Genomic DNA, 103,555 nt, shown 5'->3' on the forward strand with positions numbered 1-103,555 from the left:
ACTGTACTCAAACACTTTTATTAGACACACTCACAAAAGGACAAAATGAAGGTGGAGTGGATTTCACTGGATTTATTCAGATGTCACAATGTCTGTCTATGGTAGCAGATTTAATGAGGACATACAGTAGTTTTCCAGTCGTTGGTCTGTGTACCCACAAAATACATACAGTACATATAGAGCTGAAGTCATGATGTCACGCTCAGGCTAGCCTCTGTTACACTAGCTTCTGTAACTCACCACAATCTCTCATTCAACATTTCATCAGCCTTTATGAAAAAACAGAGTCTGTTCCTGAAGTTTACTTTCCATACTCTAAGACAGATTGTCTCCACTACAGCACATGCTATCAGAAGTTGAAACCTTTGTGATTTTTCGTGAGCATACAATGTCTGAGCTTTCATAACTGTTGCTGGTCAGCTTTTTTCTTTGGTTTTACATCTTCTGAATCATTTCTGAAATCAGCAAAGTAAGTTAAATAGTCTTAACAATATGCTAACATTAATATTTGCCACATTTTAAATTGCAGCCACCACATGGAAACATATAGACAGCCTAAGTGAAAACAGAATTTCACTCCATATGGTTAGACAGGAACCAATAATCCTGGTTTTGAATTTGGTTTTCTTACTTCTGGAAGTTCAGAACATGGAAGTTCCGTTTTCCATGGTAGGTCTTGAGAATGCTGGTGAAGATAAGAATGTCTTCCAGAAATTTTAATTTGTACTCATGACTCAAACTTTTACACAAGACTCTTTTCCCTGCAGCCATAGTCCTCACCATCCATGACGAGGAGGTCCACGTCCAGACCTGCCAACCCTGGACGAATTTTTTGAGTACCACTTCCACGACCTAGATGCGTCAGATGCAAATCACTGCTGTTTGCACAATTAATTATTGTACATAATTTGCATACATACACATAACATGTGTACATCATGTTCACACATGCAGCAAACTGACAAAATGTGAGGGATGCACAGATATGAAAATTCTTGATACCAATAACAGATTGTTTACAAAAATATGTACAGATGCCATTACTGTTAGTTGGTCATTTATGCCTGTTGTCTTTCACTTGCCTAAACACAGATTACCAAGGAACACAATTTCAGTTAAATTCAACCATGCCACTACTGCTGCATTTATATACTTTATATTTACACCCCCACAATAATCAAACTTTAAGCCAATTAGATTTTTGAAAATATTACTTTCAGCTAATTTGAACAGATGATGACAATGTAGCTGTAAAACCCAAACCAGCCTAAACAGACTATTTTGTGGCTACGATTAAATAAATATTTTAGAGCTTGTTAATACAATAGTTCTCATTATAGGAAGGCTATAATTCAGTGATATGATGACCTAATGACAATACAGGCTGAATAGGAACATGGCTGTTACGCAACATTAGGCTAACGTTATTAACATTAAATATTTTCCCAAAGTTGGAAGGTCTTCTTTAACTTAACACAATTCTTAATTTCAACTTTCCACATCCACCCCAGTCCGTTAAGTTTACAAAGGAGTTAAAAGCAGTGTCCTCACTTGAAGAAATGACCAGCTGGAGTGAGAAGGGGGATCGAGAGGGTTAAAATCATTGACATGTTGCTTTCGATTTACAGTCTCTTGTAATGTCATTACGTATTTGTCAAGTATGACCATATCATGGCTGTATGGACCATATCATAGACTGGAGGAATGAATCCAGTGCTATGATTGGTTGAACTCTACTCCTTCTATTGCTTATCGGCAGGCTACAAGCTGCTGCCTCTTGCTGTTGGACTTGAGTACTGCATGTGCACAACTGAATCATAGATTTCAATCAATCAATCAATTTGTATTTATATAGCGCCATATCACAACAGAAGTCATCTCAAGGCACTTTTCACATAGGAGGTCAAGACCGTACTCTTTTGAGTTCAGATTTATGAACTGAACTCACAGGCATCACCAGCTTTTGCGTAGTGTAGAGTGACAAATTCTACCAGCGTACTTTGATGTCAAAATGTGTACCTGCTACGCAAAATGCGTACAGGTTGGCAGGTCTGCATGTCCCTTATCCTGTGAGACAAGAAAGCCGCCCTCAAATCTTCTTTAGCTCCCCCCAAAATAAATGTACATTATTAATTTAAATCATCAATAGTTTTTTCTCATTCGTTTTTCATTAAAGTCGATCGAAATGTGCCATTGCGTCTCCAAATTCACAGTGTATCTAAAGCCCCGGGTGCTAGGGCCAGGGAGAGGCTGCTGCTGCTCTAATCCAGCGTTTCTATCAGCTGTGCTGCCCACTCTGCTGTTCCTGTACCATCTTTGGTAGAGAATGTAACAACAAGTTGTTACTCGTTTGTTACTTGCTTAACGTTAGCTAACTTTAGGTTTAAGTGAGGAAAAGACAAGAGGCTAGGCTATATAACACTAACATTATACAGTGGAAACCACAATCACAGTTACAGTGATCAACTTCTGATATGGATCAAAGGACAGAATCATTACTATACAAATGCTGTTTAAATAATTCACTTATAGTCGGGGGGAATAAAATTACAGTAACTCTATTTTTATTTTTTTACCTTAATCCTATGATACACATATGATATTGTAATCAGCGGCTGTGACACCATTATCAGGGGTGTGGGTGTATTTATTTGTAACTGCCATGAGACAATCAGAAAATAATGTTTTCTTCCTCTCATTTACCAGTTTTTACGCTACTACTGCTCGCTCTCCTCATCCACTTTCTAGCTCACTTGACCACTGCTTTTCTCTCTTTCTCTCTCTCTCTCTCAGCCCGCTTGGGCGCGCTCTCTCATTCTCTCATCTTAAAATGAGTCAGGAAGGCATCAGCAGCGAAACAGCTGTACTGTATTTTGAAACAGCTACAGTAAATAGCAAAGCTGGCCATTTCATTATTTTTTATTCATGGAATAAATATTCAAATGTCAATTAGATGGTAATCAGATTATTGTTTATAATCAGTTAATGTCAGTGAAAAGTTCACATTGTGACACAATTTTATATCCCTCAAGTCCTCAACATGTAGATGGATATACGAAATTTCTTCAAAAAGGCGGCTGCTCTGCCGAAGGCCAGTCAGGTGACAAGATTTTGCCAGTTCAGACAAATACAAAATTAAAGTGATTGATCACTAATTAAGCCTTGAGTTCTTGTAAATCTGAGTTTAATAAAATAACGTGTTACTGAAACCAGGCAAGGAGAGGGAGAGGAGGAGGATGGAGGAGACTGACAGGGCTGAAGGAGCAGGTCTGATGGAGGTTAGTGATCAAGAAGAAAGCGAGTGGGAGTTGTTCAGACTTTCAGTTAAAATTAATACTGAATATTATGACATAGGCCTATTACTCATACTAGGCATAAACTAGCCTAAATGATTTTATGACATTTTTAGTTTTAGAGGTTCACAACATCAGTCTGTGTATGAATAACATACTTAGGACCTGCAACATATCTAAGAGAGAGGAGATAGCATTCCTTGACTTCAATACTTTTGCTTGATCTGTGCCTGTTGTAATTGGATGGATAGCATTTAATCATATTAGATCCATGCCTATTACAAGAGACAGATCTATTGTGTTGGTTTTACACCTATTGTGTTACACCCTGCCTGGACTTTGTGTGTTTTTTGGTCTCTTTGTGTTTTTGTGTTCTTTTGGGTTTCCTGGTTTGCACTTCTGTTTAGTCCTTCTGGTCATATGGTTTTTCTTATATTATATTTGGGTGGTGGGTTTGGACTGCCTTTTGTTGTTTAGCCTGGCATGTTGTGTACTTGGGTTTAGGTTCATGGTGGTTCTTGGACGGGTTGGTGTGTGTTGTATTTAGAGTATTGTGTTTTCTGGGTTTTGGTTTTGTTACTTTTGTGTTCAGGTGCTCCTTCTTGCACCTGCCCTGCATTTGACCTCGTTAGCCCTGCCCTGCTCTGAGTCTTCCTCAGTCTGCTGTCACCCTCACACTTGCCCCATATCAGTCTTGTCAGCCCTGCCCTGCTCTATGTCTTCCCAGCCTATCAGCTCCCAGCCTGCCCCTGTGTCTTGTCATCTCTTCCTCATTGTCTGATTAGTTTAGTTTGTATTTAAGTCCTGGTTTTCTGTTCAATCTTTGTTGGATCATTTGTCCTGTTCAGTTTGTTCAATTTTGCCCTGGTCTGTCCTTGACTGTTTCAACATTAAAGAAGATTTTCGTCAACTCTGCATTCCGGTCTCTGCATTTTGGTCCATTCCTGCTACTCCCACATGACATATCGCTACTCTAAAAATTCATGAGAAAAAAAAAGAAATCCTCCTCCCAGCACCCCCAGGTAAAGGCTTAGCCCCCCTAACCATAAATCTCTATAGACACCCCTGGCAGGTCGTCCACTAATCAGCAGATCAATGGTTCGATTCCTGGCTCCTCCAGTCCGCATGGTGAAGCGTCCTTGGGTAAGATACTGAACCCCACGGCTGTGCCATAAGTCTGTGAATGTGTGTGAATAATTATATTCCCTCTGATGGACAGGTTGGGATCTTGCATGGCAGCCCCTGCCATCAGTGTATGAATGTGTGTGAATGGGTGAATGTGACTCGTAGTGTAAAAAAGCACTTTGAGTGGTCGGAAGACTAGAAAGGCGCTATAAAAGTACAGTCCACTTACCATTTCCATTTCCACACGCTTATACATACACACACGCACACACCTACATGCATACATATATGTATGTGCACACTCGTGCATATACAGATATATACATGCATGTCCACGTACATATATACATTACTACAAATGCAACCACATATTCACATATAAATAGTATATCTGTAAATATGTACATACATATCTATTAACCAGTTGCAATTGCTTTGTTTATATGCAGCCACATACACACATACTTACAAACACATACACACCCTTATATATATCTTACCAGATGGTGTTAATAGGTAGACCGATTAGCAAACGGATGGACAGATATATGGATAGACAGCTATATAGACAAACATACAGTATAGACCAAAAGTTTGGACACACCTTCTCATTCAATGAGTTTCCTTTCTTTTCATGACTATTGACATTGTAGATTCACACTGAAGGCATCAAAACTATGAATTAACACATGTGGAAATATGTACTTAACAAAAAAGTGTAAAACAACTGAAAATACGCCTTATATTCTAGTTTCTTCAAAGTAGCCACCTTTTGCTCTGATTACTGCTTTGCACACACTCTGCAACCTGTCAGGTTTAATAAGTGGGATTTCTTGCCTTATAAATGGGGTTGGGACCATCAGTTGTGTTGTGCAGAGGTCAGGTGGATGCACAGCTGATAGTCCTACTGAATAGACTGTTAGAATTTGTATTATGGCAAGAAAAAAGCAGCTAAGTAAAGAAAAACGAGTGGCCATCATTACTTTAAGAACTGAAGGTCAGTCAGTCCGAAAAATTGGGAAAACTTTGAAAGTGTCCCCAAGTGCAGTCGCAAAAACCATCAAGCGCTACAAAGAAACTGGCTCACATGAGGACCGCCCCAGGAAAGGAAGACCAAGAGTCACCTCTGCTGCGGAGGATAAGTTCATCCGAGTCACCAGCCTCAGACATCGCAGGTTAACAGCAGCTCAGATTAGAGACCAGGTCAATCCCACACAGAGTTCTAGCAGCAGACACATCTCTAGAACAACTGTTAAGAGGAGACTGTGTGAATCAGGCCTTCATGGTAGAATAGCTGCTAGGAAACCACTGCTAAGGACAGGCAACAAGCAGAAGAGACTTGTTTGGGCTAAAGAACACAAGGAATGGACATTAAACCAGTGGAAATCTGTGCTTTGGTCTGATGAGTCCAAATTTGAGATCTTTGGTTCCAACCACCGTGTCTTTGTGCGTCGCAGAAAAGGTGAACGGATGGACTCTACATGCCTGGTTCCCACCGTGAAGCATGGAGGAGGAGGTGTGATGGTGTGGGGGTGCTTTGCTGGTGACACTGTTGGGGATTTATTCCAAATTGAAGGCATACTGAACCAGCATGGCTACCACAGCATCTTGCAGCGGCATGCTATTCCATCCGGTTTGCGTTTAGTTGGACCATCATTTATTTTTCAACAGGACAATGACCCCAAACACACCTCCAGGCTGTGTAAGGGCTATTTGACCAAGAAGGAGAGTGATGGGGTGCTGCGCCAGATGACCTGGCCTCCACAGTCACCGGACCTGAACCCAATCGAGATGGTTTGGGGTGAGCTGGACCGCAGAGTGAAGGAAAAAGGGCCAACAAGTGCTAAGCATCTCTGGGAACTCCTTCAAGACTGTTGGAAGACCATTTCAGGTGACTACCTCTTGAAGCTCATCAAGAGAATGCCAAGAGTGTGCGAAGCAGTAATCAAAGCAAAAGGTGGCTACTTTGAAGAAACTAGAACATAAGACATATTTTCAGTTGTTTCACACTTTTTTGTTAAGTATATAATTCCACGTGTGTTAATTCATAGTTTTGATGCCTTCAATGTGAATCTACAATTTTCATAGTCATGAAAATAAAGGAAACTCATTGAATGAGAAGGTGTGTCCAAACTTTTGGTCTGTACTGTATATACAGACAGATATGTATGCAAACTGATATATGTACAGACAGGTATACAGACAGACATATAGACAGGCAAACATATAAACAGACAGATATATGGACAGATGGACAGACTGATGCAATCAAAGCACGACCGATGAAACAATGGATGGATAGTTGGATAAATAGATAGATGATAGATAGATAGAAGGAGGAATTCAGCTCTTTCTCGAGCAGCCTCCAGCTTGGCATGAGCCTTGGCAGTGGCTATGCTAGCTGATGAGCGTCTTGATCCACTTGTTGAAATGGAGGCTATGGATCTTGTCTCCAGTACTTGGCTTTGCTCCGTTGCATCCTCAATCTTAAGTGTTTTCTCAGCTATGCTGATGCTGTCTGGGTGTATGAAGCGTGATGATGAGTGAGAAATGCTTAGGTGAAGCTTGCTTTCCTTGAACTGTAGAGCCCACTGTGAGGTTGCTTTTTTTATTATTCTGTCCCTGATGCGTGTTCCATCTGCACACAAACTGACAGATAGCTAACAAACAGGATTCAGAGAAAGTTGAACATAAGAGTAAGTGTCAGGTGTTTTACTGAGTCTTCTTTTCTCTTCCTTTCTTTGTAAAACTGAAATGAATACAAAGTTACAATGCTTTGGTTACAAACTGTTCTCAAAATACAGCACAAATTAATCTTCATTGCTTACAAATAGCCTCCATGCACAAGCTACAACAAGAGGCTACATTTAGCTTAGCTTAGCATTTTTAACCTTAGCAAATTAAATTATCATAAAGTATCTTGTTTTAAACCCAAACATATGAATTCCAAATTATTTATATGCACACTTGCACAAAACACAGAATAAAGTAACAAAATTACAAGCAAAGGCTCTCTAAGGCACAAAAACCAGCTTGTTTTTCATGTTTTACATGAACTGTTACTAATAGGCTACTTATGCTGATAACAATAACAGTATTTGTATTGGTCAGGATCTAGAAAATTCATGTAAGAGCTATGGGTGAAATCATAACAGCTACTGTTTGCATATTCCAAGAGATGTAGAAACATGTAGAAACTCAGAATGTAATAGCTGTTCATAATGTAATAAAAAATATGTATTAAATTCGGATCATGTAATAATCTGCCAATAATGTAATGAAACGCAAAACATAATGCCTTTTTTATTAAAAATGTTATAATTTGACATATATTGTAATGCTTTCAGGCCCAATATGTACAGTATTTCATACAGAGCACATTTTCCACCCACCAAACTTATAATGTCATAACTTTTACAAAATGTAATAACTTCTTACATTATGCACAAAAAGGTATTATGTTTTATGCTGTATTACATTATCGGCAGATTATATTATTGGTTTTCATTACATTTTTATTGCATTATGCACAGTTATTACATTATGCATACTTATTACATTATGAGTTCCTACAATTGAACAAACAAACAACTGAACAAACTCCTTCCACTGATGAAGACAGTGTGATATGTTTGAAAGCTCAGGAAAAAGCTAGTCAGTGGAACTTGCTTTGGGATTGTCTAGTTTTAGTTCCCCACACTTAATCTTACCTGAAGCATACTGTAGTTGCCACATGTAGACATCACAGAAATGGTTAATTAATAAATATTAGCAATGAAAGTTAAAACATGTTGTCACTGAAAATAATCTATGGTTTGTAGAATCATCCCGTATCATTGTTCTATTTGGGTCGAAATTTTCTATATACTCTTTATCTATCAATATGGAGCATATTGATAGTTGTGTGTTATTGATTTGGTCATGTTGTATCAAGATCAGCTGCCGTTTTTAAAATCCATATTTAAATTTTTTCAGTTAGGTCGTGCTTTGATTGTATTGGTGTATATTTTAATATGTGTGGAACCTCAGGACGATTTGCAACTGGTATGGCAGAAGCTGATGGGGATCCCATAAAACAAACAAAATAAGTAGAAGATACTGTATGTCAACAGAAAGCTGTGCACAATACACAACAATGGAATTATTTTAATACACTTTAATCCTCAATGCCAATGCAACTCACTTCAAATCAATAAATGAACCAAGCATAATCTGTTTAGTATGGTTTCTTTTATATGTAAAGTACAACCTGTGGAAAAAGTCAGGTCAGTCACACTGGTTAACATTTTCCTGCTTGTTTTGTACTTTCATCCTTTAACTCTTTCTGATCTCCTCTCTGATATCAGGCTGCTACTGTGAACTCATTCCACCATTATGCTGTCAAATGAAGTGAGCTGCACTAACAGTATTATAAGTGGAGAGGCTTGTGAAACACAGTGTCTTTGTCTGCTGAGGGTTTTCTGAGCATTGCGGCTAAGAGGGCATCCTCCAGTAACATCCTGCCTGAATGAGAAACAGGTGTGTCTGCCGTGACGAGATTAAACTCTGCTCTTTGACTGTTTGAGGCTATTGATTGTAGAACACACATTTAGACAGACATCCAGCAGCAGGCACCTTTCACTGCTTCAGGCCTCGGGACACTCAACAAAATGGACCTTTGTATGATTCAGTTTTGGTCTTTTTAGTTAGCATGTTTGCGGAAGATGAACTTCTGCCGCTTTTTTGATGTGGCTCCCATCCTCTCTTTGATGTATAGAATACAAAAATCTTCCCACTCATATCATTCATGAGATAGGAAAGAGGAAGATTAACACTTGAGGTAGAGGAGCCTTTGTAAGCTGCAGTATGGTCTGGCTGTAGCCCTAGCAGTGTCAGAATATTATCTCATGATTAATTGCCACTTGTTCTGGTCTGGATTATTACCACATGGCTTCCTGACTGTGTCAAGCTCCAACACCCACTTGTGATGTTACATGCATGACTTTTAAATGGCCAGCAGCATCACAGACTGTGCTGTAATCCTCCTATTCAACTAGGTGTGAACTCTGCAGGTACAAACCTGTGTTTGCTATATTAATGTAAGACACCAGGGTAAGGCAGGATGTGGAGTCTGCAAAGATAAAGTATTATAAGCCTATGCTTAACAGGAGCATCAATAGATGTGTAATTATAGCTTGTATGGGATGTTTCATGGCCAAGGTTCAGCACAGAGGCGTGCAGAGAATTGGCAGCTGTTCACATGTTGACTGGAAAACACCAGGAGAACACAAAAAGACTTCAGCAGCACTTCCAGTGTTGGCCATTGAGCCCCTGCAATGCACAGGTTGTAGGTTCATTGCCTCACTTAAGGGCAATTTGACAGTTATTGAGGAAGGGCAGAAGTCAAAATTTTCACAGTACCTGACCTAGGGACTTGAACTACTGCCTCTACAGAGTGAGCTCCATTACACTGCATATTAAAGGATAGGTTCACAATTTTTCAAGTGTGTCTCAAAGCAACAGTTAGGTGTCCATATTAACACTGAGAGAGGTTTTACTCATGTAATCATTCCTCCTGTTCATACTGGCTATTAAAAAATCTCCTTCAAATGTGCTTTCAATGTAAGTGATGCAGCCAAAATTCCAAATGACCAAAAGTCGTTTTGTGCAAAAATGCATTTAAAAGTTGATCTGAAGCTTAGACGAGGCTTCAGCAGTCTGTCAGTGGATATCTACCACATTTAGTCAAATTCCCTCCCCTGTATCCTCGGACAGTGTTTCCCTGTTGAGCTGTGGTGGAAGTATAGTAACTTCCATAGGGACTTTGACAGTAAAAAGACTAACGTTGAAAGATATCTACTTGATTTGACTCATTTGGACGGCTGAAGCTTCATATTAGTTTGGTGTGTGGTGGTGTGAATGTGTTTATTTGTGCTCTAGAATGTAACCACTGCGAAACAATCAGAAAATAACGTTTTATTGATGTGATTCACAGGCTTTCTCGCTACTAGCACTCTCTCTCTTCATTCACTCTCTAGCTAACTCGACCACAGCTGCTCTCTCTCTCTCTCTCTCTCTCTCCCTGTTGCTCTCAGCTCTCTCTCTCTCGTCTTTTTTAAAATGAGTCAGGAAGCAGACAGCAAAGTCTAACTTTACTTTTAATATTGTCAAACGGATAATGTTAGTAATGTCTTTGTACTCCCTCATGGCAGAGTTTACAGCTCTGATCAGTCTGATCTCCAGCTGTGATTGGCCACTTTAGCCTTCAGTCGCAGTGATGTCGGGTTACGTTTCTCCAAAAGTTGGCTCTGGCTCAACCTTCTGGCCGGTCTGTTATGACGCTGCTGGGGCCAAAATGCTGAAAGGCGCTACCCCCATGAGAGGACTCGTTTTTTAAAAATACAAGAGAAAAAGAGAAGAGAGAGCTGAGAGCATGCTCTCATGCGCACCCCTAATGAAACAAATATGTTTTGATGGTCCACAGGCCCAAAAATAATATTTTCTGATGGTCCACGGGCCCATCTGGATTTGTCCCAGTATGCCAGTACACCACTGGCCATCACCTACTGTTGTGGCTGTAAAAGGGTAACGGTAAATTATTTTGAGTGGTATACAAACCCCACGAAATGACTTGTCTCACTATCAGAATTTGATCCATTCAGCCTGATAACATTTGGAAAGTCCAGAGAAGCTGCGCAACTAAAGGCCAAATGGCCAGTGTAGGAATGTCACCCCCCGACAAAATATTTAAATATTTAAAACAGAGAGATTTATCTGGCGGTGATAGGCTTAATCAGCATTGTGTGAACTTGTCTGGCAAGTGCTTGAATGTAAGACATTCATTTATATGTAAAAGTTCAGCACTGCAGGTTTATGTACATTATACACACTGGGTGTGGCAAATGTGTGTACTTTGACAATATAGGTAACTGTTTGCTAACATGTTCACCAACTTTATAAGTTGATAATGGTTGCATTTTTAAATCTTTCTGCTGACCCCAAGAGGCCAAGAATTCAATGAATGCATGTTTAATGTGTTAGCCTGTAAGCAGTATCTGTAACTATCTTTATGTACTGGTGGGGAGTTTCACTAAAGCAATTTTAACATTAGGGCTGCAATCTCTTTCTCTTTCTTTCTCTCTCAACCCAAACGGTGAAACCAGATGGCCGCCCACCTAGAGCCGGGTTCTGTTTGAGGTTTCTTCTTGTTTAAGGGGAGTTTTTCCTTACCACTGTCTCCAAGTGCTTGCTCACGGGGGAATTGTTGGGTCTCTGTAAATTAAAGAGTATGGTCTAGACCTGCTCTATGTGGAAAGTGCCCTGAGATGACCTTTGTTGTGATTTGGCACTATATAAATAAAATTGAATTGAATTGAATTAATGATTATTTTCATTATCAATTAATCTGTTGATTACTTTCTAAATTAAACAATTAGTTGTTTGGTCTATAAAAGGTCAGAAAACAGTGAAAAATGTTTCCTGAAGCCCAAGATGACATCCTCAAATGTCTTGATTTGTCTTGACCAACAGTCCACTCAAAGATATTCAGTTTACTGTCATAGAGGACTAAAGAAACCAGAAAATATTCACATTTGAGAAGCTGGAATCAGATAATTTGGACTTTTTTGTAACTGCAGCCACCATGTAGTGGGGTTAACATGCAACATTGCCATTTGAAATGCAGCAGAATAAAATATATACAGTATACAGTATTATTTTCCACCTTTAGCATTTAGTTGCTGCTACAAACCATAAAGATACAGTTCAAAGACTGCTTGAAAAAGAGTTGTAATGTTTTTCTCCCTCTTGTTAATCAACATTCCTTGACTTAACATTGTTATGATGCCCTTTTACTGTTCCTACAGGATATTATTGACAAAGAGACATCAATCCTTTTCCTCTGCAGGTAACACAAGTTAAACATCCTGTTGTCATCTAGCGCAGGTGATTCTATTCACTGCCTACCTTAGCCCACAGCTTTCAGAGAGAAAAAAAATGAACGGATACATGAGACAATAAAGTGTCTTAACATGTTGCCGCAGCTGGAACAAGCCCCACTTGCCTTGAGGTGAAGGTATCCCCTTCACAAAAAAACAAAGTATTGCATCTGTTGAAAAGAGAGTTTCATCACTGACTAATGCCTCTGTTGTTAAGGAGTTCCTGTTTGCAGTGAGCCTCTCTGGCATGCCTACAGCATTATGTCAGAAACACAAACTTTTCAACAATTTTCACTCAACTATTTATTTTAGACAATGACACAAAATATAAAAAGAGAACTCCAAATGTTCTTATACAAAAATAAATTACATACTATTCAATTTGGAAAAAAAACAACATAAAACTTCCACCACATATTACACTCACACTATATCTAAGCTTTACTCGATATCATAGAAATCTAACATTTACTTCACATTTGACACTTTTGTGAATTATGGTAACATTGTGCTTTACATGTCTTGTATCCAAAGTCTCTCCTTTTAATTATGTAATGGATTATTGTTATTTGTGTTTTTACCTAAAGATTTTCTTCAACATAACTACCTGCCATCATCAAACCAAAACCAAAACTTGGACCTATCCAGGCAAACAAAGCACTACATTACACTCCCCCACACCTTTATTACTACCAGAACCCCCATTAACATTACATACTGTATGTGGACATTACTTTGTGAGTCCGTGAGTGGTGGGGGCTTCTAGGTAACATAACACACCCCCTGGTGGCCATGTTGGAGATCCACAGTAACAGTAGTTCAATGTGCATCTCTGACAGCCGTTTCAGACCAACTGCAAGAGCAAGAGCTCATAGTTTGAGTGTGGCTGAGCACAAAATGAAGAGCAGAACATACAGAGTGGCTGGGATGATATGGACTATATTGAAACGTGAATAATCACAATATTAGTTGTAAAATCTGGAATCCCTGACCCCTATATTCTCTGCCATATTTAAGTTGTTTAAGATGTGTTTTAGTCAATGTCATACTTGCACTTTTGGTGTGAAAACCCTGTGATAAATCAGTTTGTCCAGATGATGTGAGGTCGTCCTGTAGCTACAGCATGTGTTCAAGCTATATAAGACAAATAAAACATTCAACACATCCACAATCCTATACTGAATGACAGACTTCTCTGTGCCAAATTATGATCATTTGTGTTAATAACAAACCATGCTGTTGGCAGTTGGCTATGTTAAATGAATAATTCAACATTTTCAGTCAGGATGTGGTTAGCCTATCTTAGCATAAAGACTGGCAGCAGGGGGAGCTGTTTCCCCATGCTGGGCTCTGTCCAAAATGAAAAAAACAATTGTCAACAATGCTTGCTCATGTTGATTAGTAAGCTTTAAAGCTGAATCTTAGACAGAAATTATGTTGGGTGGGAGATGAATGCTGGAACAATTTCTTGACGAACAACAGTCACGTACAATGACTGTGCACAGATCTCCTGAAGTCTTGTTGCCACAGTGAGGTCAATGGTTTGGTACCACTCTGCCTGTACAGAAACCAAACCCAAAACCTGTGCTCATTGATAGTGTCTGATAACTTGTGCTATAACGTGTGAGATGCTACGCCAGTGCTGAGAGAATGGATAAACTTGTTTTTCGAGAAATAGTTGTCAAGAAATAGTTCTACATAACTTCCTTTAAATCCACAAATTGCTGTTATTACATTTCTGTTTGAGCACAGATTCAACACCTGAGACACTGTGAATTACTAAGCTCTTGAAGTGTATTTTTGAACTATTTTTGAGCAAGGTTAGCTGTTCCAGTCCTTATGCTAAGCTAGGCTAACCACATTCTGATTCCAGCTCTGTACTTAACACACAGACAAGATTGGTATAGGTCTTCTCATCTCCCTCTCAGAAAGAAAGCACATAAACATGTTTTCCAAAATGTTGACTTATTTCTTTAACTCAGCTACAGTATGTTGTGGGGTGCACAGTAATAATAATAATAATAATAATAATAATAATAATAATAATAATAATAATAACAATAATATAAGACAGTTTCCTGTGTCACAATAATCTAAACCTGGAAACAAATCTACACTTTTCACTTTTACTTTTATCTGGTGCTTTTCTTATATATTTGGTTATTATTTTCACACTGATAATTCCTCCATAAATGTCACAATGGAGACATGAGTGGCTGTCAGAAGACTCCCTGTGTAGCTGCAGGACTAAATGGATTTTAGTTGTCAGACTGCCTCCCAGCTTGCTCCTCAGGGAGTCCAGCCTTCCTCTGATTTTTCCTCTGTTTGCCACTGTGGACAGTTGTGTCCTTGTGTCCTGAGTCATTCTGCTGTCTGGAGTAGCGTTTGCACTTGCAGGAGGTCACCACAGTTATCTTGTAGGTCCTGAAGCTGCCGTCCTGGCACTGCAGCCGGATCCGCTGGGTCCGGGTGCGGTCAATGACACAGCGCCACTCCTGGACCTCGCGGCGGCTCCAATACCTCCCTGTGTAACTCCCACTGCCGATCCAGTTGGGCAACAGGTGGGCTGGCAGACACTCCCCAGCACACACCAGCTCCTTAATGGGGTTGATGCTGGTGCACTGGCCATCAGAGATGTACTTTGTGGACCTCAGCTCCCTGCAGCCCACCTGACTCTGGTCTGGGCCTGAGATAGGAAAATCAACTATATTAATATACTGTTACTGTTCAGATCTACTGCAAAGAGAATGTCATAGCTAGAGGTTGGGTGGCAGTGTTGTGCTCTCTCTATAGCTACTCCAGACTGAGTAAGGGTCAGTGTGTAGAATTTAGTGGCATCTAGCAAAACGGACTTGGCAGAAATGGAATATAATACCCATAACTATATTTTAAGTAGTGTATAATCACCTGAAAATAAGAATCGCTGTGTTTTCTGTACCTTAAAACGAGCCCTTTTTATCTACATGGCCCTATGTCTTCCACGGAGCCTACCATGTTGCACTGCCAGGTTTCTACAGTAGCCCAGAACTGACAAACCAAACATTGGCTCCAGAGATGGCGTTTTGCGTTTTTCGCGAGTTTCACGGCCAGTGTACGTTCTCTTATATATTTCTGTTCCAATTATTCATGCAAAATATTTGCTATGATTTATGTGTCAAGGTAATAGCTGTTATGCTGCAGGTCATGATACAAGGAGCACTGATGCTGAATGCTCACCTATGTTATTTTTAAAATTTAAAAAATTTTAAATGTTGAAAAATTAAAAATGTATCCAACTTTTTACAAACGAGAACAAATTTTGCGTGATTAACTTTGAAAATGCGCCTGCTGCATCTGTAAATAACACTCATGATCCATGTGTGTTATTTACTATGCAAGTCTGAGGCAGCATGACAGAGCAAAATAAACATAAAAATGTCATATGTGTGTACTGGAACTACCTGGCGCGTAACCGTTTGGACTCACCATTACGCGCAGCGTCAGCCAGTCCTCTCCCGCCGTTCCTCGCTTGGTTCGTGGCTTCACTCGCCGGCTCGTCCTGCGTGTCGTGGACAAGCTGAGTACTGACTGACTCTGTGGCGTCGTTGTGAACAGCTGAGCTGCTCGTGCCCAGTAACAAGAGGAACGCGAGGAGTTGGAATCCGCTGGCAGGACGGGTCATGACTGCACCTGGTCGATCTCAGCGCTGCTGTCACTGACAATATGAGAGCTGATGAATGACTAACCTGCTGCAGCTGCTGCTTATATATCCTCCACTGTATGACACTTTATGAATGAACAAGGCACACACCCACCTGAACTGCACCGGCATGGAAGGACTTCTGTGTACCAGTCTGATTTGCCTCACGTGCATTGTGTTGTACTCTGAGTAAATTACAGTGGATTCATCCTTGTTTTCCAATAAAATAATTAAATAAGCATCAGTTTCTTTTCGTCAAATATTTTTTAGGCACTGGGGTGGGAATTATGCTTTTTATTTTGGCTTAGGGGAGGGACATACAATTTTAAACGTTTGCACTTATTTCATTTATTTTATTTTTTCAAAATACGTGTTTTACCGCTGTATGGTGACAGGACTCACAAAACGTTTCTGAGGAAATAAACCATTCAAACCTGCCCATTCAGTTTGTGTTGGAATGTGAAGGGTTAAATGAAATAAGCAGAATTTTGGGAGGGCTGGGAGGAAAATACTGCTTTCAGCTCTGTGATTGGTGGTCCAGCTATACTTTTACAGAGGGCCGAGTAATTCTAATGACAGCAAAATTGACCAATCATAACCATATCTTCCCTCTAAATGGGCGGGCTTTGTTGCTGCTACTATATGACAGGTTCAGCCCGTTGTGTGCTGTAAATTAGTTTGCCCCATTATAATGCTGGTGCACCTGTGGTGCGCCGAGTAGGCAGAAGCTACACACCATTGGACAGTTATCGTAGCCGGCAAATCCACCAGATCCGCCGGCAAATTTCAGCGGCGAGAGTGGCGTTTACGTCACCACGACTACATGGTCCATACAAATACAAACAAATCAAGAGAGAGCGATAAAACAGAACTCATGAATATCATTCAGGCTTACATAAAATCATATTGTGAAAATTACTGTCCATATTGGCAATTATTTGTCAGCTAGGAAAGCTACCATGGTTTTTGCCCTGTAGGCCGACATTGTTGTTTGTTTTGTCCACTGACAATGACGTGGTTGCTGCCGCTGGTTGACAGATTACACTCCATTTCAACAATTTTCACGGCCTGCACCGGCGCACTGAAATGGAGCGGACCTTTGCAAACTAGCGGGAAAAACAGATAAACAAGCCGAGAGTAACCATGGCTAGTAAGGATTATCCAGGTCTTTTTCAAGATTAACTTTTAATGAAAAATGGAGATCGGTAAAGGAAGACTTAGTAGAGCTAATTTGGCGCAGAAAATCAAAGCTTTTTCAAATCCAGGATTTCGTTTTCAAGTAAATTTCGTCAATGCCATCATCAAAGGGTAAGTTTTTAAAATGCTGATATTATTGTGACCGCTGCTGCCACTGTTATGTATGTGTTATATATGTATATATGTTATGTATGCACATGTGCTAACGTTGGCCGCGCGCGCGCATGTGTGTGTGTGATGTGTGGGTTTATTAAATGTTATTGGTTTTGTGTGGTGGGAGGGGTGGCTGTTATGCACCTTTATTCTGCTGAAGTGCACCCAGCTTGTGTGATGATGTGATTATTTGTATGTAGGATTTGTATTTTGCTTCAGAAATTAGCTGTTTGGGGAGACCAGGGACAGTTGTAACTTAGACGGTTGTAATACCTTGAATTCCTCCGATCAGAAACGAGCTACAGTGATCAAACTCACTCTGCATATGCTCAGTTAGATTGTCCTCTTGCTTACAAAAAGGAGCCACTTTTGAAACTCCCAGAGAAAGTTACCAGAAAAAGTGTTTGTTTGTTTTTTAGGTAAAAATGTAACTTTTCTATTAGATGTATTTTTTGGATACTGTCCTGAGATCAAATGTCTAGGAATCCAAACAAGTATTATTAGAATCACTGTTTTGTAAGGTACACATATGTCAAACTAGCAGTCAAGCTAGTTCACATGAGGTGAAAACATGGCTGGTGGCACTGGGACAGTTGTTACGCCTTCTTACAACCATCCCTTAACCAAGTTTCATTTATATTTTAAAAACCTAAAAGCCTACATAAACTAGATAGATAGAAGGAATTAAATGTAAAATGTTGTAAAATTACATGCTAAGTTAATGATAATCAGTTGTATGCCAATAGTCAGTGGAAACATATGTGTTTGAACGCTAATATCAGAAAGAGGAAGACACACAGGGGAGTCCTACTTCCTTTGCTGGAGAGGGCTTCAGATGGCATAAAACAGGGCCAATTTGGTATTTGCCATGTGACCCTGTACTGAATGTTGTCCTCAAACTAATCCATTTTGATTTCATATTTAAACTTTTTTGAGGATGTATGTTCTACCCATTGAATAATTTTCTTGCATTATAATTTGATGGCTTCCCCTCTTTTTGTCATATAGTGTGAAAAAAGGTATTCGTTATTAAAAAAAAAGAAATGAATAGTCACAATAACATGAATGATAAATAAACTTTTTCATTTTGAGTATTTGCTTGATCAATTATGTATATTTTTGACATGTTACAACCATCCTTGGCATGTGTTACAACTGTCCCTGTACACTGGGACAGTTGTAACAGTGGAGTGACTGTATTTAAATCAATTTTGCAACCTGTACATATTTCATAAAATCACTTAAATACATTTTTTCAGTAGTTGACAGATTGCAGTTTATAATATAGCAAGTGGACTGTTCCAGTTCCAATGGTTTTTGATTTATCGGGAAAATCGCAAGTGTTATAACTGTCCCTGGTCTCCCTTAACTCTTACTCCCTTTATGCTGTTTACTCATTGCATTGGCTGGACTATTTTTGTTTCAGAGCTGGAATTGTCATAGGTTACTTTTGCAGTAACATTACTATAGGAGAGGCCACAGAAAGTTGAGCTGATAGCTTGCTTTTTAATTTTTCCAATACTACCCACCTTTGGTGTGAATATAATAAAATATGGTTATTTATGGTGGAGGGAGGGTCATGCCTTTTCCCCCAGTTACTCAAGGAGGTGAAGGGAAAAGTATTTGTTGCTACGGGGAGGGTCAAGATAAAAAGAAAAACACACCCCAGCCACCCCCTCCCTCTAATAAATAACAAACAGTCCCTAAATACGATGAAATAGAGCATTTTCATAAATATATCAATAAAATAATTCATATAAAATAAAAGTAAAACACAGTCACTCTTTATCTGCTGACAGTGTCTAAATGAATGTAACCAAAGCTTAAATGTTGGAAAATCTCATAAATAATTACTACTGCTGCCACAACTTTGGTGTTCATTGCTCATTTATCTTTTTCAATCAGTAGAGACTAATTGTAATAACAGCTTAGACAGTTATTGACTGAGTAAAAGCTTCTTGAGGGTGGTTGCCTACAATATGATGTCTCAGAGGAATCTCCTCCTGATAAAGTTTAGACATAACCTGATAATCAGACTGAACTGTCATTACATTTCTCGCTATTCAGTATATTTAAACTGCTGAACAAATGGGGTAAATCAGACTGGTATAGACTCTGGTGGTGGTAAATAAGTAAGTTAAGCTTTATATTTGATGGATAAATTATCAATAGACTGAGGTTGGTTGAAGTCAAGCGTCTCTTTAATTCAAACAGAACATATGTTGCAGACACGGAGAGTCCGCAGAGTCTCCGTGGAGAATTCTGACAAGACAAAGGAAAGTCACTAGTATATATTGACGGCCTTGATGCCCTTGGGAGGCACCTTTAGTTGTTTACAGATTCCTTCTAACAGACTTAGACAAAGCTTTACAGAGCTCTCCCTTCCACATGATGACCATGATGTCCATATGACTATCATAGTGTTCCCCTCAAGGCCCTTCCGCCAAATATATACATACATATGACCATACCTACTTAACTAATACATGGATTTTTCTATCAATATTCATATAAATATGAATATAAAGCTTTAAAACACACAGTTACAAAGTGTTTCACACACAAATATGAATAAAGCAAAATGAATTGCAATTTAAAACAAAGCACAATGAGAAACAGACCAAAATAGAAGATGGAGTGTGATGACAGTGTGAAGTAGCGAGGGATCATGGGAGATGTTGTCTTCATTGTTAAACAACCAGCTTCTTTGGGTTAGGATTACTCCAGTGTTCATCGTTCAGGATGTTTTCGCCAGGAGCCGAATTATTTGCAGAGGTCTCCTCATCTCCGAAACAAAAGTACACAGGATTAAATCCGTAAAATTGTTGAATGAAGCCATTCACACAAAAAATCGATGTAAAAATGACTATGTTCGGCGATTACCAGACTTTTGGGAGGGGAAGTTTTGCCCAGCTTGTTTCTCTGATAACTTAAGACGTCCGATGACTAAAATCCTTCATCCGTTTAAAAGATATAGTTAAAAATGACTAAGATCTAAAAAGTTTATCATAAAAATGTGGCTTAAAACTGAATGAAAGTCAATTCATAACAGTTTCTATCAAACAACCACAACACAAACGAATTATGTTGTATGCATATACTCTTTGGTTAGACGCCATTGTGGCAAACAGCAACAACGCTGGTGTATTATCTTGGTATCTTGGTATCTTTGGTAGACGCACTTGTAGTGGACAAACACAAAGCCGACAAATGAATCTTCTATGCGTATAACCTTTGGTAGAGGGGGTATGACACCATTGATAGGCGACCAAATGAAACGGACCGTTACCTTGATTAAAATTACAGGTTTCCCTGTGTTTGAAAATTGTTGGAAACATTTGGGATAATGTAAGTACACAACAAAATATATAACATAAGTCTAGTTGTTTTTAGACATTTTAGTGTGGAATAGTTACATATTATAGCTTTAAAACAGTCCAAAGATTCAGAAAATCTGACGGATTGGGGAAGATGATTCCAAAAGATTGGGGCTAAAACTGCAAAGGTGCGGGGGATGGATAAAGAGCCGAGATTTGAGGAACAAAGTGATTGACGTGCTGTTGATGCTGGTGACTTCATGTGGCTGTGTGAGCCACACACTTGTCCACAGGTGGGGCAAGGGAGCTCATATGTTGGGGTAATGCTGGCAGTCCTCTGGTGTTAGGCATGTCTTTTGGTCCTCCTCTGTTGGTTGGTGTTATGTGTTTGTTTTATCATCCTAGCAGGATGCCAGGCCAACCTATCGAGTGCCAGAGGTTCAAGATGGGTGGTGTTTATATTGCAGTGCTTCAGGAGGTCTTTGGTATAGTCCTTATAGTGCCTCTTTTGTCTGCCAGCAGCCCATTTTGTATCACTGAGTTGCCCATTGAGAGCTTAGATCCCTCGTGGTACATTTCACTTAGACGTACAAAATTTGTAGGTAGATTTAACATCTCCGGACTTAAAAAAAGCCTCTTGGAGCCATACCCTAAGACCAACAGGAAGTTGGCAATTTTGAATTAACTGTGACCCAACCGACTTCAAATTTGGTCAGTGTTATCTAGGGCTGTAGTCTCCTGGTCGACTGGTCAATTAGTTGGTCGATATGCTCTCGTCCGACTAAATTCTCATTGGTTGAATAATCTCTGTGTTACTTTCATAAGGAGAGAAGTGCTACATCAATAGCTTTCGAGGATTAATCCATTATTTCCTGCGGCGGGAGGGACAGACTAACAAATTACCTGAAAATGAGGGTGTATTCAAAACACCCCCGTTGTTTTCACAACTTTGAACTCACCCAACCTAATGGAGACTGCTGGGTCTAACTGTACTCAATGTTTACTGAGTGTTTACTGAGCGTACTGAATGTTAACTGAATCAGTGTCTCTCCTGTAATAATATCAACGAAACCCTGCCAGGCCAAAAGATATTTTTTTAATGCCAAAAATAACACTAAATATCGGTAGCTATGTTTAGGAATAGGGCAGTGCTTAGTATGTTTGCGTAGTGAGTGGGAAAGAGCGGCAGGACAGTGACGGTGGATGTGAGTGGAGCAGAGGAAAAGGTTAGCGGTAAGTTCTCAGTCTGGCAATAAATGTACAGTACAGACTACAGTGTAACAGTTAATAAATGCTAAAAAGTCAGGTCTGTTGTTTCCTCAAATGCTGGAAAAGTGAATGGGGTTAGCTCCAAAGTTAGCAACAATAGGTTAGCCTTACCTGAAGAGGCAAAACAGAGAAATGTGAGTCCACTGTGCACTCTGTCCCGTTACATCACTCCCCCCCAACCCACCTGCGACTAATCAATTAGTTGAAGATAATGTACACTTTCAGTTGACCAAGATTTTCTTTGGTTGATTACAGCCCTAGTGTTATTTTAAGACATTTGCAATGAAAAGTTATCAAAATCTTGAGTTTTTGCTGACATGGTTGCACAGCAAACTTAAATGTTTCGCCATAAAAAAGAAGTGGTTGTAACTTTTAATGTACATTGTCTAACCTGCACCAAATTTCTCATGCTTGATAAGAGTCCTGGCCTGAACACATCTAGTCACCTACTGACAACAGGAAGTCAGTGTTATATGACAAACATCATCCAATTTACATCGCATTTACATGATGTGGTCTGGCACATGATATACAGTGACATGTTGTATAATTAGTATGTGTTCTCTAGCACCACATAGTGGAAACAAGGAGTGACATTTTACTCCTTCATATGCATATGAAAAACTCAAGATACTCATCAGCCAGACATTTCTCCGTTCACTGTCAAAGAGTGGCTGAGATTGACACTAAAATGAGAATTGCTGGTCCACTTTAAAAGTCAGTCCACCTTAAGTGAGCCTGGTCAGGTTGGGCTAAAGCGATGTTGCTAACTTCAGGGCTAACCCCCTTCGATAGACGAGTATTTTTCTTGGTCTTGAGGAGCTGCCGCATATATTAATTGACACACTGTAGTCTGTACTGTACACAACTGCTGAATGAATATAGGGGAAACACTGCGTTTGATAAGAGTCCCAGTCTGAAGACAGGCTGATATTGAATCATAGTCATAGTGCCACCTACTGGCAAAAGGAAGTTATGAGCCTCATTCTTTTACTAACTACTCCTAGCAACTTAACCAGACCCTAAGTTGATGATGTGATGATGATAAATAGTGAAGCTTTTGAGTTTTCATCAAAAACTGCTGCCATGGAGACACATTATTCACCATGAAACAGAAAGTTGTTTTTGAGGGGCTAAGGATGCTTGAAAACTCATGAAACTTGGCATACTCATCAGAAGTGGCGAAACCTGGTATGTGATATTGGTATTGGACTTGGACGTTGCAAAATGACTCAATGGCACCCCCTAGAAAATTTCAAAGTTAAAGCCCTCACTTTTAAATTTGATGTAGATGAACGAAATTTGATGGGCACATGTATCACGACCAGACTTTTAAAAGAAGCCTCTTCGAGCCATACCCTAAGTCTAACAGGAAGTCAGCCATTTTGAATTTACTTTGCAATTTTTTGCAGTTTTTGTCATTTGAATCCATTGTATTTTATGAATTTGCATTTTTTGCAATGATCTAGGAAGTTGTTGCAAATCCAATGGACTTTGTCCAATCTGCCCCTAATTTCACATGCATTGTTTACATTGTTTCTTACTGTTGCCTAGGTAAAGGAATAAACTAAAGCTAAGTTAGTGAACTCTAGCTACATTTGAAAAAAATTTGTTTTGTGGGGAAACTTAGACACGACCTTATCATTCTGAAACATACTTTTGAAATCTCAGCTGTGCAACAGCTTGTTCCTCCCCTTCATTCAGGATCAGACCCCGCTTTATAGACCGCTACATACTGTCTTACATCTTCATCTGGGGGAACTTGCATTTTTCATTTGGTAGTGTTCCAGTTGGCTGGGAGTGACAGTGGGGTCTGCACCTCCAGCCATTCAGAGTAAGTGGTCATTAATGATACCGATTTTATGTGAATAGCTTCTGAAACAGCCTGCTGGAGGACAGATGGGAATCTGTGCTGTAAGGAAAGATACAGAGAAATCTAAACAACTTTTGGTTAATAAAATGTCACAGATATGTTTAAAATAGACCTAGTATTTATAAAAATTAGTCAAAAAAGGCTTCAATACCAGATCTTTAACAAGCAGTGATTTTAAAAAGCCTAGGAGTAACCACTAGGGAAAGATTTCTGGACAATGGTTGAGAAAATTAAAAGCTTTCTGTGATGGTGCGGTGCAATCATTCATCCCAGAGCAACTGACTGTTTATGAAGTGTGAAGTTCAGAAAAGCTTAAATCATGTCCAGCTGCAGGAGCTCATCTGCTGGTGTATCATCACTGGCATTCATTTTCTTTACTGCTGTTTTCTTTTCTTCAAGGGTCATGATGTTCTCTGAGCTCTCACAGGATGCAGTCAGCCTTTTATGGACAGGACAGGTCAGAGGGCCAACACATATAACCACCTCCTTCATATCTATGAGCTGTTCTAAAGTCTCAGTGTGGCTGACTGTGATAGGGATAATATTCAGAATGGTGTTATAGTGCTATGTGAAGCACAGCAACAGAGGGCAGTGTATCCATTCAGTATTCAGTTTTCCAGGCTAATTCAAGATTTTTTCAGATTCACTATTCACATACAATTATCATCATTTTATTTGTTTGTTTTTTTTGTTGTTGTTTTTTTTATTGGTGGTGGCTGTTAACTAGACATAGTGGAAAGGAAAAAAACTTAAAAAATAAATAAAAGACAAATCAAGCAAATAGACAAACAAACAAACAAACAAAAATAATGACAAACAACAGCAATGACAACATCATATTACACTGAAAAAGATAGTAAACATCGAGAGCAACTAAGCAATATGGATTGATTGTGGGAAAAGGGAAGGGGGGGTGAGTGAATGAAAGTGAGAAAAGGAGAGAGAGAGGAGGGGGAGAAAGGGAGGGGCAGAAAGAAAAAATTAGAGCATTAATAATTATAATAATAACAATAATGATAATAATAACAATACAACAATATATAGTAATAATGATAATAGTCTTGTTTGATAGTATACTGTGGCGGTGGTAGCGGCAGAGGCAGCCACAATAACAGCAAAATGGGTTAAATAATTAGATATTTATATTAATTTATATCAATTTATATCTATTTGAGTTTATATCAATTAAATTAAATTAATATGGCTATTGCGGGTGGAGCCAAACACACAGAGCCCAAGGAGGGGAGGACACCATCATCCCAGGGACCAGACCAACTGAGACCAGCTAAGGGGTATTCCTCTTATAGTATTTGTTTGTTTTGCTTCTTTCCCCTTCTCTCCTTCTCTGTCTTTTGTTGTTTGGTTGTTTGTTTGCTTATCTGTTTTGGAGACGGCCCAAACCTAATCCAGCTGGACCACTCTCAGACCCTTTGGGAGAGAGTTTGTCCAGTGGGAGGTGACCATAGATTTTTTTACTATAAGAGGGGAAGAGGTGGAGGTATCACAGCCAGCTACCTCCCGCTGCTCTCATCAAGGACCGTGGCCATACCACCGGAGGGCAAGGAGTCAGAAGAGGCAGGCGCCCCCCTGCCCCACCGCCCTGCACGACTCCACCCCCCACCGCCCTGCAAAATATAACATTACCCGGACTTATGACTGCCTCTACATCCACTGCCACCACACTCAAGGACCAGAACAACAGCAGTAATAATAATAATAATAATAATGATAATAATAATGATTATGATAATAATAATAACATCAACAGCAACAACAATAATAATAATAGTGTAATTGATAATATCTGGAATAACAATAATAGTGATAACAATAATAATAGTGTAATTCATAGTATCTGGCATAAATGACAATAGTAGTGATAGCAATAATAATAATAACAATAATGATAAAGATATTTAGTTTCTAAACAACAATAATTAGCCTATTATGATACATATTGATGATATATATGTATAACTGAAATGAGAGGGAGCAGGGAGGGAAGAAGTAAAACAAAGAAAGAAAAACAAACAAAAACAAAAAAAAGAAAGAAAAACAAAACAAAAAACAAAATAAAAAAACCCAAAAGAAAAGTGAATTAAATAAAAAACTGTCTGTTTTTGGTTGGGTATGTGGTCTGATATGTGGTCATGTATGTGGCTCTGGCTTTGGTTATTGATTTGGATTGGATTCTGGGTGGAGTTTTAGGTGATTAATGAATATGTTCCATGTTTCCTCAAAGGCTGATATATTGTTTGTTTCATCATTTTATTTGTAATAAAAAGGCTTCAGTACCTCTATAATAGTCATCTTTTGCCTGTTTTTGTGTTCTTTTGATCATTTATTCAGAATGCAAGTTTTTATCTGGCATTTAGAATAAAAGTGGGAATTTACAATTCCTTAGCTTTTAAGCAATGCAATGTTTATTTGTCATATCAGGTGGTGAGAGTACAGACTACTGACTGGAAAAATAGTAAAAATACTATAATATCCCATATGCTGAAAAGCAAAAGTTAAATATCACAAAATACATGCCTGACCATGACGTTATCCTCATATATACATAATGGGGACCAGGACTGGGACTGGGACTGACAGTGTCTAATTTACACACAGCTCTGATGACAGTTGCTCTATTATGTGCAGGCGTTGGATTTGTCCTTGTTTGATCAAAAGCAATTATACTTTATCAACTATAAAGAAATATATAAAAAAAATAGAAGGTGAACATGTCCAGCAGTTCCAGGGCTGCTTTTGCCTATTTGCATTATAATGATATAGTGCAATTGGCCCCTTAATCACCAGAGGGCCCCTGTGGGGTGGTGGGGGTGGGGTAGACCCAAAATATACTATACTTAGACACAATACCAAATTATACCAAATTATACTCTAATTAGAAACAAAATGGGACATCCTCATACACCATTAGACACAATATTACAAGATCATAGTCTAATTAGAGATCAAAAACAATGCCATGTCAGATCCGAAATGTGCAAGTTAAACGCCATACCTAATTATGTCATAACTGGACACCACATTTAATGCTATCAATGATAGCTTAATTAGACAGCACAGGCTGGAATTACACAAATGTAATGACATATATATCGACATCAACACTTTACAGTAGTCACACAAAACAGTGAGAGCGCAGAGGACAATACATTTACTTGGCCTTTATTTAACATAGTTTCACATTCTTACAGGTCATTTGTTGCTCTCCAGAAGAAAACTGCTGTAAAGTCTAACCACATCGGGTCACATCTAGTTGCTGCTTCACATGTCCCTTGTAGCCTGGATGTTCTCTGGAGTCCCATGGAGTTTGTCGGTGGTAATACAGAGTGTAGTACATGCCTCCTTGACACTCAACTCCCACAACAGTTTAGACATCAGACCATTTAATGCCGTGTCACTATTCGACCCAAGTAACAAGCTGCCAGGACATTGCATCTTTATTTGTTATTGTTAGACCCTCATTAGACTGTATTGCAGGGTTATTTGGAACACATTACGACAGAACTGTACTGTAAACTAAAGTGAAATCACATATCGATGTTACTTGAGACATACCTTCACCTTCTTTGGCTGGTCCCGTGCTGAGCATCCCAGCAACATCAAAATATGTTGTAACCATCATCAATGTGCCTTTTCAGCTATTCTGCTAAAGTTTATGTACACTTTGCATTCTGCAGCTTTATACATCCTATATCCTATATAGATATATATATCCTATCCTATATACATCCCAACTTAATATGCTTTACATTCTGAAATGGTCTAACCAACATCCTGTCTGACCCAGACAGGATGACCCACAATGTTATACATTTTAATGTGTCACTTCCAAAATAATCCTGATAATAAATTATATATAACCAAACACACAGCAAGACATGCAATTATTTTTACAGAAACACACAGTCAGTATTAACATGCAACAGTATTTTATTTAAATAAACAAAACAGAAAAAGATGATCATCAAAAGTACAGTTTCTTCTAGATAATCTTGTAGATAATCTTAGAATGAGCCCTTTATATCTACTGAGGGAGCAGGTACCCTTCCACAGAAGCCACCTTGTTGCACCGCCATGTTTCTACAGTAGCCCAGAAAAGACAAACCAAACACTGGCTCTTTTCTGCAAGTTTCACGACCACTGTAGGCTCTCCTACATGCTTGTAAGGCGAGGGGAAGGGGTACTCAGTTGGTCGTAATCTGCAACCTCACCACTAGATGCTTCTAAATCCTACACACTGATCCCTTAGGTTAAGGGGAAATTTCTGTGGTTTACTCTGAATGAAAACCCTGAGATGTAAATGTAGCTCATTTATTTTGTTTTGCTAATTGAGTACTTTTGCAATTTCACAATGGTGTTATGTGCATAGCTGCATAACAGTTCTAGTTTCATACTGCTACTATATAAACAATTTTATTTGTGCATAAGGAGATAACATAGAAATGAAAGCACTTATTTTAATTTTACTGCCATTATAAAAACATGAGGAGCGTAAGAAATTAATACTGTGTACTGCACCTCAGTCAGTGGTTAAAAATACAATAAATTCATATGAAATGTTATTTCTAAAATGTTAAAATTGTTAAAATGTGTAATCATAATTCATGATTGATGTTAAAAAGAGGAGAAACACATATCATAAAAGAAGATACTGTACAATGAAAACTATTACTAATGTGTCCCCTGTACAGACAGATCCTCTTTATTAATCTGAACTGTATTGCCCTTTACATATTGTCTCTTGCTGTGTGACACCAGTTATCGTTTCCATTGATTACTGAGGTCACACCTCTTTCATTTGAAAAGGCTACATTGGGGTTGTCCTTTGACAGATGGATCCTATTTTTATGTGTATTCTCAATGCAATTGGCTTTTGAATCTCACCTGTTTGTCTATATATATTGTCATTTCTTTTGTTTTTTACACTGATGATGTCCTCTGGCTGAAACGTGTCCATTTCTGTCATTTCTGTCCACATTAAAAAAAACACATAGAATATAGATCAGTGAGTGCCAGTGTTTTGTTTTGTTTAGTTTGTTTCATCTTTACCACAACCATGCACCCGATACTCTGCTTAAGATTTGGAGCTATGCGCACCACTGCTTTGTACGAAGCCACCATTTGAGAAAAAAAAATGATAATGTGCAAATTGTGAACTACTTTTAAACACATCAGATAGCTACGTGAAATGCAACAGTCAACTTGTTGTAGCAGCCTTGAAGGACTGTTAAGGACTGTTGCTAAGCTAACGGTGAGAGTTGTCGATGTTGTGTGATTTGTGAATGAGTGTGCAGGAGTTCTGGCTGATTGCTTGTGACAGTTTCTTCATTCTTGTTCGTTTTTAAGCTGAGCCATATACTGAGTAATGAGCTTAAAGTAACTAGGATTTAGACTTTTTAAACGCACAATATGTAATTTCGGTTGCTAGGTGTCTCTCAATCAAAACAATAACAAAAGATGGAGCTTGATGGCGTTTTGGACCATGGGAGTTGTTGTCTTCATTGTTAAACAACCAGCTTCTCCCAGTTAGGATTCCTTCAGTGTTCATGGTTCAGGAGGTTTTTACCTGGAGCTGACTTATCCACAATCTCCTCTCCAAAACAAACAGACCTGGAGATTAAAACTGGTAATAAAAAAAAAAACAGTGAATAAAGCAGTTTCACATAAAAAAATCTGTGTTTCACTGACACTGTTTGGCGGACACAGGACGCAAGGAGGGGCTGCGAGCTGAGGTGCTGCCAACATTTGCTCAGCTTGTTTCTCTGACATCGTGAGATCCAGACATTCAGCAGGTTTTTACTGGGAGCCAAATTATCTGCAGATGTCTCCTCCTCTCCAAAACAAACATACAAAGGGATTAAAACTGGTTAAAACACTGAATGAAGCAGTTCCACATAAAAAAATTGTGTTTCTCCGAGGCTGACATAGATGTCCGGGAGGGGCTGTGAGTCGAGTTGCTGCTAAAGTTTTCTCAGCTTGTTTCTCTGATAACTTAAGATCCAGATGTCAGATAAAATCCTTCGTACAGTTAAAAGATATACTTAAAAACAACCAAGATCTGAAAAGTTTATTGTAAAAATGCTTAAGCTTAAAACTGAATAATTTCTAGCAGACAACAATTATGCCAATGTATTATCTTGTATGCATATACTCTTCGGTAGACACCATGTGGTAGACAACCACAATGCCTACGCATGCACACAAGATGATTATAATGATTATCATGATTACTCTTTGGTATAGGGGTATGATGCCATTGACAGGCGACCAAATGAAACAAACTGTTACCTGATTAAAATTATGGATTTCTTTGGGTTTGAAAATGTTGGAAACATTTGTGATAATCTAAGTACACAACTCAACAAAATATCTAACATAGGTCTTGTCGTTTTCAGACATTTTAATGCGGCATAGTTATAAATTATAGCTTTAAATACTAAAAGTAACAAGAATGACAACAGTGTTAACACTGTCAGCTTTGTAGGCTATTTTTGTATGTTGTGCATAAGAATGTAAGTCATGTATTTGAAAGATGCATTAATATTTTTTGTTTTGAACCGACACTTTTAGAACTTTCAGAACACTTTTGTGAATGTGTTTATCGTTCAGTCTTTCTGGTATTCAGCACTGATCTGTACCTGTATCAGATTATACCCCCATTATACCCCAATTTTTTGAGTCTCCAGCTACTACTGCAAACAACTGAACTTTGTTACACCATAAGGGACATTGCTTAAAGGAAGTAAGGACATCTATATGGTTTATTAAGCAGTTTAATTAGTTTAAGTTATGTCTGTTATATTAATTGTGTATATGTTATAATATTGTGGAAACATATGGGTTTTACATATGGGCCTACTGTGAAACTGTGTCATTGCACTTGAAGAAGGTATATATTTTTTGTTCAAAATGCCAGCATAAGCTGTATCATTTTATTTTCTTACAAAAGAAAAGTTTTAACACAATTTTCTATTAAAGGTACCCTCTGGCTTCAGCTACTGATTGAGTCCTTAACTTACCTTCAATCCCTTCCTTTGAACTTAGACACTCGTCTAATATTCATTTAACTACCCTGTGGTCATTAGGCATTGTAGGGGTTACATAACCAAGTGTCTTCAGGGGTCTTGCCATAATCCATTATCCCACAAAACACATAAATGGGCCACACTGTGACTACAGTGATCAGCTGTTTTAATAAATTACTGACCCTTTTAAAAAATGAAACTACATATTTGTGAGCTGTTTTTAAAGATTTACATAGAAGGAACCAATGGGATTGGAGCTGAGAGCCAAAGACAGGATAGAAAAGTCAGAAAGTTTTGAGAGACTAACACATTGTTGGTTTTGGAATTTCTTAACAATAAGAAAATAAGAAAAATATGGAATTATGTCAGACGTATCCTTTAAATTAACATAAAATAAGATACATAAGGTATAGAACAGGTAAGTTAAGACAAGTTAAGTTTAGATAATTCAAGTTTAATGAATTTAGTATGAGAACAATAAATGCTTGGAATCTTTTGGCATGAACCAAAAAAGTAAGATAGAAAGTAAGAAAGAAATAAGTAAGTAAAATAAAGAAGTAAAATAAGTATAAACTGGTTATTCTTGAATTTGATCTAAAAATACTGATGCTAGTATAAGCTTTCATAAGGCAGATGCGTTGAATCACACTCATCTGTAAAGTTGACAAAGCTAGTTTTAAAAATATACCATCTAGTATTTTACATAAACACACCCCCACTAATGATTGTATTATCAAGTGAACTCACCTGTGTAAAACTTCCACCCCCAAAGGAGCTGTCAAATTAGAGGTGGGATATTATTGGAGCTTCAGGGTGCTGACACACAGTGAGGCGAAACACTTCCCAACTCTGAAGGCCTGGTCGAGCCATGGCTCAGCCACCTTAAAATGAAACCATATGAGCTTTAATACTTACCGTGGGCCCACACTGAAGGATTTCTTTACAACGCCACTAATTATCCTAATTTGTTAGGTAAACACAGTGTTTTTGCTGTGGGACAGGACCAGCAGATGTGGTGCATGTGCACACACAGGACTGAGTGAGCACCAAACACCCCTGCTGCAGCTTTATGGTGGTTTGTGAAAGCAATTTCCATCAAAATGAATCTCATTTCCTCCCTCTTTGCCTGGCTTCATGTGTGTGGTTTTTCTGTTGCTGTTGTTTTCAGGTTTGAAGCAGAGCTCACAGATATCAATACTTCCTTTTCAGGCAGACTTGTCTCTGCATTTGTGGGGTAAAGGCTCCTGAAGCATTAGACAAGTAGGACAAACACTGGACCATGAGGAACTGTTAAGACATCAGAGTTTGACACTATTGAGTTTGACACTTCACCAGTCTGACTTTTATTTTGTTTTTTTGATGGAAAGATTCAAACCTCCTTATTTCACCAATTCGCTGTATTTTCACCACAAATGGCACAATACTGAAGCTCTTTTTTCTTTAGGCTAAAATGTCTCTCATTTCAAACAAAAGCCAGTGAATCACTTTGTACATAGCTGAGACCAAGTCTTTTTAATGCATAGCCTGATAATTAAATAAAAAGTAAACTTTTTATTTAATTCTTTAGGGAGACAAGTTTCAAGTCAAGTCTAGTTTTTAGGGAGCAAAATCACAAATCAAGTCAAGTCTTTAGGGGATCAAATCAAATGCTTAAGGAGACCAGTCGAATCTTTAAGTGGTCAAATCATGTCACAAGTCAAGTTGAGTCTCTAGTGAGACAAGTCTCAAGTCAGGTTTCTTTAGGGCAGTGGTTCTCAACCTTTTTGGGCCATGGCCCCCTTATCAATTATCCAGGTCCCTTACTGCTCCCCATCAATTAAAATGTAGATTAATTGTCTTTCCTTAATATTAATGTTGATTATTATTCTGTGTTATATCATCAAAAAAGCGTGTCATTGGATGCCAAATAACAGATTTGTTTAACTGGACAGTTGGAATATCATTATCATTAGTTTCTCAGAGAACTAGAAATTATATTTATGGGTGTTAAACAAATGCAACAGTTTGAAATTTTACATTCAAACTTTAATTAGATCTTGTTACTGATCACAAACAGCAGCCAATCAGAAAATGGTAATTTGGTGCTGGTGCCAAACAAGAAGCATTCTTATTAATTTTTCCAACAGAAAACAAGAGCAGCCTATCAAGGGAAAAGTCTGAGGCTACTGTAAAAAAGCAGAAGGATATGTATCCATAGATAATGTGTTCAATAGAATACTGGTGGCATTTTTTCGTGTTCTGCACCATTTTGCTGATATGATATGATTGTTGTTGTTTTATGATGCTATCAAGTTGATTAAAAAATCATACCTGCAGCAGTCTGGCAGAGAGTGTCAAAGAAAATAACCAGGTCAAAGGCTAGGCTGACAGGGGTTTTGTTCAGGGGGTTTGGGTGTCCTCCCCCATGATGTTATTTGACTAAAAATTAGCTTTTTCACATAATTTTAGACTATTATCATTACAATATTTATTTAAAAATCGCACTGTGTGCCATAAAAAATAATAATCACAAAACACTGGTAAAAAAGGCTTATAGTGCATGGATTTGAACAGCAATTATCTCATCCTCCTATAGTCAGGCTGTAGCTGCTAGCCAGCTGTAGGAACGGGTATGGTTAAAAATTTATCTTTATCTTAGCCATAGGCCTACACTTATCAGTCCAGTTCTTTGTCAACACTCTTATCGGTTCTTTTTAATTACTAAAGAATTGCGTATGACAAAATATTTTTGTTTTTTTGATAATTTTTTGTTTCGAACACATTAAAATGAAATAAAAACAAACAAACAAATAAAAATATCAGCAAATTTTCAGTAAACAACACAAAAAAACCATAACCATTCAATGTTCGAAAAGGGCATGGGATGAAGTAAAGAACTTTTCTAGTCCTACACCTTGTATGTATTGGAGTATGAAGGAACAGCAAAAGGTGTACAGTGATAGTTCATTTGACTTTATATAATATTGCAGTTGACTTTGATATTTTTGCTTTAATATAATTTGTGTGGTTTCCAACATAATTTATTGTCTATTATTACTCCAAGAAATTTGATTTCAGACACACTTTCGATTTCCACATCATTTATCATGAGTTTCTTGCTTGATTTAGTTGATTGATTCCCAAATATCATAAATTATATTTATTTGAATTCAACCAATTCTTCAGTTTCTTTGATTCATCTCCTACTGTATCCAAAAGTTGTTCCAAGTTATCCCCACAGCACAGTAAATTTGTGTTTTCCACAAATAAAATTGCTTTTTAGTGTTCTGGAAATCTCACATATATTGTGAATGTACAAAATAAACAACAGTGGTCCCAACACTGAGCCTTGGGGAACCTCACACTTAACCTTCAGCAGTTGTCATTTAATATGATTCATTTGCACATATTGATTCCTGGTTAGCCAAAAGAGTACTACTCCTCTGATTCCATATTTTTGAAGTTTTAATAATAATAAATCATGGACAACCATATCAAATGCCTTTTTCAGATCTAGGAATACTCCTACATCATATTCTGTATTTTCTATAGCAGTTGTTATCTCATCCATAAATTCCATGAGTGCATATGAATTAGTCCTATTGTTTCTAAATCAATTTTGTGTATTTCTAGCAGACAACAAATATTATGTTTTGTGATAAAGTCATCTAATCTTGAACAGAATATTTTTTCCAGTATTTTAGAGAATTATGAAATCAATGAAACAGGTCTGTAATTTGAGAATATGTGTCTATCTCCAGCCATGTATATGGTGTAGGAGTATTAATACTTTATCATCATTTAATTACCTTGTTACTGGGAGCACCACCACTGTTAAGGATTTGTTAGGGCCAGGAAGAAGCTTTAAACCTTGTACAATTGAATCAATGAATCAGTCTCATAATTGTAAGTTCTTGTCCCAAACAGTGACCTCTGTTTACTGCAGCTCAAAGAAACAACCATCCAGTTTTAAGACATTTATTAATAGCTAAACGTCTTGAGGATACATGATAAAGCATAAGATAATAAATAAATAAAGCCTATATAATAAAGAAAAATTATTCAGCAGCAGTGGCTTGAACTCAAGGCTTAACTTATTGCAACAGGGAATGCTAAGGGAAAGCTAATTCAACTTCTTTAAAGAAATTATCTTAATATTTAATTTTAACGTTATTCAACATCAACCCTTGATCACAAAGCCATGTTATGCCTTACTGTTGAAGTGTTTTGTCATGGTAGAGGCGTCATCTTAGCAGGTCCAGCATTGTTTGGTGTAGAGTCACCAGCAGTGTTTGGCAGTAAAAGATCCTGGATCAGGCTTTGGTCTGTGGGCATGTCCTTGTGGGTGCAGTGTTTAACACTGGTAAGAAGGAATCAAGCCATTCCAGGCTGCTCTGAAAGAGTCTTTAGGTAGGCTTAACTTCTAGGGCCCTATCTTACACCCGGCGCAGAGCGGCGCTAAGTGCAGTGTAAGTGTCTTTGCTATTTTAAGACCGACGCAATTGTCATTTTCCCATCCAGCGCCCACGTTGTTAAAATAGCAATGGCACTTGCGCCCATCAGAGCGCTCATGGGTGTGTTGGTCTAAAAGTAAGGTGTGGTCAGGCGCATTGTTGGCGCATTGCTATCCTGAGGCAGCAGAGAGCGATTGCGCTATTGACCAACAAAAACTTGGTCTGAAGTCAATGGTGCATTATCAGGACAGTAATGTGCGCCTACACAGGCAGGTGCACAACATACACTCTGCTTGTTACACACACAGGACGTGCAGCAGCACACAAACATGCAAAAGGTAACAAATAAAAGGATTACAATGTGAAAGAATATAATTGTGTATATTAATATATTTTTAAAAATACATGTCATAGTGCTTAGTCATAATATTTAGCAGAATTAAATAATCGCAGTAATGATGGATTAAATTGTTTAATTATTTGACCAAATCGTGGCAATACACGTAGGTATTTAAACAGGCAGACAACAACGGATGAGACACAGATCGACTTTCCTGCTACATCAATACATGGTCACATGAGGAACATATGAGGAAATAAATGAGGTGAAAACAATGATTAAACTAAAGAATGAAATAAATCTACACAGCCTCTAGCTGCCGCCAGCAGCAGGATCAGCACCTTGGAGAGCTGATCAAGTCCTGATAACTGTGTTGATGATTCTTTACATGATTAAAATTAATGATTTAATTTTTGAACAATATTTAGCAAATATTCTTTAACATTTTTGAGAGTACAGTGATCAGGTTTCCATACTTTCAACAATTAAAACCCCACTGATTTGACCTGTTACTACATGACTGAACAAAACAATTTTAAAGAAACTAGAGCTGTAATTTAAAAAAATAAACCTTTTCAAAAACCAAACAAAGATAAATTTGCAACAAATTAATGGACATGATCTTAAACTGGTGGCCTGTGGCTGACCACAGGAGGAGCAGCAGAGGCCAGTGTGCTTGTTATGGGTCATGTGCTTTCCCTTTGCGCACGAGCAGATCCGTTTTCACTGCAGAGAAGCGCTCCTTCTTACTACTTGGCAAATGCGCCATCATAATAGCAAGCCGCCAAGGTGCAAGCGCACCTGGCCCTTAAAGGGAATGGGAGATGACTCTGTGATTGGTTTATTGCATGTTACGCCAAAAACATACCCATGATTAATTAGGAGACTATGGACAACCCCTTTGAACTATGCGCCTGGCGCATTGACCATTTTTCCGCCGTTAAAATAGCAAAAGTGGATTTGGACACACCCTAAATGCAATTGCGCCATGCGCTTCAGACCATGCACTTTAGATCATTAAAATAGGGCCCTTTCAGTCCAAGTGTTTCGTATTCAGATATCAGTTCTTGTTGTTGATCAATATCTCCAGTTGGAGATAAAGTACATTTGTCATAGCTTGTCATGGGTTGTGATTGTCATGGTTTGCAGATTTATTACCTTTACTGATCTCCCATTGGTTATCATCTCTGATACTTGTCCAGCTCTGCAATGTCTTTGATGGCCAGCACTTTGGCCTCCATGGGTGGTCCATTCAGTTTTATAAACACTTTACAGTTCGAAGTCCATGTTGATTGAATCCTGTTTTGTTTCCGCAAGATGTGTACCTGTCTAGTGATGTCACATTGGTTCCCTTCAGCAGTGCTGTTTTTTGTTTTCTGCTCACAAAGTGAATTATTATGGCTGCTTTCATGCTTTTGTTTTCTGGGGGGAGAGGATGACACCCCTCAATATCGCTGCTGTCCACTTATATCCCCTTGCTGTCAAGGAAGGCAATCACATGCTGTTCGAGGGAGTCCAGATCAGGCTCAGTGGACTCTCCATCCTCCGCCACAGGCCTGGCATATGACTGGGGCCTGGTTTCCAAGCCGCTAACAATTAGGTCGTTCATCCTGGAGCATTGTTCCAGGTCTGCCACACGGCCTTCCAATATGGTTATTTTTTATCCTTTTCAACATTTTGCCTTTTCAGTTGCTTTATTTCTCCCATCAAGTCCATTATCAGTTTCTGTTGTTTTGAGATATTTGCAATCTCTTCCGACATAAAGTTTGGAGAACTCTTTATGTCTTCAACTTCCTCTTTTGTAACTGTGCTTACCTTCTTTGCTCCCATCCTGTTTGCCCAGTGCAATAAAGTAAATAAAATATAAAATATAAAATAAAGTTTCAAGCATTGCTAGGTTACCAGCAGCAACACAGTCGAGCCAGAATACAGCCAGGCTACACTAAGTAGTCCAGGCCAGCTAGTGGGCTCACCGGCCTCTTTTGTTCAAGGACCGAGTTCAGGTTATAGGTATCAGTCCAACTGAGAGGAAGGAATATATCCCAATGCAGACAGTCAGAGGTCCTGCTTCACACAGGTGAAGTTTGACGAAATGTGTTTGTTGGGTCACTTTGGTCTGGTGTACGGCAAGGCTAAGCTAGCTAGGCCAAGCTGACTTGCCAGCTTACTGTCCTTGGTCTTTCAAGTCCATGGTCTTAAATTGTTTTCTCAGTCCAGGTGTCGGTCACATCTAGGATATATCGATCAGATAATCCAAGATGCGAAATCCAAAATCAGTTGTTTTGCTGCGAAACAGTCAAAAGCTGGGAGACACGAAGTACAGACACACAGCAACACAGTGACTTGAAGTGGAACAAACAATCCAATAATATCTCACTGGAAAGAAATCAAAAAATGTCAGTAAAATAAATAATATTCCTCACATTAAAATACTGAGTGAAGTTTAGAAAAAATGAAGAGTACAGACATCAGTCACTATCAGGCATTCCTCCTGTCCTCCTCCCTCTGCTGCTGGTTGAGAGGAGGGGCTGGTTTGAGCCAGTAGCTATATTTACAAGAATTTGTCATATTTTTATATACGTTACAAACTAAGCTTAACATAAACACCAACAAATAGAGAAGAGGAGAGGACAGAGAAGCTAGCGCAACTATAAATGACAGCACAACACAGTAGAGACTCAGCAGTGTCCCCGTATCTACACAGAAAGCATAGCACGTTTAGCAGAGCAGCATCAGCAAGAGCTCCATGTGTCTACACAGGAGGCATTCAGGTACAGTGTTGAGCATAGGTCACACACATTTTGGAAGTGCTCAGAGCCCAATACACAAATTTGACTGTAGTTAAACATGTAAAACGGAGGAAAATAGACATGACAGCACTGTGAAAAAACATACGAAAACCCTGAAATCTAATGATAAAATTGTGAAAATTCATTCAAGTGCATTCAAATGTAGGACTAAACTGGCATTAAAAACAGACATACACAAAAGCCTCCCAAGAACACCTCAATGCCCCCCTTTCAAAAATATTGCTTCCAGCGCCCCCCAATGTTCTCTGAACGCCCCCTGGGGAGTGGTATCACCCCCATTAAAAAACGTTACTTGGGGGTTCAAATCAAATCTTTAGGGAGACCAGTCAAGTCTTTACGGGGTCATGTCGAGTCTTCAAAGAGAAAAGTCCAAAGTCAAGTCAAGTCTCTAAGGAGAGGCTCAAGTAAGTCAAATTCCATTATTAAAATATGACAGGAAAACCATAGCATCATCGATGGAATTGTTTTGCATGAACAGTCAGTGCAGAACACATTGACAGCAATGAGCTAAAATGTTGGAGGCATATCAACTTGAACCCCTTTAAGTATTTTATCACTGCCAATGTATTTGCAGTAATTTCACCACCACATAAAACTAAGAGTAAATCTTATGTCACTTTTAACTAACATCCAACCATCAACAGAATAACAGACCATGAAAACACAGATCCTAAGTTCTCCGGCTCCACATCCAACAACCAACAGCTGACGCAATGCATTTCCTAGAAAAGTTTCTGCAAGGTCAAATAGCTCAGCTCCAAAATAAATTGCCCACTTTTCCTGAGGCAGTGCTATAGGAATGGTTCAGATTTATTGTGCGTTGCATTTTGGAGGATGATCACATGCATGTGGTCAGTAGCAGTGAGCCAGTGACCAAGCCTACCTCTCAGGTTACACCCTATATATAACATCCCCCCCTCTGCCTCCTCCTCCTCCCTCCTTCCCTCTCTCCCTCCCTCACTCTAGCCAACATAACTTCCCTGGAAGCTCCCTCTCCTTCCACACTGGTCCTGGCGTTCTCCGCTGTCATCTGAGATCCTCCTCAGCCTCTCACTGTTTACCTACCATCCGCCTGTCAACCGTCTGCATGCTCAGGATTACCAGAGACCTTTTCTTTCAACGCCACCGTCTCTGCCTTCCTTCAACTGGCTTTCTTTGGGAATTAGGGGGGTCTGGAGTTCTGAACTGAGAGGGGCTGCAGAGGAGGAGCTGGGACCTAGGCTGCCCACATCCCTGACTCCTTCTCTTCTCTCCTTGCTTGTTGTTTGGAGAGTTTTTGGTTGAATCTGCCAGGCAGTAGTGGGGGTTTGGAGGACACCCCACACCATGGATCACTCTCTGTTTGGTTGTCTACGCAGCCCTCACGTCCCGGCCCAGGGCTTGCACCCTGCCATCACCCAATCGCCGCTGACCCTGCACGGCCGGAGTGACCATGTCTCCTACCTGGACTTACCCAGCTCCTCACCCCCTTGTGGCTACCGGGGAGGAGATGACAACAGGGTGTTTGGTGGACCAGCCCACCGGGGCCACCTGCCCCAGCAGCTGCACCCCCTCCACCCTCAGCACCCTCCCAGCTGGCCCATCCCCCCGCAGATGCCCCTGCCTAATGCTCGGCACAGCGTTTGTCTGCCGCCACTCGAGGCCACAGACCCGGAACTGTGCGCAGGGGGCCCAAAGCTGTGTGGCACCAACCCCGGGCTGGGCAGTGGTGAACCCACAGGGGCATCGTGTGTGTCTGGGGAGTATGGCCGGCAGAGTCTGTCATCAGATGACGCTGACAGGAGGAGCATTAAAGGAAAGAATGAAATTTCAGGTAAGATGTTTCCTAAGCTTTATGACAGTCAAACAACAGTAAACAAATGCCAATAAATAGCACTGATTAACAGATTAAAATCCTGATTGGTTCTGAAAGTGTAACTGTTATTTACAGTGTTCACAGCTTCATATTTTAATAGAACCTGCTCTTTGACAATTTTATTTCACCTCCTTTGCAGAAAAAACTGCTTCTCCATACGCATTTTTCTTGAAATGTATTTTGTTAACGTCAGTTTTCTGTTGTTTAGTCTGCAAAAAAAAATCTTCATCTTAACAAGTCATTTAGCTTTTAGTGAGTCCAAAATTCTTATTTTAAGACAAGAATTGGAAGATTTGCCATTGTGGTGAGACTGTTTCACTCGTTTCCATCAAAAATGAACTGTCTTTTTTAAGATGAAATGTTGCAGACTGAGTTTTTACAGTATATTATTGGTATTGACATTATTCTATTATATTATAAAGTCCCATAGTTTTCATTCCATATTTAGACAAGTATTTTTGGAATCTCTTTTAAACTATTAATTGTGATACTGATGATACAGGTGGCAGATTTTTTTTTTCTAAATTCAAGTGAAATTAGATCTAGATCTAAAGACTTCCTGAATGCTTGTAAACATTAAAAAATAAAAAATAATAATGCTGGTATTTTTAATACATTTTTAACTCTCCTTTCATAATCTTTTTTAGTTCAGATAAGTACGTAAGAAATTGGAAAGAAATTTTAAAAACTTCATTCAACTATTTGATGATAAAGCTATTGTTTTATACCTATAATCATCTATTGTTAAATACAAAAGGCCAAATAAATTTTCAGCCATTGTAAGATCAACACACAGAACAAGTAGAACAAATAACTTGATAAAATAAACTGATAAAAGATGATAGAACTGTAAATACAGAGATAAGTGGCGTATCGCCAGACTCTATACTGTCCACTGTGTGAGCTGAGTTGATTCTGTTGCAGCTGGTCTAGAGAAGAGTTTGTCAGCCTCAGACTCAGGAGCCCATTAAGGGTCCATTAACATGCAGACAGGCTCACAAGAAATGTCTTTGTCTGAAATTGGTTGTATGTATATATCTAAAAACAATATAAGTAACTTGATGATTTAATGGGTTGAATCATCATTTCTATGGGATATATTTGGAATTAGGATCTTAAAATAACATGCCATTTTTAAAATTGACCTGACAACTCTCTTTGAGGAAGTAAAACTGAGGTTTAGGTGGTAGGAAAGATTAAGAAACCCTGATTGTAAGATTTAAATTAACAAAGTTATTTATACCTTTATGTGTGTGAACATATATAAATATGAGCATAAGGATTATTTATATGGACTCAGTGTTAAATTAACTCTGATCCAATGCTAAGCATTAAGGAGATACATTGAAAATTGAAAAGTTGAAATCAACCAATTCTGGACCGTTAATGGGATTTTAAGAAGATTACTGTCAAAAATTTGACCAGACACTAAAAAATAATGTTTATTTTTTTAATGTTTTTAATATGTTTTTCAGTAGTTGGACTTCATTTTTTTTTATTCAGTTAAATTTTCTGTACATTTTATTTCCCAAAAGAAAGGTCTAAATGCTGTGCTAAATGTCAAAGCCTTGCCCACACTCCCAGCAATTCAGATCTGGAAATATTGAATAATTTATTTATTTTTTTAAAGAGATTGAATCTAAAATATGTCAGAATGTAGAGTATATCATAATATACAGCTTTTAAGCCATTGTGGAAAAGATGAATTTAAAGTACTCAGAAAAAAAATCTATAATCTATAATTCCATGAAAACTGAGCAAATTTCATTTGCTGATGAAGATCAGATGGTTTGATCAATAGCTTCAGAAAAGCTACTAAATGGACCTCATGGTGAAGTTGTTTTCTCAACACAGTCTCACCAATCAGCTTATAACATCCATCCACCAAGTGTTTTTAATTGTAAAATGTAAATGCTCCACAGGTGGCTAGACTCCCTAAAGTCCCAGACAGAATACAGAGCTCATGACCTTAGTTTCCTCCATGGCAGATATTACCACCATGACTGAACAAATTAATCTGTACTGTTGGCGGGACTTATTGGTGAAAAAATGAAAGTGATGGTGAAAGCGCAGGTCATGTATCCACAGCATAAAACTTAACTTCCTGGCATAAATTTTAAAGCTCTACATCTGCACACATATGCTCCCCATGAATATAGCAAAAAGACACAAAAGATCCTATCTTCTCTAGCATATATTCAAGATTTAGCAGGCACCATATCTGCATCATTTAGCCGCACTGACGAGCAACTCAGAGCCGGTGCCAAGTGGAGAATTTTCCGATTCCCCTTGTGTCAATGTCCCAGCCAGGAGAGAGGGAGCCTTGAGTGACAGATTGAACACTTCGAAAGGATATGCTGAAACTGCCAGCAGCCTAACCCAAATCCAATTTCCTAACTCTAACTTCATTGGCACTTACAGAAGCCACAGCGTTTTTTCAAGTTTTTTCTGGACTTGATGTCCTTTAAAAAAGGATCTAGTGATGATGACATATACGTAGTTATAGACCAACAGCCCTGCTACGAACAGTCTGTGTGAATGGTGAAGCTGAGAAAAATTACCTCACTATTTATCTACTACAGTGATTTCTAATGTCACAGTGACTGAAAGCACAAATCCACTGTAAATTAAAGATGAGGAGAAGACAGAAAGAAGCCAAACAAAGTCTGCTAATTAATTAAATGGACTGAATGAAACAATATGACTCTAGCCAGTGTCTTTTTGCGATTCTAATAAACATTGAGTGTCTGTAGTCTCATGTTATGGCAAAGACAGCGTCTCTTTCCTGGCACACTGTGGTTTGTCAGCACATCCCACATTTACACAACTAATGAAATGTCAGCTGGATTTATGCACTGCAGACTGGAGAATAAAGTAGAGATTATTATTCAGTGTTTTCTCACTATGAAGGATTACTTTCGAAACGCTCCGTTCATTTTCACCATTCACTGACCACAAATGCATAAAAGGGATACTTGAAATGCATTTGTAATGACAGACAATATGAGTGAGGAAAATATGATTTCATCCTTTAAGCATGAACAATCGGGGGAAAGCTTAGTGTTTATATGCAGGAAATATTGTAGAGGAGGACTAAAGTGCCTTGTTGAGGTTATATTAAAATGTGGCCTGTGGCTCTATCTAAAACATCCAGATGAACTATGAAAATATGGTAAATTAATTTATAATATATATATATATATATATATATATATATATATATATATATATATAATATGATTTCTTGTATCTGAGCATGGCAACTACAGTATATGGTTAAGAGAAAAACTGTGGTTATGTCAAATACACTATGGCTAAGGTTTGGTTATGTTTAGGCAACTGAAACACTTATTTAAAGGAATAGTTTGACTTTTTGGGAAATTGCCAAAAGTTAGATGAGAAGATTGATACCACTCTTGTGTCTGTACAGTATATTAAGAGTTAAACCATTCAAAATTCTTACAAAAACTAAAGTTGAAAAACAACACATTGTGGTTTTACAAGCAGTAATGTGCGAGACTATTTCTTGGCTGGGAGCAGTGACTTCCTGGAGTTTTATTGATTGGTATTGATCTCCTCATCTTACTCTCTACTAGAAATTTCCAAAATTGCCAAACCAGAGGCCTCGTGCCCATTCAATCTGAGGGAGCACATGCCCCCTCAGATATTTGAGATTGGATGGCTTTAGAAGTTGTTCAATTCTATTTTCACAATAGGATAAAGCTGAAAACACACCACTGCCACAGTGTCACACTGCATCAGTATAGTAGTTACCTACGATACAGCGTGGGACAACAAAAAGCCATGGGTGAGTTGTCTATTTTTGATTAATAACTTGAAAAAGTAATAATGTGAGCAGTAAGGTTATGTTTTGAAAGCAGCAGTTCAACCAATAATTTATTAATGTTTTCCTCTTAGATACAGGCACAAGTGAAATACTGTGAAAAGCAAGCAACAAACTAGTAAATAACATCTGTAGTTGGGCCAACATTGTATTGAAGTACAGAACAGCTTTTTATGTAGAAAATTTTTTTTCAGGGTCAGTGAAGCTGGAAAAAGGACAGTGATGTGAAGTGTTGTGGGGCGGTGCCTATCCGTTGCTGGTGTGAGGGTTGTACATAGAAAATAATAGGGGCGGCTGGTCCGATGCGTGCCATTTGGGGGCGCTGTGTTTTGGCCTTAAGAATTTTTAATTAGCCTCAATAAAATAGCATATAAACTAATGTCACTTTTCTGTATGTTATTATTCATCAACAAGCTAGTAGAGCCACAGTCGCAGAAGTGTTGCAAATTAGGGTTGTGTTAACCGCAGTGTCAAGTATGAATAACCAATCTCAGCTCATGCCATAAAAAGAGCTTTAAATTTTCCTATTTAAAGTGACTTTTGCATTAGTGGATCTAACTATAATGTTAGCTTGTTGTCCTTTGCTATTATTAACAGCTAAATTATTTTGCCAAAACTAATTTGTAGCACTGAAAAGCATCAGGGAATGGACGTAAGAGGATTTTTTTTTTTTTACAAAGAGTTACAAAAGCCTGCCCACAAAAACCAAATGCCCAACCAGTTACTTTCCTCTGGTGCTGGAACTGGTTGTAGACAGTTACTGATAAGGAGGCAGTTGGATTATAAACCAAGCCAAAGCCAAAGCAGACAATTACATGTAACAACATGGTTTGGTGTAAACAATAATATATGCATTGTGCATTGTGCAATAATATATACCACATGACGCCCCTGTGCCAAACAACTCCTTCAAGGTGAGGGAAAGTGGTTACAGTTAAAAAAAACAAAAATCCATCATTAATTATTAGATTATGACAGACTGCAAGCTTTGGTCGCCCACATTAAAACCAGTCTGTTACACGCCCATCTGTCAACCCAACCTCCACACCTCTACTTTTTGCCTTGCTACAGTGCTGTAGATTCATCATTCTGGGGTGGATCTCAACATCTCTACAAAGAAGACAGATAGGGCACGTAACACAAGTGGTCAGACAATCAGACAGGTTGTAAACAAACATATTACATATTTTGAAAGGAAAAGAAGGCAAATGATTAAATCATTATTCAGACTGCTTCAAATGTGCACAAACACTTCACTGTTCAATTACCCATTTTGGGTGCACTCACATGAATAAAGTGGTTTAGATAATCTGGCTAAACTGTTGGCCTATCATAGGTATTGCAGTGTCCCCAGATCTAGGGCTGTAGTTGCAACTCAAAACAAATTTGATTTGTACAATAGGTGCTAAATATGAGTGTTAATTCCAAACATTAGTGTGACTAATTGTCTATAACATATATACTCAGATTGAATTCCACCATATGCATCACCAATGTCCCGCAATAAATGGTGATTGGCACTCCTAATCGTCTTGCTTTAATTTTATTTTTGTTTCAGATGGGCCCCTGCAATTTATCAAACCCCCCCCCCCCCCCCCAATGTTTTTCAACCCCCTTTTTTGTTCTTCCTCCCCCTCTCTTTTGGAGACTCAGCTGTGGCTGGAAAATGTTCTGTTTTTCATTTCAGAGTCCCAAGACGGGAGCTATAAGTCAGACATGAACAGCAAGCCCAGGAAGGAGCGCACAGCCTTCACCAAAGAACAGATCCGGGAACTGGAGTCCGAGTTTGCACACCACAACTATTTGACCAGACTGAGACGCTACGAAATAGCTGTCAACCTCGACCTCACGGAACGACAAGTACAGTACCTGCTGAATGATTGTGAATCACTGTGAGGGCAGAGAAACAGGAGGAGCAGGAAAAATTCTACAAGCTAATGTGCTGCAAGCCATGAATACAATTACAGGAGGATGATATGAGCCGTGACTTTTATTGACCTCTGTTTGCAAAGATTATTACCAGAATTGAAACAAAATTGACAGGTCTCACTAACAAACACTTGAGTCATATTTTGACACCAGAGAATAGTATGATAGCTTTTTTAAGCAGAGATCCAAAAGAAATGTCAGGGAAGGTAATAAATCACCATAGTAATACTGTAGTCATCCTTTGTCTTGAGAACAGCGCTCATGCTTTTAGTCTTCAAAGATATAATTTGCCATGAAAAGGGGAAGATCCTCAGAGGAGTACATATACTCATGGTATACTCTGATAAAAGTGAAATTTGTCCATTGATTTGTCCATGTAAATGTAGTTGAAAGTAGAATGATATACAGTGTTTGGCCTTAAATCCTTGATCCATTAATCTTTTAAGGGAGCAGTCCAACCTTCTGGGAAATTGGTCCCTTTCCCAGGCTCAGATAAAATAATAAATATCAGTTTCATATCTGTGTGTCCAGAACAGACATGGTTTGTGTTTGTGTTTAGCTTATCACAAACACAGAGAACAGAGGGAAACTAGATAATGTCCTGTTAACATTTTGTTTGGAGAAATAGGCTATAAATACAAAATTTGTTTCTTGAGCAACAACTGGTTTGCAAGGTGTGAACACTATCATGACTCCACAAGAAGCAGAACTCAGGAGGCTTGTGGCTGTATTGGTGAATAGCTTGCTACCTAACAAAATGCAAGATACAGCTCGGTTAGCAGTTTTTGTGTCCTGGACATATCTCTGTACTGGACGCACAGAGATGAAAGTGATACCAATCTTCTTCTCTGACCCTGGGTAAGACATCAAACAGGCGTATTTCCAAAGAAGTTAGAATTTAAAATGTTAGTTTGTAAAGATTTAATGGCTGCTTGATTGTGACTGTTGATGTTGTCTTGAGGTACACAGGATTGAAATGACCCAAAATCAGCTCTGTCCTTTTATACTATGTTTCTATGCTACTAACTTTCCTAATATGCTTTGGAGAACATTGAATTGCAACATGAATTATTCATGGGGGTTTTTGTATGCAAAGTGCAATACAAGTTCTTAGAAGGTGATCAGGTTTTTTGTTTTTTTGTTATTTTTTTTACATTCCTAACAATACAAAGACCAAAGAAAAAGAACAAAATAAAAGAACAGTAAAGCTACAATAATCATAAACAATAAATGAATAAATACAATTAAACAAAATAAATATATATTTCAGGAGTAAAATTAAATCAAGTTTCCGCATAAAACAAAACAAAACAAAAAAAATAAAGCTGCAAGCAATGATTATCAGGGCTTTGCACCTTGCACACATTGGGATGTGCCTGTGTTCAGGACCGGGCTCTTATCGGACATTGCACAAACAAGTTAAATATCACCTCCCATGTCCACTAGTGGCACTAGGGAACACCCACTAATTATACATCATGTTGCTGTATATCAACTGTAGACCACATCTTGTAAATTTCAGGTAAATCAGATGATGCTTTTCATAAAAGGCTGACTTCCTGTTGTCAGTAGGTGGGGCTATGACTATAACTCAATATTGACATGTAGATGTGTTCAGACCAGAACACTTTACAAACACCAGAACTTTGGGGCAGATTGGACAATGTATATTCAAGTTACAACAACTTCCTTTTTCATGGCGAATCATCGAAGTTCACCACTTTGCCACTGAGTTCAATGAAAATTCACCATTTTGATAACTTTTCATCGCAAAGGTCTTTAGATGACACTTACTAAATTTCAAGTCAGTTGGTATATATCTCAGGGATGAGGTTGTCAAAATACAATGCTTGGAAATGGCAAAAATCATGGAAAAATTGCAAAGTAAAATCAAAATGGCTGACTTCCTGTTGGACTCAGGGTATGGCTCCAACAGGCTTTTTTGTGCGTCTAGACATGATACATGTGCCTACCAAATTTTGTTCATCTACGTCAATTCTGAAGGAAGGGCTTCGAATTGGAAATTTTCTAGGGGGTGCTATTGAGCCATTTTGCCACACCCATGCCCAAGATCCATAAAATTTCTGACACACATGCAAAGTTTCATGACTTTTTGAGCATGTTTAACCGTTTGAAAAATGCGATTCTTTGGGGAGAAAAGAGTAATAATTAAAGCTGCAAGCATTTGACATTGTATGTAGGAGATAACAATTATTCCCTGTGTCCACTATGCGGTGCTAGAAAACATTTTTAGGCCTTTTTCATACATGTGTTGGCTTGGCTTGTCTTGGTTTGACTTGGCGCATCAGCGCAGCACAACAGAGATTTCGATCTCAGAGGCTACCCTCTTTAAAGTGTGTCTTTTAATTGATGAGGTGCTTGTCTTGACTCAAATAGCAGTGGGTTGTATACATCATGGCTGTTACTAATGGTCAAAGTCTAAGTTGTAAAATGATGGATAGACAAATTTCATTTTGGAAACCAAATCAATGTGGCATGGTTTGAGTCAGTGTAGCCAAAATTGCCAATGGAAAAAGCCTATATTTTGATGTATAGCAAATGTATACCACACACTTTAAATTTCATGTAAATCAAAGGAACTTAGTCACATAAGGCTTGCTTCCTGTTGCCAGCAGACAGTGCTACACAAGTGCATCATTCATTCAGCAATACATGTAGTGAAGGTCGCCTGACATGCATATGCAGTGTGATGAATATCTGATGTTGCACAAAGGAGTTAAATACCACTTCCTGTGTCCACTATGTGTTGCTAGAGAGCACCCACTAATTATGCCAATTTGTCATATATCTTTTGTAGACCACACCTTGTAAATTCCATGTAGATCAGATGTAGTTTGTCACATAGTGCTGACTTCCTGTTGCCAGTAGGTGGTGCTATAACTATGACTCAATATTGACATGTAGATGTGTTCAGCTCTGGACTCCAATCAAGCTTGTGAAATTTGGGGCAGAATGGACAAAGTCCAGTGGAGTTACAACAATGTCCTGTTCTATGGCGAGACATGAAAATTGACCATCACGCCATGCCAGGGGCGTTCAATGAAATCTCATGATTTTGATAACTTAAGATGAAGCCAACCAAGTTTGAAGTAGGTCGGTTCAAATCTCTAGGAGTTTGTTAAATTACATTAATTACATTAATTGTAATTAGTTTCAAATCTCAAAATAATTGATACATTTTTTATTTTTTTAAATAATTTACCGAACGCCACTCGTGGTAACCTCCCCCCTTTTGTGCAAGAAGTGTTTTAAACTCGACATGATGGGAATTAAAGCAGTGGAGTCGCACATGCAGAGCGCGAAACACAAAGCTTCAAAATCAAGCTGCCAACAAACACCAGGTATTTCGCAGTTCTATTCTACTGTCGTCTCCACCATGCCTCCACCCCCACCCCCATCATCAACAACCGGGACCACAGCACCACATCTTCGGACAATTTTTGGTTGTACGCCTACATTGAAAGCAGAGGTACTGTGGTTGCTGAACACCGTAACAAAACACCAGTCCTACAAGTCAAACGAAGGAGTTGGAGACTTATTTCGCGCCATGTTCCCCGACTCTGACATTGCCCGCACTTTTGCATGCAGTGCCGACAAGACGGCCTACATTGGCAAGTTTGGATTAGCCCCGTACATTTCTGAGCAGCTTGTTGCAGATGCTAACAAGGGTGCGTTTGTTTTAATGTTTGACGAGAGCCTCAACCAGACCACGAAAACGAAACAACTGGACCTGCACGTCTGCTACTGGTGCGAAGATCACGTCCTGTCCAGATATTTGGGGTCGCAATTCATGGGACATGGAACAGCCCAGGATTTACTGCGCCATTTCAAAGTAAGTAGGTGGCAAATAGATTGAAAATTTCCTCTGCCTATCTCATGCATGTATGTGCGACCAAAACTGTCAATATAAAGCAGTCCAGTTCAACACCACTGCAAATGATGTAATTAAGTTAATATCTTTCTGACAGTGTCAAAAGTGAACATTGCTATATCCTCCTGAGACCCAGGGGGAAAACGGTGTTTTGATTTTGATTTTTTTAAATTATATTTTAAGGTTTGGCAGGGCAAAAAATATGTCGACAGACACACAAACATGCGCGCGCACACACACACACACACACACACAAACACACACACACACACACACAACAAGCCATTTTTACTCTGATCTCTTTACTCTTTACTTCCTCATCTGGCTCATACTCATCACCTTCTCCTCTCTCATCATCTGACAACATCTCTGCCACAGCAACAGAGCTCAACAGTATAAGAAATTGGAAAAAAAAGTACCAAATCCTGACGTGTACTACGGTACACACTGATAAAGTAACTGTTTTTCCCTATGAAAGTAAATGAGTTTTGTCCTGCAAATTCATACAGATCACAACTGACCTGTTTACTCACTAAATTAATCAAAATCCTACAATAAAAAAAACATTTGAACTATGAAAATCATGCTTAACTCTCCTTTTCCCATAAAACATGCTGATTTTGATGCCCTCCATTTTGAAAAGAGTGGGAATGGGAAAATGGAAAGCACACAACCACTAAATGTGATGTCACTTTTTAGCCACAGCTGTCCCCTCTCAGGAATATCAGGACTCATTAAAGTGGCATGTACAGTTAGGGAGATGTTAGCAAAAATAAAATGTGTACTACAGTACACAAAAATGACTAGCTGGGTCTCAGGAGGATAATTATAAAGGTAAAAGTTATGGCTGTTGTATTGGATCACATTATATTGTACAAGTGGTGTTTATATTGTTGGTTCTTCAGCTTTAACTTGTGTCAAATGATGTTGTTACTGATACCTTTTCTGTGTCAGCCTTCCATCCGTTACAAAGATAATATGCTGTATTACAGTTTGTTAAATCTTTATCCAGTATGATTTTTATATGCTTCATGTGCTTCATCATTGTTTATTCTCAGGAAGGTGCCAAGGACCTGGATAGGCGTAAGCTGTTGTCTGTCTCCATGGACGGCCCAAACGTTAATTGGAAGTTGGAGCTACTGCAGCAAGAACAGGCAGAGCAGTATGGGGGCGCTCAACTGATTGTAGTAGGAAACTGTGGCCTCCAAGCCTTACATAATGCTTGCAAAGGCAGCTTTGTCATGTGGCAACTGGACAAGGTTCTGAGGGCCATGCACACACACACAATTTCCACTGCCATTCTGTGGCCACTGGTGGCTTGAGAACCTACCAGCTGTGGAGAGGGCTTTAGAGGTATGGCCTTCAGTGACCATGTACGTGGATGCAGTCAGGACCAAGAGGCTACCAAATCCAGGAACCTCATCTTTTGACACCCTTGAAGCGGCACAGAAAGATCCTCTCATCATAGCAAAACGTCACTTCTACATGTCTGTCATCAGGAGCTTCAAACCCTTCCTGACCACTTACCAGACAGATCAGCCAATGATGCCATTCCTTGTGAATGATTTGGCAGACTTGATGAAGGTAATTATATTCTACTACTGAGCTTTGTTTGTATTTCTGATTTAATACATATATACATGATATGACATTTATATTATACCAAGAAGCAAAGCAATGTTTACATATTGATACATTGTCCAGTCAATATGGTTGTAATTATTTGGGTTACATTTTTATCTTTTCTGTTCAGTGTATTTTGTGGCATTTCATCAAGAGGGAGGTCCTTCTGGACATCAGTCCACTCCAGTTAGCCAGAATAGACGTAGGTGACAAAAGAAATTGGGTCCATCCTAAGGAAGTGAACAGTGGCTTTGGTGCAGAATCAACCCTGAAGGTAGTGTATCAAGTTATTGTTTAAAATATTACCAGGACCCAGAAAATGGATTTCCTAGTTTTTACATAGGTTACTGTCATTATCCCTGTCAGGAACTCCAAAGACAGGAAAAGACAGGAGAACTCAGAGCCCTAGAGTTTAAGAGGGACTGCATCAAGGTGATGTCAACTATCCTGCAGAAAGTGCAAGACAAGAGCCCCTTAAAATATCCCACTGTGAGGCAGCTGGCCTGCTTGGACCCTAGAAAGATGTTCTCTGATCCAGAATGGTGCCAGGGCAAGATGAGGAATCTTGTCCAGAGGTTTTTGCACGATAAGCAGTTGTCAGGAGGTGTCTCAGCCGGTATGAGAGGGTAAGAGCAGTTTAAGTTTTCTTTCTGCATTCATTATGATATCTGTCTCTAAATGTAAAAGAAACTAAGAGTGATGTAAATAGCATCTAAAGAAGTGTTAGGTATCCAGAACGTGCATATCATTACTATGAATTTGCCTGGTTCTTATCTAGTACTTTGTGTGACTGTTAAATAAAGTGTTTGCATTTTTTATTGAATTTTGCCTGTGCCTTTGCATTGTTTCTTGCAGGTGACGTGATTACACAGCACTTTTGTGACTTGTCATCCATTGAGGCTAGAAATGACACCTTCCGCTCCTACCAACCCACTGAGATAAGGGTGGATGTCTTCCTCCATCATGCTTTCCAGAGCAAATGCTACTCTGAGCTATGGGAGAAGAAGCTTCTTCTCCTATCGCACGGCCAGGCAACAGTGGAGAGAGGCTTCTCAGTAAACAAAGAAGTTGAAACTTGCAACATGCAAGAAGAAACAATGGTCACCCAGCGACTGATCTGTGACTATGTCACCGTTTGTGGGGGTGTCCTCAAGGTCCCCATCACTAAGGAGCTGCTGTCCTAAGCTGCATCAGCCAGGTCAAGGTACAGGATGTACCTGGATGAGGAAAAGAAAAAGAAAACATGAAATTGCATCACAGCACCAAAAGGCAGCTGCAGCGTTCATCGAGGAACTTAAGAAGACGAAAAAATGTCTGTCTGAGGTGGCAAAAGTTCTGTTGGATGATACTGATCAGCTGGCCACACAAGCTGAGGGAAAGGCTGGCACCCTGATGGCTCATCACCAAATCAAACATGCTAAGGAAGCATTACAAAGAAAAAATGGCGGAATTGCAACAGGTGGAGGAGGAACTGAAGAAAGCCTGCCAATCCATGCCTTAGCTGTGACAAGCGTATATGTTATACTGTGTTTTTTGCAAGCAAAGTGTAGTGTTTTTAAAAATGAAACTTGTTCACTGGACCAAACAGTAATGTTTTATGTTAAAATAAACATTTGGGTAAAATTGTTCTTAACCCTGTGTAATTGATGTGGTGTTTTTTTTCCCCAATTGTGTTTATTGCGACGTTTGTCTTAAACTTCATTTCAGGTGGCATTAAAAAGTCTTAAAAAGTCTTGAATTTAACTTACCTTAAGTTGTAGGAACCCTGAATACAATAGGGCCTTTACACTGTTGGTGCTATAAGCCAGCGTGTCACGCCCAATCCCATTTGTGATATCAAATGGCAATACTTACTAGTACAAATATAGTTGCAAATTTTCATGAGTTTTTGCACATCCTAAAGGCCCCAATCGTGTGTTCGTATAATGAAAATTTACACTTGAAATCCAAAATGGCTGACTTCCTGTCTATCAAAAATTTCCCCCAAAAATTATTTCTCTGGCGACTGATGATCCCACCAAATTTCATGAAAATCAAAACAACTTTGTTCTAAAATGGCAGCTGACTTCCTGTTGTCAGCTGGTGGCACTATGACTATGAGTCAATATTGATACGTAGATGTGTTCGGGCCTGGAGTTTTATCAAGCATATGATATTTGGGACAGATTGGATCAAGCCTAGTGGAGTTACAACAACTTCCTGTTTCATGGCGAGACATGCAAATTGACTGGCATGGCACGTCAAGGGCATTCCACGAAAACTAATGAGTTTTCATTGCAAAGCTCTGAAGATGACACCCACCAAATTTGAAGTAGGTCCACTCAAATGCCTAGGAGGAGTTTTTTAAAATACAACGCCTACAAATGGCAAAAAAGGAGCAAAAATAAAAGTAAATTCAAAATGGTTGACTTTCTGTTGGACTTACCGTATGGCTTCAAAAGGCTTTTTGTGTGTTTGTATATGATGCATGTGCCTGCCAAATTTTATTCACCTACATCAAATTTGAAGGTGGGGGTTTCAACTTTGAAATTTTCTAGGGGGCACCCTTGAGCCATTTTGCTATACCCAAGCCCAAGAGCCATGCCAGTTTTGTGAGCTTTCAAGCATCCCTAGCCCCTCAAAAACAGCTTCCTTTTTCATGGTGAATAATGCATCGCCATGGCAACAGCTTTTGATGAAAACTCAAAAGCTTCACCATTTAGCATCATCAGCATCTTACAACTTAGCTGACCAAATTTTAGCTGGATCTGGGCCTATTACTTCATGTTGCCAGTAGGTAGCGCTATTACTGTGATTCAATATTGGCCTATACATTTCTTTAGATCAGGACTCTTATCAAATATGTGAAAGTAGGGAAAGATCTGACAATGTTTAGTCGAGTTACAACAGTTTGTTTTGCAAAGGCAAAACACTGAAATTTGCTTTGTCGCCACAGCAAAGGTGATCAATGAAAACTCACAATCTTCTCAATGTAGCTTCATCCAGGTCTTAAATCATTTCTGACCAAATTTGAAGTGGATGTGTTCAACCTCCTGGGCAGAGATCGCAAAAGTACAGCACCTGTAACTTCCTGTTGCCAGTAGGTGGCACTGTAACAATGAGTCAATATTAACACACAGATGTTTTCAGGTTGAGACCTTTTATCAAGCATGACAAATTTGGGGAGGATTGGATGATGTACTTTAAAGTTACAACAACTTCCTTTTACATGGCAAAACAAGTTTGCAAAAGCGTTCAATGAAAACTCAAGATTTTGATAACTGTTCATCACAAAGGTCTTGAGATGACACAGACCAAATTTGAAGCTCTCAGGTTAAATCTGAGAGCTTCATTTTAAAAGCAACACGTGGAAATGGCAAAATCTGCGCAAAAATTGCAAATTAAATTGAAAATGTCTGACTTCCTGTTGGATTTAGGGTATGGTTCCAAGAGGTTTTTTTGTGCTTCAGGGCATGATACATGTGCATACCAAATTTTTCTCATCTACGTCAAATTTAAAGGGGGGGCTTTTAATTTGAAATTTTCTAGGGGGCACCCTCAAGCTATTTTGCCACACCCATGCCCAAGACCCATAAAGTAATACATTTTTCACCACTTCTGACAAATGTGCAAAGTTTCATACATTTTCGAGCACATTTAGCCCCTCAAAAATGTGTTTCTTTTGGAAAAAGAAGAAAAAGAAAATAATAATAATAATGATTCCTTCACAATACAATAGGGACTTCGCACCGCTAGGTGCTCGGGCCCTAATAAATAAAAAACGCAGATCAAAACACAAAAAACTTAGGCATTGCTTGGCTTAAGTTGTGATGATGTGTATCAGCTAGTATCAGTAAAAAGAAAAATGTTTCATTTCACTCATTTAAACCAAATGAAGGAGGTTTCCGATTTTTCCATTAATGAATGAATGTGATATTTATCCATAAAGACAATGATATTAACCATTAGGGGTGCACGATTCAGGAAATCTCACGATTCGATTCAATTCAATTCGGATTCTTGGGGTCACAATTCGATTCACAATCGATTTGCGATTCAAAACGATTTGCGATTCAAAATCAATTTGATTTGCAATTCAAAATCAGTTCTCAATTCAATACATTCATAGATTTGATTCTAGATTGATGTTTTGAGTTACTCTTTCCATTTGCCTGCAGTAGACACTTTTATAGGTCTCAAAGAAAAAAGATCATGCTGAATCAAATGTAAACATTTGCTACTCAATGTCAGCCTGAGTAAGATTTCTGTCATGTACTCCATTGCTTGCGGCCTCTCCATGACACACACTTCACTTGCTTCTTGCCCCCGGATTTGGGTCCGAGGTGGCGTCATTGTGCCATCTATGGGATTTAGCAAGCTAATTCATGTCAGGAAAAAATGGAAAACAGCGTCATGGCAAGGCTGAAAAATGTGAATTGATTCTTGGAATTTCTGAATCTTTTCTGAATCGGCAGAGATAGAATCACAATTCTTATGTGAATCGATTTTTTTGCGCACCCCTATTAACCATGTCTGATATTTCTTTATAGAGACTATCTAACTAGAAGTGGTCAGGGTACATAGGTGTTACATTCATTAGGTGTATAAGTAAACAGGTCCTGCCATGTGTTTCAGTCAAATTTTTTCAATATTTAACCAAAACATTTATCTCATAACCAGTGCTTTGAGTTGCCTAAACATAATCATAAATAAGCTGTTATATTGTTGGTAAAACAAAAGAAATATTTTGTCTGTGACCATTTTGTTGATACAGAACATTCATCATGAACATTTTGTGACATTGAGCGTTGCTTTTCTTTCAAAAAGTGTCTTCCGTTGGAGCACCCTGGTAACTGAATGGCTACTGCGCATGCCACATAACTGCATCGTCCCTGGTTTGATTCCAGCCATGGACCTTTGTTGCATTTCATACCTATCTCTCTCACTATCCAAAAACGGTGAAAAGCAGGACAGGGCTGATTATTGTTAAATGACTGGTGCAGACAACTTATATAATAAAAATATGATTAATAATAACAACAACCAATAGTGAATGCAAACATTTCATGAATGAGGCCCAAAAGGTAAAGAGTCATCATCATCTTCCACTGAGCAATGAAGTCCAAAACATTTAAAGGAATAGTTCAACATTTTGGGAAATACACTTGCATTCTTTCTATCACATGGGGCTAAAACACATGGGCTAGACTTGTAGCCATATTTATAGTTACACATTTAATACAATAAAACTTGCTCTAATAGTTCATTTTTCTATGAGAATCCTCTGACACAGCGACATCCATCACTTTGTGGATGGACACACATGATATATGGCTCCCATTAAACAACTGTAAAAGATTTCACCAGAGAAAAAGCCGTCAGTGTTTTGACATTAGCATACTCATTATTATAACATTAGCATGCTCAGAGGCTAATCAATTCCAAACCACTGAGTATCCTTGAAATATCAGCATCCTGATACTGATCCTGATACTCAGAGAGTAGAGAGGTATTAACAATTTCAAGGACATCATTTACCAAACAGTTGAGAACACTTTTAAACAACTTGGTGAGTATTGGGTCAAGAGCACATGTAGCAGAGCTTGACTGTTGTACTACTTCTTGCAGCTCATAACTTTGAATTGGAGCGAAATTGGAGAGGGTGATGGCGGTATGGCACTAAGTGGAAGAAGAGAAGTCACTCGCAGCAGCAGAAGAAGCCGTTATTTTGTTTCAAATGTTAATAATCTTGGATTTAAAATATGAGGCAAATTCAATGAAATTTTGATTGAATTTAATTTTGATGAATCTATTGACTTTCCTTTAGCACCACCATGAGCTTGATATATAGTATGTGGTTATAAGTAAAGTGTCATGAAATTTGGTGAAATTCATGTGCCCCTTAGGATGAACTGAATATATTGTATGTAATAATGTGGTGATTATCTGACTTTGTATCTAGCTAATCTAATTAATTTGCCCAATACTAAGAGCCAAACTAATGACAGCATGCTTGCCTGCTAAATTAAGATTGCGAACATTATACCTGCTAAACATCACCCTGTTAGCATTGTCATTGGGAGCATGTTGGCATGCTAATGTTAAGCACAAAGCTTAGCATGGGCAGCCTGTCTCTCAGCATCATGATCCCGGGCTGAGGAGTCAAAATGGAGCACAAACAAATGTGTTTATTACAATCCAGAGAGAGAAAAATTATTAGAATTACAGATTTAAATATGTTGAAAACAGCAGGAGGGTTAACATGAGAGCAGGGGGGATGAGCTTAGACAGAAATGTTATTCAGCAAGTAAAACAGATGCTGATAAAATGGTGCAGTGCTCCTGGAAGCAAGGCAAGTCGCAGCATGATCAATGTGCTGCTTCACTTGTGAGCAACCTGCTGCATAGATGGGCAAAATCTTCAGGGTGAGTGTAAGTCAGCAGAGCAGCGAGAGCCTCCTTCCAAGTGTCAAGCTCACAGCTTTGCACAGTGTCCTTCCAGTTCTGGGTCACCACAGATGATATCCCTACAGTAAAAGTCTGCTTTTACTGACACTAACCTTTCGCATTGTAGTAAAATGAATGACAACCAGTGGCTGTCTGCCTCTTCCTCAATTTGTTAGTACTGGGCTAAATTTGTACAAAATAGAGTGAAGCTTTAACTTAAGATTTGTCACTTCCTGTATGTGGGGAAGATTTTCTGCCAGTGATATAGAAGGATGAAACAGCTATATATGTGCAATATGTATAAATCTTTGGTAGTCCAGCTTTGTTGTACTCCAGATATCTGTGTATAGGGTTGATGTCAGTCCAACCATTTCTAGCTGCACTTCTGTCCAACATCAACCCCGCAGTCTCAGCACCCCCACATGCACAGTGCTTTCAGAGGTCTGTTGGCTAAAACCAATCAGTGTTTTGGCTGAGACAGCAGCCAGGACAATTCACCCAGGACTTAGGCCTTCCTGTCTGGAGCCCAGTCCCTCAACACTCCCCCTCATATTGGCTGCTTCTCCATGCGTCCCCAACACTAGTCCAATAAATCTTTGCATGAGGGTTGATTCTAAATCCTGAGACATTTTAACATCTTAACTGTTATCTTAAAGCTTTGGCTTCCCACCTACAGTACTGTACAGATTTACAACTCATGTTAAATTAGGTTGTTTCTTTAATGAGTATTTTAGTGTCATAAAATACATCCTCTTGCCCTCTCATGGCCAAACCTAATAGCTAAATAGTAAATGGTGAATGGGCTGTACTTGTATAGCACCTTTGCTAGTCTTCCGACCACTCAAAGCGCTTTTTACACTATGAGTTACATTCACCCATTCACACACATTCATATGCTGATGGAAGGGGCTACTATACAGGTCCCAACCTGCCCATCAGAGGGAATCTAATCATTCACACATTGATGGCACAGCCATCAGGAGCAATCTGGGGTTTAGCATCTTGCCCAAGGATACTTAGACATGTGGACTGGAGGAGCCAGGAATCGAACCACTGATCTTCTGATTAGTGGATGACCTGCTCTACCTCCTTAGCCACAGCTGCTGCACTAATTAATATTTTTATATGAACAGTGGATCAAATGACTGTGTATTGTGAACAGTGTTTGTTGTAAAAAAGTGAATTGTCTCCAAGGCTCACTTTTAGTTCATTGTTTTGGTTTTATGGGCAGATAGACTGTTTTGGTTCATTCTGAGTGCAAAAAAAACGAAAAACCTACTACACACTACCCGCCCAGCACCAAAGCTGGGGCAGGCTAAAAGCAGGTTAAGAAGGAAATATCCTTTGGCCACACAACATTTGACAAACAGTATATAACTTTTAAAGTGGTTAAGGCAAACTTTTTAACGAACAGTTGTCTTTTTACACATCCAGCAACATTAGCATCCTCATTGGAGTCATGTCTGTGTCCACTTACTGACTGTAAGTCCAATATTCACTCTGCTTTTAGCTCTGGTTTGGTCTCTACCAACTCCTGAGAAAAATATCTGTCTCTCAAGCTGCTAAATGTGCCACTATGTTCACCAGCTAATATCTAACTGTGCTGTTTGGTACTGGGCAGGTAGTGTACAGAGGGTTTATCAGAGCTTATTCATTGACAAATGATAAGAGCACTGAGACTGAACCTAAACAATAAAGTTGTGTGATGTAAAATCAAAACAGTAAGCTGAAAGAGGCTAAAAAGAATCTTAGAGAGACATCTTAGCCAAATAATTAAGACACATAGCATATAACTGTACTGTCCACTCTTCATTTCCAGCCTTCCTGACCCTTCACTAATATCAGCTATCTTTTTAAATGACACACAGCTTTAAATGCATTGGATGGACAGAAACACAACTCCAAATGAATTCTAATGTTATTTGTATATGTTTAATGTATTAGGCAATTGATTGCTAACACAGTCACCATATCAACTTTATTATATGGTTAGACATTTTGTTTGAAAACTGTTTTGTTGTCCAGTCATGCGAGAATTAATTTCAATCCATTCATTTCTCCTCTGGGGGGCACAGCTCACCCAGCCCCATCAAAAGTGAAAAAGGTCCACATCCAATAACAATTTGAAGTCTTTGGTGCACCCTAACTACATACAAATAAATGAGCACAGTCTCATGAATCCACTGTGCATGGTTGAAACCTATGACTTTCGGAAAACTGACTTAATGTTAATTTTTAAAAATTATTATAAATAATATGTATATGTTGTATAATGTCAGTTACAGGGCACCGTAAGCTGAGACCTTTTTAAGTTGTTGCAGTTACTTAGTGACAGACAAAACACAGAGTTATAGATTTTAAATTATAGTATATATAGGTTTATAAGCACCAAGTCATTTATGAGAAAGTAGAGGGCAACCGATACTGGATTTTTGGAGCTGATGCCGATATTATTTATATTATTCTATATGTTCTGTTCTATTCTAAGCTTAAGCTTCACTAATGAATTTGTCTTTATACTAGGTATATATATAAAAAAAAAAACTTAATGTAATTAGTGAAGTCACTGGCAAAATGTCTGATGTCCTCTAGTGTCTAACAGTGGTGGAAGAAGTAGTCAGATTAGGTTAACTTATTACTTAAGTAAAAGTAGCAATACCACACTGAAAAAAAATGTTCAATAACAAGTCCTGCATTCAAAATCTTACTTAAGTACAAGTACATAAGTAAGTACTGTCAGCAAAATGTGCTAAAGTATCAAAAATAAGAGTACTCATTATGCAAAATGGCCTAATTTAGAGTGTTATATATCATATATAAATTAATTTAAATTAAATTAATTTAATTTAATAAATTATTAGAATATTGCTTCACTGACATGTACATGTGAGCAGTATTTTAATGTTGTCATGGTAGAGCTAATTTTGACACATGAAACTGTTTAATAATCTACATATGAAATGCATTATTATTAAACAAACTGATCATATATTTTACATATAAAATATTGATCTGAAAAGTAACTATTGCTGTGAAATAAATGCAGTGGAGTAAAAAGCACAATATTTCCCTCTGAAATGTAGTGGAGTGAAAGTATAAAGTGGCATCAAATGGACATACTCAAGTAAAGCACAAGTACCTCTGAACTACATACCATCACTGCTCTACTAAACCACATATTGCTCTGATGCTTACCTTTCAATCTGCTTCATTACTGACTGTACTGACAAACTATAGCTGGCAGATGTGATAAGCATGAGTGACATGGTGGTTGTCAGGGACAGGGTTCACGTTACATTAGACCCCATCATTTATAGGGAAAATGATGGGGTCATTGTTCATTAACTTTCCGGTATGTATATCACAAACTAGTTAGCAACTTACGTGAAGACACCACTTGACTTTGACACCGTCTGCTCAGCTGTAATGCAAATTCTGCTACATGTGCTGCAGACAGTGTTGAGAGTATTATAAACAATGGAGTCGGAGTGCGCTCTGCTGGACAAACTATGTGATGACACTATTTCTAAATCATCTTTTTCTGTTATATGTTCTGTAAAAAAACGTTTTCATATTGGCGCACATATACGCCAATACCGATGTATCTGTGATAGGCCGATGTCAGCCGATCTATGAGAAAGTGAGTTTCACATATACTCAGTAAATTTAACCCTCAGTGGCTACGCAGCACTATCTAAAATAAAACCTACAGGATAAGAGCACTGTGAAGTTGCCACAGTGATGGACAAGAGGAGGTTTGGGAGAGTGTGTACGTGTGTGTGTTTATAGTGTGGGGTTAAAATGCAGATTGGTGGTGTAAGCAGCGGGGAATGGATGGTGGAGGGTCTACAGGGAGGGAGAGTGTCAGAGAAGGTGGAGGAGTGGCGTGAGGACTAGGGGGTGACGCTTGTGTCATCGGTCCAAATTGGATGTCCCTATTTTAGGCAGCAGCTTATTCATCACAGTGAGAAATGCAAATACTAAATAAGCTGTGGATTCAGGGAAAGGAGGCAGGGGGACGAGCCAGCAGGCCGCTGTGACCCTGCATCAGCACATATCTGTGACACTAACCACAACACCACACTAATCAGCTAATCATTGGCTCACACTATCACACTATTATACTCACACCCAGAGGACAATAAAAATTCACCAAGATGTCAGCCAAACACACTTATGCATGGGTGTACACTTGAAGACATAATTATTTCTATGAGGAATCACACTGTGTTTGAGTTGGTGTGCAGCTTTGGAGGAACAGCTTTGAACTGTTAAATGGGTTTCCCTGGTTGAAAGCAAGACATTCTGCCCACTAGATTTTGACACTGAATAACATGTGTACAAGTGAAAATTTTGGACCAGTGTGGTGCCAGAGGAAAGGTCACAAGGTCACCAGAATCCTAGTTGACTATACCAAATTCAGTGAAAAATCTGACTTGTAGTTTTCCAGATATCTTGTCTGGAACCAAAATGAGGGTCAAGGTGAACACAGATCTTCTATTTCTATGGTAAATCAGTAATCAAGTAAAGCCTAAACTTTGGAGTTATACACCTGAGTTGGTTCTGTTAGTTGTCCATCCAGCAGTATAACAGTATAAAACTGTGGTGAGTAGTATTTGAGCAGTCTGAACACATTTCCAATAAAGTGGTGCGTCAGCCGGAAAAAGACTGTCCACAAAGGTTGTGTATCCTCGCTCATTCCTCCTCAAGGATCTCACCTCCTTCCTTGAAGCAGAAATAAGCTGATTGGAGCGGATTTCATGATGGCGGACCAGAACTATTTGTGGTTCAAGCAAAGATCGATCAAATAACAGAATTGTGACATACCCACAGAGGGAATTTGGAAGTGAAAAGAATATCTCAGGAAGATACCCACTTTATTTGTATAATTCAGACTGCTGAAGCCTCATTTTAGCTTTGTCCCACATCTTACGGACTAGAGGAATCATTAGAGAGATCAAAAACTCTCAACGTACATATACCATGAGAGCTTTGTATGAGGACAGACTGCCCAAAACTTCTTATACTTTCCTTTAAATGTTTTTAGTACAAAAAGGATATTTTGTACAGCCAGCTGTCTGTTGCATATGTTGTGGAGTTGAGGACATACATAATACATAATACATAATGGATATCCTTATCCACTGGTTTCTTCTGAATGAGCTGCTCTGTAGACTATAAAAAAAGCAATCATCATGTGTGACAGTTGATTTGTGTTTCCCCTCAGGTGAAGGTGTGGTTCCAAAACCGCAGGATGAAGTGGAAGCGCGTTAAGGGAGGCCAACAGGGAGCAGCAGCACGGGAGAAAGAACTGGTGAATGTGAAAAAGGGGACATTACTGCCATCAGAGTTTTCAGGGATAGTGGGACTGCAGCACTCGGCCAGCTCGCCAAGGCTGGTGACTGAGGAGGACAGCCGCGAGAGTGACCAGAGCTCAGACCATCCTCAGCTATGACCTTCCATGGTCCTCCTCCTGAGGGAAGGGTTACTGGACAGAACAGAAACAAGGGAGATATTGGTGAGATGTAAAAACCTATGTATGTATACTGTTTGCTGTGGGATGAAACAAGACTCAGAAAACATTCCAGAGACGCTTTGCATTGATGGAAGGGTGTGGATTTTGCACTGTCAAGGATTTGCTTCAGTCAAATTCTACTGTACGCCGTTGAGCAATCAGTACAAAAATGTAACATTGTGTTTACAATGAACTGGAAACACTCATGCCTTTGAATTGCAATAATTTATCAAAGTCAAAAGAGTCCCAAGAAGACTGTAACCATCTTAAACATTTTTCAAGTTATTTTTCTATAAATGATAATCATCGGATTAACTTTTTTTTGCATCTTGCTTCCTCTGACACTTTTAAAGTTTACATGTTGTTTACTCGAAAAAATGGATTTCTAATGCAAATAAATTAGAAAAATTGAAATCATGTCTCGGTGGAGATTCCTTAGCATGTATACACTTCAATGAGAAGACGCTCTCTTGATCGATGAGTGTGTTTTTGTGTCGTCGACATTATGTGAGTGTGAATTCTAATTCATGCACTGGTGTTTTGGCCATGAAAGCTGCAGCCTCTAACTTGCAAAAGCAGCTGGTGATTCACTGGTTTGATTCAGCTCAGGCTTTCAGCTGCTTTGCAGCTTTTCAGTTCCCTCAGACGCATCTCAGAGCTGACTTGTGATCAGGGGTGTTGCTAGGCCTATTTTAGGGGGACTTCAGCCCACCATAATTTTTCTTTAGCCCCCCCAAAATAAATGTACATCATTAGTTTAAATCATCAGTAGTGTTTTCTCATTCATTTTTCATTAAAATTGATCGAATTGTGCCATTGCGTCTCCAAATTCACAATGTACCTAAAGCACCAGGTGCTAGGACCTGGGAGAGGCTGCCACTGCTCTAATCCAGCATTTCCATCGGGTGTGCTGCCCGCTCTGCAATTCCTGTACCATCTTTGGTAGAGACTGTAACAGTAGCCATAAACCACTGATGTTGGCTAAAACTTTACCAAGATAAACATCATATACAGAATGAAATAGTAAGTAGTTACAGAGTGAAGATACCAAGCTCCAATATGAAGAGGATGAACAGTGTTCATTTTGGGTCTTTTCATACATGAAAACATGGAAATTAAAATTACAGTAATTCTGTTTTTATTTTTATTTTATACCTTACTCTCATGATACACATATGAGATTGTAATTAGCGGCTGCGGCACCATTATCAAGCGTGTGGAGGTGCAGGGTGTGGGTGTGTTTATTTGTAACCGCCATGAAACAATCAGAAAATAACATTTTTCGTTATTTAATTTAATAACGTTTTTTCTCTCTCATTTGCCGGCTTTCATGCTACCACTGCTCACTCTCCTCATCCACTCCACCTCTGTGTGTAGGTCAGACAGAGTAAAGAATATTTTCCCAAAGAACTGGGGGTTGTCAATATTAGGTCCATAGTCATCAACCAGTGTTATTGGTTCGGAATGTAATAGCCCTTGCACTATCACAAATCTCCCATAAGGATCATTAATGACATTTCTACGAAGTAGTATGGCCACTCTTCGAACTTGAGATGTAAACGATGAAAAAATATGTGGCTATAGCCTCCTTGTTTCAATTTAACATGTTTCATATCTGTCAGATGTGTCTCTTGCAATAAGGCTATATCAATATTATGTTGTTTTAAGTAACTTAGAATTCCTTTTCACATATTGACCCTTCTTACATTCCAAACCAGACATCTATATCCCATTGCTCTATTTATCCTTATATATATGGCCTGCAACAAATAAGATAACAGTCATAAACATAAACAAAATAGTTCCCTCATTTCTCTGTAGAATTTTAAGGTACACATACCTTTGAAATTGTAATAAAAGAAAATAAACCTCTGTTGGACTCTGGACCCTAATCTCTTTTTCCCTAACTAAAGAGGTACTCCCTAGAACTAACTGATATCCGTAGTGTTGTGGTGCCCAGTCCAGTGTAGCTTGTTTTTCATAGTGCAAATGTCCTAACTTCAGCTGTGTCCGCTCCTGGTTAGCCCAGCCGTTGTTCAATGTGTGTGTAATATAAATAGCGATGAGGTTACTCATAGATCTTTTGCCCCTCCTGTATCAGAATCAAATGATAATGAGAGTAGATGAGGGGTTTAGGTGATATTTTAATGCTCCATTGGTTCATTGTTCTTTGGCAGTGTTCACTAGACAGTCCGAGTTCAACATCTTGTTAGAACATGTCCGGATATTCCCTGTGATGGCATCGCTCTGTTGCTTCTACCAAGTCAAACGCCTTTGTTGCCCTGCTGCGGGTATCCTCTTTCAGAGTTGCAGGATAAAACAACCCATATCTCACATTGGCTTGCAGGAGCTGGCTCTTTAGTGCGTTGAAAGCCATCTGCTTCCTGTGAAGCATGGGAGATAGGTCAGGAAATATCATTATTTTGAGGTTGCCGTACATGAGCTTTTCTTCCATGCAGCATCCAGTATGTGGACGGTATCCTTGTAGAGGAGAAACTTAATGACAAAAGCTCTTGGCATCCGATTCTCCTGTGACTTCCTCCGAAGCATGTAGTGCACTCTTTCAATCTCAGGTGTGTCAGAGAGATCCAGTATTGATGGTAACCATCTTTCTAAGAAGGCAACAACGTCTTTACCTTCAACTCCCTCTGGGAATCCTGCAATCCTCTGATTTTTTCTTCTCTGATGATTCTCCTGGTCGTTAAGTTGTACCCTGAGAGGAGCCACATCCCGGGTTTGCATTTCAGCCAGCTCGTCGTAGCCTTGGTGTAGGTTGGTAACTGACTGCTGTAGCTCTGAGCATTGTTGCTCCAGTTGGGCCACTCTCTGCTTCTCAATAGATTAATCTGAGGTCTAGCTAGACAGAGGTCTAGCTCTCTTCACTACTGCTACTCTCTCTCTCTCTCTCTCTCTCTCTGTCTCTCTCTCTCTATCTGTTTCTCATTTTAAAATGAATCAGGAAGGCATCAGCAGCAAAACAAGCGTTTGAAACAGCTGTACTGTATTTTGAAACAGCTACAGTAAATAGCGAAGCTGGCCATTTCATTACTTTATATTCATGTAATAAATATACAGATGTCAATATGATGGTAATCTGTATGAGAAATAAAGAAAAAGAGAAAAAAAATCGATTATAATAATCATCCGCTTATAATGATTAATTTGACCCAGATGGACCTGATCACTATAAGTGGTTTCCACTGTACTAACCAGCTAACGAGCCAGCCAGCCAAAGTGTGAACGAGCAAAAGAGATATAAATAATGTTACTGACAGCTCTTACATACTTTGCTTCTATATGCCTCTTAAGTATTTCGAAACAATCATATCAGTAGGCATAGATTATTGTTTATTATCAGTTAATGTCAATGAAAAGGTCACATTGTGTTGATCATAACACAATTTTATATCCCAGAATTCCTGAACATGTAGATGGATATATGAAATTTCTTCAAAAAAGGCGGCAGCTCCACTGAAGGCCAGTCAGATGAGAGGATTTTGCCAGTTCAGACAAATACAAATTTAACCTGGATGATCACTCATTAAGCCTTGAGTTCTTGTAAATCTGAATTTAATAAAATAACGTGTTACTAAAAACAGGTGAGCAGAGGGAGAGGAGGGAGAGGAGGAAGATGGAGGAGACTGACAGGGCTGAAGGAGCAGGTCTGATGGAGGTTAGTGATCTAGAAGAAAGCGAGTGGGAGTTGTTTAAGCTTTCAGTTAAAATTAATACTAAATTTTATGACATAGGCCTATTACTCATACTAGGCATAAACTAGCCTAAATGATTTTATGACATTTTTAGTTTTAGGAGTTCACACATCAAACATCAGTCTGTCTATGAATAACATACTTAGGACTTGCAACTTATGTAAGAGAGAGGAGATAGCATTCCTTGACTTGATCTGTGCCGATTGTAAGCGGACGGAAAGCATTTAAGTCATATTAGATCCATGCGTAATACATACTATGAAGAGACCGATCTATTCTGTTGATTTTACACCTATTGCTACTAAATTCATGACAAACAGACATTTTGGGCCCATTTGAAAAAAAGATCTTCAACTGTTGCGTGTGTAACCCACTTGGCATGTGTGTCGCCAAGTTTGCCAGGTATGTCTAAGTGTCTAGAGGCAACTGGCGTACAATGAAGTAGTGACCCTATGACATTATTTAATCCTTCCCTAAATAACTCACACCAACAACCGAATAGCTTTATGTTTAACTGTAGTGTATTACTGTTTCTTTTTCCTGTCTTATTTCCTTTCAGTAATTAGAACAATAATCTTGCATATGGTCTTTCATTTACAGCACCACACCTTCTATTGGGTATGAAAGAAAACTGCACCCACAACCAAGGACCAATTACAACTCGAAATTATACAACATTCCTATTGCTGATTAATTTAGAGTCAGTTTTGACAGAAAGCCTAATATGGCTAACTCAATTATTAAATATGGCAACCAAATTTAGCTAGGTCAATTACGTTCAAACCCAGTGTACTTTAACCTCAATTTTTAGGTGTTGGGCCCCAGCAAGAACAAGAAAAAATGAAAAAAACCTTGGAACAAAAACAGTCCTTACACCTTTCATAGAAATAACCAAGGTAATATGAAATCGATCTTTATGTATGTTCAACTCTTATTTATGAGTGCAGTGGGATTATGGCAACTCAAGCAGCACTGTTCTGTCTGAAGTATAGTTTCAACCAAAAACAGCCTGCGAAAACGAGCAGAGCAATCACTCAATTGTCCATATCAAGCTGTTCACTTGTTTTCTTCTCAGGACACAATATGCAGTACAATATCCTTACATAATACATATATCTCAATAACAATATATTTTAACAACATTTCACTTACACAAAGTTTTTCCCCTCCAAGCAAAACAAAATGCATCACTACAAGCCATGCAAGAATGTTCACTTTGCTTGGTGGTAAGGATGAAGGAGGAAAACAAACCAGAGTCCAATTCAACCAGACTAAAAAGCACTGGTCTGAAAACACAACAGAAAAACACAAAGTCACCTGTAGAAGTTTAAATATGTCAGTTTCCACCTTCCGGTTGTGGCGGCAGACTGAACGGCAGCACACTCTAGAGCTCGCATAAAACTTCACTGTTACTACTTAACTGTAACTGTTACTATTTTGTTTTGCACTTGAGTTTTTGACCTCTTATATTTTGGCGAACACCCGAAACACCAACATACATAAAATCGCCAAATGCCACCTAAAAAGACTGAGAAGAAGAAAAATGACAGAGGGAGGCTGTATCAGCTAGCATAAGAATGTGGAATGTAAGAAGGGTCAATATGTGAAAAGGAATTCTAAGTTACTTAAAACAACATAATATTGATATAGCCTTATTGCAAGAGACACATCTGACAGATATGAAACATGTTTGAAACAAGGAGGCTATAGCCACATATTTTTTCATCGTTTACATCTCAAGTTCGAAGAGTGGCCATACTACTTCATAGAAATGTCATTAATGATCCTTATGGGAGATTTGTGATAGTGCAAGGGCTATTACATTCCGAACCAATAACACTGGTTGATGACTATGGACCTAATATTGACAACCCCCAGTTCTTTGGGAAAATATTCTTTACTCTGTCTGACCTACACACAGAGGTATATATTGGAGGGGACTTCAATCTAGCTTTGGATCCAATCCTTTATCGGTCTTTGCAGAAGACCTGTCCTCTAACACGGAGTGCTGTATAGAAATACAGCGCTGCATCTCTTCCTTTAGAAAAAAGAAGACATGCAGGGAAGGGAGCTGGTAGACATTTGGCATACATTAAATAAAACACTAGAAAATACTAATTTTACTCTCCTGTCCGCGATAGTTATTCCCGTATAGATTTACTGTTGATACTCTCTTCCAAGATACATCAAGTTACCTCTTGTGAATATTTGGCAAGGACCTTATCAGACCATTCTGCTTTATTAATCACAATACCTGCATCCACGCAAATGTAACAGATGGAGATTTGCATCTCACTTACTTAATGATTCAGAATTTTTGGATATGATTAGCAGGGAAATTGACTCACTTTTTAACATAAATCAAAATACAGCAACATCGTATGGGACACCATGAAAGCTTGTCTCAAAGGTCAAATAATAGCCTACACCTCAGATAAATATAAATGTCGCGTGACAGTATAATTCTCCAACAACTCAAATCAAGACAGCTTCGATATAACATGCTTAATACACACAAGACAGAAAATGCAATAAAAAGAATGAAACATAAATATTACGAACAAGGAGACAAGGCAGGGAAACTTTTAGCCTGGCAGATTAAGAAGGAGGAGACAAATATGGCAATATACCCAATCAAAAAGGGTGATACATTTACCAGTAAGCCTAGTGAGATTAACAAGGCTTTTGTGAGTTACTATCAATCCTTATACACATCACAAGGATGTAACCCTGTCAGTGTAAAGCATTTTTGGACAAGCTCCCTGCATTATCAGATAATAATAATAAGGAGACACTAGAGGGCAGTATTACAAAAGAGGAGTTGATGAGAGCCTTAACCTTATTTGCTTCAGGAAAATCACCAGGCCAAGATGGATTCCCCATAGAATTCTTCAAGGCATTTAGCCCCAAGCTGATAGAACTTATGCTCACAATGTTTAATTATGCCATAGAAACAGGTAGACTCCCAGAGTCAATGGAGCAGGCACTGATCATTACAGCTCACACTATTTCATTTCTGCCCAGCAGACATAAAATTTTCTCTTAAGTCTTGAAAAGCTTCTTCCTGACTCAATCAACATGGACCAAACAGGATTTATTCAGAATAGATCATCAATTGTCAATGTAAGAAGATTTTTCAACATAATTCATAGAAAAAAACCTGTGTCTCATGGTGTCACTCAATGCAGAAAAAACATTGGACTGCATCGATTGGCAATACTTATTTTAAACAATGGAAAGAATTAATTTAGGTCCCCAATTCACCAATTTGGTTAAACTGCTCTATAGCTACACTACAGCAAGTCTAACCAAGCCATTATTGGTATACAAACTGGTGACTGCATCCATACTCTGTCTCTTTACGCAGACGATATATTGACATACTTCTCAAGTCCAGACAAATCTATCCCAGCTTTGATGGATACACTGACCGAAATTTCACACCACAAGATAAATATTAACAAAAGTGTAGTCATGACGCCTGAGCTCATGTTCAACCTCCTGGTACTGGTATGTTTCATTACAACCCTAATCACATTTCCTACTTGGGACTCAAAATGCCAAATGAGCTGCAAAATACATTCTCTCTTAATACACACCATTACTAAAAAAGACAAAAGAGGACTGTAAGAGATGGAACGACTTGCCTTTGTCTTTACTTGGGCAAATCAACTGCATAAAAATGAATATATTGCCAAAATACCTGTATCTTTTCCAGATGCTACCAATGCCAGCCCCTAAACTATTTTTCAAACAACTTAACTCTTGTCTCACACAGAGAAACAAACCACTTAGGATAAAACTGACAGTACTACAAAGCCCTCTTGAAAAGGGTGGACTGAACATCTCTAAGTTTGAGTACTTCTACTGGGCAGCACAAGTTAAAGCAGTATGGACATGGCACGCAGAACAAGCCCACCCACCTTTATGGACACAAATTGAACAGCATCACTTAAATAAGTTGATATTGGAATCAATACCATATATAAGCTGTTTAAATTCTTTAAACTGGCTATAACAACAAACCCAATCACTATCCATACATATAAGAATTGGCAACAGGTTCAGAAGAAAATAGTTTGCAATCAGTCTTTTAAGACACATCTCTTTTTCACATGAACCCCTCTTTACCGAAAGCCCTTAAAGATGGGATCACAAAACTATGGTTTACAAAAGGAATCAAATCTTTTGGGAATCTGTTAAAAGATGGAGTCCTTCGGACTTTTGAAGAGCTCTCCTCTCAGTATGGGCTACCCTGCACTCACTTTTTCAAATACCTCAAGGTCAGGCATTTTATCATCTAGTAACAAGATGACTATCTACAATCATTAGATGAGTTCCCTCTAGATAAACTTGGATGTGACAAACAGGGTGTAAGAGGATTTATATCTAATACCTACTCGGGAATTTCTCAAATCATAGGGTGGGAAGGGTTAGGAGTGAAACTGCAAATGGGAAGAAGACCTCAAGTGTAATTTTGAAGAAGCAGAATGGGAAGCACTGTGTATTGGCAGTCAGTATTTCTCTTGTAACACTAGACATAGACATACAATACAATCTCTTTCATAGATAGATAGATAGATAGATATTACTTTATTGATCCCCAAAGGGAAAGTCAAATTGTCAAGAGCTCATCAAAATATAAAACCAAAAAACTATCCAGTCAATTCAGGAGGAATTGAACATATTGCTGCGGGGACGAAGGATCTCCTGAATCACTCCGTTCTGCAGCACAATGAGAGGAGCCAATTGCTTATTGGTTCAGGACCAATAAAATATTAAATTTTTCACCACTTCTGATGTATGTGCAAACATCTTTTCGTGCATGTTTAGGCCCCCCAAAAATGTGTTTGTGTTAGAAGAATAAGAATAATAATAATGGAGAAGAATTCCTTCAATTACAAGAGGGCCTTCGCACCATTCGGTGCTCGGGGCCCTAATAATGTCAAGAAAAAAAAAGTAAATTTCCACTGCTGAAGATTTGATTGTTATAGGATCAGTGTGTAAGATTTAGTGGCATCTTGCAGTGAGGTTGGAGATTGCAACCAACTGATAGTCGCTCCCCTCACCCTCCCCTTCCAAGTGTGTAGGAGAACCTGCAGTGGCCGCAAAACTTGCAAAAAACATGAAAGACATTTAGCTCACAATCCTCTAGGCCTTATAGGAAACGATCTTCATTAAAGGACATTAAAATATGTAAATATTGAATAAACAAAGGTTATAGGGGTATTCAGAGCATCCTTATCTCATAATATGAAGCGAGCCACACAAGATACTGTTGAGAAAGGTTCTGTTCCATAGCTGGATTTTTACTTATTAGCATAGTTACAAATGTCATCAGGATGTCTAATGAGCGACTTCCGGTGGCCCGGCAACCAGCATGGCAGCATAGAAAAGAGCTCCTGCATCAGCCAAAATAGAATTGAAAGAGCACATAGAACGCTGGCCTCACCGCCACCTGCCAGAGCACCACCGCGCTCTACGGTGGTCAGATTTCTACAGCTCACCATGAAGGAGAAAATCCTCCAGGCCGCTTGGAAGAAAAGCATCTACGTCCAGGAGAAGCGTGTGTTTTTCGACCATGATTATGCCGAGCCCGTGCAGCAGAGGAGGAAGGAATATGTGCCAATTAAGCGAGCACTCAAGGAAAACGGGATCCGTTTCCAAACTCCTCTCACCCAGATGCGTGTGCTTTTTGATTCAGGCATGGTCACATTTAACAGCGCCGAGGAAGCAGCGGCAGATTTGAGAAAGCGGGGCCTCCCTGCTGTTATAACCCCCCCCCTTTTCATAGTACTGCCAAGGGGCCCCACCTAGTGGCCATTTCCCTCTCCACACAGAGTTTTACTGCGGTGTTCATTATAAGTTCTGTGGATGTTCTATCTTGTTTTGTGTGTTATTTGAGGTCTGGGACTTGGTTTTCATGGGTACAGGAATACATGCTTAGAGTGTTTGCTGAACATGCAATACTATAATATACAGTTGCTGAATGTTAATGGTATAAACAATCCCATTAAAAGGAGTAAATTGATCGCTGAGAACTGGAGAAAATCAATGTTGCCTTTTGGCAAGAAACACAACTGTCTAATGTGGAACACGATAAATTGAAGAACATGGGTTTTAGAAATTCTTTTATCTCATCATATAGAGAAGGAAAAAAGAGAGGGGTTGCAACATTAATTTCAAATTCGGTTTGCTTTGAAGTGGTCTCGGAACATAAAGATAAGGAGGGTAGATTTATTCTGGTAAAGGGCAAATTGGAACATAAAAAAGTCACTCTGTTCTATTCTGATTTCCACAGAAGCATATGGTACCCTCATATGTGCAGGGGATTTTAATATGCTTCTGAACCTAAAATTAGACACAACTAACAAAACAAGAAGAAAGAATCCCTTAGAAAAAGGATGTCTAATGTCCTATTTCTGTAACAGAATCTGAAAGTTCAGTTTGACTTTGGCTGTCTATAGAAGAATGGACCGAGAAATGCAGTCCACCTGTGTGCTCCTATTTGCATCAGTGCCGCTCATATTTTGTTAAATTTGTATATCAATTTTTAAAAAGCTATACATCTGAAAAAACAAACAAACAAAAAAAAAAACAATGCAATAACTAAAAAAAAGAGCCAGTCCAAATGTGGGATATATGCTTGGGATAATAAAAGACAAATTCAACTTATAGTTTCTTTTATCAGACATGATGAATTTTTATTGTGATGTAATCACATCATATGCATCAATTGTACATGCTTGGAATCCAGCATCATTTTCAGAAATTGTTGGTAAATTAATTAAGCAGTGCAGATTCCTGAAGTCTTGTAGTCACAGTGAAGTTATCAGGCTTGGCACCATCATGTCTGTACAAAAGTCAAACCAAAACCTGTGCTGGCAACCCATGCTACAGGGCTGGGCTGATGGATAAACAGTTCATCATTACATACAGTAGGTAGTTTCATAGAAATATATACAATATGAAATTCAGTACAATGACTTGGCTACAAAAAGCAGATTCCCTTCATCTGCCATCATACATACATTTAATTTAAGAACATTCTCTTACTCTTAGAAGATTGTCAGATCCTCCATTTGATAATATTCCTGTTATATGTATATGTCATTTATGATCCAGGTGTGTGTTTGCAGTGAGATGAGGATAAAAAGCTGGAGTTTGTGGAATGCATCTGGCCAGCGTCACTCCTGATCTTAGATGAACCTCCTACCTTGACCCCTCAGGGAGCTGCTTTCCTTTAGCAGGAAGGGTCATGTTGTCATTGCTGCATGCATGCCAAGATAAACACAGCCAACTGAAGACTTTTCCACATTCGACCGGAGTGCCTGCTTTGCTTTCCTGACTAAATGATTTAGTACGATTTACAGCACTGCGCTGGTGCTGATAGGTGGTGTATGCTGAAGTAGGAGTCCTCAAACTTTTGAGAATGTTTCAACAAATCTGGTGAGTCCGAGCTGCGAGAGTAAGAAATTCTATCTTTCATGAGAGCAGAAAATGAAAACAGATATTGAAATCTGTGTCCCTGACCATGGATGTGCCTGCTCTGGAATTCTCACAGATTTTACAGACACCCTGGGTTGTCTCCAGGACCTGGCTCATCTGGGAAATATTAGAAAAGGCCATCTGTGAAAAATCTACAACTGCTACATGTTTGTTCAAATAATTAGCTTAACTGAAAGATCAGCAGTGTTGAAATATTGTGAGTCAGGTTGTGGATCTCACTGACTTTTTGATTTAGGATAGAAAAATGAAGCAAAATACAATATGCTATCCCTTTGCTATAGAAACTGAGAGAGCACAGTCAAAAGCTTTTCAGATATGTATTTGTTCAGTCCTAGTTAAATGTGTGTAATAATGTGATGGTAACCTTTGTAAGTCTAATACCACAGTGTGACAGTGGAAAGTAGAATATGCAGCCAGGGAATTTTCTCATGCTCAGGAAGTTGTTCAGATTGGGCAGATTATGGCTGAATGAGACTGGATGATGAAACACAGGAAACCACAAGCCCTCCAATAAACTGGCAGGGGAGCCTGACTGACAGCTGTTTTACCCATTTAGAGCTACACTTAGTGGACTAAGATCCACTTTGACTATTTGTGGTGTGAGGGAATTGCCTGCCTGGACCAAGACAGGAAGGTGCACAAACAAAGTGACTTCACACCTGGAATGCTCAGATGTTGAGACATATTTCACACTGAACTAGTTCTCATTTTATAAAATATATTTATAAATGTATTTCATTGTTGAAAAAGCCTTGTCGCAACATTTGGATGGTTGTATTTTTAATAAATCTGAAGTACTGTATTTTTTGTACCATACAGCTTTGAGGCACTTGTACTTTACTTAAGTATTTCCATTTGATACCACTTCCATTCGATACTCCACTACATTTCAGAGGGAAATATTGTACTTTCTACTCCAATACATTTATTTGACAGCTTTAGTTACTTTTTCAGATGAAGACTTGACACAATGGAAAACATAACAAGCTTTTAAAATACAACACATTGTTATAGATGAAACTAGTGGTTTCCAACCTTTTTGGCTTTTGACATCTTACAAAGAGCAGTGTGTAGTCAGGGTCACATTTCAGATGTCTATGAGTTTTTAACAGCTCCACCAAATTGTGATTTTTTTTCCTCAAAACTTCTCACATGATTTCTTTTCAGTAAATGTTCACATTATCCAATATTTCAACAGAAATCAAAGATTAGAGAAAAAGTCCAAAAACTGAAAACATATTTGTGTATCAGAACTTTGTTTTTTCTTTTGTCCTCTCCCATTAAGCATCTCACGACCCCTCAGATTTATCTGGTGACCCTTTGGAGGGGCCAGACCCCTAGGTTGGGAACCTAAACTAGCTAACTGTATATAAAATAGTTTAAACTAGCTCCACCTCCAGCAGCTACAACAGTAACATGCTGCTTACACACTGATGCTTCAGTATCAATAATCTGATGTTGTATATAAAAATATATCAGACAGAGGGACCAAACCACTAGGGGAGGCCATGGACAGTTGTAACATGAAACAGTCGTAACACCTTGAATTCCTCCAATCAGAAACAAGCTACAGTGATTACACTCACTCTACACATGCTCAGTTCGATTGTCTTCTTCCTTACAAAAAAGGAGGCACTTTGAAACTCCCAGAGAAAGTTACCAGAAAAAATGTTTTTTTGAGGTAAAATTTTAACTTGTTACATTTTAACAGATGTATTTGGATACTGTCCTGAGATCAAATGTCTAGGAATCCAAACAAGTATTATTCGAATCACTGTTTTGTAAGCTAAAAATAGAAATGGCCAGCATGTGTCAAACTAGCAGTCAACCTAGTTCACATGAGTTGCAAGCATGGCTAGTGATACTGGGATGGTTGTAACGCCTTGTTACCTAAACCAAGTTTAATTCATATAAGACCTACATTAACTGGATGGATGGATGGATGGATGGATGGATGGATGGATGATTGGATGGATGGATGATGGACAGATAGAAAATGAAATGTAAAATGTCATAAAATTACATACTAAGTTAATGATAATTAGTTGCATGCTAATAGTCAGTGGAAACACGTGTTTGCTTACAGCATGCTAAATATCAGAAAGAGGAAGATACACAGGGGAGTCCCACTTCTTTTGCTGGAGAGGGCTTCAGATGGCATAAAACAGGATAAATGAGTCAGGACAGTGGCCAAATCATATGGCATTTGCCATGTGACCCTGTACTGAATGTTGTCCTCAAACTAATCCATTTTGATTTCATGTTTAAACCTTTTTGAGGATGTGTGTTCTACCCATTAAATAATTTTCTTGCATTATAATTTGATGGCTTCCCCTCTTTTTTGTCATGTAGTATGAAAAAAAGGTATTCATTATTTTTGAAAAAAGAAATGAATAGTCACAATAAATGTTAAATAATCTTTTTCATTCTGAGTATTTGATTGATTAATTATGTATATTTTAGACATGTTACAACTGTCCCTGTACACTGGGACAGTTGTAACAATGGAGTGACTGTATTTAAATCAATTTTGCAACCTGTATATATTTCATAAAACCACTTAAATACATTTTTTCTCTAGTTGACACATTGAAGCATAATATAGCAAATTAACTATTCCAGTGTAAATGGTTTTTGATTTATCGGGAAAATTGCAAAAAGTCCCTGGTCTCCCCTACTGCAATACTGTAACTACATCAAGCTGATAATACTTACATACTTTTACTTCAGTAGGATTTTTCATGCAGGACTTTCACTTGTAATGGCGTTTTTAAAATTGCTGTATTGGTACTTTTACTTAAGTAAAGGATCTGAATACTTCTTCCACAGGTCATATCAGTTAACTGAAATATCTTTCACAGTTCAAACAATTCTGGCTTACTTCTATTTGGGACCTCTAACTAGTTGCCTTGCGCAGCATACATTTGTAATTTAACTACACCACTCTCTGAATTTGTAGATATGTCCAGTTCTAAACCCTAATTGAAAAAAAACCTTAGTAAATAAACTGAAAACAAAAACTCAGTATTTAACTTTTTAAATCATTCTTGGCCTGGCAGTTATTTTCTTGCTCTGGAGCAAAAGCGGATCAGTTACCTGGCATTGCCATCATTAGAACCCAACACCAGCTTGGCTAAATTAAAACACATCACTATACAGTTCCTGAGAACTGTATTGTATTTCTCTTTTTCTCAGACTGAGTTTGACTTGTGTGGTTAGGAGTTGTCAGGAGATTGCACATATTTTCCTGACTACACTGTATACTGCGGTCAAAGAAGACCTTTACAGAGCAGAGCAGTCCTCCCATCTCTGGGCTTAGTGCCCACACACCTGCACTGTCTGTGTTCCTATTGTATTACTAACTGTATTCCCTGTCTGATGAGCTGTTTGTGAAGGCCTTTTTAATAAGTTGATCATTTTGCATGTTGCTCCACACAGAGCATACAGGACAATAAGGCAATAAGGTAATAAGGCTACAACACCCTGAGGCTTCAGGACTCTGGTCTCAGCTCAAGACAACAGCTGAGAACAACTGATGACACTTTTTAACACAACTGCAACTACAGAAACAGAACAGCTCTGAAAATGCACTGCCACCATGCATTTGTATAAAATGTACCACAAAACCTCTAAGGCACAAAAAAAGTTCATAAACACACTACTTATTAGAATTTGTTCAAAAAAAAAAATGTCTCCAGACTTGGAATAAAATACCCTATGTAATTAGAGTTGCCTCATCAGAATTTCCATAATAATATTGCTTGTTGTCACCTTAAATATGCTCTCTCCTACCAACCAAAATTGAATCTACCACATAAATAAGATTTAATTACTTTGTATAAAGTCATGTAAGTCAACCTAAGCTTAACAGCTACACCACTAGAAAGTATATAACCAGATTTGTATTGTAATGCTTACATTATCATTATATTACATGTACTGTATGTTATAAGCATGTATTTCAAACTTGCATCATCAGAATTTGCATTTACTGTGTAAAACGTATATTTTACATCAAATGCATCATTGTTATAATACCTTAGCAAATACATCATTATACATTTAAACAAACCTTAAAACTCACCATTAAATAATTTAGTCTTGCAAAAGTAATTAATTGATAAATTAAATTAATGAAACAACTCATGTGAATGTTGTTCAGAAACATGTTCAGTTAATGTTTTCTTGATGTTTGCTGTTTAGACTCTGACCTCATTACTCCTCACAAGTACAACAGCAAGCTCAACACAACATGACAGCAGGCATGCAGCAAAAGAGTGAGCAGAGCGCAGAGCGACAGTTTTAGTACACCAGTGTTGTATGTTTGTTGCAGTAATAAGATAATGGCATGTGAGTGTAGTGGCAGATTTGAACTGCCTGAACTAGTTCAAAGGCTTCACTTCATTTGCATAAAAAAACTGTAAACTCAAATTTGCTGAAAAAATAACTTTATCATCTTTATCTGCATAAGGTCAAACACATCAACACATGCAGTATAATTGCACTCAAAAATGTTACATCACTATTATTTGCAACACTCTCCCACAGAACATGAATTTAAAATTCACTACTTCTCTATAACTGACATTTTTCCTCCTTTATTTCGATAAAAATCACATCCAATGAACCCCTTTGCTTTCTGTATTTGTACCATTTTATATACTGAACTTCAATTCAAATTTAGGTTATATAGTTAAACTGTAACTGCAGTCTTCAGATGATAATGATAAATCAGGTTCAGCAACTTCCATTTCCTCCTCCCATATTTTGTGCTCTAAAAAAGGAATGTTCTAAAATGAGAATGAATGCAGCCCCTCAGTAAATATGGACAAAGGCAATATGACTTTTTAGTGTTCAGAAAATGAGTGCAAATCCTTAGTAAATAAATCGCAATTTTTGTTGCAATTTGTTAATGCCAGAAGTGTTCACAAGTGTAACTGGCAAGATTATCTGTTTGACTGTGACCCTAGAGTCTCTGCTGGTTTCCCAGCAAACTCACTGGACAGGAAATGACTGTGCTTGGCAAAGAAAAAAAAACACGACACATAATCCCAGTGTAAAGCAGGTTGTTTTTACATTTTGGCAGCGTTTGTATGGATTAAACAAATTAGATATAATGTGTTACTTAAAGGTGAGGATTTTGTTGCCTTTGAAGGAAGCAGGCTATAAGTTTCCCCCAGTTTCCTGTCTTTGTTGAAAATTTGTCAAACTATTCTTTACTGGTTCATGATCTGTTACAAACACTGTCCAAGGAAAGACAAAGAGGGCCACTTGATATGACTAACTTGATTAGACTACTGAAGCTTCATATAAGCTTCAGAACAATTTTTTTTTTGCATTTTTGTGCATTATGACATTGGTTGTCTTCTTTTATTACCACTGTGGTGCTGATTTTCTTAAGTCTTATAGATCACCAAATCTCTCTGGTGAGTACCTGCAAGGTGCATGTGGCTGCATGAAGTTTAGGAACTGTCTCGCCCACTCTATTCCGCCTACATTTTGAATATGTTTTTGTGCCCTTCAAACCCCAGTCTTAACTTCAAAATCATAGGCTGACAGACATGCACAAACTGTAGCTGTGCTTTGGCAGTGAGCCTCAGTCTTTATGTTGAACACTCTCAAGAGGAAAATGCATACAAACATTTTAGTGGATTTACTAAAGGAAACAGATTTACAGCCCTAAAGCAGATGGTTTAGAAGCTCCAGATGTTGTGTTAAGTGTTTTCACTGGCCAGGTTACTTTACCTGCATGGCGGTACAGGCAGGGGCTGAAGAACTGAGATGTTAAACAATATTACAGTTGGAGATGATTCTGAAAAATTCATTAGTAATTGTGTCGTTGTCTGTGTGCTCACATATATGCATTTATCATTTAAATGAAAAAATACAGCAGTCTCTAGACAGGAAGCTGGCCTTGTTGAAAGTAAATTGAGTGTCATGTCAATGAACTGTGACATAGAAATAGACAACTATGTCACCCACATTTTCCTTTACATCTGTCTCTGCTGTTTTTTTCCTGGGGATTTCCAGGGTCTTCCCTCTTCCAGAAATCTAATTTCTCCACCATACTTCATTCAGCTCAGTGTGCTCTTCCCAGTCACTGTGCAATTTTCCAGGGTTTTGTTTTCCAGTCATCAGGATGTTTTACCACTACAGAGCCAGTCTCCTCTGCTGCCAAAGTGCCACATGCTGTCATTGCCCTACTGGCTTTTTCCAACCACTGGCTCCTGACACCACACCAGTCCTTCATTAAGGATCCTGCTCCAGAGCTTGAGTCAACGTCCCACACAACCTCAAATAACCAGACTGCACTGAAGAGGTCTTTTCCTCCCTTTTCCTTTTTTCTTCTTATGGTTAAGGTGCATAGCATCTAATTAATACAGCCAATCTCTACAGAAAATTCAGGAAATCTACTGAAAATTCTACAGTGCCTTTAGAAAAAAGAAACAAGAACATCAGACGCAGACAGAGGGAGGGGACTGACAGAAAGGCTAAATAAAAGGCTTTTGGTGAAGTGGAGACTTGCGGTGAGGTGCTGGCTGGTCTTTGGGGGCTAAATAAAGCTGAAGAAGGAAAAGGATGGAAGTGAAACAGAGCAGGTTGCTGACAGATAAACCTCCATTCTGGCCATCACCATCCTGGGGAGTCGACCAGGCTCAAGTCCTGTCAGAGATCCAAATCTCCAAATGTCTCTCTATAGTAAGGGATTTATTGATTTAAACCTCAAAGAAAAGAGAAACACTCCAATATAGTCTGTGATATGAAATGCCATGTGTATCAAACATTTCTTGGTGAAGAAAAGTGAAAATTCTGGCTGTTCTCTGTTGTTGATAAAAACTCCCTGCTCCTGGGTCAGTGGTGGACATCAAGATTGTGTGAGATTATGTGTTAAGTAAGGAGTTTTTCCATAGTTAGCTTAGCTTTGCATAAATACTGGAAATGGGATAACAGGCTGGCTCTGTCCAAAGATACCTCCTGCACATTTTAATGTGGATGTGTCTTCTGGGTGTTTTGAATTGGACTAGTTGTTGTCTCATGGATGTTTGGTCTTGTGGGTGTATTGCTTGTGACTTGTCTCTGTCTTGTGGGTGTTTTTTGACTTAGACTTGTCTTGATTCTCTAAGAATTTTAAATGAGAGGCTCTGTTCTTTTATTTGTCTTGTTCAAGTCCAGTTGAAATTTTCTCTCTTGAGGACCACAGTATGAAGAATACTAAATGGAATACAATTGGGCTAATGTTAGCTGCTTTAGCTAAATTGTATTAACAGGGCAGGTATCATAGTCAAGTAAATTTGAACTTAGTGAAATATTGCGACAATAGTCCAAATCAGTGCGAGTCCTGGAGCTGGGGACAGCAGCAGGTGAGCTAACTCTCAATCACAGCTGTCAATCAACACCCACACAGCAGACATCAAAGCTACTATAATTCTTCAAATATCATTTGAAGAAACACATAGCAATTATTTCCAAAATGACCACCAGCACACTTATTAGAGAGTCTGAATTTAAAGATTGAGACCATAATGACTCATTGAAAAAATTGATTAATTTAGTATTTCTAGATAAAAGATGAGGCTTTTTGAATGGGCCGCCTGGCACTTTAAGGTACTTCTGTATTGGCTTCAGCCTCAAGTTGTAGTAGCTGTCGCTTGGTTTGAACATACTTGGACTTCAATCAGACTTAACTTAAGCGGTCTTCACAAGAGCCATAGTTAATTATTCAACAAGATCTTAAAGTCAATATTCCCTCCAATCCTTCATCATAATCTTGTCTGAGGCTGCTCTCTTCATACATAATAAGTCTAGAAAATTCTAAACCATTGTTCTTTTCAGTATTTGAACCATGACCTATGCTGTCATCCTTCCTGGTGAGGACAGTCTCTGTATTCATACAGCTAGTCTTAAAAGTCTGTATTTATCTTCCAAGAACTGCCTTCAAATATCTACCACAAGTTCCAAACAAATTGTGACCATGTCAAACCTGTCCAAAACAAACCTGTTCCCCCACAATGGTCCTCCGCCATCAAGAGCCCCAACTGATGAATAAATAAACTGAAGCCATTCCTCTCAAGCTTTAATATTGAAAAAATACATATGCTAGAAGAACATGTGCTATACAAAATAAAGTCTGATGTGCCAACGGCTGTCTCTTGCACATGTTTAATATGGTCTTTCATCACTTTGTCTCTTTTTCCCCATACACATTTCAGAAGAGGTCTGGCATGTGTTTAACTGTCCAGAATATGAGGAGGAGAGAGCTAAATGGAGGGAGACAAAAACTGAGAAGGAGAGCGTGAACATAGGCCAAGGTGGGTGGGAGGCTGGTAGAAAAAGTAAATACAGAGTAAAACAGAATTAATGAAATCTTCTTTGTGTTAGTTGAAGTATTGCACTCAGTTTGAAATCTGTATTCCAGAGGTCAACAGAGGAGAAAGTTCAAAGAGTGTCAGGACTGGGCCTGGTGCTGTCTGCATGCTCATGGTTGCAGGGTATCACTCTGCTCAGTCAGGATGCTGTGATCGAAGCTGGGCTTTGGGGACAAAGTCATTACAAAAAAATTGCCAAAGTCATTACTGCATTACTGTATTCTGTCAGGGCTTTACACAAGACCCACTCAGACTGGAGGTGAATTCAAGGTGGATCAAATAGCATAGTAATCAATCAATTGACAATTAGACTAATTGATCCAGATGTCCCATTTCATTCTAAATTGACACTTTTAGAGGATTAGAAGTAAAGTAAGTACAGTGATGAGAAGTAACTATGAATATTTACTCAAGTACTGTACTGAAGTCCAACATTAGGTTCATGAATTACTTGATTATTTCCATTTAAGCTACTTCTGCTCCACTACATTTTAGGGTCAAATATTGTACTCTGTACTCCATCACATTTATGGTATACTGGTATACTGAAGTTACTACTTTGACAGGTTCACTCATCAACAGTCAGGTGCCCTTATGAACATTGAAAGATGTTTTTCTCCCTGTAATCATTCCTCCTAATCATACTGGTTATTAAAAGATCCCCTTCAAATGTGATTTCAATGCAAGTGAATGGGGCCAGAATCCACGGTGTGTCCACACAGTCATTTAGTGCAAAAATGCATTTAAATATTTACCTATATTTATCTATCTCTTAACTAAACTCTTAAATGAGGGGTGTGAAATGTAAAGTTCAGTTTTATAACTACGTCTTCATCCCGTTTACACACACGCGCAGCTGTCGCTGGCGTCTTCACCATAGCAACGGTTGCTGAGGATCATGGGTAGGCTAATGTAGTCGCTGTCTTGATGTCCGCAGATCTGTTCGATACTCAATCCAAAAAGGAATAACGATAAAACGAATCGGAAAAACCAATAATGGGCCGGTTTTGATTGGTTTTTCGTTATTTGATTCTGACACCAAAAACGTTTTTTGTTTTTTGTTTTGGAACAAATAACAGATTTACTGTTTTTTTTAGTTTTTGAATTATAAATGAATTATGAATTATCTGATGATACCCGGACCCCGTAGCCCCACTGCAGCATCATTTGAAATATTTCACAGTTGATTGGCTCGCTGTCTGATAGATAGCCAATCAGATAGCTCTCTGTCTGACAGATAGCCATTCAAACTGTGAAATATTTCAAATGATGCTGCAGTGGGGCTACAGCGCAGGCTTGGAATTTACAGTCGGCAAAAGAGGGGAGACTTTCTTAGCTAACACCAGCTAACTTGGAAAAATTAAAGTGGATTTCATACTTGAGCACACGTCATAAACCCTTTATTTGGAGGAGAAACTGGAATTAAAGCGCCTCGGAGTCCACCAGCCACGGAATACTGTCATCACTCAAACTGCTGGTAAAATTAACCGCGGATTCAACGCGGTGAAGTTTGCCCAGAGGAAAAACCGCCATGCTGTCCTTTTCTGAGCCGTCAGCTGGTGAGTGAAAGCATATTTTATCATCCTGCCTTGGTGGTTCTGGTCCGTGCATTGGCCATATTGTTGTGCTTGATCGATTGATATAGATGGTGACGAGTGTCAGTGTGTCCATGCTTATCTATTGAGGTTGTTGTCATAAAGTTGTCACAGAATGGGCTAGTATCCTTAAAAAGTTGTCTGTGCACTTCGTTGTGGTGTTGAGCTCTTTGATGTTCGCTTATGGCCCTGTAGGCTCATATGTTCTGAGCTTTGTTGTGTCGGCTTATGACGATAGAATATCACATTCTTAATTAAACAATATTACAGAGAGGATGTGCTTCGGTGATGCAGTCGAGCGCCCAACTTGGGCTAATGCTTTCTAGAAATCATGGCGTTTCCCAAACTGAATAAATACCTCACATATAAACACAAAGCTGCCTTGCTAGCTCAATCTTGTTGTAACTAAGACATCGTTGATTTGATCCGTTAATTTTTCCACAGATAGACTTAGCTACTACGTCCGCAAACTTCACATATATTTTTAAGCTAGCTGCGCCACCGTGTCACCGGCACCGCTGATGGAGAATGCCGGAGTGGGAGCTGAGATATGATCTCAACTGAAGGGTGGTTAAGTTTTGCTGTGTATGGGTGAGTAACGATACAGAGTGGAGAAGGGTTCGGGTTTTTAGGTGTGTGAGAGGGTGTAACCCCTGGGACACACTGGATGCGTGAACCTCAGCAGTGCGTGTGCGTCGCTGAACTGCTGCGTCTCTCACGCTTGTAGCATCCACACTGGAAGCATGTCTGCTGCGGCGCTTCTGCCACTGGCAGCCCTATCTTTCTATCATGTTCCCTGTCTATTTCTGCTGAGAACCGCGGTCACGCGGCGAAAATAGGTGAGACCTCGAATCTCTAGATGAAGCGATGCAGCAGCCACGCGCATCTCAAGCTTCATTTATACTCCCGGGCAGACGCGCACACGTACAGCTGCGGACACCACGGACGGGTAGTTGATGTGTTTATACTACCTTCTGGGGTTCGCTCGGAGAACGCGCGCCAACACATGCGCAGTAGATCGCCGTCTACAGGAACATAACGTTGTGACCACGCGGATAGGTGCGGAGAGGTCCGCACGTACACAACAATTTGCAGAGCCCACGCGCACACCCTCTGATGACGAGATTTATGTCATGCGGACCCTCACGGACTCGCGGACGCCGCAATTATAATTTGAGTTTCACGCGGGCTGTGTGGATGCTCTAACCTGTTAACATGGGCGCCGAAATGAAAAGCAAGAGGTTCCGCGACGCACACGCGCTGCGCACGCATCCAGTATGTCCCAGGCGTAATTCGTCTCACAGTCTCGAGTTCAATCCATTCGGTAAAGGGTCCGTATTGTTTTCCCCACAACTCCTAATCAGTTCAGTTCAATCCAGTTTCACAAACATAAAAGAAAGACAACTCAAAACTCCGCCCCGGGTTTTCACCGCTGATCCCCACAAAACAAAACAAACCACAGACACTAACAAAGCAACACAGTACATACAATAAAGCCAGCAGAAATGTCAGATAGGTCGGACCACCGTGATTAAATATATTATTTTAAACGTTACGGTTACGTATGGAAGCCCATTTCCGCCACTGTGATGAAAAAAAAGATCCTGTAAGTCATTATAATGAGAAACTATCTCAAAATAATGACGTAATATCTCATAATAATGACTTAGTATCTCATAATAATGACTAAGTGGCATAACGCCTGTAGATAATTCATGAACTGAAAAACATTAATAGGGGAAGATGAAATGAGAATGAATCGTGGAATGAAATGGTCTTTAATTGATTTACAATCCTAAATTTTGATTATTTTAACAATAACATTTTTTTTTCTCATTACCCTTACTCATGGAAAACTGATTTTAAGTCTTGTTGCTATTCCTGCCTATTTCTTGCCATAGAATCAGTGATTTTGGATGATTTTCACTCAGAGGTGATGAAAATCCACTCATATTTCATTAATGACAGTGGAAAGGCTAGTAGGATGAATATGGTCATAAAATTACTGATTTGGGATGATTCTGGCTCAAATCTAATGAAAAATTATGAGTTTGTGTGGAACAGCAGTGAAATTGATTTTCTTGCAACTGTTGTGTGTGCGATGATTCTGCTAGTAGAATTACTGATTTCCTATGATTCTGGTTCAAATCTGATGAAAAATGACTGGTTTGTGTGGAATACCAGTGAAATTGCTTTTCCTGCAACTGTTGTGTGTGCTGTGACTCTGCTAGTAGAATTAAGCATTTGGGATGAGTCTGCATCGATTCTGATGAAAAGTGACTAGTTTGTGGGGAATAGCAGCGAAATTGATAGAAAAATATTAAAAAGCATATGCTGTGTGTGCCTTGACTCTGCTAGCAGAATCACGCATTAGGTGTGAGTCTGGATCGAATATGATGAAAAGTGACTAGTTTGTGTCGAATAACATTGAAATTGATAGAAACATATAAAAAAGCATATGCTGTGTGTGCCTTCACTCTGCTAGCAGAACCAAGCATTAGGTGTGAGTCTGGATCGAATATGATGAAAAGTGACTAGTTTGAGTGGAATGACATTGAAATTGATAGAAACATATAAAAAAAGCATGCTGTGTGTGCCGTCACTCTGCTAGCAGAATCATGCATTCAGTGAGAGTCTGCATCGAATATGATGAAAAGTGACTAGTTAGAGTGGAATAACACTGAAATTGATAGAAACATATGAAAAAGCATATGCTGTGTGTGCCTTGACTCTGCTAGCAGAATCACGCATTAGGTGTGAGTCTGGATCGAATATGATGAAAAGTGACTAGTTTGTGTCGAATAACATTGAAATTGATAGAAACATATAAAAAAGCATATGCTGTGTGTGCCTTGACTCTGCTAGCAGAACCAAGCATTAGGTGTGAGTCTGGATCGAATATGATGAAAAGTGACTAGTTTGAGTGGAATGACATTGAAATTGATAGAAACACATAAAAAAGGATATGCTGTGTCTGCCTTGACTCTTCTAATACAATCAAGCGTTCGGTGTGAGTCTGGATCGAATATGATGAAAAGTGACTAGTTTGAGTGGAATGACATTGAAATTGATAGAAACATATAAAAAAAGCATATGCTGTGTGTGCCGTCACTCTGCTAGCAGAATCATGCATTCGGTGAGAGTCTGCATCGAATATGATGAAAAGTGACTAGTTAGAGTGGAATAACACTGAAATTGATAGCAACATATGAAAATGCATATACTGTGTGTGCCGTCACTCTGCTACTACAACACAGTGTTTTGGAGGAGTCTGCATCGATTCTGATGAAAAGTGACTAGTTTGTGTCCAATAACACTGAAATTGATAGAAACATATAAAAAAGCATAGGCTGTGTGTGCCATGACTCTGCTAGCAGAATCACGCGTTCGGTGTGAGTCTGGATCGAATATGATGAAAAGTGACTAGTTCGTGTCGAATAACATTGAGATTGATAAAAACATATAAAAAAGCATATGCTGTGTGTGCCTTCACTCTGCTAGCAGAACCAAGCATTAGGTATGAGTCCGGATCGAATATGATGAAAAGTGACTAGTTTGAGTGGAATGACATTGAAATTGATAGAAACACATAAAAAAGGATATGCTGTGTGTGCCTTGACTCTTCTAATACAATCAAGCGTTCGGTGTGAGTCTGGATCGAATATGATGAAATGTGACTAGTTTGAGTGGAATAACATTGAAATTGATAGAAACACATGAAAATGCATACAATATGTGTGCCGTCACTCTACCAGTGCAGCAGAGAGTTTTGGGTGAGTCTGCATCGATTCTGATGAAAAGTGACTAGTTTGTGTCTAATAACACTGAAATTGTTAGAAACACATGAAAATGCGTGTACGGTGTGTGCCGTGACTCTGCCAGTGCAGCAGAGCGTTTTGGGTGAGTCTGCATCGATTCTGATGAAAAGTGACTAGTTTGTGTCTAATAACACTGAAATTGATAGAAACATATGAAAATGCATACAATATGTGTGCCGTCACTCTACCAGTGCAGCAGAGAGTTTTGGGTGAGTCTGCATCGATTCTGATGAAAAGTGACTAGTTTGTGTCTGATAACACTGAAATTGATAGAAACATATGAAAATGCATATACGGTGTGTAGCGTGACTCTGCCAGTGCAGCAGAGCGTTTTGGGTGAGTCTGCATCGATTCTGATGAAAAGTGACTAGTTTGTGTCTAATAACACTGAAATTGACAGAAACACATGAAAATGCGTGTACGGTGTGTGCCGTGACTCTGCCAGTGCAGCAGAGCGTTTTGGGTGAGTCTGCATCGATTTTGTTGAAAAGTGACTAGTTTGGGCCCAATAACACTGAAATTGACAGAAACACATGAAAATGCATGTACGGTGTGTGCCGTGAATCTGCTACTACAACAGAGAGTTTTGGACGAGTCTGCATCGATTGTGATGAAAAGTGAATAGTATGTGTCCGATAACACTGAAATCGACAGAAACACAAGAAAATGCATGTACGGTGTGTGCCGTGACTGCCAGTGCAGCAGAGCGTTTTGGGTGAGTCTGCATCGATTCTGATGAAAAGTGACTAGTTTGTGTCTAATAACAATGAAATTGATAGAAACACATGAAAATGCATCTACGGTGTGTGCCGTGACTCTGCCAGTGCAGCAGAGCATTTTGGGTGAGTCTGCATCGATTCTGATGAAAAGGTACTAGTTTGTGTCTAATAACACTGAAACTGATAGAAACATATGAAAATGCATATACGGTGTATAGCGTGACTCTGCCAGTGCAGCAGAGCGTTGTGGGTGAGTCTGCATCGATTCTGATGAAAAGTGATTAGTTTGGGCCCAATAACACTGAAATTGATAGAAACATATGAAAATGCATACAATATGTGTGCCGTCACTCTACCAGTGCAGCAGAGAGTTTTGGGTGAGTCTGCATTGATTCTGATGAAAAGTGACTAGTTTGTGTCTAATAACCCTGAAATTGTTAGAAACATATGAAAATGCATATACGGTGTGTAGCGTGACTCTGCTACTACAACAGAGCGTTTTGGGTGAGTCTGCATCGATTCTGATGAAAAGTGACTAGTTTGGGCCCAATAACACTGAAATTGATAGAAACATATGAAAATGCATGTACTCTGTGTGCCGTGACTCTGCCAGTGCAGCAGAGCGTTTTGGGTGAGTCTGCATGGATTCTGATGAAAAGTGACTAGTTTGTGTCTAATAACACTGAAATTGTTAGAAACATATGAAAATGCATGTACGGTGTGTAGCGTGACTCTGCCAGTGCAGCAGAGCGTTTTGGGTGAGTCTGCATCGATTCTGATGAAAAGTGACTAGTTTGGGCCCAATAACACTGAAATTGATAGAAACACATGAAAATGCATGTACGGTGTGTGCCGTGACTCTGCCAGTGCAGCAGAGCGTTTTGGGTGAGTCTGCATCGATTCTGATGAAAAGTGACTAGTTTGTGTCTAATAACACTGAAATTGTTAGAAACATATGAAAATGCATACAATATGTGTGCCGTCACTCTGCCAGTGCAGCAGAGCGTTTTGGGTGAGTCTGCATCGATTCTGATGAAAAGTGACTTGTCTGTGTCTAATTCCACTGAAATTGATAGAAACATATGAAAATGTATGTACGGTGTGTAGCGTGACTCTGCCAGTGCAGCAGAGAGTTTTGGGTGAGTCTGCATCGATTCTGATGAAAAGTGACTAGTTTGTGTCTAATAACACTGAAATTGATAGAAACATATGAAAATGCATATACTGTGTGTGCCGTGACTCTGCTCATGTAATGGGTGATTTTGGATGATTCTGGCTCAGATCTGATGAAAAACCACTAATTTCTGCTCCATGACATCTCAAGTGCTTTTTCTGCTGTTATTTGTTTCAAAACAAAAAACAAAAAAATAACGTTTTTGGTGTCAGAATCAAATAACGAAAAACTATTCAAACCCGGCCCATTTTGGTTTTTACCGATTTGTTTTATCGTTATTCCTAAATCACGTGATCTATTCCTTTTTCCCTACGAAAATCCAGTAAACCAAATTCAAATGATCGTGCAATTTTGGTTTTTGCAAATTCATTTCTCATTTGGGACACACAATAGCACTAAGTAACAAGATATTATCCTTGTTTTTATTTCTTTATTTTAATTTTACCAGTCCGGTGGGCGGACCAAAGAGGATACATATGAGTATTTTCCTCACTGTCGATTTTAATATCTTTAACATTTCTCTACACAAAACATGAAGGTCTCCTTGATATGGTTATGGAAATCCGTTTTATTTATTTCACCTTCGATTCTGAGAAATCAAGTATTTTGCCAGTTTTGTACGGTAGCGGAAGCGGCTACATTAGCCTATCCATGATCCTCAGTGACCGTTGCTATGGTGAAGACGCCAGCGACAGCCTTAACATATAGACAGTATAACATTATGTAGTACTGCAGATTATTATTCATGATCGGGATCAGCGTACTGTACTGTACATTGAAGTGTAAGGAAAATAATGTGTGTATGTATAGTATATTCAATCAGCCATAAACTGTGCAGTAAACAGAATTTGAAGCTCTGCGATTGGTTGACCGGAATACCCGCCGGTCGGAAGTGTTTTCTTCACTGTGACCATGTTAAGGTTTTCTCTCAATGATATCTTTAACATTTCTCAACACAAAAACACCAGTGTGTCATTAGTAACTCAACAATACAAAAGGTTTATCTTAAGTCTATCAGTCATAATTATTTCTCCTTCGATTCGGAAACATAAAGTTTTGACAGGTTTTCATAGTGGAAGGCTAGGCAAGAGCATGGTGTTGTGGGAGGATGTGGCGCATTTGACTACTGTTTTGGGCTGTCTGCCGTCAGTGGGCTTCATTCCATTTCAAATTGCCGCCATCCACCGCAACCTGCATCCAAACGCCACTATTATTTTTAATATTATGATAAAGATTATTATTATTATCATTATAAATGTATATGATGTTTAGTTTGTCAGTTATTACGGAGATTCTTGCAGGCTTTCTATCGTTGCTATGGTGGTTGCTATGAACGCTGCTATCATAAAACCACGTAGTTGTAACTGTTTGATGATGTTCTTTCAATGAAAAAAAAACAGATTTTACGCACCCCAGGGATGAAGTGAATTTGAAATCCCAGACTTTAAGCTTTTTTGTTTATAAGTGGGAAAAGGCCAGACATGACAGATCCAGATACTAACCCTAACCCTAACCCACAGCCCCACCTGCTGTCACCAAAAAACCACTCATTTCTGCTCCATTACATGGGAAGTACCTTTCCTCGGAAAACAGTCTTTTTTGAGGCAAAATAAGTGGGAAACAGCCAGGGTGAAACATAAACTACAATTCTGTGTGTGCTGCTGAAAATGCTCATGAAATGTAGGGCTTAAATGAGGGATGTGAAATGTAAAGTTCAGTTTTATAACCTCGTCTTCATCCCGTTTACACACGCGCGGCTGTCGCTGGCGTCTTCACCATAGCAACGGTCGCTGAGGATCATGGGTAGGCTAAAGTAGTCGCTATCTTGATGTCCGCAGATCTGTTCGATTCTCAATCCAAAAAGGAATAACGATAAAACGAATCGGCAAAACCAAAAATGGGCCGGTTTTGATATATTTTTCGTTATTTGATTCTGACACCAAAAACATTTTTTGTTTTTTGTTTTGAAACAAATAACAGACTTACCGTTTTTTAGTTTTTGAATTACAAATGAATGACGAATTATCCGATCCACTGCAGCCTCATTTGAAATATTTCACAGTTGATTGGCTCTCTGTCTGATAGATAGCCAATCAGATAGCTCTCTGTCTGACCGATAGCCATTCAAACTGTGAAATATTTCAAATGATGCTGCAGTGGGGCTACAGCGCAGGCTTGGAATTTACAGTCGGCAAAAGAGCGGAGACTTTCTTAGCTAACACCAGCTAACTTGGAAAAAATAAAGTGGATTTCATACTTGAGCACACGTCATAAACCCTTTATTTGGCGGAGAAACTGGAATTAAAGCGCCTCGGAGCCCACCAGCCACGGTGGTACTGTCATCACTCAAACTGCTGGTAAAATTAACCGTGGGTTCAACGTGGTGAAGTTTGCCCAGAGGAAAAACCGCCATGCTGTCCTTTTCTGAGCCGTCTGCTGGTGAGTGAAAGCATATTTTATCATCCTGCCTTGGTGGTTCTGGTCCGTGCATTGGCCATATTGTTGTGCTTGATCGATTGATATAGATGGTGACGAGTGTCAGTGTGTCCATGCTTATCTATTGAGGTTGTTGTCATAAAGTTGTCACAGAATGGGCTAGTATCCTTAAAAAACTTGTCTGTGCACTTCGTTGTGGTGTTGAGCTCTTTGATGTTCGCTTATGGCCCTGTAGGCTCATTTGTTCTGAGCTTTGTTGTGTCGGCTTATGACGATAGAATATCACATTCTTAATTAAACAATATTACAGAGAGGGTGTGCTTCAGTGATGCAGTCCAGCGCCCAACTTGGGCTAATGCTTTCTTGAAATCATGGCATTTCCCAAACTGAATAAATACCTCACATATAAACACAAAGCTGCTTTACTAGCTCAATCTTGTTGTAACTAAGACATCCGTTGATTTGATCCGTTAATTTTTCCACGGACAGACTTAGCCACTACGTCCGCAAACGGCGCTGCGCCGTGTCACCGGCACCGCTGATGGAGGATGCCGGAGTGGGAGCTGAGATGTGATCTCAACTGAAGGGTGGTTCAGTTTTGCTGTGTATGGATGTGCCGGGTAACGATACAGAGTGGAGAAGGGTTCGGGTTTTTCAGTGTGTGTGAGGGTGTAACCCCTGGGACACACTGGATGCGTGAACCTCAGCAGTGCGGGTGCATCGCTGAACTGCTGCATCTCTCACGCTTGTAGCGTCCACACTGGAAGCGTGTCTGCTGCGGCGCTTCTGCCACTGGCAGCCCTATCTTTCTATCATGTTCCCTGTCTATTTCTGCTGAGAACCACGGTCACGTGGCGATAATAGGCGAGACCTCGAATTTCTAGATGAAGCGACGCAGCAGCCACGCGCATCTCAGGCTTCATTTATACTCCCGGGCAGATGCGCACACGTACAGCTGCGGACACCACGGAGGGGTAGTTGATGTGTTTATACTTCTGGGGTCCGCTCGGAGAACGCGCGCCACACCTGCGCAGTAGATCGCCGTCTACAGGAACATAACGTTGTGACCGCGCGGACAGGTGCACAACAAATTGCAGAGCCCACGCGCACACCCTCTGATGACGAGATTTATGTCATGCGGACCCTCGCGGACTCGTGGACGCCGCAATTATAATTTGAGTTTCACGCGGGTTGTGTGGCTACTCTAACCTGTTAACATGGGCGCCGAAATGAAAAGCAAGAGGTTCCGCGACGCACACGCGCTGCGCACGCATCCAGTATGTCCCAGGCGTAATTCGTCTCACAGTCTCGGAGTTCAATCCACTCGGTAAAGGGTCCGTTTTGTTTTCCCCACAACTCCTAATCAGTTCAGTTCAATCCAGTTTCACAAACATAAAAGAAAGACAACTCAAAACTCCACCCCAGGTTTTCACCGCTGATCCCCACAAAACAAAACAAACCACAGACACTAGCAAAGCAACACAGTACATACAATAAAGCCAGCAGAAATGTCAGATAGGTCGGACCACCGTGATTAAATATTTATTTCTAAACGTTACAGTTACGTATGGAAGCCCATTTCCGCCACTGTGATGAAAAAAGGATCCTGTAAGTCATTATAATGAGAAACTATCTCAAAATAATGAGTTAATATCTCATAATGATGACTTAGTATCTCAAATTAATGACTATTTCATAATAATGACTTAGTATCTCAAAATAATGACTTAATATCTCATAATAATGACTTAATATCTCATAATAATTACTTACTATCTCATAATAATGACTTAGTATCTCATAATAATGACTAAGTGGCATAACGTAGATGGCGTTGTTAAGTCATTTTCAAGATAATTCATGAATGAAAAACATTAATAGGGGAAAAAGAAATGAGAATGAATTATGAAATGAAATGGTCTTTAATTGATTTACAATCCTAAATTTTGATTATTTTAACAGTAGCATTTTTTTTCTCATTACCCTTACTCGTGGTAAACTATTTTTCAGTCTTGTTGCTATTCCTGCCTATTTCCTGCCATAGAATCAGTGCTTTTGGATGATTTTCACACAGAGGTGATAAAAATCCACTCATATTTTATTAATGACAGTGGAAAGGCTCTGTAGGATGAATATGGTCATAAAATTACTGATTTCCTATGATTCTGGTTCAAATCTGATGAAAAATGACTAGTTTGTGTGGAATAACACTGAAATTGATAGAAACATATGAAAATGCATATACTGTGTGTGCCGTGACTCTGCTACTACAACAGAGCGTTTTGGACAAGTCTGCATCGATTCTGATGAAAAGTGACTAGTTTGTGTCCGATAACACTGAAATTGATAGAAACACATGAAAATGCATGTACGGTGTGTGCTGTGACTCTGCCAGTGCAGCAGAGCGTTTTGGGTGAGTCTGCATCGATTCTGATGAAAAGTGACTAGTTTGTGTCTAATAACACTGAAATTGACAGACACACATGAAAATGCATACAATATGTGTGCCGTCACTCTACCAGTGCAGCAGAGAGTTTTGGGTGAGTCTGCATCGATTCTGATGAAAAGTGACTAGTTTGTGTCTGATATCACTGAAATTGATAGAAACACATGAAAATGCATGTACTGTGTGTGCCGTGACTCTGCCAGTGCAGCAGAGCGTTTTGGGTGAGTCTGCCTCGATTCTGATGAAAAGTGACTAGTTTGGGCCCGAAAATACTGAAATTGACAGAAACACATGAAAATGCATGTACGGTGTGTGCCGTGACTCTGTCAGTGCAGCAAAGCGTTTTGGGTGAGTCTGCATCGATTCTGATGAAAAGGTACTAGTTTGGGCCCAATAACACTGAAATTGATAGAAACACATGAAAATGCATGTACGGTGTGTGCCGTGACTCTGCTACTACAACAGAGCGTTTTGGGTGAGTCTGCATCGATTCTGATGAAAAGCGACTAGTTTATGTCTAATAACACTGAAATTGATAGAAACACATGAAAATGCATGTATTCTGTGTGCCGTGACTCTGCCAGTGCAGCAGTGCGTTTTGGGTGAGTCTGCATCGATTCTGATGAAAAGTGACTAGTTTGGGCCCAATAACACTGAAATTGATAGAAACACATGAAAATGCATGTGCGGTGTGTGCCGTGACTCTGCTACTACAACAGAGCATTTTGGGTGAGTCTGCATCGATTCTGATGAAAAGATACTAGTTTGGGCCCAATAACACTGAAATTGACAGAAACACGTGAAAATGCATGTGCGGTGTGTGCCGTGACTCTGCTACTACAACAGAGAGTTTTGGACGAGTCTGCATCGATTCTGATGAGAAGTGACTAGTATGTGTCCGATAACACTGAAATTGACAGAAACACAAGAAAATGCATGTACGGTGTGTGCCGTGACTCTGCCAGTGCAGCAGAGCGTTTTGGGTGAGTCTGCATTGATTCTGATGAAAAGTGACTAGTTTGTGTCTAATAACACTGAAATTGATAGAAACATATGAAAATGCATATACGGTGTGTAGCGTGACTCTGACAGTGCAGCAGAGCGTTTTGGGTGAGTCTGCATCGATTCTGATGAAAAGTGACAGGTCTGTGTCTAATAACAATGAAATTGATAGAAACATATGAGAATGCATATACTGTGTGTGACGTGACTCTGCTAATAAAACAGAGCGTTTTGGGTGAGTCTGCATCGATTTTGATGAAAAGTGACTAATTTGTGTCTAATAACACTGAAATTGATAGAAACATATGAAAATGTATGTACTGTGTGTGCCACGACTTTGCTACTACAACAGATCGTTTTGAACAATTCTGCATCGATTCTGAGGAAAAGTGACTAGTTTGTGTCCGATAACACTGAAATTGATAGAAACATATAAAAAAGCATATGCTGTGTGTGCCGTCACTCTGCTAGCAGAATCATGCATTGGGTGTGAGTCTGGATCGAATATGATGAAAAGTGACTAGTTTGAGTGGAATAACATTGAAATTGATAGAAACATATAAAAAAGCATAGGCTGTGTGTGCCGTCACTGTACTAGCAGAATCACGCGTTCGGTGTTAGTCTGGATCGAATATGATGAAAAGTGACTAGTTTGTGTCCGATAACAATGAAATTGATAGAAACACATGAAAAAGAATATGCTGTGTGTGCCGTCACTCTCCTAGCAGAATCACGCATTCGTTGTGAGTCTGCCTCGATTCTGATGAAAAGTGACTAGTTTGGGCCCGAAAACACTGAAATTGACAGAAACACATGAAAATGCATGTACGGTGTGTGCCATGACTCTGCCAGTGCAGCAGAGCGTTTTGGGTGAGTCTGCATCGATTCTGATGAAAAGTGACTAGTTTGGGCCCAATAACACTGAAATTGACAGAAACACATGAAAATGCATGTACGGTGTGTGCCGTGACTCTGCTACTAAAACAGAGCGTTTTGGGTGAGTCTGCATCGATTCTGATGAAAAGTGACTAATTTGTGTTTAATAACACTGAAATTGATAGAAACATATGAGAATGCATATACTGTGTGTGCCGTGACTCTGCTACTACAACAGAGCGTTTTGGGTGAGTCTGCATCGATTCTGATGAAAAGTGACTAGTTTGTGTCTAATAACACTGAAATTGATAGAAACATATGAAAATGCATACAATGTGTGTGCCGTCACTCTACCAGTGCAGCAGAGAGTTTTGGGTGAGTCTGCATCGATTCTGATGAAAAGTGACTAGTTTGGGCCCAATAACACTGAAATTGATAGAAACACATGAAAATACATGTACGGTGTGTGCCGTGAATCTGCTACTACAACAGAGCGTTTTGGGTGAGTCTGCATCGATTCTGATGAAAAGTGACTAATTTGTGTCTAATAACACTGAAATTGATAGAAACATATGAAAATGTATGTACTGTGTGTGCCGCGACTTTGCTACTACAACAGATCGTTTTGAACGAGTCTGCATCGATTCTGAAGAAAAGTGACTAGTTTGTGTCCGATAACACTGAAATTGATAGAAACATATAAAAAAGCATATGCTGTGTGTGCCGTCACTCTGCTAGCAGAATCATGCATTAGGTGTGAGTCTGGATCGAATATGATGAAAAGTGACTAGTTTGAGTGGAATAACATTGAAATTGATAGAAACATACAAAAAAGCATAGGCTGTGTGTACCGTGACTCTGCTAGCAGATTCACGCGTTCGGTGTGAGTCTGGATCGAATATGATGAAAAGTGACTAGTTTGTGTCCGATAACAATGAAATTGATAGAAACATATGAAAAAGTATATGCTGTGTGTGCCGTCACTCTGCTAGCAGAATCATGCATTAGGTGTGAGTCTGGATCGAATATGATGAAAAGTGACTAATTTGAGTGGAATAACATTGAAATTGATAGAAACATATAAAAAAGCATAGGCTGTGTGTACCGTGACTCTGCTAGCAGATTCACGCATTCGTTGTGAGTCTGCCTCGATTCTGATGAAAAGTGACTAGTTTGGGCCGGAAAATACTGAAATTGACAGAAACACATGAAAATGCATGTACGGTGTGTGCCGTGACTCTGCCAGTGCAGCAGAGCGTTTTGGGTGAGTCTGCATCGATTCTGATGAAAAGTGTCTAGTTTGTGTCTAATAACACTGAAATTGATAGAAACACATGAAAATACATATATCGTGTGTGCCGTGACTCTGCTAATACAACAGAGCGTTTTGGGTGAGTCTGCATCGATTCTGATGAAAAGTGACTAATTTGTGTATAATAACACTGAAATTGACAGAAACACATGAAAATGCATATTCTGTGTGTGCCTTCACTCTGCTAGCAGAACCGAGCATTAGGTGTGAGTCTGAATCGAATATGATGAAAAGTGACTACTTTCTGTCCGATAACACTGAAATTGATAGAAACACATGAAAATGCATATTCTCTGTGTGTCTTCACTCTGCTAGCAGAACCAAGCATTAGGTGTGAGTCTGTATCGATTGTGATGAAAAGTGACTAGTTTGTGTCCGATAAAACTGAAATTGATAGCAACATATAAAAAAGCATATGCTGTGTGTGCCGTCACTCTGCTAGCAGAATCATGCATTAGATGTGAGTCTGGATCGAATATGATGAAAAGTGACTAGTTTGAGTGGAATAACATTGAAATTGATAGAAACATATAAAAAAGCATAGGCTGTGGGTGCCGTGACTCTGCTAGCAGAATCACGTGTTCGGTGTGATTCTGGATCGAATATGATGAAAAGTGACTAGTTTGTGTCCGATAACAATGAAATTGATAGAAACATATGAAAAAGAATATGCTGTGTGTGCCGTCACTCTCCTAGCAGAATCACGCATTCGTTGTGAGTCTGCCTCGATTCTGATGAAAAGTGACTAGTTTGGGCCCGAAAACACTGAAATTGACAGAAACACATGAAAATGCATGTACGATGTGTGCCATGACTCTGCCAGTGCAGCAGAGCGTTTTGGGTGAGTCTGCATCGATTCTGATGAAAACTGACTAGTTTGGGCCCAATAACACTGAAATTGACAGAAACACATGAAAATGCATGTACGGTGTGTGCCGTGACTCTGCTACTAAAACAGAGCGTTTTGGGTGGGTCTGCATCGATTCTGATGAAAAGTGACTAGTTTGTGTCTAATAACACTGAAATTGATAGAAACATATGAAAATGCATACAATGTGTGTGCCGTCACTCTACCAGTGCAGCAGAGAGTTTTGGGTGAGTCTGCATCGATTCTGATCAAAAGTGACCAGTTTGGGCCCAATAACACTGAAATTGATAGAAACACATGAAAATACATGTACGGTGTGTGCCGTGAATCTGCTACTACAACAGAGCGTTTTGGGTGAGTCTGCATCGATTCTGATGAAAAGTGACTAATTTGTGTCTAATAACACTGAAATTGATAGAAACATATGAAAATGTATGTACTGTGTGTGCCGCGACTTTGCTACTACAACAGACCATTTTGAACGAGTCTGCATCGATTCTGAGGAAAAGTGACTAGTTTGTGTCCGATAACACTGAAATTGATAGAAACATATAAAAAAGCATATGCTGTGTGTGCCGTCACTCTGCTAGCAGAATCATGCATTAGGTGTGAGTCTGGATCGAATATGATGAAAAGTGACTAGTTTGAGTGGAATAACATTGAAATTGATAGAAACATATAAAAAAGCATAGGCTGTGTGTACCGTGACTCTGCTAGCAGATTCACGCATTCGTCGTGAGTCTGCCTCGATTCTGATGAAAAGTGACTAGTTTGGGCCGGAAAATACTGAAATTGACAGAAACACATGAAAATGCATGTACGGTGTGTGCCGTGACTCTGCCAGTGCAGCAGAGCGTTTTGGGTGAGTCTGCATCGATTCTGATGAAAAGTGACTAGTTTGTGTCTAATAACACTGAAATTGATAGAAACACATGAAAATACATGTACGGTGTGTGCCGTGACTCTGCTAATACAACAGAGTGTTTTGGGTGAGTCTGCATCGATTCTGATGAAAAGTGACTAATTTGTGTATAATAACACTGAAATTGACAGAAACACATGAAAATGCATATTCTGTGTGTGCCTTCACTCTGCTAGCAGAACCGAGCATTAGGTGTGAGTCTGAATCGAATATGATGAAAAGTGACTACTTTCTGTCCGATAACACTGAAATTGATAGAAACACATGAAAATGCATATTCTCTGTGTATCTTCACTCTGCTAGCAGAACTAAGCATTAGGTGTGAGTCTGTATCGATTGTGATGAAAAGTGACTAGTTTGTGTCCGATAACACTGAAATTGATAGCAACATATAAAAAAGCATATGCTGTGTGTGCCGTCACTCTGCTAGCAGAATCATGCATTAGATGTGACTCTGGATCGAATATGATGAAAAGTGACTAGTTTGAGTGGAATAACATTGAAATTGATACAAACATAGGAAATAGCATATGCTGTGTGTGCCGTCACTCTCCTAGCAGAATCACGCATTCGTTGTGAGTCTGCCTCGATTCTGATGAAAAGTGACTAGTGTGGGCCCGAAAATACTGAAATTGACAGACACACATGAAAATGCATGTACGGTGTGTGCCGTGACTCTGTTACTAAAACAGAGAGTTTTGGGTGGGTCTGCATCGATTCTGATGAAAAGTGACTAGTTTGTGTCTAATAACACTGAAATTGATAGAAACATATGAAAATGCATATACAGTGTGTAGCGTGACTCTGCCAGTGCAGCAGAGCGTTTTGGGTGAGTCTGCATCGATTCTGATGAAAACTGACTAGTTTGGGCCCATTAACACTGAAATTGACAGAAACACATGAAAATGTATGTACGGTGTGTGCCGTGACTCTGCTACTACAACAGAGCGTTTTGGGTGAGTCTGCATCGATTCTGATGAAAAGGTACTAATTTGTGTCTAATAACACTGAAATTGATAGAAACATATGAGAATGCATATACTGTGTGTGCCGTGACTCTGCTACTACAACAGAGCGTTTTGGGTGAGTCTGCATCGATTCTGATGAAAAGTGACTATTTTGTGTCTAATAACACTGAAATTGATAGAAACATATGAAAAAGCATACGATGTGTGTAACGTCACTCTACCAGTGCAGCAGAGAGTTTTGGGTGAGTCTGCATCGATTCTGATGAAAAGTGACTAGTGTGGGCCCAATAACACTGAAATTGACAGAAACACATGAAAATGCATATGCGGTGTGTGCCGTGACTCTGCTACTACAACAGAGCGTTTTGGGTGAGTCTGCATCGATTCTCATGAAAAGATACCAGTTTGGGCCCAATAACACTGAAATTGACAGAAACACATGAAAATGCATATGCGGTGTGTGCCGTGACTCTGCTACTACAACAGAGCGTTTTGGGTGAGTCTGCATCGATTCTGATGAAAAGTGACTAGTTTGGGCCCAATAACACTGAAATTGATAGAAACATATGAAAATGCATATACAGTGTGTAGCGTGACTCTGCCAGTGCAGCAGAGCGTTTTGGGTGAGTCTGCATCGATTCTGATGAAAACTGACTAGTTTGGGCCCATTAACACTGAAATTGACAGAAACACATGAAAATGTATGTACGGTGTGTGCCGTGACTCTGCTACTACAACAGAGCGTTTTGGGTGAGTCTGCATCGATTCTGATGAAAAGGTACTAATTTGTGTCTAATAACACTGAAATTGATAGAAACATATGAGAATGCATATACTGTGTGTGCCGTGACTCTGCTACTACAACAGAGCGTTTTGGGTGAGTCTGCATCGATTCTGATGAAAAGTGACTAGTTTGTGTCTAATAACACTGAAATTGATAGAAACATATGAAAAAGCATACGATGTGTGTAACGTCACTCTACCAGTGCAGCAGAGAGTTTTGGGTGAGTCTGCATCGATTCTGATGAAAAGTGACTAGTGTGGGCCCAATAACACTGAAATTGACAGAAACACATGAAAATGCATATGCGGTGTGTGCCGTGACTCTGCTACTACAACAGAGCGTTTTGGGTGAGTCTGCATCGATTCTCATGAAAAGATACCAGTTTGGGCCCAATAACACTGAAATTGACAGAAACACATGAAAATGCATATGCGGTGTGTGCCGTAACTCTGCTACTACAACAGAGCGTTTTGGGTGAGTCTGCATCGATTCTGATGAAAAGTGACTAGTTTGGGCCCAATAACACTGAAATTGATAGAAACATATGAAAATACATGTACGGTGTGTGCCGTGACTCTACCAGTGCAGCCGAGCGTTTTGGGTGAGTCTGCATCGATTCTGATGAAAAGTGACTAGTTTGGGCCCAATAACACTGAAATTGATAGAAACACATGAAAATGCATTTAGGGTGTGTGCCGTGACTCTGCCAGTATAGCAGAGCGTTTTGGGTGAGTCTGCATCGATTCTGATGAAAAGTGACTAGTTTGTGTCTAATAACACTGAAATTGATAGAAACATATGAAAATGCATGTGCGGTGTGTAGCGTGACTTTGCCAGTGCAGCAGAGCGTTTTGAACGAGTCTGCATCGATTCTGAGGAAAAGTGACTAGTTTGTGTCCGATAACACTGAAATTGATAGCAACATATAAAAAAGCATACGCTGTGTGTACCGTCACTCTGCTAGCAGAATCATGCATTAGATGTGAGTCTGTATCGATTCTGATGAAAAGTGACTACTTTGTGTCTAATAACACTGAAATTGTTAGAAACATATGAAAATGCATATACAGTGTGTAGCATGACTCTGCCAGTGCAGCAGAGCGTTTTGGGTGAGTCTGCATCGATTCTGATGAAAACTGACTAGTTTGGGCCCATTAACACTGAAATTGACAGAAACACATGAAAATGTATGTACGGTGTGTGCCGTGACTCTGCTACTACAACAGAGCGTTTTGGGTGAGTCTGCATCGATTCTGATGAAAAGTGACTAATTTGTGTCTAATAACACTGAAATTGATAGAAACATATGAGAATGCATATACTGTGTGTGCCGTGACTCTGCTACTACAACAGAGCGTTTTGGGTGAGTCTGCATCGATTCTGATGAAAAGTGACTAGTTTGTGTCTAATAACACTGAAATTGATAGAAACATATGAAAAAGCATACAATGTGTGTGCCGTCACTCTACCAGTGCAGCAGAGAGTTTTGGGTGAGTCTGCATCGATTCTGATAAAAAGA

The 103,555-nt window shown here is 39.1% G+C and overlaps 3 protein-coding genes across 7 annotated transcripts; 2 read left to right on the top strand and 1 right to left on the bottom strand.

Moving 5' to 3' along the window:
- Nucleotides 1-14,324: 14,324 nt before the first annotated feature.
- LOC121913034 (sclerostin domain-containing protein 1-like) lies at nucleotides 14,325-16,151 on the bottom strand. Of its 3 annotated transcripts, none has more exons than XM_042435662.1 (2): nucleotides 15,800-16,151; nucleotides 14,325-15,020 (listed from the first exon to the last, which is right to left on the bottom strand). In XM_042435662.1, the coding sequence occupies exons 1-2, from the start codon at nucleotides 15,993-15,995 to the stop codon at nucleotides 14,593-14,595; spliced, it is 624 nt and encodes a 207-aa protein (XP_042291596.1). In that variant the 5' UTR covers nucleotides 15,996-16,151; the 3' UTR covers nucleotides 14,325-14,592. The 3 variants fall into 3 exon arrangements, 1 of the variants encoding a protein (XP_042291596.1); XR_006100200.1 differs by lacking the exon at nucleotides 15,800-16,151 and adding an exon at nucleotides 15,273-15,382 and having other exon boundaries at nucleotides 14,929-15,020; XR_006100201.1 differs by lacking the exon at nucleotides 15,800-16,151 and adding an exon at nucleotides 15,242-15,382 and having other exon boundaries at nucleotides 14,932-15,020.
- A 524-nt stretch (nucleotides 16,152-16,675) lies between these two features.
- LOC121912385 (homeobox protein MOX-2-like) lies at nucleotides 16,676-63,868 on the top strand. 3 transcript variants are annotated; one of them, XM_042434492.1, is made up of 5 exons: nucleotides 17,237-17,321; nucleotides 24,222-24,279; nucleotides 39,415-40,261; nucleotides 45,835-46,007; nucleotides 63,244-63,868. In XM_042434492.1, exons 3-5 carry the CDS (start codon nucleotides 39,775-39,777, stop codon nucleotides 63,469-63,471), a joined length of 888 nt encoding a protein of 295 aa, XP_042290426.1. In that variant the 5' UTR covers nucleotides 17,237-17,321; nucleotides 24,222-24,279; nucleotides 39,415-39,774; the 3' UTR covers nucleotides 63,472-63,868. The 3 variants fall into 3 exon arrangements, with proteins under 3 accessions (XP_042290425.1, XP_042290426.1, XP_042290427.1); XM_042434491.1 differs by lacking the exon at nucleotides 24,222-24,279 and having other exon boundaries at nucleotides 16,676-17,321; nucleotides 39,807-40,261; XM_042434493.1 differs by lacking the exon at nucleotides 24,222-24,279 and having other exon boundaries at nucleotides 17,242-17,321.
- On the top strand, nucleotides 51,290-53,201 carry LOC121912386. Its single transcript, XM_042434494.1, has 4 exons — nucleotides 51,290-51,552; nucleotides 51,722-51,865; nucleotides 51,958-52,217; nucleotides 52,447-53,201. The coding sequence occupies exons 1-4, from the start codon at nucleotides 51,340-51,342 to the stop codon at nucleotides 52,448-52,450; spliced, it is 621 nt and encodes a 206-aa protein (XP_042290428.1). The 5' UTR covers nucleotides 51,290-51,339; the 3' UTR covers nucleotides 52,451-53,201.
- Nucleotides 63,869-103,555: the final 39,687 nt, after the last annotated feature.

This window comes from Thunnus maccoyii, chromosome 15, assembly GCF_910596095.1.
Source record: "Thunnus maccoyii chromosome 15, fThuMac1.1, whole genome shotgun sequence".
Taxonomy (NCBI): Eukaryota; Metazoa; Chordata; class Actinopteri; order Scombriformes; family Scombridae; genus Thunnus; species Thunnus maccoyii.

Excerpts from the sequence above, each read along its gene's own strand:
- LOC121912385 (XM_042434491.1), top strand. The coding sequence starts at position 17,209 with ATGGAGATCGGTAAAGGAAGACTTAGTAGAGCTAATTTGGCGCAGAAA. Across the intron at positions 40,262-45,834 it reads AGGAAAGAATGAAATTTCAG|AGTCCCAAGACGGGAGCTAT; the intron begins GTAAGATGTTTC and ends TTTTCATTTCAG. Across the intron at positions 46,008-63,243 it reads TCGACCTCACGGAACGACAA|GTGAAGGTGTGGTTCCAAAA; the intron begins GTACAGTACCTG and ends GTTTCCCCTCAG.
- LOC121912386 (XM_042434494.1), top strand. The coding sequence starts at position 51,340 with ATGTACGTGGATGCAGTCAGGACCAAGAGGCTACCAAATCCAGGAACC. Across the intron at positions 51,553-51,721 it reads ATTTGGCAGACTTGATGAAG|TGTATTTTGTGGCATTTCAT; the intron begins GTAATTATATTC and ends TTTTCTGTTCAG. Across the intron at positions 51,866-51,957 it reads GTGCAGAATCAACCCTGAAG|GAACTCCAAAGACAGGAAAA; the intron begins GTAGTGTATCAA and ends TATCCCTGTCAG.
- LOC121913034 (XM_042435662.1), bottom strand. The coding sequence starts at position 15,995 with ATGACCCGTCCTGCCAGCGGATTCCAACTCCTCGCGTTCCTCTTGTTA. Across the intron at positions 15,021-15,799 it reads GGCTGACGCTGCGCGTAATG|GCCCAGACCAGAGTCAGGTG; the intron begins GTGAGTCCAAAC and ends TTCCTATCTCAG.